The sequence below is a fragment of the Thunnus albacares genome, chromosome 4 (assembly GCF_914725855.1).
Source record: "Thunnus albacares chromosome 4, fThuAlb1.1, whole genome shotgun sequence".
Lineage (NCBI taxonomy): Eukaryota > Metazoa > Chordata > Actinopteri > Scombriformes > Scombridae > Thunnus > Thunnus albacares.
This window is the reverse complement of record NC_058109.1, coordinates 30,591,926-30,713,821: the sequence shown is the minus strand read 5'-3', so window position 1 is coordinate 30,713,821 and position 121,896 is coordinate 30,591,926. Positions and strand designations below refer to the sequence as shown.

The 121,896-nt window shown below is 41.3% G+C and overlaps 4 protein-coding genes across 5 annotated transcripts; 2 read left to right on the top strand and 2 right to left on the bottom strand.

Moving 5' to 3' along the window:
• Positions 1 to 2,525: 2,525 nt before the first annotated feature.
• ppp4r2b (protein phosphatase 4, regulatory subunit 2b) lies at positions 2,526 to 10,408 on the bottom strand. Its single transcript, XM_044349698.1, has 9 exons — positions 10,113 to 10,408; positions 9,339 to 9,420; positions 8,837 to 9,007; positions 6,827 to 6,920; positions 6,698 to 6,735; positions 6,509 to 6,583; positions 6,248 to 6,388; positions 5,827 to 6,128; positions 2,526 to 4,116 (listed from the first exon to the last, which is right to left on the bottom strand). The coding sequence occupies exons 1-9, from the start codon at positions 10,144 to 10,146 to the stop codon at positions 3,728 to 3,730; spliced, it is 1,326 nt and encodes a 441-aa protein (XP_044205633.1). The 5' UTR covers positions 10,147 to 10,408; the 3' UTR covers positions 2,526 to 3,727.
• A 1,455-nt stretch (positions 10,409 to 11,863) lies between these two features.
• Positions 11,864 to 34,692, bottom strand: gxylt2 (glucoside xylosyltransferase 2). Its single transcript, XM_044349983.1, has 7 exons — positions 34,047 to 34,692; positions 25,828 to 26,026; positions 24,591 to 24,722; positions 16,883 to 17,134; positions 16,428 to 16,551; positions 13,905 to 14,077; positions 11,864 to 13,108 (listed from the first exon to the last, which is right to left on the bottom strand). The coding sequence occupies exons 1-7, from the start codon at positions 34,334 to 34,336 to the stop codon at positions 12,932 to 12,934; spliced, it is 1,347 nt and encodes a 448-aa protein (XP_044205918.1). The 5' UTR covers positions 34,337 to 34,692; the 3' UTR covers positions 11,864 to 12,931.
• Positions 34,693 to 36,069: 1,377 nt separating this feature from the next.
• Positions 36,070 to 72,747, top strand: shq1 (SHQ1, H/ACA ribonucleoprotein assembly factor). Of its 2 annotated transcripts, none has more exons than XM_044349518.1 (12): positions 36,070 to 36,172; positions 37,097 to 37,263; positions 37,401 to 37,465; positions 41,605 to 41,733; positions 41,860 to 42,020; positions 42,188 to 42,300; positions 42,406 to 42,503; positions 47,788 to 47,945; positions 48,481 to 48,534; positions 54,226 to 54,349; positions 59,994 to 60,114; positions 71,451 to 72,747. In XM_044349518.1, the coding sequence occupies exons 2-12, from the start codon at positions 37,121 to 37,123 to the stop codon at positions 72,109 to 72,111; spliced, it is 1,827 nt and encodes a 608-aa protein (XP_044205453.1). In that variant the 5' UTR covers positions 36,070 to 36,172; positions 37,097 to 37,120; the 3' UTR covers positions 72,112 to 72,747. The 2 variants fall into 2 exon arrangements, with proteins under 2 accessions (XP_044205453.1, XP_044205454.1); XM_044349519.1 differs by lacking the exon at positions 36,070 to 36,172 and adding an exon at positions 36,308 to 36,398.
• A 21,237-nt stretch (positions 72,748 to 93,984) lies between these two features.
• rybpb (RING1 and YY1 binding protein b) lies at positions 93,985 to 113,106 on the top strand. Its single transcript, XM_044349228.1, has 5 exons — positions 93,985 to 94,149; positions 94,761 to 94,886; positions 108,939 to 109,244; positions 109,360 to 109,458; positions 109,793 to 113,106. The coding sequence occupies exons 1-5, from the start codon at positions 94,124 to 94,126 to the stop codon at positions 110,040 to 110,042; spliced, it is 807 nt and encodes a 268-aa protein (XP_044205163.1). The 5' UTR covers positions 93,985 to 94,123; the 3' UTR covers positions 110,043 to 113,106.
• The last annotated feature ends 8,790 nt before the right edge of the window (positions 113,107 to 121,896 follow it).

Here is a 121,896-nt window from a genome sequence, read left to right as displayed (position 1 = left end):
GAAACTTGACATTGACACCAACCCTCATCTGACCCTGGACCTGCTCACACCTGAACTTTTCTAACAGAAACACTAACAAATATATTGTGTCTATAAAGAAAATTTGTTCGCTCATTATTTCATGCTTTGGAATTTACCACAAGACAAGAAGAAGCTAGTATTTACAAGCTGCATACTCTAGATCATGCTGATAAAAGCTTTTTTTTTCACCCCACGAGAAACGAGACACGTGGGAGTTGAGCTGATGTCTGTGGTTTTTGAAGGAGTGTGACAAATTTGTCAGAGCGTCTGCCGAGCACTAGCAGAAACTATCATTCTGACTGGCATGTGGACAATAAAGAAAAAGATTGTTAAGTAAATTCATTCATATTCATTCAGTCCTCTTCCCAAAGACAAAATTAGACAAGCGAGGGTTCATCCTGCGGACAGTGCCGGATGGAGCTGAGGGAGGTCATGATGTCTGTGTGTGCTTTTTCAGGCGATTCAAGGCAGTGTGTAAGGAGGCATACTGAATGTGTCTCAGGCTGCGCTCACTGGCAGCCGGACGACTCCCTCTGCATTCTGATTTCAGGGCAGACGAAGCATGTTTGGTCTGTCTCGGAAACTAAACAGTACCCTCTATTGGATGACACAGAGATTGCGTGTGGCGCTACCTGACCCCGTCAAGAGGACTGCGCTCCATCTGTGAACTTTCAATCCTCTTGAACCACTTTATATGCTGAAATGTCACAACTGATGCGGTAAAATACTAACTCCTTATGTTATAATGACTTTCTTTAAACTTGATATATTCTTTCTTTTAATCCTGTCAGTGTCACCGAGTGTGTCTAACACCAAAGTGCTTGATGACTCCAGACAATTAGTGTGATTTGGTATGCGCTACTGCTGACCACAGATCCGTTTAAAAGCCCTTCTCTTGAGGCAGGTGGTGAAGCATGAAACTCAAGTATAACTACATGCAGCTGCCCGGTGATTTTTAAGTGTAGTCCAGAGGCCCCTCGGGGTCCACGAGGGGGCTCCAGGGGGGTCACCGGCGAAATGAAGGAGAGTTTAATTTCATAGTTATTTTAGTGACTTGTTTGATCAAAGGCTTCACTCTGCTCACCACAGCTCCTACCCAAGCCACTTTATAGACTTTTCTAATTACATATCTACCAACAATATGTACTTGCAGTGAGACCATTTATGGGATGTTGGGGAAGAGTAAAAACATTTATATCTAAAGCTTTTGAATAGTTTTGATAAATTAGGAATGCAAAGTAGAGTGATTCCTGCAGTGTATTTTCTTTTTTAATACATATATTAAATTTTATTTGATATTTTGCTTCCCGGAGAGGCCAGAGGCAGCTTTTCTCATTGCAGAGCCAACAACTGGCGAGTGTATTCACCTCTCTGATATTTTATTACCAACTAATGGAGTCCTGCTCCCCAAGGCTGCAGGCAAAGAAAACAGCACAGATATAATTTAAGGCCCAAAGCAAATTCTGCAAGTGCAGTAATGACACATATATTGAGGAGTAACTAAGACATAAAACTATGTATAAACTGTGATGCGAGTGCGAAGAGTCAACTGGCTATTTTTGCAAGCCACAGATGTCTGAGTGTGTGAAACCACGCTGCTCTCTCTATCATCTGCCGTTCGTGAAGCGGGGTCAGATTAAAAATCATTTGGTGTCAAGCTGCTTTTAATATCCCTCCTGACCTGGCATTTGTTTCCCTGGAGACAAGTCTTCAAAGCCCACCATTTCAACAGCGTTGCATGGATTAACACTGTCCACTTTTTATTTCCTCAGAGAGCCTGAGCAAATTTCAGTCGGTCAAAAGACACCAGTGAGGGGCGATATTGTAAGATGACCTAGAGGGACACCTTTTGGACATGAAAAGTCATCTTTATTTAACAGGCAAAGGGTCACTCCTCTAGATATTTTGATTGTGACCAGAGCTCCATAACAGCTGGTGAGCTTCTGTGGAAGGAGTTTGCCAAACACATCTTAATGCATCCTTCGCTCTTTGTCATGTGACACAGAGAGGGAGAAGACAACAGTGGTGCTAATGGGTTCCACACGGTTAAGAAAAACTCCCAACAAAAACAAAACATAAATGAATGTCTTTTTATACAAATCATGGCTTTAACTACACCTAATTTTACTGCATCTGATGTCTTTTGTGGCTCCATTGCTACCTGGGGAAATTACATGAGGATTAAACACAGCATAATGAGGCTCATGAAGCTCATCCTCATCATCATATTCACATCAGTGCCATGGTTCCCAATAGGTACAGCAGATATTTTGATCATGGCTGCGTTCTGTTAATGATTATGTTATTAAAATGAACAGAGCTGTTGTTAATGTCGTAAGTTACACCTGTGCTTTTCCTGCTCATATGTAAGTGCACATATCATGTAAAACACTTTGTTTCACCATGATCCAGGATGTTGACGGCAGACATCACGAACAACAGTAACGCACACAGTGAACTGAATCCATGAGATGCTGCGTGCAAGTAAGTAAGACCACCACGCATAAAAATCTTAACATTTATTGCTGTTTCTGAATACCGCATTGAAGGCAAAAGCATTCAGAGTATACACAGAAATTATACAATTATATATGGTTTCACAAAGGCAGTGAACACATACTGTATTACAATCTACAAAAATCTACTTTACAGAAATTTAAAATTCTAAATATCAAAAAGTACAGCTGCAGAAACAGGTGCAGAACTGGAACCAGAAACTGCTCTGGATATCGGTTGGTGAGACAACATGGTGACATCACAATACAAAGAAAGCAGAAGTCATCTTTGTACTTACAGCTGGTTTTGGAAACTACAAATGGCAGACGAAACAAAAACATACTCCAAAATAACTCATTGAATTGAAATGATCATATAAATTATGGTGGTTTTATGCATCCAAAATATATCATTTTACAGAGGACGCCTCTACAAGGTAGCGAGTTATAGTATTGTTGAGTGGGATTGGTAGTGTATCATTCCAAAAATATGGTTAAAAATCATATAAGGACACAATGGAAAGAAATAGTCTCCCATCTCACAAGGATGGAGGAATAAATTTTAAAAACAAAGTATGTTCTCAACAGCCTGGTGGAACTTGGTGGAGTGACAACATAGTGGTGCTGGGGTGTTAGGCTCAGGTCTTTGCTCGACTAAAGCACAAGTGCTTCAGTGAGAAACAAATGTTGGTAGTAGTTCGTATCTTGAACTATTTTATAAATAAAGAGTGGCTGTTATGGCTCAGTTCTGACCCTGGTAGCGTGGTACAAATAACCACAGGGCTTAAAGGGTACAAAACTACCAATCCTGTCATGTCTAAATGAAGCGAGTGGCATAACAAAAGAACCAGACCACCACAGCATCCAAAACAACCCCAACGAACACAAAAAAACAAAGAAAAGAAATGCAGCCGAGAAACTGAAGGCTGCTGAAACCAACCCCTCTTCAGAGAAACTTAAAAACAGAGGATAAGAAGATCAATAAAATATTCCAGTTAAAAAAAAAACAAAAAAACAAAACAAAACAAAAAAAAACTTCAAATAAAATTTCATTTGTATGCCCACATCAATGCCAGGTAGCCATTTTGGAGGAGTGTCCAAAAGCGGGACGAGGCGTTCGTCTTGTGTATGAGGTGCAGTTATCCTCACTCCCAGTGACAGTCAAGCTGCATTCAAGGACAAGCTGGTTTATGGTCACACGTGCCTTCAGTCTAGTCCTGCTCCATGGGCTCCTCAGTGGTCCCAGTGTTCAAGGTGGCACTATCCATGGCGCCCTCTGTAGGAGGTTCAGTTGTACTGCTGGAGGGAGCGACAGCTACGTCTTCTCTGGCCACTTCCGCACTCTCCTCTATGCTACAGCTGCTACCACTGCTGCTACTGCTGCTGCTGCTGCTGCTGCTGCTGCTCACTGGGTCACTGTTGCTCTCCTCGCTGTCCCTGCTGGTCTCGGGGCTCTCTACGACGCATGCAGGTGCCTGCTGTTCTGTCTGATCCATGTCACTGCCCTCCTCCTGGGAGCCGCACGGCACCTCCCTCTCGTCCTGCTCCGCCTCCTGGCCTGAGCCCGCACACGCTTCGCCCTGCGTGCTGCTGGTTGGTTCTGTAGTGAACAAGTGGGGGAAAAAAAAAACAAAGAAACAAAAAAAAAAAAGTTAAACACACCACAGTAGGTTTTAGCCCCTTTTCAGTCTGTAAAATTACCCAAATCTTTCCAGCCAATTTCAGACAGATGAATGACTGGTTTGCTTGAATTCTTGTCAGGCAGCAAACGTCAAGACGGATCACACACCACTACTTAATTTGTCATGTTAGAAAATGGACTCAGTGATCCCTTTCATTATAGCAGCTTCTCTGCTATCATCTGCTAGATTCAATGTATTTTACATCACTCTTAAGTCAAAAATATCAAGGATAATATTGATAAGACTGATGAGTAATATGCCTCTTAACTTATCTTTGTCTAAGTGTGAAGACGGCCCACATTAGGCTTTATCTCACCCTGGCTCGCTGAACCTGATAACATTTTTACACAACTTGATTCGCTCCCAATACAATGTCAACTGCAACTGGTCAAACATATTAATGTGAATGTAAATCATGTCTGCCCCTACCATCTAACTTCCTCCATCTCACACAGACACCATTAGAAAGATATTGGGAAAGACATAACCAATCTTCTGTGCTGGTCTTATGACCATTGCCCACAGCTGATTTAATCATAGCTGACTCAAGTGTGTTTCACAAGGCAAAAATCATACTGAACTTTAGCACTAAGCTGTATGTTAAAACACTAAAAGCATCATTTGATACGTGCCTGTACTCAGAATTTGACAGGCCAGTCAAATTTTAAGTGCGCAACAGCCAAACAGACTGGTGACATCGTCTGTGTGAAATGTCACCGTGACAATCACAAAATGCCATTAAGTAACAACTTGTCCCTTGATTCAGATCAAAGAAAACTAGCAGAGTTGTAATTGCTTAAAAATGCAATGCATCTTTTTCCAAACAATCTGTTTTCTGTTTAGTTAGAGCACTGTCAACCACACTGCCATTGCAATGCCTGTAGAGACATCTAAGCTCTCTGGCAGTGAATATAACAATGTGGAACTAGGTGGCAGCAATAACAAAGATAGCTTGAAGTAAGCTTAAAAACAAAGCAGAATTATATGCTATTATTCAAATCATAAAGAGAACAAGCATAAAACAACATGTCTACAGTCTGCACTGGATTTACATTACAATATAAACCACTTTACCAGTCAACACATACATGTCATTTTACACTATCTTGCTTTCTAGAGGGAGATGAATGATCATGTAAACAGATCAACAATTTTGCAGCCTGAATAGTGATGAACTGTCATCGCCGACACATTATCAGGCACACTGTCACAGATGGCATGCCCAAACACATTTTCCATGCAAACAAGGGCGTGTGTGCTGAGCTACAGTACCTTGAGTGGCTGTCCCTTGGGGAAGTTTTGACGTATGTTTACTAACTGGGGAAATAATTAAAGAGCCTCTTAGCTACTGAAAGATCTTCTTACACACACGCACATGTTCCTATCTAACCGTGCTTTTTGCAAATGTTTCCCCCTTTGTCCATACTGGACATTTGAGTATTTCTGCTTTGTGGAGGGTCATTTGTCAGCATTTATAAACTCTTTGAGAGATGATCTTCAGCTCCACCACTGAACATGACTTTGAACATAACCCTTTCATCTTATCTGCCATGGATAACGCAAAAACCACACAGAGCATGTTAAAAAAAAAAAAAAAAAAAAAAAAAAAAAAAAAAAAAAAATCATACCTTGGTCTTCCACAGCAGCAGCACTGCTGGAGGCTTCATTCTCCTTGCTGCAACCGACCTTCTCCTCCTCTTCCTCTTGGACCATGGCTTCGGCTTCTGCCTCTTTTGAGAGGCAGGTGGCGTGTAAAGGCCTCACTGTGTCCACCTCTTGCTCCTCCTCTTCATCCTCCTCATCTTCCTCCTCCTCCTCGCTGAACTTAAGTCTCTTCACGTCTTGCTGCTCAGCCTCCATGTCCTCTTCTTCATCTTCGTGTTTGTTCTTCAAGGAGCTCCCCAGGGAACCTCCTGACGCTGAAACCTCGCTGACAAACAAACAAAAGATAGAAACAGGAGATACAGATGTAATTCAAGTGTTTGTTTTTTTTTTTTTATGTTGAAGACGGAGAATAGATTTTCCAGTGTGTTATATCTTGTGACATACCTGGAGTCTTTGTCGCCCTCTTGCTCTGTGTTGAGGTCTTTGTTGTCTGTGCTGTCTGGCAGGCCGTTTGCTGCTAGTGAGTTGGCCAGAGACAACTTCGGTCGGTTCAGTGGCCGGGGAGTTCCTGGACCGTTCACTTTCCTAACAAAAAGCAGACACAAGAGAAAAAGCATAAAGCATTATGCATAATGACAATTATACAGAACTTTGTTAAAGTACGTGAACTTTAGGATCAATGACTGAATCTGTCGCCAACACAACCTCTCTGTAAAAGCAGATGTGTTCCCAGGAAGCATCACTCCATTCACTCTATTGACGGCACTGCATCCATTTTTCCTGCATACACAAAAAGAAACCACACACACACACAACAGAACTCTTAATCTATTAGAAAACAACCTCCAAACCTCCATGTTTAGAAATTTTTCGAGTGTTTGACACAGAACTTACTCTGAGGTTGGATGAACACAGCTTACCACCATTACATTCTAGAGATGGAGACAAGAATAGCCTAATGAGTGAAAAGTGTCAAGTTAACAACTTAAGAAAGGAAAAATAAACACACTGATTAGGACTTACCTTCTCCACACCCCGAAGAAACTTATCCGTTCCTGTGTAGTTCCTCTTGGGTTCTGTGAGCAACTCACACAAGCGCTGGATCGTAAATGGGATTCTGAAATAAGGAAAAGAGCAGTTCACTCTACATGCAGTGAGTGTTGTGTACTAAGGGACAACTCCTGACTATCTGGGTCGATGAATAGATCTGTAACATAAACTCAATCAAATGCTGATCCTTTCTTCACGGTGTTTTGTCCACCTCAGCCTGCTAGTGTTGCAAAGCCACAAAAATGTGACAAATTACTCTGAAGCCTAAATTGGAAAAATACAGATTCACTAAGCTTTGACACAAGCAAATCTGTTCTAAAATCTCTGTCGTGTTAACAAGGAACAGTGTACAAAACATTCAGGTAGCAACTTTTTTGTTGCTCAGCACTGACAGTCGCTTCCGCTGGTTAAAATGGCAAACGCCGCCAGCAGTCAGTTGCTGGTTTGTGTGCTCTCTGCAGCAGGTGTCTGTACTCAGCTTAAGACCGTATTCAGACCAAATCAGGCGGTGCGACCCACCGCCGCAGGGTTGAGCAGAGGTGTGTGTGGGGCTGTGGGTGTGTTTATCTGTGCTCTAGAACTTAACCACTGTGTAACAATCTGAAAATAACATTTAATTGATCTGATTCACCAGCTTCTCTTCATTCATTCTCCAGCTTGCTCGACCACAGCTGCGCTCTCTCTCATCTTTTTTAAAATGAGTTGTGAAACCGACAGCAAAGTCTAACTTTACTTACTACTTTACTTTGAACTTTTAAGACAAACTTCATCCCCTAGTCCTAGTAACATCTTTTTACTCCCTCATGGCAGAGTTTACAGCTCTGATCAGTTTGATCTCCGGCTGTGATTGGCCACCTTTCAGCTGCAGTGACGTCAGGTTGCGTTTCTCCAAAAGTTGACTCTTGCTCAACTTTCTGGCTGCAGTCCTGTGCAGCGCCGCTGCCGCCAAAACGCCCACAGCTGAAACACCCGCAGCTGAAATGCACTACCCCCGTTCAAATGAATGGGAGGACTGATGTTTTTGCCGCACCACCTGATTTGGTCTGAATACAGCCCAAGATCATTTGAGGGGAGGGAAGGGAAAAAAACTCCACTCTATACCACCACTGTACAAGCGAGTGGACTGAGTGTTTCTGCAGTCCCAACAGCTCCAACAGTGTCAGAACTCTTCTCTCTAGCTGATCATGTCACATGCGTTTCAGGAATTGCTTTCTGCCGGTTTAACTTTCATTGATATCATATCAATAATTTAATGCTGATCAATTCAATAGTTCTGAACCAGGAACTCCAATATGTGGATGAAGTAGCTAATAACTATGTGAATGACCATAAACACAGTGATTGCACCGTACTAATATTCTCCTATTCTGTAATGCAACAAGGAGAAATAGCTTTCCAAGTTACCTGAACGTAACTCTAGTTGTATAAGTTCATGTGCAACCCATCGTCACTTAATATCACAAACTTACTGGGGGGAATATAATTATAGCATGATCATCAATACACACATCTAGTGTTGTCTTATAATTGCTCAGCTATAAATCAAAACTAGCCACTTTAATCAAGTGGGACTAAGTAATCCCAGGGAGAAAAAGTCTTGTCTCTGTCGAAAACAAAAAAAACAAACAAACAAACAAAAAAAGAATAGAAAAAGATAAACAAATATATACAAATCTGATGGATGTATCCTAGTAGTCGGTCCTGATCACACAATTTGAGACACGACTGAGTCACTATGCTACGATGACAAAATCTAACAATAATATAGCATTTTGCAGAAATATCATATGATTATTGCCAAGAATATTTTTGACCGGTTACACATGTCAGTCTGTAGGTTGATTTGCATACACACTCCGCTAACAGCTAGACAATTGTGAGTTCAAAACATCAGCTAGCCAAGACATACTCAGCCTGGCTTCTCCGTGCTTTCAACCAGCCTACCATTGTCAGTGAAATGGACTACTTCAGCTGGGTACCTACCCATTATATCCCTTCACAATCTTCAGGATTCTCTCCTTCATGTCTTCAAATGGAATTGACTCCACATTGGGATTTGCAGGGCCTCTTTGCTCAGGTGCTGAGGCTCTGAAGTCATCCATCACCTTCTCCAGTTTAAACAGGAAGTAGTTCTTAAATTGAGACCACTGGACCCTAGAGGAAAATGGTACAAAAAAAAGGTTCAACACATTAACACATCACACGTTTATAATACAGGAAAATGTGGACAAAGGCATGCTAAGGTTGGATGGTGCATATTCTATGGTAAGATTTAATTCATGAAGAGACATGGCAAAACTGTTACACTTGGATCGAAGAAAATAAATGAATTCTGTAAACTCTATCTAAAACTTATTCCTGGACAGCACATCTACAAAAGCTATGAATACATTTATTACCAACTTTAGATCTTCTATAGGAAATTACAAATGTGTGTTTGTGTGGTAGGGAGGAGGATTTTATCAGGAATGAAATGTTCACTTACATGGTCTCCCCTGTCTTGGCAATATGACATAGAAACTGCTCCAGAAGAGGAGATGCCTCCTTCTTTGTTTTCTTGTCAAAATCTGACGAGATAAAAAAACAAAACAGTTAGTGAATAAACGTGGATTTACATCAACTAACAGCACGATCAGAGATGAAGAAGCTTTGATTGAACGTAACGTTAGCTTAACCCACACTTCCACTAGCTCTGCTATAAAGTACGGATGCCTTTACAACCTGCCTTCTTTAACCAATTAAATTACACTTGTTGGCAGGTCTCTGAAGACACTTTGGCGGAAGACTATCACATTGTCTAATTAGCGTTAGCTATTTACATAACGTAGCGCTAATGGCTGGATGCTATCAATCCAGCTAGGTCGCTCGCTAGCTACAACTAGCTTAAGTTTAGCGCTCTGGCTAGCATGTTGCAGCAGCATAGCCGGCAAACAGTCGCCGGTGACACCGACCAGTTACTTTATCCAAGCCAAAAGTATCAGCGAACAAGTTGTCAAATACATAAGAGAAATGCGCACAACTTCTGAAGTAATGATAATGAAAAGCATCATATTTCGGTTCGCTATCTTGCCTGGTTAATGCATTAAGAAGACAGCTAGCTAACCATTTCCGTGAAACCACTAGTAATGTTAGCGTTAGCTATCGACATTAGCTTGTGAGCTATAATCAGTTTATTTTTTATAATTTAACTATAACGGAAGCATATACATAGCACACGATCTCAATGAACACAAAAACTATCGAAATACGATGAATTGACCTCTGAGCGCCTCTTGAAGCGAGTCAATTTCCATCACGTCGTCGCCCTCCGTCAGTCCGGTGGATGTAAGAAGCAGACTGGCGGCTAGCAGCTGCTGCTAAGCTCCGGTGTCACAGGCGGAGAGGAGGGAGCATTTTAATATGGCGCCGTGAGGTCACTGCCTGTTCAGCAGCAGACAACAGAAGACAAGGCACTAAAGAGCAGACCTACAACATGATGAACCTCAAATTCTCAGTTATGAGGAATTTCTCAGCTCTAAAACCTTTCCTGTCACTTACAAGGAATATCAAATGGTGATAAATGCTATTTCTATAGTAAATCCTTTAGCTGATGAAATACCACTCTGAGAGGTAAGAGTTACAGGAACTGGATCCAACGGATTAAATATTAAAAGTCACAAATGTAATAATAAACAAGAAATTATTTCATAGCAAAAGGAAAATTACTCCACGTGGGATATTTGTGTGAAACTCCCATTTTTCTAACACTGAATGAGAATCAACATGGCTATAAATTTGTTATCCCTAACAAATTGAAAGTACATTACATAACTGTGCATAATGTACTGTACATCTCGCCAGCAAATCCCAAACCAACAACTGTGGATATCGATAACAAATGTGAATGTTGTAAAAATTAAGAAGACACAACTAAACATCTATTTTATGAAGGTCAGTATACATTAGGATTCTGGAAAAAAAGAGGATTAATTTGACACTCAAACCAACCATTCAATTTAACTGGAAGCCAAGGATACTATACTACTATAATATGAAAAGAAAAAACAGACATTTCAACGGACTATCAGTTTAATCATTTTACTGGGAAAATTTCACGTCCATAAAGCCAAGTTCCTGAGTTCTCACCCAGCATTTGAACTTTTCATGACTGAATTTAGAAAGTATTTTGAGTCTATCCAACTTCTAAATAAGAAATGTTCACACAGTTAGTTTCTTCCAAGAAGTTTTGAAATAAATCTGATAGTCTGAAAGACAAGGCACTGGAGAGAGCAGCGGAGACACATGGAATAATTCAATATCAGTTACAGGCAGCACAATTTCCTCTTTAGAACCAGACAAGTTTGTATAGTTTCTGTCAGTAGGTTTGAAAATATCAAGTTATATATTGTAGCCTATTATTGTGTATCTTCAGGATATTTTTCACTTAAAAATACATGCATGATCAGAACTACAAACATGGTCTTATTTGATTAAAAAAAAAAGAAGTTATAACATGTTGTATATTATTGTGCAACTGAACAAATGTTGCCGTGTCAAACAGCAGTGTCTGACAGAGGGACAATATTGCTGTTGCCTAATACTCTTTATTATCTAAACATTGGTAGAGAAATAAGTATGAATTGTACCATAGAGGTGAAGTGACTCTGCTTTTCTTAATTTAATATTAAAACCAATATATGTTTTTGTATTTCCAACAGCTTGCTCTTAAAGCCTGCCTTAATTGTTTGCTAATTTTCTGTTCCCATGACTCCTGGCATTGGATTCGGGAACTGAAACCGTTATTTTAAGGACTGCAACCTGTTATTTTTTTTATTCAAATTTTAGAATATCTTAAAACTTAAGACCTAAATTAAAGAAATACAATCAGCCCTGGGTGAAACACACTAAGAACCAAACCACTCCTTAATTAATACACATGTGAGAAGAATACATTTCATCCATGTGAATTGCTCGGGTGTATTTCCATCCCTGTAACTTGCATATATATGTAAAAAAAAAAAAAAGACTCAGTACATTGCATTGTTTTATTTAGAAACACATATTGACTGTACAGACATTTTCAGTTTCCAGTTTGAATGATTGATACATAGAGACCATCACACCACATCAAAAGTAATGTTGCAAAAACATATCGTCTATGTGTTCTCCACAGACCATACATCATATTACAAACAAAGATACCGTCTCAAACACACGTCTATACCATTCATTTTCTTGAAATAGTAAACATGGCAGACATGAATATTTATATGGCACATACTCAGCTGTAGTACTTTTAAACGCTAGCACTTTTGGTTTTGATTCATTCAGATAGTGTAGCATCTAATGCGGACATGTCGTCTACAAACAACCACCCGGTCCTCTGCTGTAATATAATTCTGAAAGTGCATTTTAATATTCGGTATGTAACATAAAATCCCTATTTAATACTGTCAGTGGCATTTGGCAACTGCGGAACAGACCAAATACTCCAGACTCTTCGCATTCACACAGACTTAAAATTTCAAGTTATTTGCTGGTAAAACATTCACATCATTTTACAGGAGTGGTTTATGAATCTACTACTTCCAAGTAGTAAAACTTTCCAAAGTCCAAAGTTGACCTTGTTTAACTCCCTACAGGCAGAGATTAATTCAAACCATGTTTATGAAGAAAAAATAAAGAAGGCAAATACTTTCATGCACCACTCAGTTGACAGAAATATGCCTTAAATGTTGCTTTTAGCCTATACTTGAGTTCAAGAGCTGATAACTCTTGACTAAAAATAATGCAGTCTTTTTTTTCTCTGTAACATTCTTATTCATTTCATCACCGTACATAACTAGGCTGTGCACAATGTAGGATGGCAATAAGGCAAAACCTATTCTACAGCATCACTGACCAGCACTGTATGCTTCTCTGTATACATTGAATTATTACCACAACCACCGATAGAGGATCATAATGTTCGTATTCTAGGAAGTGTCATGTGTTGAATACACTGCAGTTCGATCTGGGAGATGCTGGTATGACACGTAATCCACGGCGAGATGGTCCTCGGTATTCTCAGATAAAACAGGGAGTCCGTTTCTCCACCGGTTACTTGTGCGGTTTGATGTGGTGGACCACTTTGTCCTCAAACACCTTCCTCATGGTTTTTTCTATCTGCTTGAGGAAGACTTGAGGAATCCTACCACACAGGGTGTTGACTGTGTCCAGGAACTTGGTCTGGATGGGGTAGAAGAGTGACTGAAACATGTTGTCCTCGAATGGAAACTGCAGAGACAGAGACATGTGTCAGTTCTGATCCCGAAGCTATTCCAGTTTGATAAATTTTTTAATGGAACGTATCACAGTTTATATGGTATTTACAAATTCTGTCAGCAGGGGTGGGGGTAGGGGTGGGGGTGGGGTTCTGTATTAATCATAAATTACGACCCGGCGAGTCTTTAAGAGGCTTATCTCAGCAGAGCAGGGAGAACTGACTCTGCTGCCGGAGAAAACAAATTCTAAATTTAAAAACTGACCCAGATTGCTTAATGTGAACAAGAGGAGAGAATTTGTATCACGGAGTAAATACTCAAAGCTGCTCTTTTTCTGAGCCGATGTCCTTCAAAGAACAGTCCAACATTAAGGGAAATATGCTTTTCTCATTCTTACTAAGAGGAAACAATCCGTTTTTCAGTCACTGGAAGGTGTACACAGTACATGTCACTATTGACTAGCAGTTTCCCCCTGCTTACAGTCATTGTGCTAAGCTTAACATGTCTGACTGTAAGGCTGCATTAGCTGCTAGCATAACTAACTTTAATCTCCAACTGAACTGTCAGTGGTCGAGTTGCATTGTGGGTAATGTAGACACCAGGTTTTGACAAGGAGGAAGACTGTGTAATAAAATACAATCTCTGGTTCTGTTGCATCGATTTTCATCCTTCTTTAAAAACTCTATCATGAGAGCATTGCTAATCAGTGCAGTGCTCTTTTAAGGACTGACAAAGCATCTTTCAACAGAGGGCGCTATGCATCAGTACCATCATTCAGTAAAACTCTAATATCCTTCTGGGATACTCACATCACGTATTGCATCATAGACTACTTTGAAGGCCGGCTGCTTGTCATCATGATACACTCCACGATTACCGTGGAGAATGGACACACCCTCCTCTTCAGCCCCTTTACAGTTACTCCCATACATGCAGTGATCAGGCCTGTAGTTCCACTGGCAAGGAAAGATGAAGAGACACTCTGGAAAAACAAAAAACAAAATTACACCACACACTGTTACTGTATATGTTGCGCTTCATATGTGATGCAAGGACACAGTGAGGACAGTAGCTTATGAGAGTGATAATAGTGATTTCCTTAGGAAACTTTGGATAATCATGAGAGAGAGTTTGAACTACATACAACATGTATATCTCTCCTTCCTTAAAGTTAACAGGCGTTTTGAGATGCCCACATGTTTTTCAGGGTTAAGACACTGCAACTAGGACCTTTGATGCATCTTTCTTACATGTTTCCTGTCATCTCTCCATTATCACTATCTAATAAATGCATAAAATACCCCAAAATCATTTTTAAAAAAGGATAACATGGGTTTGCTGACCCACTTTTATAGAATTCAAACCAAGCAAATTTATTTTTCAAAAATATCCTTCAAAAACACACGTAAGTCATCTTTTTTTTTTAACATAAATACATATATTCACATGTACAAAGTGCATTTCAGAGCACATTATTAAGAAACTGAGGAGGACCATGATGACTGCATGTACACTAAAGTAAATATCAAAACTGCACAAAATAAATAAGGTCCCAAAATTAGATATTTTCACTTATATACTTATATCGCTCCATCAAAGCTAAAACAGCCAGAATGTGCAATAGCTTCTTTCCATAAGCCATAAGACTCATGAACAGCCAAGCACCTTAAACCTGTACATTCAAAAAAATAATAAAATCTACCTTTTAAATTATTTTATACTATTTTAAATGATTTATGCCTTATTTTTTTTCTTTTTGTACTTGCACGGTTTGCACTTTTTAACTTAGCATTGTACTCTTTTAACTGCTGCTTTTATTGTTGTATGTACTTATTAACTACGCCCGGAACGCTTGTTCTTGTTTGGAGCAAGACACTTTCAGACACTTCTGTGATGTCCTCCTCTCCTGGAGATGTGCATGCCGGATGTTTTGTTTCTAAATGGCGCTTCAGTTTGGATGGTTTCATATTCTCAGTTGCAAGCATTTCTGTCCCTTTTTATCCTCAATGTATGAAAATCCACATTTTAAATACTCCGGGTCATATTTGCGCTTCGCCATCTTGCCTCCGAACATCAACACAAAATAAAAGACAAGTCCAACATCAGATGCGCATTAAATATTATTTATTTGTTTTTGACTAGCTGTTCGTGACCCACCCACAACGGGTCCGTGACCTACTTTTGGGTCGCGACACACCAATTGGGAATCACTGATATAAATGATGTAAATACTTGGATAAACCTAATTAAAAAAAAACAAAAAAACCCAAAAAAGAATGGAAGATGCACTAGTTGAGAACTGAGTGTTAGGAAAATACTGTAGCATTATCATCTTCTTTATGCCAGTTTATTTGTTTGTTTGTTTGTTTGCTCCTCCCTTCTATTCATTTATGTGCACCAAAACAATGAGGGTTCAAAAGGTAACCCTGGAAGCAAGGTAACTTGTTACACTGCGAGGTATGCCTGAACCTAGCAATCAACCTCCAACTGCTCCGGTGCAGCAGCTGATGGTAATTATACTGCAGCTGCGAGGCGTGAATATGTACATACTGTATGTATGAACATAAAATGTAAAAAGAAGCACAGATGCTCATACTGTATGTATTTGCTCATTTGAAACCATAACAGAACTATATTACATAGTACATTTAAATGTGCTCAGGACTTAGGATGAGACATACAGTACCAGGCTTAAAAAGTGAAAAATAATCTACAAATATACCATATTTACTTGAAAACAACATGAATCAGAACTCCATTTAATTCCCTTTAAACTCCATCAGATGATCTGAAGAGAGATCAAAGTCTTTAGAAGTTTTTCCTGATTGCAGAACAAGCAAACAAGGTCAGAACAATGCAGTGAACGAACTTGAATATCTCTCTTGAGATTGCAGAGAGCTCCAAGCTGTACCATGTAAAACAAACACTCCACCCGGCTGTGTTTTCAAGCAAATGCCAGCTCTGCCGAAGGCTCTGAGCATTTAATGCCCACATCTGGCCGCTGCAGCTGGAGCTCAGTCTGCTGCTGCAGTCTGCCATTGCCTACAGCCACTGCCTCATGTGTTTACTGATCCAGATTCATAATGTTCACTGGGCTAGTGAAAAAAGACATAATATAGGTGAAAGTGTTGATAGTGTGAAACTGCTGTGTTAATTGTGTGCATACAAGTATTTTAAGATGCAGTTTTATATTGCAGTAATGCTTTCTATGGACCGTCATTAGAGTGCACTATAAAGCCTCTCTTCCTCTCATCATGTGTTTTCAGTGTGATAATAGTACATGCTGTGCTCATTGTAATATTATATGAATATACCTGTAAAAAGGACTGTACCTGGGTTGTAGTGGAAGATGATGTTGAGGAGGTCCTGGTCTCCCCAGGTGATGTGGTTCTTGTACTTCTGGTAGAGTGGATGTAGTAGATCCTCCCACGACAGACCACTGGGTATCATACTGTTCTGAAATACCAACAGCGTTCACTTGCCAACAGCTCAAGAGCAGCCTTTTACCAAAAACACATCATCAAAAGAGGGGCACATTTGCATTCCAGCTTCCAGTTGCAATCTGCTGCCAGTATTAAGAGCTGGAGCAGCTAAATTGACTTCTGAGGGCAGGAGTCTGTGATGCCAGCGTGGTAATCAGAAAGCTTCAATCACAGCCCACTCAGAGCACTCAGCCTGTGACTTGAACTCACAGGAAAAAATCCTTCAGAATGCAAAAGGGAAATCACAGCTCACTTAAGCTTTCTACTGATCAGAGTAAAGACGTACGACTATGTTTTGGCCTTACTTTGAACACTGTGTGACGGATCCTTGTGAGATTCATCAGCATGACACCAGAGTTGACCCCTGTGACCCCGTAGAAAGGGTGGCGTGCAAAGCGGCTGTACCAGCCAATCTTGGGGACCTCGTGCTCTGGGGCCATTGCTGCCAGCTGGGTGCTGTTGAAGGACTTGAGGAGACTCCAGATGTCATCCATGGGCCGCAGGAACAGCACATCAGTGTCCACGTACAGCAATGAGTCCACATCCTTCAGGATGACCTAGGAGCACAATTACAGTGTGTTTATGTGGAGTGTTTATGACCACAAACCATCCACTTAAACTAGATTACACTCTGTAACACGCAGATATTAAGATAAATCAATAAAATATTTGGCAGTGTAAACTTGATGTTAGTATATAGTTCTCAAACTTTTCACATTGACCCCTCTCTACCATGCTGGATACTCCTCTTCATTTGCACAAACATCTTGCTCTCAGAGAGACAGTGACTCACATATTGATAAAACTGGCATGCAGAGAGTAAGCAACACAGGGTTTATATCAGCTCAACTAAATGTTAAAAGTGGGAAAACACTTACACAAACACTTAATTTCAGTATTTTAACAAGACAGAGTCTACAGTCACACTAACACCTGTGAGGTTTTTCAAGTCTGTCTTAAAACAAAAGTCAGGTGTTCATATGAACAGTGAAAGAGGTTTTCCTTGCTGTAATCATCCCCCCTGTTCATACTGGCTATTAAAAGATCCTCTTCAAATGTGCCTTCAATGTAAGTGATGGAGGCCAAAGTCCACAGTGTGTCCACACAGTCATTTTGTGCAAAAATGCATTTAAAAGTTGATGTGAAACTTATGTGAGGCTTCAGCAGTCTGAGTTAGTCATATCAAGTGGATATCTGCCACATTTACAGTCTTTTTAGTATCAAATTCCCTCTTTGTGTCTCCTCGGTCAGTGTTTCCCTGTTGAGCTGCGGTGGAAGTATAGTAACAAAAAGAGGGACTTTGGAACCTGTCCTTTAATGTTTACTATGTTCACCATCTTAAGTTTAGTGTGTTAGCATGCTAATATTAGCTAATCAGCAGTACACACAGTACAGCCATACATTGCCATCCCTATGGAGACATGCCACTAAGAAGAGTGGACACCCTGGCAGGCACAGCAGCAGACTTTCAGTTTTGGATGGGCCAAATCAATTTTGGCTGGGCCTTTTAATTACAGAACTTAATACTGTTTGCCTTCCTTTGATGGTTTCCGACTGGTAGTCTCGTTATAACAGATATGAGTGATATCATGCTGTGGAAGGCGACTAGCGTGTCTGGTAGATTATGACTAACTCTTTTTCTAAAACATTTTCAATGCCGAGATAGCTTATTATTTAGACTACCCACGACAGTTTGTACTTATTACAAGTGGCACACATGGGTATATTGCTCAAATTGTGTGAAAATCAAACATAGTCGCCTATCCTATCTATCATGTTTATTTTTTGCTGTGGATTGTGTAGACCAATACATCCATTCATTTCGAGCACTGACATGTTAATTCTATTTATGGAAATACCATCTTGTTGGGATGATCTGGCTGGATTATTATTTGTTTAAATTGATTGCAGGGAGAGAGAGAGAGAGAGATCGACTGCTGGATGAGCTAGATTGACAGGAGGGGGAGTGGTGCTGTCAGTCAATTCATAAGCTTGTCTCAACAGAAACGGTCTTTGCTTTCAAGGCAATACAGAGACAATCAAGTCAGGCAGGAATTTTCAGCTCTACCTCCCGTCTTGCCTGCATTGTTTTCTAGGTTCTTCTGGTGTCAATAGGAAATGCATATACAGCGTTTCAGACAGTGACTGCATCTGTATTCTAAAACATTGATACACTCATTCTACACAGCTGGAAACCGACGTGTTACTATAGTCGACATAGAACACTGGGTGAAAGCCTGAATAAAAACGCACGAAAAACCAAATCCTTTAATTACAGGTGACTTATGTATTTACAATTCTCATACTTACATTGATTTATTTTTTTCTTTGACTTCTAGTATTCTTAATAAAATATCTCATAAACACAAAAAAAAACAGGCTCAGTATAGGCTAACAAACTGTGAACCACACTCACATGCTCTAAACACCCAACCACACGCTCCTCTCCCACACACACACACCACCTCACTAACCGAAACCTCAAACTTAAACTGAGTCACAAAACATTCCCATGCCACAAAACATGGCATCCATCAGTAGTATCTATTACAAAAAACATTGACTAGTTTGAAAATTTGTTCAGTAGCAGTTACAACATTTTCTTTAGTTTTGTGAAACCATTGCTGTCAAGGCTTTGCCATTGTTTAAGCTAACATTAATAACATTCCAAAAAGCAACAAAGAAAAGGCTGCGAGGAATGAAAGAGAGAAAAAAAATATCATATTTCTTACTATGTCATTACTGTTGTCAACAAGTCTCATCTGTTTCTCATCTCGCATCTGTCTGTGTTTCTCCCTACAGTAGTAGTCGGCGGGGTTTAATTTTGAATGTTAATAATTTCATCATAGTGGAAAGTTGCTGTGAGAGCTCTCAAATGTTAACAGACGGAACGAGTTCAGGCGAATGGAGAGCATAGAGCTCCTACTGGCAGTTTTTATTCTCTTAACGCTGGAGAAGACACGTTCAACTGTACACGATGTCTTTGGTAGAATGATCAGTACTTTAAGAAGCAATGAACATGAGGGAAGGCTTCCTCGTTGCATGTGTCCATCTTATCAATAAGACTTTTAAAAGTTTCTCCTCTTGCCCTCTTTCTTGCAGCATGCCAGAGAAACACTGAAAGCTCCGACACTGTTACGCTGATATGGAAAAGCTTTACTGTATCATTCAGACTTCTTGTCGAATAGGTCAAGCTGCTGTCACAAGAGCTTGCCAATAGAGTGGCTGCTGATTTCATGAGGCCGTACGAGTCATTGTGGAACGTGGAGCTGAGTTCATTGAGCTGGCAGTCTGTTAGTTGGTTTAATATAGCTTGCAAGTCATTGTCACTCCTGACCCTTGTAGATTTTCCCAGTGAGGCGGTAACTATACTTTCCTCGAATCGACTTGGGAGCTTTCATGAGCGGGAGGGCAAAGATATCCCGACTGTCAATATTATTATCCCCCATAATCTAATTCGTTATTGCCAGCATCCTCAGGAATTCACTGTTAGAGCCGTCACTGGAGGCGGATGTCTGTCAGTGATTGTTTAAGATTTTCAATCAAATCCACTGATGACACATTGATGGACTGTAGACCTTTGATTGCAAAGTCTGTTTTGTTGAACAGTTCTTTAAAGAGTACAAAGAGAAATATGAATAACGACTGCACATCAATTTGACTCTGTCCTGCCTCTTCTGCATATTCTGACAGTACTTCAAGGAACAATCATAAAAGAGTGAACACTTTATTTGCTGCTGTCGATCTGGGACTCCATCTTGTATCACATCTTCACTCCAGTTCCAGTGGTCTCTGATTGGGGAACGTTTCTCTTTGTGCGTCATGGAAACGAGCGTGCCGTTGACTGCCACACATGAAGGTGTGCAAGGAGTTTATAGTATCGTAGAAAGTTGATGCATCTGCTGATGTCCATGCCAAAGCTGCCAGGACTAGATGCATTCTATGAGAGTGACAATGCACGTAGATTGAATTTTAAAAAGGTGCTCCTGGGGATGGCTTAAAAAACCGAATCCGAAAATCCGAATCCAAAACACAAGTTTGGGTCCAACTCAAAAGGTGCCTCAGCTGTCATTTCCCCTGTATGCACAAGGCCGATTGCTATTTCCTTCACAGATCCTGTGTATATATGTCTTAATAGATGGCCACCAACTCCTTTTTTGATATGTCCTTACGTTCGCCAGCTAGTATTGCATAAAAAGTTTCTTCTGATCCATGCAGTTCTTTCTTTATGCATCATAGCAGCAAAGCGGATGCAGCATTTAGCAAGTCATTTTGGATGTCATAGCATCTAGTCTTTTTTCTATATCTGGATTATGCTTGCAAATGAGTTTAAACTCAATTAAATTACCAACGTTCTTTGCCTCTTCATTTTCCTGGTATCCGCAAAAAGGCATCTTTTGCTTTGCACATGTGAGCACAATGTCAAGTTTAACTTTTGTGTGCTCCCGATTTCTTTCTATTATCTACCCTTGACGGCCCTCTGTGTTGACAAGCTGATGGATGATTGTGCCACAGTTGGACTTGACGCATTCTCTGTAATTATTGTATTTCTCGACAGCGATCCAATGAGCTATAACAAGCATGTGTTTCCAATCCTTATATCCATGACATCTAAATTTCTTTTCCCCGCCTCTCTCACCAAAATGCCAACATATTTTACAAAATACTGTATTCTTGCTAATGCTGTACTCTAAAAATGTGTATTTCTCATACCAATGTGAGGAGAAGCTCCTAGCCTTGTGTCCATAAACTGAGACAGGGTACTGTTTGAGTTTGAGCTGTGTTGCTGGTTCATCTATAGCTGACAGGTCCACTGGAGTCAACGAGGCAGATTGATGAAAACAAGATGGGAATGGACATACATCATTGAGAACTTGACTGACTGAAGGCCTTGTCCTACAGTTATAGCTCCTTCTGTCCCGCCAAAAGAACCCACATCCCACATAGAGCCCACACTAGCGTAAACTTGATTTTTGCTAGCATGCGGAGATGGTGGTGGAGACTCACTGTCATGACGAGGTTCAGGCCATCGAGGATTCTGGTGACTCCATTCTAATTCTTTTAAAGTATTTATAAATTGCATGTTATGCCATACCAATGACTTAATGTAGCTGTAGCCTACAATATCAGATTAGGTTTTTCAAACAAGTTTTTCTGTCCGTACCGTGACATGCATGCACAGGCTTAACACAAGCTTTTAAGTCTTTACTATGTATTTAAATGTTAATTTTAATAATTAAAAATGAAAGTTAAGAAAATATATGTTCTCCTAGTCATTTAGGATGGGCCAGTTATACAAGTGGTTGGGCCCAGGCCCGTTAGGCCCACCCACAATGCTGCGCTTGCACCCTGGAATTATTTTAGACTTTACTCAGAACAGTATGATTAAAAGTCAGTATCAATCCTGTGGGATAAAAACATTTTCTTGATAAAAGAGGCCAGAAGAGATTCATAAGATTTGTCCAAGTTATCAGGCAGGATACAAATGGCAGAGGTGACCTGTAGGGGGGCATCTTAGCATTCAACATATCAAATACTGAAGTGGTCGGCTACAGAAATACAAGAAATTGAGAGTTCCACTGTCTGCTAAGAACAAAATGAGTTTAAGATGAGATGATTACTTCCAGTATCTACTGATGATTTGTGCTGTCAATAGATGGCAAAAAAAATACAGGATTGAGTTTAGGCTGAGATAAGATTAGGGTTTTATTCTTCACTGCCATGGAACCAATTTTCAGAGTTAAGAAACTTTCAGAAACTATTTTAGACAACTTGGGTGACTTTCCAGTATACCGTATAAGGACAAAGGGCATTATAGATTACCTCACATTTTAGCACATGCTGACACAGTGTCCTCGTACCTGTCACAATACGTCAGTTATAAAATGCAATAGAGAAAAACACAGGTTCATTCTGTCTTTATGACAGAGTTGCAACACTGCCAACTGGGATAATACGTGAAGTCAGGGTCAGTAAAAACAGACCCACTTAAAGAAAATGGGTCAAGCTGAGAGGTAGTATTTGTGCTCTAGTTGCTCCGTAATGCCAAAAGAAACATCGTTACTTTTTGTTGGATTGAGTTGTCTAGAGCAGCAAGGAGTGGTGTGTGAGTACTGGTACGTGTCTGTGTGTGTGTGTGTGTGTGTGTGTGTGGGGGTGGGTGGGTGCGTGACAAAAGCAGCAACCAATCCCAGCAAGAGCGGAGCAGTGGAACACTGACTGTTTCAGCAGCCTAATTTTATGTGTGTGTTTCCACAGTTATGCAGTAATAGGCACTGTGGAGGAGAACACAGATTTCTCTGTCAATTTAAGTGGCGTGATTATACTTCTATAAACCACAAAAACCAGACTGGATGTCCACATAATTAGCGTCAAACTTTTCTCTTATAGCTGGTATCCATAATGACCTTCAATTATTTAAACATGTATGTGTGGTGAGTATCACAAAACCCACAAAAAAATAAGTAACAGAGTAGCTTAGTGTCGTCAGTTAAACTGTATGGAAAGTTATTAACCAAAATTAGCTTAGTTCCTAACACCTTATTCTGTGGCAGGCACAGGAATGTACGCAAGAACATGACATGAATGTTCAAAACAGCATGGTTGGAAAATCATATGGTTTTCAGGTCAGGCTTTCTGTTCAACACTGTAACCTACAGGCATTTTCACATCATAACATTAACTTTGAAGAACCTGTAAGGATTCGGTGATAGATTCTGCATCGCATTTTTACTGTGCTTTAAATCACTGGAAGGGTGATAAGATACCAGGACAAACATTGTCATTTTTATATGCTGTTTGGTAGGCAAGAATAAATGTAGGGCAGACAATGTGGTGGTAATATAGATTTTCTTTCACGTTAAAAGTAATGACTTTCACAGTCAGTATCATTAAATAATGAAAGAGACCCGCTCCAGATCTGCACAGTGCTGAGTGCGTCTCTCTCTACTCCATACTGTCAAACCAGTCTGCTGCTTAATTCTTTTCAAAATAAGAAGACGGGGAGTTGCAGCTGAAGAATCTGGTAGAGAACAGTGTGAGGGATGGAGCTTTTTTTAATTCAGTAGAAATGAAAATGTAAGTTAATTTAAGTTTAATCTTGCCGCCTCACTGCGAAGAAAATGGCTCACTGCTGGAAATGTTTCATAATTCTGAAATACCTACAGTACTGCTAAACTAGTATCATTACTCACCAACACTGTGCACACAATCTAAAGTTTACACAGACAAATGCATTAACCAGGCAGCAAAACGCACATGTTGGATATTTCTGAATCAGAATACCTTGAAACACATGTCCTGCATTATTGTGGTATTATAAAATGAGCTATTGCACTGTCTAACCCCGAAAGTACCTGGAACATGCATTTAGTATCATCACCTCAGCAGTGCTGAAATTTAGCTCTCAGAGCTGGCATCTTACAGTGAAAAATATTTTTCCCTGGGGGACCCACCGTGTACATGCAGGTCTGGCTGAGAGCTTGGTGTAAAAGGAGCGTATCAGAGCAAATTTCAGACAAGACAAAAAAAGATTTTTGCAGCATTAACTGCCAGCACATCTAGAGAAGAAGCTAGTAAGACAGAATGGAATAATACTGACTAGGTGTTCCTGATGAAGTGGATACTAAATGTCTATTGATTGCCTTGCAACACAAGAAAAATACCTATGGATCCGTCTAACCTGCAATATGTTCATTATATGGTCAGAAAGCTGACTGCTATTTCAATAAACACCAGCAGAAATCAATAGACAGGCATAGCCTTTTCACTTGATGAAATTACTGGATTCCGTCTCCGGAGACTGCTTATTTGTTAAGTAAATGCTGCAGAAAAGGTGTGAAATCATCAGTAACCACACAAGTAATTAATTATAAGCATGCACTGGAATAAAATAAAGGGTATGAAAAAGCTGTTTAAGTAGAAATGAAATGGATTAATGACATTTTTCTTAACACTGGATAATGGCATTATGCACGGTGAGGATATGAAGGGAGATAAGTGCTGCAGCCTTACAGGAAGGAAGAGTCTCTGAGCAGCGCAGGGCTTGAAGAGCTTCTTCCACTCGTCAGCATTCCCCACAGAGAACGTGATGGGGTAGATGCTGTACTGGAACTTGGCTAAGACTGGACGAGGCCACTGGTTCAGCTGGAAGAAAGCAACACATCGTTACTTGACACATCACATTTCATACGGAGGAAGTGTGTGAGAAAGAGCCAGGATAAACATTCATTATTCTGAAAGCTAATCACTCTCTTTCTCTTTTCGCAGATTTATCAGCATGAAACGTCTCATAAAGACAGCCATTTAAAACAATGAAGTCATGTCTCATGGTGCTGTGTGGTTCTGCATGGGTCGCATGCAGCTGCCAGCTGTTGTTTTATTAAAAAGCTATAGTCTAAACAAGTGAAGGCACCCTGTTAAAGTGACCTATGAGGCGTTGAATCCCTCCGTAATCTCTGCTTTAACAGTTTGGCCCTGAGAAGCAAGCAATTTGGCAAGATTTATGCTGACGAGTATAAGAGATCAAAACCGATTGTGGCCAACCTTTCTACCATTTCTCAACACACACATCATGTCTCTTTACACTGTAGTTAGACATAAGCTCCTTGCTGTACATACTCAGCACATGCGCTACATTATCTAAGCCTCGACTACCACCGCTCCCCGTCTTCTACAAAGGGATTTTCGACACATGGGAATGATTCACCGCACACAGCTCACATGAAGGCAGGAGCACAGGTTTAGAGTTTAGATCTAAAGTTGTTTAAGATGCTTTAGGTGCTGTTTAAGGTCCATTAATTAAAGTGATGTTAATAGACTGTTAGTTAAAGTATCAGTGGATAATCAAAAACATGCCAAGCACCTCTGTAAAGGTGACTTTGAAGTGATACACGGTCTCGGAGCACAGCAGGGTGTCTTGGTGATATATTACGCCCCAGTCTTGAGATAAAAGCCTTGAGATAAAAGGCTTATATGTCTGTACTAGAGTGAGCCAGAGAAGCAGAGTTAAAACTGCTCTGATCTTGATGTCATCTGTTACAGAGCGAGGGGGAATGTTTAACAGGCGCTGCATTAAATCAGAAGCTTTTTAAAATAAGATCCACTGAAGACCAGTATGGAGAAAATAAACCAAAAAGACTGTTGTTTTTAGCCAAGGCTTCGGTGATACCGCATCTAATTCACTGCTGTTTTCGTAAAATGCTGCACTGTGCATTTCCATTTGGGCAGCAGCCCACTAAAGGCATCTTACCCGTTCCTCAAACTGCGGGGCCAAAGGGTCCTCAGCAAAAATGTGAAACTTGATCTTCTTGAGGCTGAACAGGAGGGCTGATTTGACCAGGGTGAGAGTCTCGTCCAGACGATTCCCACAGGCCACCACAGCCAGGTGCATGACTTCCTCTGCCCTGGTGCGCCTGGTCACAGGTCGGCCCACATTACTCCGTAATTTACTAGAAAAGACATACAAAAGACGGGCATGAAAAGTGCACTAAAATGCTAACGGTCTAGTACACAGGTAAAATATATTTTCACTGCAATGTAACAATTAGGACAGAGAGAATTCTGGACAGTTTTTGTTATGATTGTTGTTATTCTGTCCCACCCTCTCCCTTCCCCACTCTCTCCCCCCTCTTTCTTTCTCTCTCTCAACCCAACCGGTCAAGGCAGATGGCCGCCCACCAAGAGTCGGGTTCTGCTTGAGGTTTCTACCCGTTAAAGGGGAGTTTTTCCTTACCGCTGTCGCCAAGTGCTTGCTCATGGGGGAATTGTTGGGTCTCTGTAAATTAAAGAGTACTGTCTAGACCTGCTCTATGTGAAAAGTGCCCTGAGATGACTTTTTGTTGTGATTTGGCGCTTTATAAATAAAACTGAATTGAATTGAATTTTCTTCATCCAACACTGTTTTCAGATCTAAATAGACCAAGGCCATGTGTGGGGGAAGCGGAGGGGGGTTTGGATGTGCTGACAATCACTGATTTCACAAGCCTTGCTTCCCTCACTCATCGCTTATAAATTGGGCTGTGTGTGCTGCAGTGCGTGTGAAGAGCATTTTATCCTCTGTAACAGATGTACTGGACTTTACTTGGGTCAAAACATACATACAAAATGAAAGTGCTGAAAGACTTAATGTAATTTAAAACCTCCACGTTGAGTTTGACCAGCATGCAATTGTGAAGGTTGATAGCCACCAAATTATATTTTGTGGCAACACTAAGTGCCTTTACATGCATAACCGTTACCATCTAATACAAAAAAAAATATTAAATTATAATTAAATTAAATTATACAGCAATTCAACAGTTCTCACTATACTCAATTTTAACTGACATAGTGGAGAAGCCTCTGAAAACTGCACTTAAACACCATGGGATACTAAAGTGCTTTACTGAAAATAACCTCTTTCATTATATTCCCCTTAAATTCCCCCTTTGAAAATAACATTTTTAATAAATTTTCATTTCACTGTGTGGAAACACTGTATTTATCCGCTTCACTGTGGGCACTGCTCATGCTGAAGATAACATTCAAATCCGAGACACCATTTTATTTTATGATTCCATCAAATGAAAAATTATGTGTTGTGCATCGCTCATACACATTTCTCTGTGATTCAGCCTAACATATTTTAATGACAACGTAACAACTGACAATTTCAATTAAGTGTTTGAACAAAGCTCAGCTGCTTAACATGCAGTTGGAGAAACAAAAGGGTAGAAATAAGGCTGCACGATTTGAGGAAAATATCTAATTGTGATTCTTTTGACCAAAGTTTTGCGATTGCAATTTAAATTGTCATTATTTTCTAAAAATACAACTCCAGGTCTGTATTGGTGGTCTATATAGTTGAAAACAAGATAAGCTTGTCTTAAGCATTATCAATTTTATGTTGTTTTCACAGGAAAATAATCAGATAAAAATTATGCAGTCAATTGTTGAGGTTCTATTGGGGTTTTTCCCCCTAGCATCCTCAATTTCTACGTAAATTAGACGTTTTTTAATGACCGATTTAGCTCCCATTTTATAAGGTATATTATATTAGAAACACTAGATTCACTCAGTAATTTTAAAATATAATTGCAGAATTTTAAAGTGGCATTATATTTACTGATAAAAGCTACATAGTTGTTGTCCACCAATGATAATTATGACAAACAGTCACATCTGACAATGTTAAGTTTTGATATGACCCGTTACAATACTGTTGACAGCTCTGCAGTGTATCAGCTTGAGCTAACGTTAGCTTGCGTTAGCTGACTGACCAGCTGTTATCACCTCAAATCCAGCTTGACATGATTCAGATAGTTTAAGGTAATAAGCTAAAAAACAATTTTATGATGTACTTAAAAGTTTAACTGTAAGACAGCAGCTACAGCTCCCTATCTGCCAGCTGTAGGGCCATTTACTGTATATTCAGCAACTACTGAACTAGCTGCTTGCTAACGTGAAAATGTGATAAAATACCCTATATTGTTTATCTAATTTTACAGAAAATCTTTACACTCTGTTACTCTTTGATTGACAAAAAGGCACAGTCCAATCTATGTTTTTCACATAAAATCTATTAAGTCATTATTGTTGGTGAAATATGTGGTTACAGAATAATTATTTCACCTCTTTTAGCTTATGAAGACATTGCTAATAATTTGAGCTACAGCCTAACCGAAATCGCAGCACTTCTGATTTGAAAATTGGACTCTTTCAAATCTCAGCTTTGATTTTGAAATATAAGTACTCGTTTATCCCAAGTGAGACGCTTTAAAGTTTAGGAATACCACAACCCAAAAGATATTCAGTTTACTGTCATAAGAGGACTAAAGAAACCAGAAAATATTAACATTTGAGAGGCTGGAATCAGAGAATCTTTTATTCTTTAAAAAATGACTCAAAACGATTAATCAATCAATTATCAAAAAATAGTTGGGAATGAATTTAATAGTTGGCAACTAATCCATTAATCAACTAATCATTGCAGCTCTAGATATCATTGACAAATAATGCGACCAGTCTCAGAGCACAGCGGCACAGGTAGGCTCCCCTCCTCACCTGTCAACATGTCACTGTTGAACAGTAATGACACGTCACTTCATGAGCACGTCAGCTGCACAGAAATTCATTTTGGAATTTGAGAATCAAGACAGAGGGGAACAAGCGAAGCATTCAAGACAACAGCTGATCACCTCATTCATCCCCCTGTCAGATAGACAAGGTGCGGCAAAGTCTAGGATTTCTCCGAAAGACTTGACATCTATGCCTTCGAGTATCGTTCAACGCTGTCTCCACACTCTACAACCCCCCCCCCCCCCCCCCCCCCCCCACACACACACACACACACATACACTCACAACTACTTCTTCTCTTCCGCAGCTCTGTGAGTTCCCACTGGACTTTGTTCTTCCATGTTCAAAAGGCAAGGGGGTCCTTTATCTGATGTAAAAATGTGCTCTCTCTGCAGAGCTAGCGCTGCTGTTGAGTTAAAATACACTCAGCAGTTCAGAGTATCTCCCACTACGATAGGGAAACATTTGTACAATGGGGGAGCCTGAAGCGAAGGCCAACATCATCTGCTTCTCCTCCAAACACACACATACACTGCATTGGGCTGGTTGTAATATCTACATAACCTGAATGTTGTCATAGCCGTAGGGAGAAAAGTCTGGCACACACAAAAAAGAACAGGGAACCTTTTGTTTCATTTTATTGGGAGAACAGTGGAAGGCAAATGGTTTTAGGTCTAAAGACTGCGCAATACCAAAAGGCATGGATTTCCTCTGAGCCTGGAGGAAGCAAAGAGTCTACCATGAAACGGATGGGAAGAGAGAAGAGTGAAATTTGACAGGTGGGTTGCAGGGCAGTCTCCAAGCGTGACACTTCGTTTTCTGCATGGCTGAGGGACAATGATGAACCGCAGATTAGGATGAATGAGAAGGTGCTGCGAAATTTATCCGCCACACTTCAAAGGCTGATGCTCCGTCAAGGTTGTTGAACACACATTCCTACCCCCAACCCCCTCCCCCCCACCTAGGAAATGCAATCCATATCTCCTACACACGGGTAATTATACTGCACTTAGTCATGCAAAGTAAATGGCCTTGAAAGGATTTAAAAAAAAAAAACCCCAAAAAATCGGATGACAAAACAAAACAAAAAAAACCCAAATTTCATTGTTTCAAAAAGCATGGGCTGCACACATGATGTTTTGTGTCATGGCACCGTTCCCCACATCTGGAAGCAGTCAAAAAGCTCAGAAGAGGTACATAAGGATTGAATTCATTACTGGCTGCAGAGTGAGCATAAGAGGAGCCCTCTGCCTACAAAGCACCACAGCCAATGCTTTCAAATTATGTAGAGAGGGAAAAAAGCAGCACCTTTAAAGATAGCGTCAAAGTAAAAAAGAAAATTGTACATGTACAGAATGAAGAGCCAGAGTTACACCACACTACACCAAAGAACACCTTCAAGGTATTTAAATAATATCTGTATAACAGGGCCATTTGGGTTTGAAAGTGGGTATCAAAGCCATTACAATGAACATGTTCCCATCATGCCTATCATTCCTCTTTTTCAGAGGAGGGAAAACAGTACCAAACTTTTCAAAACAGGCAAACTGTGTCAGACCTTTTCACATCGAAAAATACCAATAGTTCCTCACACTGATTAAATAGATTCATGACTCGCTCTTTATTCAAAAGTTGCCAGGACATGTAGCAGAGGAGAAGAAATGCAGGAACTTAAATCATTTGTGATTGGCTGTAGCTACAGTCAGCTGACTTAAGCTTTTATGAGAAACAGATTATCTGTTTCCATTGCAGCCATCCAACAAGATGATTTGTAATCACCAGGATGCCTAGCTGAATGGCCTGAACCAAATATGCTATGTGTCAGTCCAACACTTTATTCAGCCAAGATGTGCCGGCTAAAAATGACAAAATGTTATATGCACATAATAAGTTGCTTTTAAATCACTGAAATATGACCACAAAAAAAAAAAAAATCAAACCCGTGGCTATTATTTGCTATGTGAGCCTGCATACCGGTGTGAACATGTACCTACTCTCTAGAAAAGCAGCACTTTATCACACTCGCTCCCCTGATCAACACATTCCAGCTAACTTACCTTGACTGCAACTCCCCTTCTGTGTCTGTTGTATGCTAAGTACAACAAATGACGTGTGTCAAATGATGCAGCCAGTGTGTGTTACACTTTATATCTGTCATTACGAAGTGACAGGTCTTCAATTACAGCAACACTGGACAAAAAGAGATGGATCATATGGAAACTGTATGCTGAGAATGTTGAACTGAAGTTGGGTATGTCTGCATCACCTGAATGCTTCTAACACAGTGCTTGAGCCTCAGTACGTTCTTTACAGTGTACATTTCAGTGAGTCTGTTGAGACTGCTCTGTATAAATGCAGTTGTACAGAGATTATTGTACCATGCCATGAATTTTCTGCACCGTTAAACTCCTGCTCAACACTACAAAAAAAAAAAAAAAAGAAATTCAAATGAAGTAAAGCAGCACCAAGAGAGTTATGATCCAAAATTTTAAATCGACCAGGGCTGCAGCAAATTACTCTTTTCATTATCAAATACTCTCTCTACTGTGTTCACAGTTAGTCGATTATTTTGTTTATTTTCATCGGGTTCAAGGTAGGGGACATCTTCAAATTGCTTGCTTTTTTTTTTTGTCCAGCAGTCTAAAACCAAAACATATTAAATTTACAATTGGAGGAAGGCAGCAAATCCTCACATTGTAGGCTCTCAAATCCTGCTCTTTAGAAAAGTTGGATTCTACCCAACCCAAGTCTTTCTATCTCTCTACTTTCTCCTTCCACAACCTCCATGACTCATTCAGCAGTAATTCTAAAAGTGAGTTAGCCAAGCTAACAGACAGTTATAACTGCCCCCGATGAGGCTCACGCAATACACACTCTCCAACCACGTCAGGCTACACAGGCAAGCAGGGAGATTTCAAAGCACTCCTATCAGAGAGGGTGCTCATGCAAGATGACGTTTTTATAGCTATGCATCATGCCAATGCCAGAGAGTGACTTCTTTACTGTGAGGAACGCTGCTTTACTATATTTGAAGTGACGGGGCAAGGGATTTGTTTCAACACAAATTATCAACACCCATCTAATCCTGTAGGTTCAAGCCTTAATTCAATGTAACATACAGACTGAGATGTTGCCTCCATAATATCCTGTGTCTGAGATCACTGTGAGGGAATGTGTAACTAACAAGTAAAGACTGTTGCAAGATCACAAGTCATATTTGGAGGATGTTTATTCTAATTTTCACATAAACTGTTGATATGTTTGATCAATCTATGAACTGTTTAGTGCATAAAATGTCAAAATAAAAGGAGATAAATGCCCTTCAGAATCTCCCTACAAAACGATAATTACTTGCATGTCGGACCAAAAGTCCAAAATCCGAAGATATTCAATTTATAAGGATTTAAAAACAGAGAAAAGCCGGACATCCTCACATCTGAGGAGCTGGAACCAGCAGATGTTTGGCATTTATGCTTGATAAATGATGATTAATGGATTATCAGAATTGCTGTGGATTCATCTTCTGATGTTCCACTAACTGATGAATCGTCTAATTGATGATTAAAGTCGTTAGTTATGGTGTGTGGTATAATGTGTGGTGTCTGGTGGGAGGGAGGGAGGGAGGGGGGGGAAGCTCGAGCTTGTCTCTCTATTTTTGGCCACAGGAAGTAGTGTGATGTGTCAAGAGGAAATGATATGATTAGGAAAAACAGGGATGTTTGTCTATTAAGAACGCTGCACAGGAAATATGTCCGCTCAGATTTACAGATGAATGTAGTGTAAATCAGTGGATATAAAAAACAAGAGGCAGTTTTTGCGACAAACTACACACTTACATAATGGAATCTCTGTTTGAAGCAAAAATAAATAGGAATTATACGGGTGACGATAGACAACGCTGACACATTTAAGAGACCCTAAAAACAATTTAGCCCTCTATTTATGCATATATCCTTGCTATTCCTATAATCCACACTGACAGATTGTAGCATATTTTGCCAAGGCGTGTATGTCTAATACCTGAAAACTCTTGTTCAGATTCCTCTGGCTTTTGTACACTCAAACCGAAGAACTATATCCGATTAGCTCACACAATTAAATTGGGAAAAAGTTCTTTTAGAGGCTTCAGGCAGATGCTCAGTGTTTCCTCTAATCGCAGCAGTCAGTCTTGAGTGTTTTCCAAACCTGTTAGTGTTTCTTTACGGCCACCGGTGACCTCTTCCACCCCATCTCCCTTATCAGTGCCGTGCACACATGGAGGAGTGTGGTTTCTGGGAGGACGCAAAGGTCCTTTCTCAATGTAACGCCTTGATGGCTTTTATCTACCCAACAGTGTCCCCAACCTCCAGTCCGGTTTTAGAACAGAATACATATTGGCAAAGCGGGTATCTCCACAACCACACCGTGGCTATTATGGCATCCGCTGGCATTCAGTGGGTAGGAGGAAACCAAAGGGATGCATGAGGCTGAAATTAGAAAGCTGGAAGACATAATAAAATGCTTCCATCCTTGAACAGAAATAGCAACTGACAAACTCTGCCTTTTGTCTATATTTGAGAGGCTGCGATGAGCTGTTGACTTAATCAGATCATCTGCCAGGCTGCAGTGTTGTGTTCAAGTCTTCTCTTAAAACCAATCCACAGAGGAGGAATCACACCTGACAAGCTTCTCACTCCCACATAGATTGTTTTGGCAGACTTTGACAAGAGAAAGGTCGACAGGATGGGTTTCCGTTTTCTGTAACGCACCAGTGTCAGAGTCAAACTATTTAACAGGTAACCTAAACCGTTCTGTGCACATTTGTATTCCCTATTGATTGCAATTTATATCTTTCAAGGTGACCTTTACCCCCGCGAAAATAATAGCAGAGGATTGAATTAAAGGCATAGAATACCAAGGGTCAACGATCAAGATTTAGAGGTCAATTAATGATTTATCATTCTGTTGTGCTATTGTTTGATGTCCTGTCTGCAAATGCTGGCAACATTTCCACCTAATCACGTTAGTCATGCTCTCTACTCACATTTCAGCCAGATATTTGAGCAACCCCTGATTGCAACAGCGTGATTCACAGTCCAACAATGAGAGAAAATAATGGACATAAAATGCAGCCAAGCAGATGCCCGTATGCATGCTGAAGTGTCCCTTGACAGATCAGGCTATTGTGAAGCCAAGCGTCCTTGAGCACAATGTAGGCTGTTTTGATGGAGGGAGCACGTCTGCTTCAAAGCATGATTAAATGCTGACACACTCTTTAACTCCCAAACGGCAGGAAAAGGTGAGATTCAGCAGCCCCAACTAGTTAACGATGCTTTTTTTTGTGCACACAGATGGAAACATGCGTGGAGGGAGGAAAAAAAGGCTCATCAAGGCTGTAAAATCGACAGTGGCGACAGAAACAAACTCTCCTCACCTCTTTGCATTCACGCTGGCCCCTCTATTGATCGCTTTCCTCTCTTTCCGTCCCTTGAGAAGCTCCTCAGCACGCACGCCGAGTCCAGCTGGTGGTTTCCTCGCAAACTTTGCTGCAACATCGCGTCCGAGCTCAGAGGACGAAGGGGAAGAGTTGCTGTCCTCCTCCTCCTCCTCCTCTACAACTTCTTTCAACAGCGGATCGTCCGCGGCGTTACCCCCCAAAAAGTACAAAAGTAGGAAAACTCCGAGACATACGGCGATCACAACTACTTTGCAGTGGATCCGCATGGTGAGAGCGACTTGTTGCGGGTGGAAGAGGCAGACGGGACTCCGTTCATGTCTGCGAGTGACGGAGAGCAGCCCGAGTTGACATTTTGTTACCGCTCCCCGCTCGCATTTCTCTGCAGATGGTGATGGAGAGCGGAGAGGAGCTTCTCAGCGTCCATGGAGGATTACACAGCGCAGGCGGGGCTTCTCATGCCTTACCGTAATGATTGCAGTATTGCCGCGCTATTTTATTATAATAAACATGTAAGAGTTCAAAGTGTGTCTTTGGTGAGAGGGATACTGTATGTATGTATGAATGTTGGTATTATGTCTCTATTTTATCAGAGTTATGGCAAAAATACTTTTTAAAGGATTTGCTAATAGAACATCTTTGTAAAAAGGTTTAAAAGATCATCAAGTTTTAGAAGGGAAACTTCAGAAATACAATAAAATCAGTTCAAAAAAGAAACATTATCATGAGATTAATCTTTGAAATTGACAGTAATATTACAGCAACTACTGATGTGTTCATCCTAATGATCACTCAAAATTACTGTGTCACACAACACATAATATCTGCAGAAGTCTTTATATACCCAGACAGGAGTCAGTCAGGAGTTTTACTTCAGTAAAAGTAGCAATACTACAATGCATAGGCAGATTATGAGAGGACTGCAGAGTTGTAGAGTTTGATTTCTTTCAGCAAATGCTTTGTGAAACCTGATGGGATGAACATTTCTTTGACAGCACCATGATGACCTTTTTCTTGACTTTTAAGAGTCATTTGAGAGTGACTTGAGAGTTAATGTTCGGATTATTCTTTCAGTTTTTCAGAAGTACTGTTTGCCCTTTCATACCTTCATTCTTCATAGTGCAATTAAAAATCTTTATTGTTTCAGATTATGCACCACTAAAGCACATATCAACAGACATGATAAGGGCCTTAAAGTGAGACTATGCAACTTGTCCTGAACAGCAGCCATTGTGGCCACAGGTGACAATACTGTAATAATGGTAAATCCTAAAACATAATGTAACAGTTGAATGGTAAAGAAGAGTCATGAAGTCTCTATGATGTTCATTATGTAAGGTGATTCAAGACCTACATCACCCTGTCGGGGTTCTATTCACAAAATGACCTGCTCGCTGTACATTATCCCTGACATGTAAGTTGCTGACATTATCCATCTTAAGCTACTGATCATACCAGACCTAATAAAGCCTTAACAGCAAAACTATTGATTACAGAGCAAAACTGGGGGCCAAGAAATGATAAGTTGATTCATTGATTAATCAATTGACAGAAAATTAATCAGCAACTATAGTTGCTTGATTAATCACTGAAGTAATTTATTAAAGCATAATTGCTAAAAGTTTCCTGATCTTCAGCTTCTCAATTTCATCATCAAAATCATTTGCAGCTTTTCTCTGTTTCATATCATTCAAAACTGAATATCCTTTGGGTTTGGACTGTTGCATGGGCAACAAGACATTTGAAGACATAACCATAAAGTCTGGAAAATAGCGATGGGCATTTTTCTCTATTCTCTGACATTGTATAGGCCAAATGAATAATCGATTTAGTGAGAAAGTAATTGACAGATTAATTATGATAAAAAAAAATAATTAGTTGCTGTCCTATGTCATGTCTTATCATTAAAAAACTTATTGCAAAACTGACATATGTTGCTATTTGGCATATTTGTATTGTCCATAACCGTATCTGTCACGAAAGTGATTTTTCTCAGAACATTTTTACTGTCCGTTTACACCTTACACTACGGTAAAACATGGACGCTACATCAAAGTGCTGCATGAGGGGCTTGTTGTGACAACTCTCTGTGTTTCTGGGTTCTGGTGAGTGTATATTCATGTTTATGACATTTTAAATGCGCTGTGTTTTAGTGACTGTCACAGAAGTGGCTTAAACAGCTCACTTTCACTGCATGAAATGAGGTAATAGCACCGTAGGTCAGCCAGCACAACTGCTATGCTGTGTTAGCATAAACACCATGTGTTAGCTCAGAGTACAGGCTAGTAACAAGCTGACCACAACACGAAACCTGCTTTAAAAATCTGTCAGGTAAGCGTGGCATGTAGCTCTCCGACTCATGCCTACACCTGACAGAACAACACTTCATGTCCATTGATTTTCAGGGTCTATTGTTAAATTCGGCATGTATAAGTATATAAACAAATCTAATTTTTTCACTAAATTTAGAGCGTGGACTGTTGTGCATGTGGAGTACACAACTTCTTAGGCTGAAATAATGTTAGCCAACTAAAATTCCTTAGTGTATGTTAGCGAATATCTTTTAAAGATAATAATATTGTCATAAGGCAGAGATACACAATTATAGTCATACGTCATGTTTTGAAAGGTACACACGTTTGCCAATGTGCAAGTCGTTTTAAATACCCAGATTTCCAAATGCAGTTTTGTATGAGGATCTTTTTATAAAAGCGAGAACAGCAGGATCCAGAGTTTATTACAAGCTAATGTGAATCTTGAGTATAGATGTCTGTTGTAACTTGATAGAAACGGATGGTTATGTTTGACACAAGTTTTGTTTACAGTTCTCACTATTAGTGCAGCACATGTGGACTGCTGCTTTTGGAGTCATGTGATCAACTGCAACATCTAATGGAGTCAACCACAAGGTGGCATGCAATAGTCAGCTGGGGTGTGATTTCATTAGAACTGCCTGGCAGTCCGCTGTGAAATGCAGTTCTACACAGAGTAACCTGAGTTCAGGATTCTTCCTGTGTTTGATTCTGTAGGTCTGTATTACATTGATATTCATCATGATAACTCCTGCATTTGACCTGAGCCAAGATCCCGAGTACCTGATCCTCAGCATCCGTGTGCCCTACACCAGAACATCAGAGTTTGACCTTTACATAGAGGGAACAGACTTCAAGTTCTATGCCAAGCCTTACTTTCTTAGGTGAGTTTCCCAATATAAATGAACTAATGTGTCTGAATACAGTCTCAATATCGATAGAAAACTGACGGGATCAAACAAATGAGGTGTTTGTCTTTCATACCAGTGATTATAACCATCTGGGTCTTTCTTATTTTCAGATTAACTCTTCCTGGAAGGATAGTGGAAGATGGAAGAGAAAAGGCCATATTTGACATTGACAAAGGTAGGTGACATTATTATATGATGATAACGCATACAATGGGGGTAAAGCAGTATGACTTGTCATATTAGATAATACATGACAAAGTGCCTGCTGAGGTATTCCAGCAAATGCACTGACGTCTGTTGCATGAAAGGGAGCCCGATTTTTTCAACATTGCAGATTCCAAGTAGCAATCTATATTTGGGCATTTAACCAACCTAGAATAAGTTTCCCATACACATTGCCAATACACAAAATCAGTCAAATATGATTGTAAAATTTCTGTTCTTGTCTAAAACTATTATGTCTGTGACCCTCTGCAGTATAAAATATGAGCACTCTGGAGGCATTGAGTGTTGAGAGGCAAGAGAATCAAGATTGGGGATTTGTTTTGGATGATCTGATATCATCCATCACTTCGCTTTCTTCTGTTCTTGTCAACATAATGACTTGGGAACAAGTACAATCAGTTTTTTCTAGGGTACATTACAAAGTTCTAACAACTGTTTTTTTTTCCCCACTGGTGTTTATAAGAATCAATGTGCTGACCTTTCCTTCACTAGCAGAAAAAAGCAGTTTGCCAGGATCTTTTTTTTATACTTTGTACCACCGCTGTCTCAACATATTGAGTTATACTGTGTATTAAATAAACACATATCACAGAATCATATTGAACTTTCATAAATCTGTATGCTGACCAAGGGTTGTTGAGTTTCAGTTCATTTAAAGTAAGCAAGCAGTCTTAATACTGAAGATTTCATAAATCTTCGTGCAAAAGTTTGGGCACCACTTGTCAAATAACTTATTTTGGTGATTTCGTAATTGGAAAAATGTAAACACAACCTCTCTAGGGTATGGAAAAAACACAATTTTATATTATCAGCAAACATTAATGCATAAATACTTTTTAGGTCATAAATTGAACAAAGATAAAAACATCATTGTGACGTGTGCAAAAGTTTGGGCACTTCCCGTGGCAAATATCACATCTTGCAAACCCTTTTTGTAGCCAGTTAAAAGTCTTTCAATTCTTATATTTGGGATTTTCTCCCATTCTTCCTTGCAGAAGTCTTCAGAAGTCTTCTAGTTCTTGGGCCGTCTTGCATGCACAGCTCTTTTAAGATCTACTTACAGATTTTCAATTATGTTTAAGTCAAGGGACTGTGAGGGCCGTTCCAAAACCTGCAGCTTGTGTCTCTCGAGGTAGGCCATGGTGGATTTAGGATCATTGTCCTGTTGTAGATGCCATCCTCTTTTCAGCTTCAGTTTTTTTTTACAGGCAGTGGGATGTTTGCTTCCTGAATTTTCTGGTATTTAGTGGAATCCATTCTTCCCTCCACTCGTGCAATGTTTCCTGTGCCACAGGCTGCAACACAGCCCCAAAGCATGATAGATCCACCCCCATGCTTAAAAGTTGGCAAGGTGTTCTTTTCATGAAATGCTGCTCCTTTTTTTCTCTAAACGTACCTTTGTCCAAAGAGTTTATTTTGACTTCATCAGTCCACACTATTTGTTTCCAAAATGCTTCAGGCTTCTGTAGATGTTCCGTTACATACTTATGACGTTTGATTTTATGATGAGGACGCAAGTAAGGTTTTCTTCTACTGACTCTTCCATGAAGGTCATGTTTGTGCAAGCAGCGCTGTACAGTGGAATGGTTCACCCCCCCCCCCCGGGTCTGCTAAATCTTCCTGCACGTTTTTTGCAGTCAAATGGGGGTTTTGACTTGCCTTTCTTACCAGCATACGGGCAGTTCTCTCTGTGAGTTTTCTTGATCTTCCAGAGATGAACTGTGGAGGTCATCTCCACCTCCACAGTTCCCTTAAACTGCCCTCTCTTAATCACATTTCACACTGTGGAAACTGCAAGCTGACAGTGCTTTGCTGTCTTCTTGTAGCCTTCTCCTGCATTGTGGGCATCAATAACTTTCATTTTCAGAGTCTCACACAGCTGCTTAGTGGAACGCGTGGTTGCTGAGTGTTCACACAAGGTTTGAAGAGTCAGAGTATTTGTAAAGCTTTGAAATTGTCACCAGCTGACATTTCCTAATGACAACTGTTGACATGCCTCAGGCCTAACAAGCTGATTAAAGTCTGAGACCTTGTAAATAGAATCTCAGACTTCAGAACTCCTAGTGTGCCCAAACTTTCGCACATGCCACAATGTTTATTTTTCCTTCTTTTTTTTCAATTTATAACCTGAAAAGTAACTAAGCATTAATGTTTGCAGAAAATATTGTGTTTTTTTTTTTCCATATCCTAGAGAGGCTGTGTTTATATCTTTTCAATTGAAAAATCACCAAAATGTGTTATCTGGCAAGGGCTGCCCAAACTTTTGCATACAACTGTTTGATGGCAAAGTGTTTTTTAAAATTATTTTTGCATTTTCAACTTTATTGTGTAGTTTGACAGTGAGGATACAGGCAGGAAATGTAGGCAGAGAGAGAGAGAGGGCTATGCCATGCTTTAGGGTCCCTGGCTGGAATTGAATGGGGTTGCAGTTATATGGTGTATGCATCTTAACCATGAGGCCACTAGGGTCCCCAAACTGGTATAACTCTACTGGATTTGTGATCTTTATTCAATCACCTGATAAAAAGTTAAAGGTCCAGTAAGAAATCTGTTTTAAAATAAAAATTAACTCACATTAGTATTGCTCACAGAGATTACATTAATTCTTGGCCAGGAGCAATATGTAAAGCACAAATTAGAATAAGAGAGCACATGTGATGATGAAATGCCTGCACTTTTAATTAGTGTAAGGCAGTGATGGTGTGTGTGTGTGAATGTGGCCTGCAACAGGGATATGTCCAGATGTGCGAGTTATTTGTTGCATGTTAAGTCGGAAGAACACTCACAAATTAGTAAAACGATGTAAACAATACTCAATTAAAAAGCTTCAAACCATTTCCAAACTGATTTTGACAGTATTTTATGACAACAACACATACATGTACATGTTTGCCAGAAAGTGGACTGTTAACATATTTGAATTGTTGCATAGAGAAACTCTGGACATCCTGATTAAAACATGGCTGTGTTTGCTTTGCATGACTTTGGTGAGCAGCCACTTTTGTACAAGACACTAGGCCGTGTTTCTACTAGCAGTCAGTGATTGATCCCAAGGGTGTCTTTAGTTTGTACTTCAGTCAATCAAGCAGGGTAAATTAACCTACTGATCATGTTATTTCATTTTCATTTAAAGGGCCATTAGAACCATCTGTAATGTCATAATGATTACAGCCCGCAGCCTTTTTTTTTAGTGACACTGACATGACAAGGAGCTGATGTAGGATTTCCTTTAAATAAATAACATGCAAATAAAACACGGTAATGAGTATTGTTGCAATGTTCTCTAAGTGTATACGGTGGTCTCTGTCATTGTGGTCTGTCTTTGACTTTCACATAATCAGTTCTAATGAAGTTGTCTTTGTGGAGACGTCTGCCTTATGGACTCTGACACCTCGTTGCCCGTCTGTCAGCATGGCCCCAGTTAACACGCTGTGTCTAAATAAGCCTGTAACATCTGCTAATAAAGCTCCACTAATGAGTGTCCTTGTTTAGACTAATAATGAGCAATCATTAAGATCCCTCTTTCAGGCTCCCCGTTCTGCAAAGCCTGCATCTTAAGCAATTAGTCAGATTCCATCGTAAAGCACGTTGAAGCTTTAACGCTTGGGCGCGTTGAAATTTTATGAGGTCTTTAGGCGACCATCAGATTATCTTTGTGGTGTGCCCAGATCTTTCTAATTCATCAACGCTGTATTACCCGTGATTCATCCGCTATCGCTTCTTTTAAAAAAAGATGCTCACCTGTGATTGTCCAAAAAGTAATCAATCAACTTTTAGTTTTTTAAAAGGTTATAGTTGTAGTTTAAATTCTATGATCAGTTACTGATCTAATGGTCTTTTCTTATGCATTTATTGTCTGAAACATCAGTGTGAAGATATTCTTCTGACATGTCACATTTCACATATTAGTTTAATAAGAGCCTTCAGCAATTTCTTTGATTGAAGAAACCTCTCAACCTCATGTAGAGGGTGTTCATAATTTACTGTTGGGGAAAAACAGGAAATACATATTGTTGGGTTGAAACTAATGTCTATTTTCATCATCAGTTTCAGGTCTGATCCATGTCTTTATGTCCCGTCTTGCTTTAGGTCTCTTCACTCTTCGGGTCCCTAAGGAGACAGCTGGAGAGCACTTTGAAGGCCTCCAGATGCTGACTAGTCTCCTCGCTCCCAAAGGATCCCGTTCAGCCAAGCCCTTGGTTGAGGACATTAGCACAGGTAAGTCAAATCTATACATCAGTTGAACCAGTTTATTGACTGATCAATCAATCATTTTGATAAAGATAACACAGGATAGTGCAGTATTTGCCTGGAATTAATCGTACCTGCTTAACATTTCAAAAGATTGCAGTGAAAGTGTGGGAGATGATGAAGAGGAAGATGAAGAAGAATTTGACTGGCAAGTTGAGCAGGAAGTGTACAAGGAGAGCTCTGAAGAGGAGCTGAGAGCCCTGCAGAAATATGGCTTTGGTAATCAGAGGTCTGGAGTGTTTGCCAGATTACAGGTAAAGTCAATGAATAAAGATTCTTCCCTCATCTCTGAAATCCTCACACCGTTTACAAGTGATTAGAAGAAGTGATTAGACTAAGCTGCTGAATAGAACTTTTTGAACCATACAAGTAAAGTTTAGATGCCACTACAAGGCTTTAAATGCAGCGAATGTCCTGACAGGAGGAACTGAGTGAAGTGATTGATGTCAGGAACCCAGAAGGAACAACAGTAGCAGAGAGGAGGCAGGCGCGGCTGGAAGCAGAGGTATCCGCCTTCTCTCCTGACCATTACCTGTGAGTTTACTCAAACAAAAACCTCCGGCACATCTGAACATAGCTTTTGTCTTTGCTGTGCTTCTGCGCTGTCTGTCGTCTGCTGACATATCCGCGTCATTGCAGAGCCGATTTGTTTGAGGATGACGAGATAAAGAGGCTGCTGAAGTTTCGACCATGGTGGGCAAAGCTGAGTCCTTCTACAGACCAGGAAGGAGAAGCTGGTAAGTTTCAAGCTCATCCCTTCATGATCTTTTTAAAAATGTGATGTAAATATATTCATCTGAAATGTGTTGCAGGGAAACATCTCAAGTTTGTCAAACTTTTAAACAAAAGTAATATCAGTGTACACTTTTAAACTAAACTTCTCCAGTGCACAGAAATGTTATGTACAAAAAACACACACGTGCAGAAGGGCCGAATAACTGACTATAAGGACAGTAAGTTTAGGTGTGTGTTTGCATGGTAGATATTGGTAGAACACATGTGAGTTTGCACAGTTTCAGTTGAACGTCTTGGTTTGCCAGCCTCAGTTTGCACTCTTGTTCTAGGTATTTTAAAAACCTTTTAAATCAAAATTTTATCAGAATCATTGCTGAGTCCATTTTCACATACAAGGAATTTGTCTTGGTGTAGTGGTGCATAACAATCAAAAGACAGAAGCGAAGAGAAAAAACCAAGTATCTATAAAAAGTGAGAAAAATACAACTACCACAAAAGACAGCTGGTATAAATATATAAATAGAATTTTACAATAAAGAATAAGTGAAAAAATAGGTTCTATGTGAAGAGAGCTGTAGATTTTAAAGATATACTGAGTTTACAAACAAAACAAGACAATGCACACCAACACACCGAGGCAGCCGTCCACGGCGCCATCTGGAAACCAGCAGGGATACATATCGATATTGGAATACATAGTACATATCACCTGTTTATAAATGTGGACTCATCATTTGGGGTTTTCATGATATTAAGTAACCAACAAAGTAGTGACTGAAGGCTACCAGAAGGTGGCATGAAGTTGTAAAAATTGAGAAAGCAATCATGCATTGTTTGCTCATTTTAATTTGACCAAATTAAAATACTCCTAGCAACCATTTCACTATTCCCAGTAGTACCATTCTAAAACTTCCACAAATAGTGTTGTGAATTGAAATACTGTATATGTAGAGTTCCAAACAGGAATCTGTTGGCTGGGATTCATGTCAGCCAAGCACTGACATTGTTCTCTGACAATATATCAATCCCCAAAGGACAAATCAACCGTCTCACTGCCCCCCTCCAGAGGAAGGTCAGAGCTCAGCTAATCAGCCACAGAGCTGCACTCCCTGCCAAAGTGCCTCAGGGCACTTCAACAGGAAAGACACTTGTCATTATGAGAGATTGAACTTGGACCTTCCTTAATCGCTACATCTCTCTGCTGCCTTTTGACACTTAAACAAGCACATCTCGAGTACTGAGACTGATGAGTTAAAATGTGACAACCTAAAAAAAAAAAAAAGGGGAGTTTTTATCCACCTTCATACATTTTCAATATCCTGTTTTTCCTCCACATTCAGAAGTGCTTTTTTTTTTTTTTTGCAATCAGTTCTCATCCATTTAAAATCAATGGCTCATTAACTAGGATTGAGAAGTGCTGCTTGTTGGCTGGAGCCTCCCAGCTTCATTTCTCCGCTCAGCCTCTCACATAGGCGTGATCACTTATGAAGCCCCAGCACTGCGAGACTCTATTTAATTGTGCCATCCAGCTCCTCTAACAGCCTGCTAATTCCAGCACTTCCACTGTTTAAGCAGGCGCGTGGCTCATAGCCACAGCTTATGTGTAGTGCATGGTTGTCGTACGCTTGAGAGAGGATTTAGATTAAACAGATAGCATTATCACAGGAGGGAGTGCTGCCGGTCGCGTCAGGAGGAGCCCGTTTCCACCAGCGCGAGGGCCCGACCGCTGACGAGCAGCCATCAGTCAGAAAATGCAAAGGCCATTAGCTGCAGTCTGAGTTTAGCCTCTGAAGAACATTACGGTCCCCCGTAGCCCCGCCGGCTTCATCGCCTCATTCTGCATTCTAAGACAGAGCGCCTCAGTCGGGAGCTCAGGCGTAGATAAATGGGCCAAATTAAACTTAATGGCTTGATTGACAGGTCGAATAGCATTAGCCTCAGCTGAGTGTGAAGAATGGTGTCGGTCAGGAGATTTAAACGGCTCACCGTCAAATGTTGAAAGCGTGCTCATGATTTTAACTGTCGTATTTTTAAAATGGAGACTACAATTCCTCCATGCGGGGTTTTTTTAGACTTTTCCTCCCCCTTCACTTCTGCTGAGTCTGATATATATGTCACCTGACAGATGGATGTGGACACAAGTGCTAATGAAGTAGAAACTGGCCCCTTTGTGCTCTCCAGTGTCAAGTCCAGCACAGTGACAGGCCACAGCTGTCCACTGGAGGCCTGTTTTCACACGCCGCTCCAGACTAAATGGACCTGACAGCTCCTTCTCTCTCTACCTGCTGCACTTTGTTATGGCTGAGCTTAGACGCCACTTGGAAATCTACGACCTTTGACTAGATTTAGGCTACTACTACACAACCAAAGTTTACAGTTTGGACATATCGTAACATAAAAGTCTCTTTAATTTAATGCCTAACACAATCACAGCATGTGTACGCACAAAATTAACAATATCTGCAAGGTCATATTATGACCGTTTCTATTTGTGAAATTCTGAGAGCGTTTTCCAGCACTCAGCAGTATTTGACAAAGCATATTTACTCCATGCCATCAGGCCATCTGGACCTGTAGAGAGCAGCGGAGAGCCAGACTGCCTCTCCAACTGGAGGAATTAGGTCAGAAATTAATTTCTAATCAGCTGAAGCCCTCATACGCTGAGTGCAAATGCCTGCTAGAATTGATTGGCTCCATAGCGGAGATGAATGAACCTGGTGCAGCTGCAGTAAGAGGGTAAATCCATCAGGTCTGCTCACCTCACTGGTTTGGCTGCAGGATTAATTGAAAATATATCAGCGTCGTGAGGCTGCCGCGTGCTACTTGGAAGAGAGTAGGAGCTCTGTCGCTGTTTAGACTTTGCATTATACATAGATGTGTGTTTCCGTGTAGCATCTTTCTTCAAGAACAGATGGCACTTGAATTCGCAGAAATCTTCAGGATCATTTTTGTGTGAATGATGATGCAGAAAAACATTTTTAGAAGCACCGGGTGTCATCGCGCGTATACCAGATATGACTTTTCCTCTTACGTTTTTATCGCTGGAGTTTGTGTGTGCATGTCGGCACATGTGTGCGTGTGCTTTTGAGGGAGATTTTGTGCACTTGCTTGCATATCGTTCTTACGGCTCTGCGAGTTATTGTGCGACTGTGTGCTGTTTTACATTTTCATTTTCATCCCTTCACTCCATGTGTGTATCTTGGCGTATGAAGAAGAGTGTGCGCAGATGAGGGTGCACGTGCATTTGGGTCTTTGTGTCTGTGTGTGTTCCGCTCGGCTGTGCTCTCCCGCCGCAGCTGCACCGACGAGGGACTCAGGTAGCGTCTGCAGGGAGCTAAAACCTGACGTAATGCAGCAGGAATCTCCCTCCCAGCAGAGCCAAGTTCCCACTGCAGCCAGGGAGATCATTTTGAAGCGCTATATGTGTGTGTGTGTGTGTGTATGTGTGTGTGTATGTGTGTATACATATATCGAGTGTGTCTGTGTGTGTTTGTGTACACGCTCCAGCCAATACACACCAGTAGGTTTTGCACATCAGGGGCTCGGTGCAGGGACTCTCCTCTCCTCATGCAGAGAGAGGAATTGCTTTCAGCTGTTTTATAAGCTGCTGTGAGAAAAAAAAAAAAAAAAAAAACTGTTGAGTTACAGCATGTTCCTGCAGACATTCAGCGCGCCTTTCAATACTGAACTACAGATAGCTTAAATGGGATTGAAGTCTGTTTGTGTCGCCCCATTAGGCTTACCACAGATCCCCATTAAGCAGATGTTTTTTTTTTTTTTTTTTAACATAATGTTTATTTATACTTATGCACGTTTGAATTATAGACAGATGTCTCTTTCAAAAGGCATCAGTCAGTGAAGTTGCAGAGATAAATTTCAGAGCAGAGATTTGAAGATACTTTCATATGATGGAGCTTTATATTTTTTGAATGCACAGCTGTCACATATCTAAATGGGATTAGCTTTATTAATTTGACTGTTTTGCCTGTTTTGCTTCTATCCCTTAGCAACTCCTGTTATGCTGCCCCTCAACAAGGCACTGCTCCAGTACAGCAGTTCATCAGCCAACAATAAAAGTGGTTTTATTGAGCAGCAGGTGTGACTATGTGAAACAGCAAAAATCTGAAGCAGAGGTTTGCTGGTAAACGTATCCAGTTTATACTATCTCCCCATTAAGCCAGCTAATTTGTAAAAATTTCCACTTAATTTTGGTAAAAAAAAAAATCTCTACCCACACTAAAACATACTTTTTCCCTTTGGTCTGCAAACAAAACTCTACATCAGATCTGGTAAGGAGTTCGACAGACACAGTTTGGTTATTTTAGCGTATCATCTGCACACAGTGTTCACTTGTTGAATGCCGCTCAGCATGATTGTCTGATTAATTTGCTTTTGCTTTAATATGTTGCACTCTATTTTGTTCACCCTTATTCTGAACAATGCTGGACTGTAAGCTTTCTTAAAATGAAAAATAATTGGAAGACACCTGCAGCTGAACAGTCGATCCAGTTATTTTTCCGTCGTAATAGCGTTTCAAGGTCATACCATATCTATGACACTTGTGAGGTAGCGTTAATGAGATTTGCGGAGGGCATCTGTGTTTAATTACATACGATAGTTGTAAGTACAAATATGCTAAAAATTCTGGGATTCCTGCAGGTATTTTTTTTCAGGGGAAAAGGAGATGAAAAAAAGATGTACTGGGATCTCAATACCTGGCTTTTAACTTTACCTCATACATCAATGTTTTACAAAAGTTCCCTTTTCCTCGTCCACACTGAAATGTGAGCCAGGCATTTTCAGATTTATGCCATCCAGATCCTAGTCTGGATGGCATTTTTTGAAAAACACCATTTTGGTTATGAAATTGCAGACTTAAATGGGAACAGAAGGTCAAAAACAGAGAAAATATTGCATTTGCTGGTTTAGCCAGCAAAAAGTGTGGACAGTTTTAAGAACTAAACCTACTTCATGAGGCTGTTTAGCCAAGCAGTGCAAGCAGTAAGAAAAAATTATGCCCTTTTAACTTGATAAGTGATGGTTTCAGTATGTATCTCATGTGAAAATCTGTCCTCTTTGTATTTAAGCATAAGTTTGTAAAGTCTTGACATCAAAATCTTATGTGTTCATGCAATTCTTCCTCCACTTAACCACCACCACTGCTCCTCACACCCACTATTCTTTTGCAGTTCACAAGTCAGTCGGAGAGAGGCTTAAACCTAGGGTGTCTCGGTCCTTTAAAAGATAACCTGAAGACTTATGGTGACTTGAAATGTTTTCATGCAGCCGTATCATTCACCGACGATGAGAAGGAGCAGCTAAGAAAATTCACCAACCGCTCCTACCTGCTGGACAAGACATCCCGTTACCAAGTGTGGCTCAGCCTGGTGGACATCCTGCTGGCTTATTCCTATGAAGTGCGCTCTACAGAGGGAGAGCACAATGTGAGTGAGTGAGTATGTGTGTATGTGTGAAGAGGCAACTCCTCCTGAGAAGCACTTAGCCTTGGATGACAAAGCCCTCTATCCTCAAATCCTTTAGACCCCCTTCCATTTCATTCAGAGCCTTAAGAGATTACCAGCAGATCCGAGAGCTCAGTCCAGGCCTCTTTATGTCACTCCTCTAAGGTAGCTGCAGAGAGGCAAGGTGAGCAAGGCTGATTTCATTGTCGAAGACACTTCACAGGATGTGTGAATGAAGTCAAATAAACACTAGAGATGTTTGATACAGCAGAATGTTGAATTAAAGTTCAGCTATGAAAACAGAGTTTATCTCATGTGTTTAATATCCATCTGGGATATAATAATGTGGGGAGATTCCAGGACAAATCCCATACTTGATTTTACAATTTTTGCAGCCAGATTTGTACTATGAACAGAAACCCGTGTAGCCACTTTTGCGTATTTCTAAGCAAAATTGAATGTACTGGATGTTGTTGAAGTATTTCCTGTCTGTTATTGGTCTCCCTCTTCCCTGCAGGTGGAGTCACCATGGACGATCAGAAAACTCAGCGGGACTCTTTGCTGGTTGGAGGTGAGACAGTTTATGCACAGAAAAATAACATGAGCATTGAATGGTTGTCAATTACATTACATATTACATTATTCATTTATTTATTGAGGGTGTATCAGTGTTAACAACTGGTAGTGAAATAGAATACAACCATGCAGAATAGAGATAAATGCTGATAAAGACTATCTTCTTCATGGTATGGGTGTCGACAGTAGTCTGCTAATCTCATAGTGTGCACAAGTTTAAAGTCCTCTGTCTTGCCTTTGCCTTAATCCATGCCACATAATGTGCCTCTGTTCATGCCTTTACATTGATTTAATTATTTATTCATGCCTCTAAATATTGTTTCCTGTTTTATAATGCAACGGAAAGGCAACTTTATCACATGTGCTTTTGAAAGTGGCTATGGCCAACTAAGGGCGGGTACTTGTTAACAGATGGGACTGGTTTCCATGAATTACAGATGTGTATTCAGAATACTTGTTGGCAGCTCTTGTCGCCACCCTGCTGTGAGGCAGTTGGTGCTCTGCTGTTCCACAGTGCAACTAGAGCAACCTTATCAAACAGATGATATTTTTGATATCTTTCAGTAGCGTGTGTCACCAAATCTACACAGAAACTGAGCTTATTTGCTACCCTATGCTAAGTGTTTCTGATGGATTAATCTGTTGCTATTTTTAATTTATTAAGTGCTCAAATGAAAAAAGGACCAAATAAAGTTCAGTTTCGTGTCTGCAACTAACAATTATTTTTATTGTTGATTTGATCTATCGATTTTTATTAGTTGTTTTGGTCTTTAAAATGTCAGAAAATGGTGAAAAATGATGATTACTGTTCAAAGCCCAGGATACAACCTCGAATGTACTGTTTTGTCCTGACCAACAGTCCTTAAGCCAAAGATAAAAGTTTGCTATGAAAATTATTACATTTAAGAAGCTGGAACAAAAGAATTTTAGAAGTTGGCAATTGATCAACTGATGAATTGACTAATCATTGCAGCTCTATTCATGTCCATCCCTTGTTTCAATTAGCTTAGCAAATGGGCAAATGTTTATTAGCCTGACAAACAGCAAACACACTGCATCTTGTACTGTGTGACCCTTTTTTTGTACTGTGCTCACTGTTCAGGTATCAAGATGTGTTTGAGAATTATTTCCAATGAAACTAGTGCTGGTCAAGTGCAAGGCATAAGGGTTTTGGAGAATGTCAGTCCAACCTAGTTCAGTAATGTGCTTCTCATTCTCATAGAGATATTTTGTAAATTCTTTAAGTTAGTTTTATGTTGGCAAGGATCTGCTTGTAAAACAAATTCATGTACGTATAGTATTTGCAATTTGCACTTGAAAACTAGAAAAAAGATTATAAAAACAAAGGACGAGGAGTTTTACATTTTGTGAACACTGTGTTAAGATTTATACTGAACCTTGAGCTGACTATATAATATTACTAAAAATGTCATAACATCATACTTCACATAGCTTGACTTCTCTTTTATTATCCTCTTGAAAGTCTTAGACTTGTGATTGGTTCTCATCCATTTTCAGCAGCAGCCATTAAACAAACTTGTTTGGATTGATGAGGATGTATTATGAACTGATTGGAAGTGAGAGACTACTGAGGTGTGTGAATGTGTCTGTGTGACACAAACACACATGGTTTCACACTGTCTAAATATGTTTACATTTGCATCAGTGTCTGAAGGCACATTAGAGACTCATCTATCACTTATACTTTCACAATCAGTGGACTTAGCACATAACCTGTCCTGTCGTCCTATACAACAGCATAAACGTGTGTTCCTAATTTAAATACTGTATTAAATGATAGGGGGTGGGTGTGTGTGTGTGTGTGTGTGTGTGTGTGTGTGTGTGTGTGTGTGTGTGTGTGTGTGTGTGTGTGTGTGTGTGTGTGTGTGTGTGTGTGTGTGTGTGTGTGTGTGTGTGTGTGTGTGTGTGTGTGGTCTGTCTGCTCACAAACTGCCACTTGACAGTCACTTCAGTGTGAGTGTGTGTGTATGGCATTAGAAATAGGAGTGTCCTTCTGTGGGAGCAGTCTTAACGTCTTGGCCCATGTCCACAATAGGAAGAGAAATTTGAAAAGCCAGTGTCAAAATTGGCTCCATCCTCACTGGTATTTTCAGATAATCTTCTAAAAGGTTGCTTTCCACATTGAAATACCAAAACAACAGGAAACAGTTAAATCCCCCACTCCTCCTGGGACTGATGACGGTCAAGTGGTTGAAAGGCTACACTGTTTTGACAGACAAATTGCAGTTACTCTGTTTGGTCTCAGCTCATTACACCTCTCTTATGTTGTTTCCTGCTTTCCATTACAACTTATATTGGTGTTTCTGTATAGTCACACACACAACAGAGGTGTTTTCAGTGTTCCGTTTTACACAACTACACTTAGAATAGATAAATGATTTGATAAAACATCATAAACAATTATTAAAAACATGCTGTAAATCACATATCTGGGGGTTATGGTGCTGACCATGAACCGCAACTGTCTTCTTATGGGCGATGTCAAATAAAGGCATAGAAATACCCCAAAAAGTCATCAAAAAAAGATTGATCATATCACAGTTTTATTCGTCAACTTGAATATAACTAAATATCACTTATGACTCTTAGAACCTTTTCCAAGAACCAGGTTCACTGAGTAATCTGGACCACCTTAGTGAGTAAAACCTGACCTGGGACATGTCTTTTTACGTCAGACCTTGTTCCAGATTTGAGGAGGTTCCACACCTTTCTCAGCAAAGATATCCAGATTACTTGGTAAAGCTAGTTCTTGGAACACGCTCCTAATGATTGTGAGATCATCTGCGTTAAATTGTCGTATAAAATAGTTTGTAGATTGTAGAGATGGAAACGACAGAAATTTGTCTTTTTAACATTTCTTTTATATGTTGTATTTGCAGGCACACGTCACTGTAAAAGGACACAATGCATTTTCTTTTTTTGAACGTTTATTAAAACAGATTCCTTGACAATAAGTCTTACACAACTTTACGTATACAAATAATATTGGTATAATAATATGTTCACTTTGCTAGGTACAATATAACAGAAGACCATCTTTCTAAATAAATGTCTCTACGGAGTTGCAGTCTCGCGATTATGTTTTCCATACAGTTCACAGTCTTTGGGTCCATTAGTCCAAGGTAGGTGGGTGGGGCTTAAGCCAGTTTATTGTAATCATTTTAAGGACTATTAACACAAGAGCTCTGCGCATATATAATTTGTTTTTTCCCAACCCCCTTAGAGATACATTGCCTAGAATCAACTGATGTGATCCAAATGGTCTAAGTACAGAATTTCTCCTATTTCCTTTTGTACCTCCTCCCAATAAACTTGAAAATCCTACTCTATAAATCTAACATCTAATCTAATCCATAAGACCAATATTCTAAGTTGTGATGCCCAGTAGTTACTTATGAAATGAGGCAAGACTAAGCCGCCCTGCTCTTTGTTAGAGCAGAGAACTTTTGAGTCTCACTCTGGGCCTTTTATTTTGCCATATGAATTTGAAGACAAGTCTGTCCAGGAATGTGGAACTTGAATGTAGCTACTGGGACTGTTATAGGAAGGCAGCAAAAGAGAAAAAGCAGCCACAGTACATCCATACTGATAGTTTCCACCCTGCCTAATAAAGACAAAGGAAGCATCTCCCACCTTCCAAATCCTTTTTGACCTGGGAAAAGAGTTTATCATAATTGGCTGTGTATAATTGATAAGAGTTATTAGCCAAAGTGACCCCCAAGAATCTAAAGCCTCCCTTTTACCATCTGAATTTCATCTATTTCTAATTGTGTGGGCCAACTTCCTGTGATCATTATTGCTTCATCATTTCGCTTCATTGACCTTATAACCAGAAACCTCTCCATAGTTGCTCGGACATTGCATGAGAGCAGCTTTGGACAATAATGGATTTCTTATAAACAGAAGAATGTCATCTGCAAACAGTGCTATTTTGTGTATCATGCCCCCCCCCACCCCATCTACCATCCCCTCAATTTGATCTTTCCCTCTAATCAATTCAGCTAGTGGTTCGATACATAACAGACGAGGCCGGATTTTCTTGCCAGACACCTTTCTTAAGTTTGAAAAATTCAGAGCATTAGCCTTTCAACTTCACTCTAGATACCGGATCCTTGTTTAAAGTATCGACCCATGATGCACTGTTAAAGTTCTCTGCAGTAAAGTGGGCATTGCCTCAGAAAGGGGTAGCCACTGATCACCACATTGGGGCCAATAAATATGACAATATCCCTCTTCAGACCTGTGTCTTGTATCCAGATACAACCAGATCACTTTTAGATCTAGATGCTATAAATAGCTGTTCACACCTGCCATTAGAATTCATCTAATATACACTTTTGAGCAGTTAATGAAAGCGACAGTACATGGCGTCTCTTCCATAGACCATGAGATGCATGGATTGTTGTTATTTTTATTCTTTTGTCGGTGGTGCTCCAAGGGGTTATGGGTTGTTTTTGCCACAGTTTGTGCACGAACACGTACATCTGCTCAGACAGATGATGCAGAGGCGATCTTTCATTAATGTTAGGGACACATTTGAGTTCACACTTCACTGCAGACGTGTTAAATGTGTCCCAGAATGCCTTTGAATATTCCTTGAGTGAGTAATAGGATCCCAGAGCGTCCTCATTAAGTGTTGGGCGTGCACACATGATCACCACTTGATCAAACCACCCAAGATACATTTTTGTGCTAATTATAAACAAGCCATTGAGGCAGCGTGGAGGAGTTTGCCGTCCTAGACATTCACCACAGTTTGAGACAGAGTAGCTTTCCTGCTGTGGTGACAGCAGAGTAAAGAACAGTCTCCACCTGCCTGGCAGCCCTTTACTGCTCGTCAGTCAGTCAGCAGAGCTGTCAGCTCCTATTGACAGGCCACCTCACTCAATCCCCCGCTGCCTGCCTCCTCCTCTATCCTTCACCTTCTGCACTACAATACATTCCTCTCTGTCTTTGACCGCCTGTCTGTCTGTCACTGCTGATAACAATAACTTTTAATAATAATAACCCCTGCTTCCTCACTCCATTCTCACTCTGTGCTTTCTCTTTTTATGCTCTCACTGTCTATCTCTCTTGCCTCGCTTACGCCTAACATTTTCCTTCCCCCTACCACCTTATCCCACCCTCATCCCCCTCCTCCCTCCATCTGCTGCATGTTTACTTGTCCTCAGTCGACTGCGCTGGTGTGACTGAGTTCCCCCCTTGCAGCAGCAGACCTTATTTACACTCCTACTAAACAAGCCCAAGGGAGAGCATGATCCCTGATGACACACACTCGCAAGCTCGCAACACATCCTTAACAAGCCACAAAGAAAAGAAGAGAAAGAAACAAGGAATAAAATCTCTGTTTCTGTCTCCAGGCTCTGCGTCCATTAGTGCAGAGAAAATCTGAGCGTGAAGGCAGTGATTAAAGAGAGGCAGCAATTAACAGGCCAGACCTGCAGAGGTGTTAAAGACTTGCGAGCCCTTATTTTGCCAGCTTTATAAATGAGGAGTTGTTAGGAGTAATTAGTGCACACCAATAGGAACCAGTCTTAAACTTGAGGAAAAAGAGAGGATGAAGAACTCCAGGGCAAAAATGTCTGACTGAACCAAATCTTTACTGTCATCTTGATGTGGTTTTGTGCTGGACAGCTTTGTGAATGTCGTGTTCTCTGTTCTGCAGACGTACAGCTCCTTGCAAGAAGTCCTGGTGTCATTTGGACGGCGGGTCTTGTGCTACCCACTCTACAGACACTTTGCCATGGTCTCTGCGGCTATTAGTGACACAGCTGTGATTTTGCAGTCAGGTGAGTCCTACTTACCAGCACCACACCAAACCACACACACAGGCTCATAAAGACACATTACCAGAGTGACCTTTCACCTCTGCAGGCTGGTTGTGACCCCTTGGCGTCTGCCACATGTTCACGAGTTAATGGTTTCTTTGTTGATTTTGAGCTAAAACTGGCAGCTTCTGCTCAATGAAACCGCTTACTGTGGATTCATTTCACTCCACTGTGAACACATGATCGGTACTAATTAGTGTTAATTGATTTTGTCCACCCTGTGGTTTCTTCTGAGTTGTGTTTTTATATGTAAATAAGGTTTTGTAGTGTGCAGTCTAATAGAGTTTGCTGCCTGCCTGTAAGCAGTGGGATACAGCTCGATTGTGAGTGGACGCTGCTAAAAAGACAGCCGGACAGTCAGCATGCTTTCATGGTACATTGTCTAGCAGAAGCAGCCTGCTGGAGCGATCCAGAGCCTGAAACGCAAACACAATTTGGAGAAAGTGGTTCATGAGCATATTGCGGTGTGTGTTTGAAAGTAATATTCCTCCAGCTAAGCAGGAGAGTGGCCCAGCTCCCACCCCTCAGGGAGCAAAATGTGGATTAGTTGAGAACGGACTGTTGACTTTGATATCTCAAAGCTCAGAGTAATCTTTAAATCAAAAGCCCCTGCGGACAGATGAAACTCTGCAGTGTAAACACGCTCAGGATGTGTGAGGGCTAAGATTATCCAGCTTGTGATGATTTTAACGCTGGTAAATGACAGCAAATTAAAGGCCTTTTAAGCTCCAGATTAGCATTTCCGCGCCTCATTAAGTCAGAAGATGAGTTGATCAGGGGAGTCAGGGAAACAGCAGTTGGAGTCATTCTCCCCCTCACCTACACTCTCTTACCTCGGAACGTTTTCCCTGCCATAGCAGGCTTTCTCGTGTTCACCCCGATCCTGGATATTGTTCCAACACCTCCTGACAGCTCACACAAGATCATACTCAAGCTCTACTTTGTCTAAAAACACTAACAAGAAGCTGATGAGCATTACTGTCAGGCTAAAGCTCTGTATATTTTTTGTGTATTGAGGAAAAAATAGCTAATTATTTTCATAATATTCACTCACAACTCATAGTGGTTATTATTTTGAAGCATTAGGGAAGTATGAGTAATAGGGCTTTTCCTTAATGAACTGTAACACTACAGTAATTCGGCCTGGCGTGTGTCTGAGGGTGTGTTTCCTCCCAGCATTACTTTACACACTAATTAATTTGTCAGGATAAGGCAAATGGAAAGGCATGCTCCATTTTTGAGGCACTTCATTTAAGTGGCTGCGAAAGCAAACAGTCATAGGTATTAGGAAAACAAACCCATTAATGGCAGCGCACAGGTTAAGGCCTTGGAGGAAATGTTATCCGGGGGTAAATATTTGAACAGCCCTCTGGCAGCGTGGCGAGTATTCTCAAGGAGCTCTTCCACCTGCCTCCTAAGTGGTTTTAACTAAAGAGCCACTGGGCAGGTGCAGAGGAGCAGAGAGCCTGAGGGGCATGCAGGTAGAAGGTGTGGAGGAGGACCTAGGGGTCATGCTGCTGTCATGACCTGACTGACTAAACAAGATGAGACATGTCAGACATGGGTCTCTGCTGCAGATCCATCCACCATACATCTCTGCTGTCATTCATTCAGGCTAAATTTGCAGTGGTCATGGAATTTCTTCTGGAATTCTTGGAGGGCAGGGAAAATTTGGGAATTTAATGAACTGTGACCTTCAGGTCAGGTTGTTAACATTTTAGTGTCAGAGTGCTGATGATATTTATTTGATAAGACATGACAGGTGATGGGGAGCAGTGATTAAATGAAAGATGTGAAAGAACATGCTGATATTGAACACTACAATAAGTGCATTGACTAAACTAGATTTTAATGTCAGTGGGCAGCGCTGCCACGACTGATTTGCCTCTCTTGATCCTAAGCAAATTTGACCAGAAGCCTCTCCTGCCCTTCCAATACGTCATCATCAGTTTTGCAGATGATGTACTTTTATTTATGTCTGTGTTGCAGCACTCCTTACCCGGTATTCTGGAGCTTTTCAATAAATACAATCCCCTTCAACTCATAAAATCAACTGGACAAAATCTGCTCTGTTGTTATCATTATTATTATTGTCATAATTATTAACTCCGTCTCAGTGTGATGCTGGTATGAACTACAACATCCCAATAATTTCTCATCTTGTAATATACATATATTTGTCCAAAGAGATACAGGTAGATGGTGCGGCCTACCCAATTCCCCATCAGCCAGGATTTCAATCATTTAAATTAACATTTTGCGTAAATTTACATGAAATAATCTCTTAATTCATATGGAAATATAAATGTAACATAATAAAAGTTACAGCAAGGGAATGGGTCTGGTAGTTTGCTTTTCCAGATGTTAAACTACACTGTACAGTTGTCCTTTTTCAAGCAGGTTCAGCTATGATAAATATATTCCATGGCTTGCAATAGAAACAGATTGTAAATCAAATCCCTCTGAAATGGATATACTCACAGATTTCTCTATTAAACAATGTAAACTTCAATATGGTCTAAGGCTGTATTTAACAATTATTTTTGCAATTAATCAATTCATTGTTTGGTCTATAAAATGTCTAGAAATAGTAAAAAATCACAAAAGCCCAACCTCTTCAGATGCCTTGCTTCTAAGACCCAAAGATATTCAGTTTACTATCACCTCACATTTGACAAGGTGGAACTAATTTCCTGTGTTTTTGCTTGAAAAGTTACTTAAGACGATTAATCAGTTATCAAAATGGTTTTAGTTTTGTTGGTTGACTAACTGTTTAATTGTTCAGCCCTAGTATGGATCACTTATAGCACACTCTGTAGATATTTGATGTAAAACTGAAATGATCACATGAATAGCAGTCTAAGTGGCATGTTATGTATTTGTTTACATAATATGATAAAGATTCCATGCTGGACAAACTTTTCTCATCTCTATATAAAACACAATTTATCTCAGTGAAATGTGTTGGAAAGAAAGCATGGAAGGTGAAAAATCTCAATTTTCACTTTGCTGCCTCTGCAGTTTTTGTAATCTCTTCATTTTTATACAGAAGACACAGCAGCCTTTGTTTTTTATCTATTTCACACCTACCACTCTATCTCTGTAAGCCCGTTCATTCTGCAGCTGTGAAGGAATTGCTATTTTTCACTTGAAGTGCACATTCTTCCCCACTCACTGGATAATCTGCTCCTCTCTAATGAACACACCTTGCTCACTTGTCATAGGCATCTCATCAAGAATAACAATGTTGAACTAGTGCAGAGAGCAACCTTTGCTCTAAATGACTACGAACAATTTATTAATCCTGCCTGTAAAAAAAGAAGTCAAATCTTGGAAGTGAGTGTGTTTTCGCCTCTCATGATCCAAGTCCTGAAGTCGAGGGCAGAGTTCCCTGCATACGATCCCATGCTTAAATGAGAACCAAATGTTTGTTTAAGGTTTTCCTCAGCAAGAGTGTAATGTTTATTTTGATTGGGCTGGAATGTCTCTGGACAATGCCAACCAGCTCTGCAGAGGTGGAGAGGAGCATTTTCTCTTGCCCTCAGCGGATTGTTGGCCACATCATAAGGCTATTTATATGCATGACTGGAGGGAGAAGTGCTGTGGCAGTTTGGCCTGTTGTGTACTTCAGGGAAAAGTAATTTCTCAGAATAACAAATACAGAGGCTGTGTAGTTCTGCATGTGTGATGTATTTGCGGTGTTGAAAGTTGTAGCTAGCTCGCTGTTATGACTTCAAACATACATTGTCCAAGTGCAAGTGTCAACTATAAACTATGTCATACAGGGTTATTCATTGTAACCAAAAGCTCCCACTGTTTGGGACATATACAGTATATGTTTGATAATTTACATACTTGCTATAAGACGATTTATTGTAATCATAATTAATCCAAAATTGTATGTAATTAATTTCATATTGAATCAATGCTGAAATATGGATACCCCTAACCCAAACACATGAACTTAATATACATTTAAAATGGAATAAAATAAAGATTTTTTGAAGTCTACTACAAAACAGTTTGGTACTACATTGCCTGTAATTAGACTGATACAAACTGTACAGACTGTACAATGTATTTCAGTCATGGGATGAATTCGAAGGACAAGTTGTGATGGCATCAGTTCAGCCAAGTCCCCAAAGAGCACATATTTCCTTACTCACATGTACCTTGTATCAAACTATGCAGACAGTTGTGGTTTTATGTGCTGAATTTTTTTTTTTAGATATGTCTGAATTTCTGCAGCCCAAACCCCAATGCAGTGGAGGAGAATGGAATTTTAAAAAGCTGTGAACAGATTTCATTGGAATTGTTTTCTATCATAGAAATAGTCCCCATGGAAGCTGATAACCTCAGCAGATAAGAAAATAAACAATCTGCATGGCTAGACACCACTATATGTAAGTTAAAAAACAAAAAAGTACCCTTTCAGTACATCTATCTGTATGATGAAGTTCTCGACACATTTCTCTCTTTAGAAGACACATTCAGCCCGAGGGTGGCACTTCATTTGTTTTACCGCATTTTGCCCCGTTAGTGGTTAGCAAAGTTATGTCTTTAACAATTTTGTCTTCTATGATGTAATGAGTGTTACAACCTCAAAGGATCACTAGCGTGTCTTTGGACTTTTTGGTTTGGTTTGCCAAAGTTTTCTGATGGCTGATTCAAACAATAGGCTTCCATAAATTGTTCCAAAACAACTCTGACAGCTTTGCGGTACATCTGTAGCTTATACCGAGGACAACGACATGCAGAAAGTTAACAGTCTTTAGCTTTCTGTCAGACGGAGTGGCAAATCCATACTATGGAACTGCTATTGATTAGATTGCAACTGTGTTTGACATGATGTCATTAGCAATGCAGCAGTGTCATTTGGGGACATATAGAAAACCTTGCAGGCTACATTACAATTGTAGCTTCGGACTGTGGCAAATACAGGTAGATGGTGTTCATTTCATATCAGGTGTATCAAATAATGATTTATTCAAGTGCTAAACAAAGACAATGTCCAGCTCCGAGCTGTGTAGCAAAGTGACCTGTGTTGGCTCTTGTGACATAAGGCCTGTACTGCTGGAAAAACACTTAAGTTCATCACCTTGCTGGATTGAATTATTGATGTCCAAAAAATTTATCAACCAGTCCTTCAGTTTGTCAGATCACCAGCAAAATGCATTCAAATAAGGAATTTTATGATGCTCCACAATAGCTTAATGGACAGACTTGAATAGAAAAATCATCAAAAACATTCACTGCTTTTTGATGGAGGAAGGAAAACACATTTTTGACAGAAAGTCTGAGCAGCGCTGCCATCAAATTGACAGATTGAATGCCAAAAATAGAGATGTCTTCTTTAACTCTTTTCTCTCAGATGAACCACTTATTAACCAGGAACTCGTCTTAAACGGTATGGATCAAATTACTCTGCAGCTCGCTGGGATTTTCCTCTGATCCTGTACCTTGGCTTTTATGTATGGAACAATGACTGCAAGCCTTTAGATGCACGCTGTGTCTGCCAGCAGCTGGAGTGCATTGTCATCCGTAATACTGAGCGTGAATAACACTGTTTTTCCATTTGCCTGCCACGGTGTGTTCCTGTGCCCAGGGAAAGCCTGCGTCCTCAAATGCCTGCTGGATATTCACAGAGTCTTCCGACAGAACGACCCAGCCTACATACTGAACGATCTGTACATCACAGACTACTGCATCTGGATCCAGAGGGTCAAGTAAGTTCACCGGCTCAGTCTAAAAACACACAAGCACACAAATCCATGCGCACACACCTCAGAGACCTTCATCTTCAGAGAATTACCTTCAAAGCCAAGGGACGTGCCACTCAGCCCCGATGATGCATCAGTGTGCTAGGGGAGAGGATTAGACGAGTCATTTGTCACAGCGGGGCCAATTGAATGACCAAGCCAGCGAGAGATGCAATTTCCCCTGTCTCCATTATCATGTGTCAAAAGTGCCATCAGTGAGTCTTAAAAGAGCCAGCTGCACTCTGCAGATTCACTTTGTTTGAAACTTTCAGAGCCTGTGTGTTTGTATGTGTGTGTGTGTGTGTGTGTGTGTGTGTGTGTGTGTGTGTGTGTGCTGGGGCTTCTCATATCTTCCGTGGGTGTAACCTTCCACTAGAATCGCAAGCCAAACGTGCAAAATCTGCACTTTTCCCCCCCAAATGATATAGGTTTGATGGTTCTCTCCTCCTCCTAGTACATATTTTACAATTACTTACACATTTCAAATGTGAGCCTGCGAGCACATTACTCAGTAATGAGCTCTGTTTTACTCTTGGCCAGGGTTCAGCCAAGTGGTGTGTTCGTCTGGAAAAAACCCAGTTGAAAAATGTGTGCCTGATGTTGTAGGCTCGGTGCCCAGATGCAGACACGATAAAAGGTCTGCAGGGATTTAGTGCTTTTTTTTTTTTTTTTTCTTTCTCCCCCGTCCTCACATTCTCATTTCTATATTTTCCAGCAGAAATCTTGAATTCTGCTCTGAAAAATGCTACGGATGCATGGGGAGAAATCAACAGATCAGTTCAGGGTTGGTGAGATCTCTTTCTGTTCAAGACGGGAGACCAGAGAGAAGACGCGTTTGTACTTTTAAAAGGCGGTCTATCTTACTCTGTCATCTCACTGAGAAACTCAATCAGTCTCTTCTTAGCTGAAGGGCACCAGAGCACTGCTTCCCCTCCCCGCTCCTCCTCTCCTCTCCACTGCTCTCCTCCGTTGTACATTGGAACTAAATGTCAGCTTGACCTAACCTGCTGACTCCTACTACGCCCAGCATCGATCATTAAACGGATTAGCCCGCGCTATCAACCTGTGATTGAATTGTTACATTTCCCTTTTCTCTTCTGTTTTGGTTTTTTTCCCCGTCGATAAAGAAGGTGAAGCTCTCTGTTCTTCCATGTGGGTCATACGAGCTGTCATTATTATCATTAAACCACTTCTATTTCAGCTTCTTTCTTGATGAAAGAGATTTCCGCACACTTAGATCTAAGCAGTATACACTTTCTAAAGTGATAATTATGAAGTGATATTTATAAAGTGGGTACTGCATAGATCTAAGTGTGCGGGAAATCTCTTTCATCAAGTTTGGACTCATTGATGCTTCCATCACCTTACAAAGACTTATCCTGGTGGAGCAGTGGTCATCATGCATCTCAGCTTCTTTCACCTCCAACCACTTGAGAGAGCAACCAAGCATGTCTTACTTTGTCTTACTTTGTGTTGTCTCAGTATGGGTCTTTTGGCTCACACTCGATAGAAATTCCACACAATCTCCACTTGTGGTTTCCGAGACTATGTTTGGAGTATAATATTAAAAGGAGCCTCAAGTCAAATTGCAAAGCAGCACAGGAGAGCTAGGCTCGCTCTTTGAGCAACAAACGCAGTTTCCACAGATAAACCTCCTCTATCATACATGTACATACTGTTGCAGCCCTTTTGTGCCTCCTGACAGGTTTGATGACAGATCGTGTTGGCATTGTTCTCTTCAGTGTGAGATATTCCCCCATGCAGGATTTGTCATCCTCCGCTAAGTGAGTCATCTCTGGGAGACGGGGCGATAGGATTGAGATGTAATCTATACCCCTGGTGCAATCCTTGTATCTTGTCAGTCCTCGCAGACGACGAGGCAGACGCGATCAGTCGCACATGATGGACACGGCGATTAATGGATGTTTGCTGGCTGGGGGGTTGATTTATTTAATCTCCTCTCCGTCCCACATGCATTTCTACGCCTAAAGTTCCTCTGACTGCCGAGACATCGGTCTCAAATTTACAACGTCGTAAAGACTTCACCGTGATTTAAGCCGCAGGGCTTTACTCTCCCCTTTACTCTCACACACATAGAGTCAGAGCACCCTGCGCATTGAAATCAAGAGTGCAACCTCAAAGCAAACTGCCGCTCACATCGTCTCAGTGATGGGAAACTTTTTCTTTTTTTTTACAGTGATGGTCATCGTTCCAGAATTTTGCACACACTTCCTTTGGGGAAACTGTTTTAACTTCGCCCTCGCACACCCATCCAATCCTAATTATCTCTGAATTGTTAGCAGAGTATTATTCCAAATGGAGCAGCAGCCTCTCTAGTCCATTAGTTTCAGTGTATGCTTTTGAAGGTCCTCAGATGCCAAAGCCCCTGCAGAGCTGCTGGACTGCAGAGAAAAAGCGAGTCGCCTCACTTTCTCTCTTTGTATTTCTCCTTTTTTTCCTTCCCCCTTTATCAAAAAGCCTGGAGAGAGGCCAATGTAGATTCACGGCAGCCAGCACAGACAAAGCTTATAAGCCTGGTGTTGTGTTACAGTACTTCGGTTAAATCAGAAAGGCTACAACTTCCTTTTTCAGTACTGGTTCACTCACAACCACCCACCCACCCTTATTAATTGGGTCAATTAGATTCTAGCACAAAAAAAAAAAAAAAACATGGCAGCATTCAAGTGAGGTGCTCCAGGGTTAGTCTGAGAGGAGGGAAGTGAAGTAAGATTCATTTTTCCATATGAAGTCATTAGTGGAAAGGGAAAAAATGCATTCTGTGTTGTTTTTTTTTCCTTCTTCTTTTATGGAGTGAATTTGTGACTTGTCTATAAGATGCGTGAACTGGACAATCACGCATTGCTCCACAGACTGGAAAATTGACAAGAAATGGTTCAGGGATAGACCGAGCCCCGCACCATAACAGCTGAATGGACAGACTCAAATAATTGTGAATGGTAGGTGTGAAATGAGCAATCTCCAAAAACAATAGGTGTTGTTTTCACTGAAGAAAGTGAGGACAAAGAATAAAAGAATGTGTGCAGCACCGTGTGAAAACAAGAAATGAAACTGCCAAAAATGAAGTTGTAGACTTTCTTTTTCTTGAGCCCAGACTTTTATTTTTTTGAGTATGAATCAGCCCTCTGGGTTTCTACTTAGTCTCTCTACTTCCTCCGTCTCATTCATCCTCAGTATTGTGTGCATGACAATGGCCACTGGGGAGATTTGTCGGCAGCTCTGACAGCATCTCCCCCGCAGGGAAAAGCATCTGGAGCTCCAACAACTGGGAGCGTCACAGGGCAACAAGGTCAAGCATGGGGTCAACGTGTCAGCTAAGACCAGCGGTCAAAGGCCTTGAAAGTGCACTTGTGCGTGGTGGCGTTGTGTTAACACCCATCCCCCCGCCTGCCAAGCTTGGCTGGTTGGTTCACCTCAACTCACCTCTCTATATGATTATAAAGCTCAAGGCACTTATTACCCTGGTTTTCCCATCGGCTACTTAGCATGATAGGTGTTTTCATTTTACTTGAGCTCAGGGGCTTTTCCCAGAGAATTGAAATTAGTTGTTACAAGCTATTTCTGCAGGGTGATGCACTCTGTATGAAAGAAAATGGGGAATTGTGCCGCAGCCAAGCATGCCAACTTCCTGATGTCCCCCATCAACCACAAAGCTGATGTGGGACCCAGATGTGTGTTTGGAAGGACTTCCCTGGAACCACCAGGAAGCTTCACACAACCACAACAATACGCCACCATTGCGATGTATGCAGACCAGTCGACAATATATACATTAGCACATGGTTTGAAATGAGGAATTAGAGTTAATTGAGGAGTATGGTACTTGGTTCAAAATATTCATTAAAAGTCACACCAATTTTACACTTAACTAAAGGAGATATAGATATTGAAGAAGTGACAGATGCAAAGTTATTAGGGATCACTGTTGGTAGTAAAATGTCTTGGAACAGACAAATTGATCAAATGGTGGTTAAAAAATGGGCAGAGGCATGGCTGCTATAAAACACTGTAGAAAATTCATGCCTAGCTATTTAACTAAACGATTAGTGCAAGCATTAGTGTTATCACAGTTAGATTATTGTTCCATCACAACAGAAAGCAATTTTAACAGCTCAAAAATAAAGCAGCTCACATTGCTCCTCAATGCCCCGAGTAAGTACCTTGAATAATCATTTGGCTTGGTTGTAAAAAGCAGGTTGCGTTATTTTAGAGTGTGCTTTATTATTAATATCATAACTAAAAACTCAAAAATACTTTATAGTAAGCTATCTTTTTTTTTTTCAAGACAGACACCATTATTCTGCTTGGCAGTCATCAGAGGGTCGTTTTCTGTTGCCTTAGTGCAGAACTGGTTTAATACAGAGAACAGTTAATTATCGAGCAACGGTGGCACAGAATTCATTAAGTTCTTTGATTGCAGAAAGTGATACAATAAGTTTTAACAAAAAGTTAGAATTGTATTTGTTTACAGGCGAAATAGTGTAGAACATTACATGACTTTTTGTTTTTTGATTTTTTTTCTCTGTTCTTGAAGATGTGATTGGATGTAGAGAGCTATCCATCCCACTTTTAGTTGTAATTTAGTGGATGAGTTGTTAAGTGATTTCTTTCCTCAATTATTTAAGAGATGAAATTATTATATGCAGCACTCATATGTATTAGACAGGCTTTGAGTTGGTGTTGGATGTTGTGTGTCTTAGTGGTTGTGTGTTATGTATTGTTAGTCTTATTGTGAGCATGATGTGTGTTGATGTACTGCTGTTATTGAAGTATTGTTAAAAATACTTTTGGGGACCCCAGGAAGAGAAGCCACTGTTACAGTACAGTGGCTAATGGGGATCTGGATAAACAAACAAATAAAACAGACTGTCAAACGCACGTCCAGAAGGCTTTGAAACAGATAATGGAGCTGCTCTATCTCATGTTAGCCTCAGCACTGAAGGAGATCCTAGAGGCCCCGCTGGGAAGAACAAAGACACAAATGTCTCCCAGCTAACAGGGATAAGTAGTACAGATTTCCTCTCAGCATGGGGCCACTCCAGCTTTTTGTCTTGAATACACAGGCTCATCTTAAACCCAGACTTAGGCTCTGTCCACACTAATACGATTTAGTTGTAAAATGCATAACTTTTGCTACATTTATGCCTAGCGTCCACACTACTCCAGCGTTTTCAAACCCCTACTTACCCCGTTTTAGTTTGAAAACTCCAGGATTGCGTTTTAGTCTGGATGGGCGGAAACAGAGACTTTTGGAAATGATGACGCAGGCCCAGTTCTACTAGGGTGCGAAAGCATGCATTGTACCCTCAGTTGAAATTTGAATAATAAAAGCCAAGCGCGGTGTGGTAGGTCTGGCGCATGGTCCGGCATCTCTACGCACACCACCGGTCACCTGGTGACATCAGGTGATTTAATGAAGGTAAATACAGTGAACAGCCATGTGTAACGGCACTGTGCTCTGGTGCTGCACTTCTCAGAGGCTGCAGATTTATCAACATATCTGTCCTGCTGCCGTCAGCTGCTGCAGGGATTTAATGAATGTGAAGGAGAAGTTTCTCATATAGTATAAAGCGGCTGTGGACAGCAGATACTGTAAGAATCACCCACATTCATTTATAGATCAATACAGACTAAAAATGAAAACGTATTAGTGAGGATGTAGCCTTACACACTGTTTGTATAATTTCCTCTATCCATTTTTGGAGTACACACTCGAGTTATTACAATCGATTACGGTGTGGGATTTTAGCTGTCTTTGCTGCAGCTACAAAGGCAAGTGCATATAGATGGAGGCTGCTTGTAACCTCCAATATGTCATTTTTAGAGATATAAACAGTTGAACATTAAGTAGACAGACTGTCAACTAACACAGATTGACAAATTGAAGAATTTCATGTCAAAGGGATTATACACGTCAATTGTTAAAAGAAAATGCAGTACATGCAGCTAAGAGCTGAACAGTTTGTAGTTAAGATCCCACACTCCTAACACTAGAGTAGAACTCAAACTTAACATTGTAGCTTTCCAAGCGACAGTGTTTAAAACAAACATTTCACATCCAAGTCTGAGGGCTTTAACTTTTTTTTGACACTGCCAAACCAAAGTCTGAAATACTGTATGTTGATAAGAAATTTTCAACAATACTTTCAAACTCAAATTATTAAGTGGGGAAAAACAACTGGACCTTGTCTGTTCAGCAATACTTTTAAAGAAAATAATACACATGCTTTCTCATGCTCCACCAAAGCCACAAGAACGTTTAAGAAAAAGTGTTTTGGCCCTCACGGTCAGTTAGTCGTTCAGTCCACTACTTTGATCCAGACTGAAATCTCTCAGCAACTATGGGATGGATTTCCATGAAATGTTGTTAAGACATTCATGGTCCCCAGAGGATGAAACCTAATTAATTTGGTGATCCTCTGATGTTTCATCTAGTGCCAACAGCAAGTTCAAGTATTCACTTATCCAGTGTAATATGTCAACATCTGCTGGATGGATTTGCACAAAATTTGGCACAGACATTCATGGTGCCATAGGATGAATCCTAATGACAAAAGTAGTTTCCCCAACATTAACCAGACTCATATCCATAGACAGGGGATGGCAATGTCTGTTGGTTGATCATTTGGACAACAATTGGATGCACTGCCATGGAATTTGGTGCATATGTCCTTGGGTGCCCAGAAGATGAATCCTACTCACTTTTTTGATCCCCTGACTGTTCCTTTAGCACCACCATGACATTGACAGCTACTGGACTGATTGACATGAAATTTGGTATATTAATGCCCCCCTCAGGATGAATTATAATAACTTGATCTTGTGACTCTACATATAGAGCCATCATCAGGTCAAAATTTTAATGTGTCCAATATTTTGGTTAATGACCAAATACCTGCAAAACTAATGACATTTCCATCAGCCTCAGCTGTACTTGGTGTGTTTGTTTGGTGCTAAGGTTAGTTTACATCCTATATGATCACTCATGTTCCTTTTCCTGTTGGACTTTCTTCCAGCAAAATTGGGGTGTCCCCTAATCAATAACGTTGATGAGAATAAGCTTAATATAAGCTATAGAGATGATGAGCAAAACTATGGATATAATTGTATAAAAATCTAAATAATGTATTGGACGTATCTGTGACACATTGATATAATCCGTATATAGTACAGTAACTCTTTTCTTAGGCAGCCACAAGTCTGATCTGGAACATCAGCTTTTTGAATAAATACATCTGTGTTTCTCATTTCTGGACTGGAAGTGACATCCAGTGCCTCTGACCGTTGCAGTATTCAGTCACACTGACGGATCACATCTCCCAGTGTCGGCTTTTATCACCCTCAGCTAGTGAATGATGCATTTGCGAGTTACACTGAGGAAATGTGGTGCTCATATTACACAGATTTAGACATCTGAAGACAAGGTTTATCTGAGATGTTTTGAAGAGCACAGACATGCGAGTTGCTCTTTCAGTGAACACAAGCCTGATGAAAGAAATGTCAGATTGTAATTCAGCTCGGCTCCTTCACAGACACAGACACCACACATACAGACACACACTCACACACACACACCCTCTCTTCCCATTCTAATCTAAAGACTTTGGCAGATGGAGGCGTCTTTGTCTCGCCAGAAGTTTTCCAACCTTGAAAAAGCCTCCCCTCCTCAGTTTAATGAAGGCAAGCCACAACAGCGGTGTAGTAATGACTGGATTGTGTACAACATTATCCCTCCCCCTCCTGGACAGAGCCTTTGTATTCACCGCAGGCCGAGCTTCTCCCACCACAGAGCAAGGGAGGGGAGAGAAAACAAGCGCGCCTCTCCAATGCTAACTCAATAATGACTTCCCACGGGGGAAAGAGAATACAGGGTAGTCTTTGAAGTGGCTGTGCTGCAGGAGGCTCTCCTGCCCCAGCCTCGCTTTATAGAACCTGGGACCTAAAGAGGCTCCATACAGCCTGAACACACTTCTCATCATCCGTCGAGGCAATATTAATGTCATATCCTGTAGTCATTGTTTTAAAAAAAACTATGTCATTGTTAAAAAGTTGTGTAAGGTTTGGGGATCTTGGCTCAAGTTGTGTGTGTCTTTAGTGGCTTTCACACATGGAATCCACAACATTGGTGGACTCAGTTATCCAAAGAATGTAGTGGTTTTTGGTGTTTACAACTCAGGCTTCAAACTTCATTGAAATGATTGTGTACAAAGATTAAGCATTTCTCACACAAGACAAGGTGTCTCCAGTGCGTCTTTATTTTGTAATGCACAGATTGATTTTGAAAGTCTGCCAGTGTACAGGTACGTTTATGTGCTGCTGTATGAATTGGAAAATCAGCTCCACAGACAGTGACTAGACTCATTGCCAAGGTCCAAGGATGCCTATATCTGTTGGTTGGTCCACCACTTTGGTCTAGACTGAAAAATCTAACAACAATTGGATGCATTGCCATGATATTTGGTACATATATCCATGGCACCCAGAGGATAAATCCTGCTCACTTTGGTGATCCTCTGACCTTTTCTCTAGCGCCACCTCAGATGAATTGTCATAACTTTGGTCCTTTAAAGGCCCACTCCAGACTGATGCTTGGGACAATAAGGTGTATATGATATGGTTGTTCCACACAAGATGATTATCATGTGTGCGTATACTCTTTGGTAGAGGGGTATGATGCCATTGACAGACGACCAAATGAAATGGATCGTTACCTTGATTAAAATTATGGATTTCTCTTGGTTTGAAAATTGTTGGAAACATTTGGAATAATGTAAGTACACGACTGAACAAAATATATAACATAGGTCTCGTTGTTTTTAGATATTTTAATGCGGAATAGTTACCTATCATAGCTTTAACCTAACCCTAATCTCATGAGAGTTTGTCTCATTGGCCCATCCAACCGAGAATTACCATGTGCACTGGAGGCTTCAAATTTCCCCATCACACATGAGTAAGTTGAACATTGGACCAGGTTTGTGTTAAAACTAGTTCGGATATCACAAATCATGCTCATAGGCTCACACCTAAAAATCAGATTTTCAGTGAAACTTTCCACTTTCAAGTGTCATAATCTGCATATACATCATTATGCACAGTGAAGCTCAAACATTCAACTGCAGGAACAAGAAGAAAAACATATTTTTGAGTGGAGGGGGAATTTCCCTCTACTGCCATCATTTCAAAATTTCAGTATGTCCAATGCTTTGGTTTAAAAGCTAAAGCCCACTGGTTCATACTGAATACATTAATCTTTAAAACAGGTCATTGTTAAAATAGGGAGGATGATTTTGTACAACAGCTGGGAACTGTAGATTTGCAAATGTTCCTCAAAAGGGAGTAAATAGTGGTTTTGGTGCTCAAACGACAATTTACAGCAGCAGGATCGTAAATGACAGCCATAAACTCTCACATCTCCATGACCAAAACCATGCAGGCAGATTTTTCTAGAAACCTTTCTACGTTCTGAGCTGGCAAGTTGCCTGAGCATCTTAGCAAGAAAATTAACTTAAGCCACGGTTTTAACATTCTGGCACAATGTAACACAGAAAACTGCCAAAACATTTATGGATTAAGGTGCATGTGAGAAAGGAGGTTCTGTCTTTCCAAAACCCCCTCCCCCACCTCTCCCTTGTCTTCACCGTCTTTTCTGTTCCTCAGTGTTCAGTGAAGAACGTGCATCTATATGACAGAGAACAACTATAAGATCTGTTTACACAGTCCCTCCTGAGGTGTAAATGAATACTCAGCCCCTACATGCTGCTTCCATAAACACTTTACTCACCAGAATAGGGAGCTCATTAGGACTGCACGGTAATGAGAGGCCATCTTGGGGCTCAGCAGTAGGTTAATTGGGCCAGAGAGGGCAACAGGAGCTGAGTGTGAAAATGTGAATGGCAGCGGAAGAGTAACCCCTCCACACACACACATCAGCACGGCTCACACACTTTATCCCACCCTGAATGGACATACTCTGAATCGCAGTGACCCGCAGAGGTCAGCTCGTAATCACCATGGCAATGGGGGCGGCACACACGCCCTAACCGCACTGGGGGACGAATAGCAACCACTTAAGTTTTTGGCAGCATAGCAGGCATTCCCAGCGTGAATAATGTGCAGGCGGGGGCCTCCCAGCAATCTGATGGCTTTACACAAATGGGGCCTGGTAGGAGGACATTCATCAGCAATAAAACACCTTCTCTCTCTCCAAGGAGTCCGTTGTGTCTTGCGTGGTGACACAACTATAAAACTGAAGCTCCAGAATGGGAACATTGTTTAATGTACTGCTATATGAGGACGTTCTCTTAATCTTAATCTTTGGAGGACAGAGACATTTAGCTGTGGGGCTGCAGCTCGGAGCTATTCTCTGTCCAGACTTTTATTGACTGTATTGCAGTGAGACATTGCCCACAACTGCAGTCTCTGTGGTCATTCGGGGTTACCTCACCTTTATTCTGCAAGATTTACTCTCATAATGCGCTTGTGTTTGTTCTATTTTTTCCCCTCACTGCAGCCTGATAGTTGAGTGAGGTTGACTGAAATACCCAGAGATTAAAATTCTAATGAGACTACAAGGATATTGATCTCTCTTTGGTGTGTATTTATACAGAAAGTCAAGCAACCCTCATTATAAAACAGATTTTGTTGATAGAATTAAAAAAAAGGGTGATATTTAAAGTATCAAAATCCCATCTTATATGGTATGAAAGGTTCCTCTTCTTGCTTTCGTCTTCAACCAATAACTGTTGGTTTATGTGGGTGAAAGTGTGTGTGTGTGTGTGTGTGTTTGCATGCGCGGGCTGAGGAGGAGGGGTCGGCATCTCTCTGTAATCCCTCTCAGGCTCTTATCACTTCTCGCAGGGAGAGCAGCAATGGGGGAGGGGAAGAGGCGAGCCCCATGTATCAGCACCGCTCATCTTCCTACATTATTAAACATCCATATTTCCATATTTCATTGAGCCCCCCACGCCTCAGCAAATCGCGGTCTACTTAACATTCAGATGAGAATGGGATTTGGTTAATGGGTATTAGATTTGTAGATGGTTATCCTGTGGCTATGTCTTTAGTACGCAGAGCCAGTCACTCAGTCTGTCGTCGTGCCTCTCCCTCTCTCTCTCGGGTACCACTGATGAAGTTGTAGTTTGATGTCTCTTTCTTTTCCCCTCTTTGCGTAGTCATACACCAGCTTTATTTAGGAAAGTGAATTTAACGCTCTAATGTTTAAATTTGTTCCCTCTGTCCCACTCTTCTTCTTTGTTATCAAATCTCTTCTTTCCCTCTCACAGGTCCAAGAAGGTGACAGCCCTGGCCGCTACGTTACAAAAAGCCTCCCTGCTGAAAAAAGACTTGGAGCTGGAGCTTGAGGAGCTAGAGGAGGCAGCGACAATGGTGGCTGAGGAGCAAGAAGAGCAGGAAGCTTCCAAGAGTGCTCCGATACCCAGCGGTGACAGCAGCAGTGCTTCCAGTGACAGCAGCAGCAGCAGCAGCAGCAGCAGTGACTCGTCTGATGAGAGCGAGGAATCTGATGCTGAAGGGCAAGACTGCACTGAAACCAAAAAAGGAGGAGGAGGAGAGACATTTAAGGACAACCCTCTCCAGCCCCAACCCACCTCCGCTACCTCTCCCATCCCCCAGGAGCCCACAGTCACATTCCTGTCAGCAGGGAGGAAAGTGGAAGCCCTCCCCTCAGCCTCAGAAGGCTCCAGACAGCTGATCCAGGAGCTGGGGGAACGGGTGGCAGAGGAGCTGACAATCTCTCAAGACTTGGATTCCAGCTACAAAGCAGAGAGGAACTGTTCACAGCTGAGCAGCGCTGCAGCAAAGACTGAAGAAACATCAGGGAGGAGCAGCAGCGGTGGGACTTTATTAGAGCTGAGTCCTCGCAGAAACCCTCTGCTCATTGTCCAGACACAGGAAGATATAGATGAGAGTGTCTTCATCTGCTGATGTGGAACTTAAATCCTACCTGATGAATTTTGAACTCCATGTAAGTGATGTAAAATGTGACTGTTTGTTTCTAATTTTTGTAACAGCTTTATTTTTGCTTCATTTTGTTGTGATACCAAGATTTGTAATACTTTAACTCTCCTCCAAAGGAACTTATTCTCCATGATGAATGTTATTTTTTTAATTGATGAACTTGCTAAAGCGTGATTAAAATTCTTGTTGTCATATTTACATGGCTATTTGATTAGCATGCATAAGCTTTTAGTCTCCCTGAGGTCATTAGAAGATAGAAGAAGAATTGTTGGCAGCCCAGCCTCCTTCTTCTTCTTTCTGTCTTGGCTTATGTGTTATCTGACTTTGTTGCTACTGCTCTATATCCGAGCTGCCTACTTGCTATACAAACACATTTTTTCTCTCTGAACATACTGTTTGATTTTATATGAATTATTCCTGCTTCTTTTTAATTATTGAAAGTAAAATACCAGTGTTTGTGAACTCAATTCAGTGCACTGAAATCTGCTAATACTGGAGAACTTTTCTACCATCCATGTATAATTCTATATACATTTATGCAAATGAACTAATACTATCTCTGTACATGTTGGGCTCAAATAAACAAAACAAGAATGTCAAGCAGCTGACAAACATTTGTCATTGCTCATTGTTGGATATCATTCAGTCAAAGTGCCTGGCAGAGCTACTTTAAGGGGGCTATTCTTCACCTAATATAAAGTAGGAAAAGCACTAACCCCTTCCTAAAGCCCCGGCATTGATTGAAGTGGAAAAGAGTCTGTCGGCACTAAACAGGGCTGCAGAGCACGCGGGAGTGATTGATTCATCTGGCATGAATGGAGGAGCGCCGTCGACACAGCTCAATATCATCGGGTGCGTCTAGCAGGCGAGAGAAAACAAACAAGGAAGCACATGTCAGGCAGATAGATGAGGGCTGCGAGTGAGACTGCGGCACAGGAGCCGTTTGTTTGAGAGATAAGAGCACCCCAGGGCCCAAGGCAACCATGAGATAGAGGAGCAGAGAGCCAGCAGAGACAAACTGACAAACCCGGTCTCGCAATCTGCGTACAAATAACATGACATTACACTTTCGAACTGCGTGCAGTGCATACGCCAAAGTCCAATTTTTGCATGGAGGTGATATGCCAATTTAAAGGTTCAATATGTAAGAATTGGTCTGAATTTTACTTTAAAACATTTCAAACTTAACTTAAATTATCAACAGAATGTGAAGAAATAACAGTTTGGACATTATGTCAAAGACCTATATGTATTGTTTTGCAGAGATATCTACTGAAGTTAGCATGCTAACTAGCTAGCCCTGGCCCCGTCCGGATACCACATTGTACCTCAGGGGCGATAGTGAGTAACTGTAGCGTTCAGCCTTCCCTCAGTCGAACATGAGGAAGACAAAGTAGCGCTGGTAAAGCTAGGCTGAATGCTGTTGAAATTTTAGCTTTAGGACTGTTAATATGTCACCTCCTCAAGTTTTTTTTTTTCAGGCGAGAAAGTAATCATGTAGATTTCCAATATGTGGTTAGTTTATCCAAATAACATCGATTTGGAAAGTTGCACCAACTACTTCTGCAGACACTGTTCTAGGTGAAGCCACAGACTCCTGAGCGGATGCTTACATGGACAGCTGTAAGCACCACGGACACGTAGTAGTTCTGTTTATAGTATTCTCTGGAGGAAGCGTTCCACACATGCGTAGTAGATCAGCGTCTACAGGAAGACAGTGTAGTGGCCACGCGGACAAATTGGAGGTACACAGATGTTGCACAGAAACTATGTGTACACCCTCTGATGATGAAATTTACGTCAGGCGGACCCCTGCGTACTTATGGACACAGAAAGTATCATTTTGGCTTGAGACATCAGCTGGTCATGTCAGCTGATCCGACAAACTGCACTGGTTGCACCAGCTGTGTGAAAGCTGGTATGAGCTATTTGGCATTGTAGCACATTGGAGTAAGCTGGATCAATATTGAAATAGCAGATCAATGAATTAGGTTTCTACTGGATTACTGTGTTGCAAAATTGCAGCAATTCATGAAAAAAATGATGCTGTGTGGCAGAGAAACTGCTGTTTTATCATTAGTGATCATCTGTGACATTTTATGATTTACATCTACTCTAGAGGCATGTGTGTTAATATTTAGTTGTTACTTAGAATTATGTTGTAACTTATCTCTGTGGTGCAACTGCTTCCTGACCTGCCGCTTTTGCAACTTTTTGCCAAGTTATCCAGCCATCAACCCAACCACCTCCTCCTAATAAACCAAACATCACCTAATAAAATAAAAGAAAGTTGCATTGTATTGACATCACTTCCTTGGGAAGGATTGGCATATCATCTGCATGCAAAATTAGACTTTGGCGTATGCACTGCACACAATTTGAAAGTGTAAAGTTGTGTTATTTGCAGATTGAAGAGACTGGGCTGAACTGACCCCAGTAGTGGTGCTCATACAGCAGCAATACCCACCTCTTTGCAATGAAATACATTTTAATTTCTGTGTCCCCTAAGTGGACTTTGATTACTGTAAGTTAAGGTGAAAAAAAAAACTACAGAAATGACCCACATTAGTAGAATTTGTCCTGGTTTTTGATCTTAATACGTCATAACTGGCTGAGCGAGTGATTGATCAAGCACAGCCACTGTGTCGCCTCCGGCTTTTTCAAGGGGAGTTTCATCCTGTGTGAATGAAGGCAGTTCAGGAGCCACCAGTGATGATGGCTCCTTAGGTAGAATGTGTCTATAGTATTGTGTTACTGAGATGGATGGTGTTGTTAAGCACCTCCCAAGAAGAGACAGTCTCCTTGCAACACCCCTTTGGGAGCGAGTGCCATCATCGCTGTGACTGAGATGAGTTATACTGTGAAAGTCGGCCCATTTAAAACCCCCTTCATTCAGGGGACATGAGTCTGGGGACTGCGTGGCCCCCGCAGGCGGTGGTTCCCTCTCCCTGCTGGGGTTTCACATTGATTAAGTGACACTGGGCTGCGTTGCCGTTTTTCATCTTAAAGTGGCCTCCATATTCCCCTATTGGTGCAGTGATCTCCCAGCCAAGCTCGGCACTTCAGTCGGCTTCTTCCGCAATTAATACTCCTTGCCGACAGACATTTTTCAAGAGACTAGGCCATGGTTTAATGAATGTAGCTGATAAATTATACAAGGCAGTAATTAATGTGATGTCTATGCTCTATTTTGTCTTAGATTTGATAAATCAGCCCCTTACTCATGTAGTGAGTGTGCCCTTTGACTCTCAGAGGTCTAAGAAAAAGGAGTAATGTGTTGAGGACTGATTTGGGCCATCTTTGTAAGTAGCCCATTAGCAACAGTACAAGAGCAAGGGAAAGTGAGCTTCAGGCTCGTGATATACTTTCTACCAATGCATTATACATAGACACAAGCAGCATTGTTCACCTTACCTACATATTTTATGTGTATCTGGGGAATGAAAAAGTAAATTTGTTTGGGGCAGACCAAGTTCACCTTGGCCAACACCAGAATATCTTTGAGAACAATTTTGTACAATATGAACATAACTTAACATTGAGCATGGAAGTTAATCCTTGGAAAGAGACAAAATAGGAGTTGTTCTATTAGTGGTATCAATCTTCTCTAATGCTCTGCAAAAAAAAAAAAGCAAATAAGTGAATTTCCCGAAATGTCAAATTATTCTTTTAACTCAACTTTCAGAAGTTTTCAACCACATCCTCAATGTACAAAATCATATCAAATATGGAACTTTGGTCTTCATCAGATGTGATTGAAATCTCAGGAAAAAGCTAGTAGTAAGTGGACCTTGAGTTAAGATTATTTTGTCAAATAAGTGAACATGGCGACACATGGACGCCTATGGCAGAAAATGCAGCGTTGTAAAGCTGACTTTATTTCACATCCTGAAATAATGCCCTTACTATTCTTACTAATTAATTGCATCTTGCCATAATGCACATGTGAGTGTATAGCTAAAAGCAAGTGTAGTATATCAGAGGATTAAGGCTTAAAATGTTGTGTGTTTTGTGTATAGATAGCAGAACAACTTGACCATCTGAGCCGACACACAAGGAGGACCCATTTAAAATCCTTCAGGTTGGATGGCTGAAGCTTAAGTGAATCATTTGGCTCTTACATAAAAAGAAGCTCTACAACAGCAGTGCATTTACTGCGACCTCACTTGGTCCACTGTGAATCGAAATTTCAAAATTATTTCACTAACGTGGTAATATTTATTCGCTTCCTTGTTTTTGTTTTTAATAGGAACGGCAGCAGCAAGGACAGTGTCGTCACTGCCCCCTCTTCCTCCGACACACTGCCTCTGGTTGATTGTAATAGAAAACTCAATCTCCTCTCCTGTTCCTGAGAGGCAAAGTGATTCTGGTGCTTGAAAAGATTAATAGCCCTCAAGAAGAAATGAATCAGGTGCTCTCCAGGGCCCGACTCCTCCAATGGGTGTGCAAATAGAAATCCTTTTGTGCACCCTCTTTCTCACATGGCTATGTCGCCTGATGCGCCTCGGCTCTCCCTTTTGTGGCCTTCGTACTGTGTCATGTCGCTCCAGGCTTGGCCGGCGAAGAGACGAGGAGCGGCTCCGGCGCTCGTGACAGAGAAGCAGGTGGCCGTTCCCTTCAGCTCATTCCTCTGGCTTTGGAGTCCGTCCTCTTGAAAATGACTGGCGTATGGTAATGAGGGAACGATTGCATGGGATGTGTCAGTGTCTCTCAGGCTGACAGTGCTGACAGGGAGGGATTATCTAAATGGGTTATTTTCATGCTCTTAATCACAAAAGAAACAGTGAAATACCTCCTCTCTGCAGCGTGTGGGAGCATGTGTGTGTGGCTGTGTGTTGACAGCGTCGGCATCCACTTGTCGTCAGTAGCGTTGCCTGGCTGATTCACTCTAATTGGTGTGAGCAATGTCCGTTAAATCACTCCCTAACTCTCAGTGGACATGTGCTATCAGGCAGCTTAATGCTGCAAATTGCCTCTGCCATGCTAGAGCTGTGTGTGTGTGTATGTGTGTGTGTGTGTGTGTGTGTGTGTGTGAGAGCGAGAAAGCCTCTCATTGTTATACCACCTTGTTAAGTGCGTTGGGGTTGCAGGAACGTTGTTAAAGTGTTAAAGTGGAGGAGAGTCATCTGGGAGAGCAGCCATGCGTGAGGCTTGACTGGCTCAATCTCTGACCTGCTGACATTTGAATGTACTTTTTAAACTATATACTATTCCACTTAGTACATTATGAACCTGCACCCGGGGACATGACAGCTGCGATACAGTACAGCTTGTCATAATTTCACACTGGTAAAACAGCACATTTCTAATGAGGCTGCTTCCACACTGTGCCGTTTCGAGCCTGCTCTCCTTTTGTCCGCAACATTTGTTCATTATCTGAGCCAGTCCATGCTTCACCGTATGTCTTAACACTTTCCAAAAAAGCTCAGATCTTATGTTTGTTTTCATAGCTAAAACAGCTGTCAAACACAATTAATATTTCAGTGAGAAACTGTGCTGGAGGGAGCCTCTAAGTGCTAGGGGAGCTGGAAACAACAATCCAACACTGTTGCTTTCTGGCCTTCTCCCTCTGCGGCTGCGTCTTCTGTATATGTTCGCCTCTCTCTCCTACTCTGCTTTCATGAACCTGCGCGGCTCTTTTACAACTCCTGAAACAAAGAAGCGCAGGATGGAAAATAAACTGGGTAAAGCACTCCCGGTTGGTGTCAACAAGCTGCTGGTGTATCACTTCATTTCAAGCTGTGGTTAGATTCATTACACAGGCTCTTTGATATTTCTTATTCAGAGGCAAGCAGATCATAGCTTCACCAGAAGAGAAAGAGTATGCACCCTTTCAGCTAAACCTCCGAGGCTGTTGAGGTGTTTGCTCTTCCTTATGTCCACGGGACGGTGCCCTTCAGCCTCCGTGTGAAGTCCACGTTTCTGCCCCTGTTGGCTCAGAGCAGTGCAGGCTGAGCCCCAGACTATTGATGCCTCATGGATGTAAGTATGTTGCAACCAGACGGCAAACAAAGGTTTCTTGTGCTCATACTCCCCGAGCGCTCTGCAGACAAGCTCCCCTGACATTACAGACGCAGGATCTTGACACAGATAAAAGCCTCTGCTTCCACGTAAACAGAGAAACACACTCTGCTCCTTCTCTAAATTCACTCGGCGGTGTCTGTTCTGGGCGCTTCCATTGACATGCGCTAAGCAAACAAACACACAGACTTTCCACCCTGATAGCAGCTGCTGGAGCAAAACACAACTTCATCCTGCCCTGTTTCATTCATGGCGCCTCCACGGTTTTCTCCCCAGTTAGTCCAATGTACTTCCTTTAACCTGCTCTTTCTATTTCATGTTCTGTTTCTCAGGCTCCTCACTCGCCCTCTGACTTGTGGCCTTCTTCATTATCTCCACCCAGCTTTGATTCACTCTTCCTCCACATCTCCTTTAACGTGTTGTCAGCCAACCCAGTGCGCCATCCCACCCAGCTGAACAGCGTTTCCAGCACCTCTCCTTTTCACCCCTATGCACATCACAAGAGTTGGCCTCCTACCATATTCCTCTCCCCCTGGGATGTGTTGCATGAAAGCAGATACCCATACATGTGTCGCTATGCCGATCCTGTCAGCATGTCACGGATCGGACGCCCGCCGCGATTCAATCGCTGTTCTCTGGCACGCAGAGGTGTAGATTACATCTGCATGGTACAGCGCCGTGCTTTCCAGCTGACACACGGCATCAGCGGAGAGAAAAAAAATGGTCATTTAGGGGTGAAGGGAGAGAAGAGCAAAGTAAAGGAGGAGGAGAAGAGGAAAATCATTTTCAGCGTAGCACACCTCTAAAAGGTGGCTGTCTGAACTTCCTGCTTACGCTTTCTTGGAGAGATTTCTGCTGCTTCCCATCAAAGAACCACATTTTAGGTTAGTGAAACATTCCAGAGAGCACGTTCACCAGCGAGAAAAGAGCAGAAAATGACTGGAGTGTCATCAACTTAAGTAGGTTTACAGAATGTGGGGCCCTGGCTCTGCCATCAACATTTGCCGTAACACGACTGGCAGCTCTCTGGATTTCCCTGACATCAGAGCAATGGAATATGCATGTTGTATGTTAATGCTGTGTATGGCTTGTGTCAAGCTGTGGGAACAGTGTCACATCAGATAAGAACTGATAATGCGCAATAAAACTATCTGCAGGCTGGCTGCGAGCTGTATGACTCCACACTTTAAAAGAGAAAGGAACTTATCAGATAACCAGCTCGTACTTGGATAACTTTTGATAAGGTTGCTGGATTCATTTACTTGTATACAAGGAGGCTGTTGACCTCTGAACCCTGGAAGACTGGCTGTTTAAACTGACCTTTAGTTGGACCAAATGGCAGGGCGAGTTTATAGAACACTTGTGTGTGTGTGCTGAGTGCGGACTTTGCTCTCCCTGAGGGTGTGCTTGAAGATTTAATCTGATACTATAAGACAGGTTGTTTGCAAAGATTTCCAAGAGAAGTAAGCAAAAATAAGTTTTTCTTACATTTCTTCAAATACTGTTAAGGTGTCAGTATGCTGTTAAGCAACATACATGTGCCCCTCATGTTTTTCCAATGTTGGAACTGGGCAGCCACATCTGACAAATTTGCTAACTTATCGAAACCGACAATTTGACAATCAAGCCCACTTCATGCAGTGATTGGTCAGATGTGCAAAGGTGAGAAAGTGTGCATTTTTCTCTCCAGCTCTCTTTTTTCATTCTCCACACTACTACTTCACTTTTGTGTACAGCTAAGTGCAACACCATGAATGCCTTTGAGTGAAGTCTTTTTGAAAGTGCCATTATCCCAATTTGTATGACTCAGTGTATCCCTTTCTATGACTGCAGGCTTTTGGCTCTGCCTTAAAGTGTGGCTATTCAAATCAGGTATAAACACATCTCACTTGTGTTCAGATGATCATTTGTACAAACTTATTTCTTTGAACCATAATGAACTAATATGTGCATACAAACTCAGACCCCTCATAGGTCAATATTGCACACATTACCACTCATAAAATGCACATCCAGCTTCAAATGCAAGAGTTTTTAGCAAGAGTGGTGCACTATACTTCCACCTGTTCCCAATAGAAAATGAAACTTGATTCAGTAAATCATTAAATGGCAAGAATCCTGAAGAGATTGAATGAACAGCAGGAACAGACAACATCAGCTGTCTATGAACACCAGCACAACTGGTCACAGCATTGGCCACTGAGCCAGCTCCATATGCTGAATGAAAACCGAGAGATGGAAACTCCAAAAGCCAAAGTGACATTTGAGCTTAGAGTATTTTCTTACATATACTGTTCCCAAAGGTAAGAATGAACTTCCATGCTCAAATAAATCTCTTGATTTGAATTGGAAACATGTGCAACTATATCATCCCAGATTTTCCCACTCAAATAACATTAACATTCACCATTAGATCAAACGACTTGAATATTTTTGGTAATACATCTGTTTGCAGCCTGGTCCAACCCATCCTCTGATCTCAATGAACAGAGAGGGAGTGTGAAAGGAAAGCGGTATTTGCAGGCGGGCTAAATGTGTATGTTCCTCTCTAATATATCCCAGCCCTGAGTGCATAACCCTAACATGTGCTAATCTCTGCAACACGAAAATCAATGAGGTGCCCACCCACACAACATTCATCTCTGCGGCTGAGTCAGGAGACTCCAGCATGCACACATCTGTGGGATGTTAGCATCACGCGTGGATTTACTAGTGTGTCAACAAAGACACACCTTCCCTCAGCCCAGGGGTAACACCAGGACACACCGCATGTCCTGTTATGAATTATCAGGAGACAGGATGTGGTTCAAGTGTACAGAGAAATGAGATAATCTGTTACTTTCAGGATTAACCGCTTTTAATTGAAGGTGTAGTGCAATGGGATAATCATTTCTGTTTACGACAAGATGTAATAAAACAAATGTCCCGCCTTAGTACAATACAACCAGTTATGTGAATAAAGTCATTAAGCTAATAATGCAGGCAAATATTTCTATGACATCATACTTGTCCTCACATGATGAGTAGCATTAAAAGAATAGTTAGATATTAGAAAAATACACGTATTCTCTTTGATACTGACAGTTAGATGAGAAGATCAATACCACTGTCATGTCTGTACACTAAATTTAGCTGGTAGTTAGCTTAGCTTAGCACAGAGACTGGAAGTGGGAATAACCAGTTCCAGGATGTAACTCCCCGTAAAACTTGTCGATTTTACATGTTAAACAAACAAGATATAACCAGCTAACTAGTGAGCTTTAGAGGTGATGGTAGGCAGATTTTTTTTAAAACATTATGACAGAGCCAGGCTTGCTGTTTTCCCCTGCCTCCAATCTTTAAGCTACGCGAACCACCTGCTAGCACTAGCGTCTTATTTAGCATACAGACATGACGTCAACAGACATCGATCTGCTTGTCTAACTCAGCAAGAAGTGAATGTGTATTTCCTAAAATATTGAACATCTTTTAAGAACTTTTAGCAACTTCAAGAAAATCTTTTTCTCTTTTTTTTCATCAGTATTTAAGTTTTAAGCAGAAGTACACAAAAAGTTTTGTCAGATCATCAACTATATGGTGTATGTGAGAAGCTTATGTCATGAAATGTTCTTGTGTCAACATGGCACCATAACGAAGGAACACAGAAATCATTTTGAAAAGCATGTTCAAAGGAATCTTCTTTTATTCCTCTTGCAGGTGCAACATCAATCTACACAGTTTGAGATCTTTAGAAAGGTTGACCTCACTGATTTTCTCTCACACTGTGTAGAACATGTCAAGGAGCTAGTCAAGTGCTCAGCATTCAACTCCGGCAGAAACATTCCACCTCTCTCAGGAGGTCAGGGAGGCAGCAGTGAATAAATCTGAGAGTGGATGAGTCTCAATATTCACCTCAGGGAGAGAGAGAGATGGAAAACAACATATAGCAGAGAGTCTTGTGCCAGCAGCCTTGTTCTTGGAAATGTACAGCTTGGCAATCAAACAACCATCCAGCCTGCTGGAGGAAGCAAGAATGTGAGAGACACACGGCATCGTGACAAACTCTAATCGAGAACAGACCTTGATTCTGGACACCAGTTTCGAGAGGAAATGAGCATCTTGTCGTCCTCCAAACTGTGAGATGATGTGCATTTGGAATCTAACGGGAAGTAAAGAACGCTGCGGTCTACTTGTTTGCTATTGTTTTCTCTGTTTTGCATCATCATTACATATTGGTTCTGTTTGTTAGTATTTTGTGACCTTATATCAAGTTAATGGGGACTTGTGATGAAAATCACACTAGACAGACTACAGCTCCGTCCTCTTAATTTTCTTCCCTCAACCTCATCCCCAACCTACCTTATTTCCACATTGTCTTTTGGTTTTCATTGTGGATGTACATTTTAATTTGAGTACATTACACTCTTTGACTCAGAAAAAGTGACAACAGGTTGAGTCAGAATGACTTGGTGTGAGCTTTGTAACATACTGTAGGTGGGCTACTTGGCAGCTTCTTAGTACTGTAGAATTATTATAGAACTCTATTTCTACCTCTGCTCTACAGACTTTAAAGTGAACTAACACATCATCTGGTTGCCATACTGTTGGTCCATTGCTCTTGACAACAAGACTTAGCACAATACAAAGAAAAGCTGAATGCGGTTAAGAATTAACCACTTTTAAGTCATGACTTAGCAGTATGAAGTAAAACATGACACATTTGGAAGCTGTCAGAACCATCATGCTGATTTTGTGTTTAGATAATGTCATTCAGCTAGCTATCTTGTTAGCCAACTATCACTATCTGTCTTTTGCTGTTTTACCACATGGAGCTGTCTCATGTAGTCGGGCTAAGAATGGACCAGTTTTCCACACAACCATCCTGCCCCCAAGGAAACCTGAGTGGACAGACCTTAATCCTGACCCCGATGAACCCTAACCTGACCCAAACCACAACTCCTACTTGCCAGGAGATTTCTGAGGCAACTCTAACCCCTCTATTAGTAAAACAGAGTTTTTAAATGCTCTAAAATGGTCCTCCATATTTTTCTTGTGTTATGACGTCTTCTAATTACGCAGTTCATCTCCCTTGTGACAATGTTCCCTCTGTTATCTGGAGTACGAGTCATATTTCATGTCCTCAACACAAGCTGTGTGGCGACAGTGCAGTTGAGCTATCCTGGTTCCACTGTGATACCATGATTACATCTCAGCCACATGAGCCTCCCCATGTAATGCATGCTCATAAGGCAGAAAAGCAGAGACACCGTGAAGTATTTTATATGTTACAGTTACATGGATGAGTGCAGCACACATAACCTGCCCTGGGCTTGTTTCCACTGTGCAAACACTCGCTCCAGTGGACAAAGACAAGCCGCAACCTTCCCTGACATGACAAAGCAGTGGGCTGTGTAAAAGTCTGATCTGACACAGCTGCTTGGCTCTTAATGGTGTGTTTCTCCTCACATGACAGCCCTTCTCACAATGTTATGACCGCGAATTGTTCATGCTATGCGGGACTATTAGAGAGATGCACACATAGGGTTTATTCTGAAGCGCTTCTTTGACCTCTCTAGGCTATATATGGGAGTAATGTGTATGTACATTAACCTTTGAGATATGTGGAGAAATGTGTAAATAGCTTATTAGTTCGGCTTGAGCAGCCACTCACTCACTACTGGAAACCTGGGCTCTGCTTTGATTGTCCATGATTTAACACAAGCCTGGATTTTTCAGTTCTTGATGGTGTGACGTTTATCTGAATCTGTTGTCAGAGCAACAAACCTCTATCCTGCAATAGAGCAGCTTATTCTTATCCTTAAATATGGACAGGAATACATAAATACTGATATAGTCATGATTTGAGATAAGATGGATGGATAGATTATTGAGAAATGATAAAAATACATAGGTGTAATTATCACAAACTTCAAAAAGTAAAATACATTTATATATAAACAAATACATGATAAAATAGGCTGTGCAATAAAATAAAGTGACATAAAAAAGCCAATCTAAATTTAATTTGGGATACTATGAGCAAAAGAAATGTATTCAATTAAATCTCTGAAGTGTAATGTGCTTTATGTGAGATCTGAGAGACTGAAAAGTTACAATATGTTTAAGGTGGATTCTCTGCAGTAAAACAGTAAAGGAAAAGGAACCAGCTGTGAACACAACACTGACATCAGTTTGTAAAGTTGTTAAGATGAACATCTTAGCAAACAGCTGTCCATTTACACATCTAGCTGACATAGAGCAATGTTAGCATTCTTTTGGAGTCCTGTATCTCAATGTCAGTGGACAACATAGTCTGATATTCACTCTCCTCCTAGTTTTGTTTTTACTCCAGAAACTCCGGAGAGAAATATCTGGCTCCTTCCCTGCTAAATTCTCTGTTGATGAGAGTTTGTGTGCTGAAAAACAATTAAAATTGCAGGCATATAACTAAAACAATGAGCTGAAAGACCTAGCTAAAATGCTCCATAGAGCTGAAATGAAACTGCTGCTGGGTGATAATTGTCTGTGTTTTTGTGACTAAGCAAACCCTTTTACATTACATATGGCAATTTGACCCATTATTAATATAAAACATTGATTAGTGCACCTTTAATACTGTGCAGCTACAGTAAAATGTGCTATATATGTAACCTGTACTATATGGCAGCTAATCATCAAGTTTTGTATCATCACTCAATCAATTGTATGAGATTGAATGGTTTTAATCTTGCATTCAAAATAAGAAATGAAGACATCTGTTATTCAAGATAACTTCATCTCAAATTACCAAATCAAACTTTTGTGTTCAGAGAACCAAATTGGCTGGATCAGAACTCATTGGATAATTTTAGCTGGATAACACTATGTTAGCCGAGATTAGTTAAACCATGTTTCAGAACTGGATCTAGTTTTACGTGTATAACATATAAAGACAATTAATTTGTGTCAACTGACCTCTTGGTTTAGTACAAAAAAACACAATAAAACTGCAAGATTATGTTAAATGTAAACTTTATGAAAAAAGCTATTAGCCAAACTCCAAAGCGACTGACTAAATTCTTCAATTCCTTAAGGACAGATAAGGACATGCAGCCTCAGATGGGGATTAAAGCATCACATTCCACTGTACACTCTGCATCCCATATTGATTTGTTTCACTCTTGGTTTGTTAATGATGTTGATTTTATTTACATGCTTGTTTAACTCAAGTGTAAAGTGTTATCAGCAGTCTCTTAATTAAATTAAATGCGTGGTGCCCACGTGGTGCACCCTTGTCAAACTCTCCCCCTGGAAGACAGCAAAGGGCAAACTGTCACCATGGGCAAGGAAATCAGGTGTATTAACAAGTCAATGAGAAATTCATGTGTGTATAATTTCACAGTGAGCACATCTGACCTTTGTTAATGATGCCACTCAAACCTGCAGGTGGTGTTTCTCAAATGAACTCCCAGGAGAATGGGACTGGCTGCTAGCAATGGTGGAGAGGAAGGAAGAACACACACTCAATCAAGGGGAAAAAGTGAAAATAAAAGGAAAGTACTGTCCAGATCACTTTACATCAAAACCAAACCAAATTTCAGTGTGTTGTTGGTATGCAAACATGTTTTCATTTGTGAACTCATCTGTGCATAGATTTTTTTCTTCCCCCACCAGGCAGCGGAAAGTTGAGGTGGGGGAGGGTGAATACTTACTTGATCATGGGCTGGCTTTCTTCTCTACCAACTAGTGCAGTGAAATCAAACAGCAATAACCACAGCTTGAAATTGAAGCCAAGGCGGAAGTCCCTTGAAGAGCAATACGACTGATGGTCGCTAGATGCTGGCTCCAAAAAATCCCTGGCTCCAATAGACTCCCATTCAAAAAGCGTCAATTTTTCTCATGAAATACTAAGTCAATAATTTTTTTATGGTCTCAATCTCTAAATTCAGGCCCTCTAATAAGTGTGCTGGTGGTCATTTTGGAAATTTTTGCTCTGTTTATAAGATATAAAGACAAAAAGTAGCTTTGATGTCTACCATGTGGGCATTGATTGACAGCTGTGCTCCCTGGCTCTGGGACTCACACTGAGTTGGACTACTGTTGCAATATTTTGGTAAGTTTAATGTTAGTTGATAACGATACCTGCCTTGTTAGTTAGCTAAGCACAAGTCTGCACCGCTCGGTGTTCCCAGTAAGTTAGTATATAGCTTCGGTCCGAGGTAGCGAGGCGTGTTTCCAGAGTGTGAGAGGAAACATCCCGCACTCCTTATTTGGAAGTTCCTGGCTCCAAATGGAAAAGATGGTGCAGACCGTAAGCAGAAACTCTTGGCTTCAAACGTGCTCCAATGCAAACCAACGGTTGACGTCACACCTCGCTAAGTCCATCTTTACATAGTTTATGAGTGTAATACAGAGGCAGAGAGCACCAGGCTTTAACTTTCACTGATGCTTAAAATCACTGATGTGCTGCCGCTGTGGTGGATCACTCTTGAGATCTTTTTTTCCTGTCTGAAAATTACCCTCATATTGTGTGTACTCTACCTGGAGTACTGTTGGTTTGTGAGGTGTTTTTTGGGGGGGTTAGAAAGTCCTTGAAAAGCAATTTATCCTCTTCCATCCACAGCCACCTTCTACCTGCTCACTCCTCCAGCTATTTTCACCCATCTCCTCTTCTCATCTCCTAGAGCCCTCTTACTCCATCTTAATTTTCTGCAGTGCTTTCATCACCTGCTGACTCACCCTCTCCATCTCACCCCCCCTTTTCTGTACCTCCCATATTACTCTCTTTCTCTGTGCTGCATCACACACTTATCACATCTAGTATCGTAAGAATCAAATGTGAAGGCCGGCCGCGCTCTCACTGCTTAAATCTCCCCATAATGGAGCCCAAGGGTATCTGAAATTGAGTGTGAAGACTGCATCAAGGTCATTTACTCCACCCCACAGGATAGTGATGGATGTCTTGTCTGATTGCTCGATTTGGCTGCCCTACTTGAAGGGGGGGGGGGGGGGGGGGGGGGGCGCATATCCCATTGCACTTTGAGAGCGAGGGGAGAGTGTTGCTTTTGCACGGATGGCCAGAAAGTCATTCCTTAGCGGGAGAGAAAAGATGAGGAGGGAGGGGAGGAGGTGTAATAGGAGGGCGGAGATACTGTATAATAGCCACTGGGGCCTGGGGAGAGAGGCGCTCTGTGTCCAGATTCTTGAGTAAACATTTGAAGGGATTAAAATAAAACATATTGATTGCTGGGTGGATGGCGTACCATCTGTCAATACGCTAATCTGCCAAATTGACTGCGCCTCTCAGAGCATTGCGCGGCTCCAAACAGCTGGATTCAGTCATAGAAAACCATAAACACCAGGCGTAGTCAGCTGAAACCTTTCCCAAGTGCCTGTGATTTATAATCCCCTGGATTGTGTGTGTGCACTTGTGGGAATTACTATAGACTGTGGTTGGACATGTAAGGCTTGGTCCATGTAGTTGTGATGTAAGGGTGAAAGAGCTCATACATTCAGGAAAGCATGATCCAAAAGTGGACTAAATTGTGTCTCTTTTATTCAATCCCATTCGTCACGTCTCTTTATGCATGACTATTATGAAGATTAAGTTCATTATCTCATTTGATCCACTCTAATAAGCGGTCTAATAAAGTATAACGTCCTAATGAGACAAGATGGCTAAAATAAACGGTAGCTAAACTCAGCTTCGAGAAGCACAGTCGTCCTGCACGAAGCTACGACGGGAGTCACGTAGGAATTGCGCAACCTGAGGTGTCGAGCTGTCAGATTTTTAATCAACAGGCAGGTAATTGACAAGTGAGGCATGATTGTCTTAGTCTTTCTCCAGTGTTATGTGTGAGAGTTAACAAAGCGTGAGATTGGGCCGTGCCTCTACGCTGCACATTCTCAGCTTGCAGGCCTTTTGTTCTGCAGCCCTTTGTGGAGCCTGCCCCAGATTCATAGAAACTCTCCACTGCTGAGTGAGCTGAAGGAGCTGCTTTTTTGTCACACACCCTCATTCTCTCCTGAACACACACACAGACATGCACAAAGGCTGAAGCTCTGCCAGCATTTCGTGGGATAATCTACCTTCCTGAAGGTTTGCTAAAGCACCCCCCCCCCCCCCCCCCTTCCCTCCCTCCCTCCCTTCCCACCACAACCCCACTTCTTCTCCTCCTCTCTCCTCCCTCCTCCGTCGTCTCCTTCTTATCGGCCCACTGTAAGCAGCGTGTGGTTTCCTGCCAACTTCTGGGAGCCGTGAGCAGCCTCTCCAAACAGGAACACGCATGAAGACATTCCACCGCTGAAGGAAACAGTGTCCTCAACCGCCCTCCCCCTCTTTTTCAATCCGCCTGGACACTTCCACACATCCTAAACACATCCCTCAGCTCCGCGGGGGCTCGAACACTGGACGATCGGCAACACAAACATAAACACACACAAACACGCACAGACACACAAGACTGGGCACAGACTACAGCCATTCAGCACAGCCATGGACATGGAAATGAAGATAGCTGTATGGCTCTGAGTGTGTGTGTGTGTGTGAGAGAGAGAGAGAGAGAGAGAGAAAGAAAGGAAGATGGAGACAAACAGAAAAATCTTGAGAGAAAGAGTGTGTGCATGACTATGTATGAGAGAAAGACAGAGGGAATGTGTGCATGGGTATGTATGAGAGAGAGAGTGTGTGAAATTGTAAATTATAAGGAAATCTATCATTAGCTCATCCCACGTCATTTATCATCATGTGCCGTCACATCAAAATCCTGCTTTTGGTTTTGGGGCGGGAGTCTGACTCTGAAATGAAAAACTTCTCTTAAATGCATTTTTTCACCACACTTGTCCATAGATTGTTGGAGAGGTTCTTCTCCTGTACATTTATTGGAAATCCATGAAAGCTTCGGTTGAAAATTGAACATCACTGTGAGGAGTACTGAGAGAGCAGTTGGAGGACTGTAATGTGCCTGTTAGAAGAGTAAATTTGTTTAACATTGCAGGAACGCTCTTTGAAGCCAGACGGCAGTTCTGGGTAAAAGCAATAAATCTACAAAGCTGCTCTGTTAATTTTGATAAATGTGGTGAGATACAGAGAGACAGAGCAATACGAGAGGCAGGATCACATGGGCATCATCTGCAGGTGATAGGTCAAGTAGGTCTAATCGTGGCAACACAGTGGAACTGGAACAACAGCAGCCTGGACGCCGTCACGACAAACCTGGGAGATGAGAAAGCAGCCATAAGGGACTGATTCTGGGAGAAAGTCAAGACAAAATTGGGATTCAGACGGGCAAGCGAAGCACAAAAGCGGGCTTTAAATCATTTAAAATCTTATTTAAAAGCTCAGTGTTTTCTCTCCTGGCATGAGTGGTGTATCGATTGGGGAATGTTATTGGGGAATTCTGTGAGAGATGATTAATCATAAGTCACTTTTCTCCTCTGGTGTATGTGGATCAGTGCCAGAGAGAGAGAGGACGTGTCCTCATCTGCTGTCCCACTGCCTTTTTAGCAGCCAATTCTCCCACTTCTTCCCCCGCTCTGTCTCCCTCTTTCTCTCTCCATCTTATCTCCTCTCCTCAGTTTCTGAGTGTTTTCGAGGAACAAGTAAACAGAGTGAAATGACCCAGAGAGAGATTTTGAGAAACTGATTTCTTTCTTCCTTTCCTGGGTGGCTGTGCTCACCCAGCGTATACGTGGCACAGCCTCTGTTTCTGTGTACAGCTTGCCCACATAAATGATTCAGTGGGATATTGAAATCACACAGTGGGCTTCTCTGGTGAAACTGCAGAGGTGTTTTGAGATTCAGGTCAAAATGTTTGATACGCAATACAAACTGAAGGGCTTGAGACGAGAGGACTTATGTTTAAGTGAACCGATTTATTCTTTTCAAAGTTTAATTGCCACATACTCACACTAAAGCTCTTCTTATCTTTTACCGCTCAAGCTTTGAATAGAGTCCTTGTGGGAATTTCATTTGTTTTTTTTCTCGACGATAAATTTTGTGAAAGAGCCATCAACTATGAGAATTGGATCGTGCTTATAAGCACTCTACAATTTAAATGTACTGTCACTGCACAGAGATCGCTGAGATTTAATGACTTTGTCTCAATGTCTGATATCAAATTTTACTGTGTGCATTAAAAGACAGAGAGGCTTTATTCCTGACATTTTACGTGTGTCTTTTTGATTTCAGTATCGTGAAAATTCTGAAGTACTAACACCCTGTACAGCCTGGGATTTGCATGATATTCCAGATCAGAAGTTACCTTAAAGCCTCAATTTGTGAACAGCATACACTCATGACTACCAATACTGTAACGCTAGAGGTGAAGATATACTTGACATGAACTAGTATGTATGACGTGCTGTCCGACCACATACGAAAGCAAAAGTGATTATCATTGTTCTGAATGACCACACTTCAAGGAGAAGTGAAAAGTCCACTGACAAAGAGGGGTGAGATGAGATAACTGTTGCACTGGGTTGTACATATGAGAAGAGATTTCAAACCTTGCTTACTCTCTCACCTCCGTACACTCAGCTGAACTCTGCATGAAGTGGGTGTGATTGTCAGATTGTCTGTTTTGGAAAGTTACAAAAATTGTCGAATGCAGCACTCTCCAATTTGGACATAGGAAAGGTCTGAAAAGGTCTTCAGTGACGCATACAGGGTTTTTTTTTTCCTCCCACAAACCCTGACAGGACATATGATTGTTTGATGTCATATGTCCTGTCAAACACTGTAATGATTATGTTTGATGGGCATGGTGGCTGTTGCAGAGATTGAACCTGTTATTTCTCCTGGCAGTTTTTACACATTCATACTTGGAGGCAGTACAACCTCGAATCTTCTATCAGACAGTGAGCCACTCTCTGGAGTTTTTGGAATTCAAGGCTGCTGCGTGCTTCAAACAAAGTGCTGTTTGAGACGATGGATGCGGCCAGATTTATAATGTAGGAAAACCAACAATCTGACAATGACTCCCGCGCTACTAGAGTGAAATTTGTAGGTGTTGCACAAATTTTGTTTTTTGCGTCATTTAAAAATCTTCAAACTCTTTTCTTTGTATCTCAGGTCTGATTTGTTTCACCACTTTAATGTCATGCTGTTCTAACTCAGCTACTGGCCTCTCATACATAATGAATGAGGGCTAACTGTTTGCTTTGTGAAATTGTGTGCGAGTAATGTAAGAGCCTTGCTCAAGGGTGTAGTAGATAACAGAGGGAAGAATCTGCACTCTTGTCACCTTTAGGCCAACTGTTCACAGTAAATGTTTAGAAATGCCTCCTCTAATGTGTTCCTCATTCCTGTTGTATCAATCAACTAACCAGTCTGCACAAATATTGTGATCTCTCCAAAAAAACCAAACATGGAAATGCAAGGACTCATCCTACTATAAATACAAGTGAACTCTACTTGCTAGAGTCTGTGCAAGTGAGTGCTGTATAACATGCAAGTTTTTTTTTTTTTTTTTTTTTTGTGAAAGCAGTTTTCCCAGGAACTCATTACAGAACCAGCGAGCCAGGGCTTAATGTTGTTTTGACTGAATTGTAGTTATCAGTAGGCCACTGTGATGAAGCTCAATTAGAGCAGCATGCTATGAGCTAAGCAGAGGTAATCACTGGGCGGAGGGCAGACTTATGTGGAGGCACGGATATTCACTCTGAACTGAAAAAGCGAGGGATTCACAATAGGACCTGGAGCCGTGGAGAGCAGCTAATGAGCCTACATGATTCACGCTTGGTCTCCCCCACAGAGAGCCTTGTCCTGGGCAGAGCGGAGGCGCGCAAGAGGTGCAGTGTTTGCTCCAACACATTCCATGACGCAGCCTGTCAGAGCCAGGAGGGTAAAGGGGCGATTAAAAGTTTCTCTTGCAAAGGCTAGAAGAATGAAAGTCTTCTGTGTCTTATTGGGGTCTTGAACCAATTTAAGAGACTATGGACATGTTTGTTTCAGTAAACAGAGCAGGACAATGAGTCCAGTCAGACTGTATCTTCCCCATTCAACTTGATGTTCCAGAAAACTCTTGAGAAAAAATGCTTGAGGTCTAATTGGTGAGGTTTGTCAATATAACTGTTATTAATGAAAGAGAATATATATTTTTAACATATTTGGATATGCCACAATGCTACATGCAAAAATAAAATCTAACTTTTCTGATAGCATAGTTCAAGGATGATTAAATACTTATGTGGGCACCTTTCTTTTATAGGTGTGGGAGGCACTGCCTAAATGATCTGCAATATTACTTCACAGCAAAACTGTCTGTGTTAAAATACAGCCTTGGTGTTTTGTGTGGAGCTTGCATATTCTCTCCATGTTAACACAGCTTTCCTCCAGGTGCTTTGGTATCCTCACACATTCCAAAATGTTATGCAGTCCAGGTGAACCTGTAACTCTAAATTGCCCATAAGCCTGTAATTGATAGTGAATGTATTGTTTGCCCATATTTAAACTCTGTAATAGACTGAATATCTGTCCAGAGAGTTTCCTATCTTTTTGCACAATGCATGCTGGGAAAGGCTCAAAATCATTATTGCTTTTGGAATGATTCTTTCATGCCTCTATCATGGATACATCTGTGCCACTATTATTATTATTGTTATTATTATCAATAGGATTATTAAAGACCCCCTCCTTCTGACCAGAAACATGTTTTGTATGTGTATCTTCACTTGGATGTTTGATATGCAGAATGATGCACATGCAGAGTTTGACAATAGAAGACTGTTTTCACATTCTTCAGCTGAAGGGGGAAAGTTTCTCTGTGCTCACCTTAAATCTCAATGGAGTGTGCACACGAGAAGGATTTTGTGACATCACAACTAGTTTGTAAGCCAGTTGTGGTTCAATATGCGACTCGCAAAAGTGTGATGTGGAAATTTGAAACTTCCACGTCAGCTATACTGAGAATGTACTTTTCAGTGAAGTAGCAGATAAAGTAGCAGATAAGCCTTTGAAAGGAAACATATTTGCATATTCGTAGATTCTGGATTCTTCCATGAGGGAGAAGCTGCTTTTAAGATTTTGTTAGCAGTTTATAGGATGTTTTTGTGTAAAAACTATATCAGACAAATTATTATTCAGTATTTTATACGTCTTAAAACATGTCTCAAGGGGATCTTTATCCCTAAATGAGCTAGAATGCTGCAGGAGGTCATGAGCAGCCCCCCACCGGTTTTTCTAAGAACCAGAATTAAAACCCTTTAATGTACTGGGACTAAAGAGCTTGCGGTGACTGCACTCAACTGGATTTTTTAAAAACATAATGACTTATTGTAGTTTTGACAACTCTGTAATAACTTGTTTCTTTTCTTTTACTTTTCTACATGTTACCTTAATTTAATTGCTTTACCTATTTTGTATATTGTATATTATATTATTGTATATTGTTTCCTCTGCACTTTGAATTGATTTTTCAAGTTCTGTATAGAGTGTGTGTATTATTATGTATTACATTATTTGTATGGATACATGTGGGTGTGTGTATGTATTGTATATGTGTATGTGTTACGGTATTTGGGGTATTAAATTGGTTCTTTTGGTCATGACATGTCAATCCCATGTCATGTTTGGCCATATTACCCCCACATACGTGTGTGCATACACGTACAGCATATGTTGTATTTGTGTCAAAAAAAGTTTTTGTATAGATTTGTTTTTACTATGGTTGTCTCGAAATATAAATCAACATTGCAACATTTTAATCTTTATGTACGCGTGTGTGGGTGAGCTGTGCTCTGTCAAATATCTCTAGTAGTTATTAAAATAGCTACTACCGTAAATATCAATCCAGACTTTTAAACCGAGTCGCGCTGTGATTGGCCAGGCAGCGGTCACGTGGGGTAGTGCAGTCAGTCGCTGTGCCGTGCCTCGAGCCAGCGCTGAGTGGAGCCTGTCTGCCAACAGCTTCAGCAGCGGCTCTATCTGGATCCTACTACACTGTCTGACAATTAAAAGGAGGCCCCTTTTTCTTCTTATTTCCGAGGATTATTCTTCACCATGGGCGACAAAAAGAGCCCTACCAGGTAATGCGACCGCCCACTGTCGATTTCTACTTGTTTAGGGCGTTATGGGCTCGATATTTGGATGCGTTTCCCTCACTCAGGGATCGTTTCTCCCTTTTTCAGTTGGTATGCCACAGCTAGCTAGAATAGTGCAGTCACTATGGCGGCTTCTCGCTCCCTACAACCCAGTCACTTAACAGACAAAGGGAAATTTTTCAGAGGATACGCCTGGCATTCCCTGAAACGCTCTTCCGTCTCGATGAAGCCTTTTGAGGGGTGCAGTGTCGAAATGGACATTGTTCGATATTGGTTTTATCAGCCGACATGCTAAGCTTCGATGCCGAAAAATCTAGCATTGCTTGCCTGCCTGCTAGCCTAGCTGGCGATACAGTCGGACGGTGTGGATAGTCGCCCGCTTCGCCACTGTGGGGATTTATTAACCAAGGAGCTCTACTTGCCGGGACTCGAACCCAATATAAATGACAACACCGTCATGCTTTGTGCCGTACTAAGTAGCTTGTATATTACATAACGGGCTATGTTTGTCCAAATCTCCTTTCTTGTTAATTCATGAAAATTTGTTCGTGGCATTTACAAACTAACTTGACCTTAACATTTGTCTCATTTGTAAGGCCAAAAAGACAAGCCAAACAGACCGCTGACGACGGCTACTGGGACTGTAGCGTCTGCACCTTCAGGAACACCGCCGAGGCTTTCAAATGCAGCATCTGCGATGTGAGGAAGGGCACATCCACAAGGTAACGTAGCGCTCCCTCTCTCTCTAGTCTGAGCGTCTCGTTTTTCCCCCTGCTTGGCTGGCTGCAGCAGCATTGCATCGCAATTTATGGGAATGACAACTTTGATCGACAGCCTATTTGTGTGTGAGCGAATGGGGACTTGTTGATGGACAATCTTGCAAACATCTCCTGCTGTTGTCTGGATTATCCGTAGTTTCTCATCTCATGCGACTAACATTGCATTGCTTTTATGCATTCGTCTAGGTAGGCTGGCTGCTTCACTAGCCAGAGGGGGGTGGGGTGGGCGGGGGGAGAGGGACCATACTTCATGATGGCTGTACAGCTACAGCGCATCAACAGAGCAACAGCGAGAGGGCTGCGGTTTATGGAGTGAAAAAAGGTGAATGCATGTGTGTGCATACCACCTACCTGTAGGATTGCAGGGGCTCTTAAAATGGTCTGACGAGTCAGATTTAATGTGCATGAGGTGGATATATTTTTTTAGGTGAAGGAGTGGTTGTAATCAGAATTAGAGATAAATTCCAGATGTGCATTTTCCATTTCTTTCTGTCAGATTTGTTCTCTCCTGTCATTTAGTTTAAGCCAGTGTCATTTCATGCCCAACCTGGTGTGACACTTGTGTTCATAGCTTTGCCAGGTTTTTGTCCTATGTTCCAAAAAGCCATATTTTGCATCATAAGTGTCAGTCTTCACATTTGTCTATGATTAAACTCAACAAAACTCAAACCACTACAGACTTGCTTTGTTCCCAAAGCTGTTTACAAGTGATTTGCTCTCAGAAAATTCCTCCAGATTAATCATATCAACATTTATAGTAACCGGCTTGTGTGTCCCAGACATTTCCCCTGAGCTTTAGTCAGAATGAATTTTGTGATGTCAGCAGAAGACGGCGTCTTATGGGAAACTGAGATGAAATCACTGTGTAACTCGAATATCATGATGGGATTCCCTTTCGGTTTTGTGTATATACTGACGCCTCCTCCCCCTGTTCTGGGGAATGTTTTTGATGATAAGTTGTTTGCCACGGTGTGAGTTTGTTTGCTCATGTCATCAGTTGCATGATGAGATGGAGAGATAGATGAGTCATTTGTGGGTTTGTTGACAAGTCCCTTGCACCCTAACCTTTCCAGCTGTGGTTTTACAATGAGTGGTTCGGCTGACACCCTGGGTGCACCACAAACGGGGAGAAAGCTGATGCTGGTTTACTGAGAAAAGACTGAATTCAGTCTTAATTGTCTGGCTCCCCTCCCCCTATGATCTTATCCTAGCAGAGTGTAGCTTAAGACCACAGTTGATAGTGTAGACTGAGCACGCTGCGCAAGAGCAGGAAGCGGAGACAAACATGTCATAGCCACCCAACCACTGTGCTTTGGCAACAGCCCAGTAGCTTCTATTTGGTAAATGACATCACTGGAGTGGTTGTCACACATGGCTGTTTGATCTGAAAGTTAGCCTTTGGTTAATGCAGTTGTTTAGTTGTGGGGCTGCCTTTTACTCTAATGAGTACTAATTAGCTGTCTTTCCTCCACTGTATTACAGTAAAGCATGTGACAAAAGCAACATGCTCTCAGCTAAATGATTCACACTTAAGGCTCTGTGTGGATGCTTGTCTCGCTCGTTTTATCTGAGGCTCTACTTTGAATGGGCTTTTATGCAGGAGGACACGTGTGTTCACAAATTACAGTTCCTTGCTTGTGGTAGGAGTCAGAGCAGTTCTGTTCTTAACTTTGAAGTGTCATTTGGATCGCCCTTGGTCTTTTGTGTGAACTATAAGATAAGCTTCACTATTGATTTGTGCAGTCATTTAAGACATGTTTGAAATGGCTTGGTGTGGTGTGAATGTGTGAAAGGTAACTGTTCCACAGTCCCCAAGTGTAGCTTTTTTTTCTGTATCATGGGATGGAGGTCAGTCAGTATTGACTGTACTTGTCTCTAACAATAGAGACCGTAAGGAGAAGATGGATGCAGCTGTTCTGGGCTGCATCACAGCCAATCATGCATTATCTTCATCTATTCCTGATAAGCTGTTGGTACAACAGGTAGCAATCAGCAAACACTAGCACAGTGATTTGGTTATCAGCAACAGTTTGTCATACAGGGGGTACCTACGTGTCAAAAAGAAATTCAGAATCAGACCACTATTTTTCCCTTGAGCTTGGTACATCCATCCCTCACAGTCTGCTTTGAGTCATCGGGACACCAGCTGTTTCTACAGGTGCTGATGGAGAATATACAACGAACATGATCCATGGTGATGGACAGATAGTAGCTCACACCATGGCGAGGCTTGAATCACACTTTGTCCCCTACCAGCAGTAGGTAATCCAGGTAACTGTGGGTCATGCTGCTCTGATTTGTGCTAATGGAGGCAAGAATGTGTGTTAACGAGAGCAAAACTCTGGCTGTGGCATCAGCATGCAGGGAGAGGCCCTGTTCTCCCCAGTCAAGCGCAGCCTAACGAACCTGTTGACCCAGTCCAGCTCAGTGATGTAACATGATACCTAAGAAGGCAAAATCTAGCCTCTACCACTCTGACTCTTAAACAAGAAAGCACTCTGCTTTTTGCACCTGACCTTGCTACTAATCTACAAGTCCAAGTAGCCCAAGTGTTCAGCGTTCATGTTCAGTGCCTGGTTCTTTGGTAACTGGAGAAGGGCTTGCATTAGCATCCCCTGTGAGGTGCATGCGATCATATTTAAATGTTTCTGGCATCTGAACCAGATCGCTGTGTGAACGTGATACCGTGTTGCTGTACATCAGTTTGCTTTGTGGTGGTGTTTGGTATGCACCTCTGGCAGCCCCGGGGCCCAGGGAGAAACCATTAGGAGCCCTCTAAAGTTGATTGATGGTGGGGATCACAGGAAGTCTTGAGGTACCTCAGTCTTTGACTGCTGTGCTGTTATCTCTGCTCTGTTGCTATGTTTTCAACCATTTCAAGAAGCTTCCATCAGCGCTTTATATAGAACAGAACAAACGGGAGTCTTTCACTTGTTAGCAAAATGCAGCGCTCTTACTAGATTAAATACACCAACTTACATTTATCTGAAGCTGCTCAAAGTACACATAACGTGAACAAACATAAAAACTGATATACTATGTATTAGGGTTGGGCCGATGTAAAATTTTCAAACCGGTTTGATATTAAGCCAAAGACCAGACTGGACTTGTAATACTGAATTTTACGACTAGGTGTCGCACGTGACGCTCCTGATTGGAACATAATGAGAGTGTAGTGCTGCGAGGGAAATCACCATACGGGCTCAGCACAGTGTCCAAAATTAACTTTTTGACTCGCCTGCCAAGGGGGCTTGTAGATGAAAATGTTGTCTTTTTGCATCACACATACATTTGTTTCAGTACATTTCATTGCGATAATTAAGTATTTTGTTGAAGAGCAAAATTTGAGGCAAAATTATTTTAGTTTGACAGAACAACATGCTTGTATGTTATCATTACAGCTGTCTACACTGCTTGCGAAATGGCTCGTGTGTCACACCCAATAAACGCGAAGCTGCGACCCGAAGCATATTTTTTAGGCTTCGAGTCTATTTTTCTTCATACATGTGTAACTACATGGACATGGTGCTGATCAGAATATCTGCATGTAAAAGAAATGATTTTTGGCATTCATTGCCATGGTCATAATTGTGCTGTTGAAATACAGAGAAAGTTGCAGAGGATTACTGGATGCTGCCAGGAGATTCTTAAACATATCTGAAAAAGACAGAGATATAAAACTGAGGGGAGGATTTGCACCAACTCAGACAATTGAGTCTGGGTTATCGAATGGAAAATGTTGTGAATGGGAGCACTTTGGGTGGATGCTGTAAGTAGTTTGCACTGTGAAGCTGTTACAATTCAGCAGATGGCGGTAATGCAAGACTTATGGATGCCAACCGCCATAAAACTCAACAGAAGAAGAAGAAGAAAGCGTGTAGCGGCACCACGGCCAGGACAACTGAGTAACACATTGTGTTTTCATTTCTCACAACAACCATTCAACTTAACCTTTTTTCTTGTGCTAGGGTGCTGTGTGTCGCCGTGGTGTTTCTGGTATAAGAATCAGAAACACCGCGGCTACACACAGCACAGCATGGCTATGCTATGCTAACGATGCTAGCCATGCTAACTAGCTGCTAGCTACTATGTAGGCTGGTAAAATGATCTGTTGCGTCCCTTTATATCTGCGGGTTGTTTTCAAAACACAAACTGCTCTCAGACTGCTGGTAGCTGTAAGCAGTCCTGTAAGCAGAGTTTATCCAGGTTATCGGTGAGATCTGCGCTATTAGCCAGGGTCAGCCTGCCTCCTCCAGCTAGTCTTTGGCTTCCAGCAAGATGGACAGCAGCAGACAGCAGCAACTGGCTTTATCAGTGTCGGAACCTCCATGTGAGACGCTTAGACGTCTCATAATGACAAATGCTGGTTTGCAAAAAATCAAACCGGTTTCAGCTCATAGACCGGACAGAACCAAACCAGAAACTGACCCAACCCTGCTATGTATACGGCAGTATGAGATTTACAAGTTTATTGATACAGGTATCAGATAGAAGGCAGGTGATAAATGGCCTTGAAAAAGTTAAGATTGCCCTTACTAATAAATATTTATACAAAGATCTTTGCCCATATTTGTTCATACAGTGTTGTAAGGTTATAATTACCATACGTTTATGGTGAATGTAGATGTGGGTAAAACAAGAAAATGCATATCCATCTAATCTTAGTTTTTGTCAGGTGATCTTCGTGGGTGAAGTTCAGATTACTCAGTAAAAGATTACATAAGTCTCGACTGTCAGCGGAATTTATGATGTAAAGTCATCACCCGTAAAAGGTTAAATTGAGCTATACAAAAAAATGAAATGAAAACACATGCGTTAGTGTTTGCACATGATTGCGTTGTATTCTGTCTGCGTTAATATGTCACCAGTCTGTTTAGATTAGCCTACTCTTAACTGTTTATGTCATGTGCAAATATTGTCCCACATATGAAGGATTCTGAGTTGAAAAAATGTCTGATCACTGTGGCATATGACTCAACCATAGACGATTACTGTAATTTGTCCATGATTCTGTAGATATTTACAGATGTTCATGCAGTTAAGTAAATGTGTAATGCATTTACTTCATGGCTTTATAGTAAACCTTTATGGAAAACCATAGATTATGAAAGTTAGAACCAGGATTAATAAGCAGAATCAGGATCAATAAAATCTAATGCCCAACCACAATGCTGTGGGTTAACACTGGGGCCAGAAAAGTAAAAGTGCATCTCTCTGTGTGTGTAAGTGTCGAGGCTGCACAATTATTGTAAGATGAGTGTTGTGTGTGTGTCTGTGTTTGTGTGTCTCATTGTGTGTGCCTTTCTGTCCTTTACAATGATGGAATAGAGTCATTATAATCTGTGGATTCTACCACTGTCACATTAAGGCAAATTGTCTAGGATAATGGAATTACATAAGAGGGACATGCCGGCGCTCAATTTATATCTGCACTTCCTCGCCCCCACCCCCTGCCACCACAGCAGCCCCCTGTCAGAGGAAACTGCTTTTGCTTATCCAGCATTATCAGCATCTGCGCTAAAACCCTAAGCAGGAGCGGGTAGCCCTAATCTTTACATGTTAATTGCCGGATTTAAAAGTTCTTAATTACTTCATGGGATTTGGCAGAGTGTGAGTGATTAAATACAATAGCCAATTTGGCAATCTGACAAAACAGAGAAATGTAGAGAGCGCTGTTGAATCGGGGCTCCTCCCAATCAGGAAAATACAGAAAAAGGCATATGAGGACAAGGAGGGAGTGAGGGAGGGAGTTGTTAAATGTGGAGTCACAGCTAGCTGGGTAGTAAGGAAGAGGGCAAGAGAGGACAAGGAGAGAAACAGAGCAGTAAAGAGAAAGAGAGGAGTGTAGCGTCTGGACATTTGTGTGTTGAAGAAAGGGGGGTATGGATGGCTGCAAGGGGGATGTGCTCACTCAGCCAAGAGTCTCCAGGGGCTAAAGCAGAGCGAAGCACATCATTACCCATAGAGGGAGAGAACCAGACTGGACAGCCTTTTCTGTTTGTACCAGCGCCACCATCCATGCATGGGGAATGAACAGCAACATTTGACATGTCATTGACTGCATATGAGAAACCAGCGCTGACTGTTTTCTCTTGGGAAAGTGATGAGGTAATTCCTAGTGATGAAGGTTTTGATACTGTTGATCATCACACTAGTTTCAGAGCTAGTTAATAGTTGTTAGTTTGAGCATTACCAAGAAGCCGTAGTCTAGAAAACCCCAAATCAGTTTGGCAGATCTGAATCATGGTTACAGTAGGCAGTAGAGGCTTTGTGTTTGACCTCTTGGCATCAAGTTTCCCCACCTGTTGTTTTTGTTTGTTTGCTTAATGTTGTTCCACTTGTGCAGAACACAAGAGCATGCTGTGAAGGTGCAGTGTCCCCTTTGGCACTGCTGCCTGATGATTTGTTGAGCAAATTCAAACCAGACTCTGTTTATACTAAAGCAAAGGGGCAAGAAGAGGATGGGACAGCAGCAAGATGGGGTGACAGATAACTCATGCACACTAGAGGCAAAACATCAGAGGAGGAGATAAAGAGAGGTGAAGAAGAGACCTACTTAAAGCCAGCAGGATTTAGAGGGGGGTGGCAGTGGGGGATAAAGCGCAGGGAGAAAGTGAAGGGAAGAAGACAAAGAGAGAGTGATCGAGTCGCAACAGAGAGGAAGGAAACAAATGAGTGATACTCAGCAATGTGACACATTGCTGCTGATGGAAGGAGCTCATACATGTTTAGTGTCTTTGCAATGACTCGCTGTCAGTCTACCCGATGCCAGGCAGTTAATAGCCAGAAAGGTCAGTCACGGAAAGAAAAGACTTGTCAGCGTGAAGATAAAGTCTTTTTTTTTTCTCACACGAGTAGACACAAATGTTTACAATTTCTCTTCTAATTCTTCTGCTTGTGTGTGTCTCACTTAGATGTCAGGAACCTTTAACCTGTCAGGAGATGTAGCCAGCAGCTAGTCTGGTACATAGGATTTACAATTGTTGCAGAAAAGTTGAAATATCTTTTATGTCTAATGTGATATTTTCTTGAATTTCTTTGCCCCGGCCAGTATTGTCAGTACCGTGGGAACTAAATGTCATGCCTGACTGTTGTGCTCTTTTACTGTTTGGGGTAAAGGTGCATGGGTCTAGATGCTTTCTGGGAACCTGCTGTGCATACAGAGCACTAAAAGAAAACGATAGAACACTGTGGGGGATCCGCATTACCCCACAAGGAGGGTTAGGTGTTGGGAGAAGGGGGAGAAATGACAGTAACATTAAGCCCTCAAAATCCTGACTGGAAGGGACGGATGAAGGGATGAATGCTTAATGCCTCTGGTGGGCAGTGGGAATGAATTGAGAAGCGCTGTAGCCCCAGGCCACTCTTCAGGTTATCCTCATTCAACCTCCCCAGCACACTCACTCACACAGATTACTTATGGCTAGAGGTGACAACACTGCTCCTGTCACTTCAGACTCAGACTGATCAAGAATTCGCTCACAGGGGACCTCAGATGCAGGGTCCCAGTGTTATTTTTATGTCATTTTTCGATTGAACATCCCAGTGAATGAATAGCTTAGTTCATGTGCACTGATGGAGGTGCATTTATGAAAGATTCTGTTTAGTAGTGATCTCAATCTTTGGACTGTTAGCTGAGGATAATGCTTGAGACATAGAGGTCAGCAACTCAGGGAGAGCCTGAATGAACCCAAGGGTACTGACAAATTTTGGCAGGGTTCGGACCCAGCTTGCATGCATACTAAGGGTCTGGTCCTGGCATGAAATACAAGTTTTTAATTAGTGCTATGTTGATCAACTGAAAATTAATTGTCAGCAATTTTAATAATTGACTAATCATTTAAGTCATTCATCAAGTAGGTATGTCACGATCAAGTTTATCTGGCCCCAATCATTATCCAAGTCCTTTAATATTGGGTTCATTCCATGCCAATTCACCCAGAATTGAGAACTTTTCCCAGTTCATGTCATGGATTTTCTCAAAAAAATTAATGTGAAAACCTCTATTAAATTCATGGAGCCTTGAAAAATTCTGTAGCTCTTCTGCAAATATTTTTTTAGTTATGAATTTTTGAAGTTTGGCCTCGCAGCTAAATTTCATCATTTTTGCGATTCTTTGTATGTGTATTCTAAGCCTCACCAATTGCTTATTTTTCACTGGACTGTGTTCTAATTTGTGCTGAACATCCAAGAAACCCTAAGGATAATGTGCAACATGTATTCATGTAAATAGTTGTTGCTGAATGTTTTGCAGTAATGAAATTATTAAAAATATTTTTTTTACCCAAACGAAGAATCTTTAATCTTGCCCTGTTTGGAGAAACATTTTGTCAGCTGTTTAGGTAAAGCCAGACTACACAAATTGGGTCAGTCTGGGTCCGTGCAGCACTCAAGTCGTTGTGGAAAGATTGTCCAACATTCAACAATAGAACAATGGAGCATACATATACCCACTGACTGGTTAACATATTCCAAGCGGTACAGCCAGAGAGCTCTGGGCTCTGCTCCATCACCCTCCATAACTGTAGGGGGAAGGGAGGGCATCACATGCTTCTACATAATGATCAAGGCATACTGTGAGTGTTGACACAGACGAGTGCATGTAGATCATTGGTTACATGGTTGCCGGCACATCATAGGGAGGTGATGTGATCAAACTGAAGCCCCGCGGCATTCTCACATGTTGGATCTAAGTGATTTTCTCCAGGCTGAGGCTGTAATGGTCTTTTAGTCCAATGCAGGGGAAAGCAGGTCATTGCTGAATGCATGTGAATAGAGGATTCATGTTTCTGAACAACTTTGTACTTCATTTAGGACAAGGAGCACCCGTTTGTACTGTGTAGATGTGGTTATTGACTAAGTCTGAATGAGTGAGTGGGTGATGTTAAATAGTCTCTGCTCTTCAGTGGGTTGTCCATGGCTGAAGAATACTGTTGTCTGTTGGCTGTCTCACTCTCTCTCTCCTCTTCACTCAGCTGTCTGCCACTGCATTCACTCAGCCTGGCAGGAAATAATTGCTTGTCCTCCACACAGCACTTCAAATAAAAGAGCTGTGTTAATGAGGGCTTTCCTGCGCCTCTCTCTCTCTATCACACTCTCCATTGCTCACTCACTCTCTTCATTACTCTGTCTCTCCAAGTGCTTGGGCTCATTGTTTTTGGTTTCTCTAGAAAGAGTTCCCTCTGAAAGAGCAGCCTCAGCTTTTGCTCTTGGCTAGCAGAATCGGCTGCTCCTGGCCAGCGAGAGCACCAGCTGAGCAGAGGTGTGTCTGTCTCTGGGATTGTTCAGGCTGAGTGGAGCAATCTAAATATGGGTGTCAGTCTGACTGAATTAGGAGCTTTCAAGCATGATGATAGTTATTTCGGGGCATCCCGTGGAGGGAGACTCCCCACTCCTCCCTCACCCAGACGGCTGAATTTAGGGGCAAGCATAGGAGGAGCTGTCAATGGCGGTCTATTGTAGTGCAAAGGGAAGGTAATATGCTGTAAGCCCTCACAGTGGGAAATGGTTCAACAGCAGGCTTTACACACTTGACACACACAAACGCACAGTGGTTCCCTAGGAATTTATTGGCAGCAGTGGGAGCAATTTCAGCAATTGGACCCTGGGGTTCACTCCTGGTCCTGCTCCCAGTATCATTTTCAGTACCTCTTGTGGCCTATACATGATTTCTGTTTGATTTGGATGTTTGCAAAATAATATGTGCCAATAATGTTTTAGTTAAATTGGTATATTTATGCTCAACAAGGGCATATTATCTAAATATGAAATTAATGTTAAATATGAAAATTGATATTAATTATTAAGTATATTTTTAAATAAATGCAAGTGGCACACACATATGATGTCATTCAGAATCTCCAGCCATGTTAATGTGCCACAGAGCAACGCTGTGCAAAGTCATGATGTGTGGTCAGTAAATAAATAATGGGGCAAACAGAGCGGTGGCTCTATCATGCCAGCAGCAACTCATGGCTGACTTACAGCTGGCACTGAATCACTGCTTGACTACTGGGGCAGCTTCTGCTGCTGCTGACACAAATCTCAGGCTCTGACCGGGGCCTCAGCTCCGCAACAGGCAGAAGAGGCGTGGAGCTTATCAAGCACTCACTCATTCATTCACAACCTCCTTGGCTAACAACGCACACTGCCCAACAAAAATGATTGCTGGACGTGCTGAATGTTGTTTGTGCTGTGTTTACTTATGGCTGTGTGTTAGAGACACAAACATTTTTTCATGAGGAGTGTGTATGGGTGAGCCCTTGCTATTCTTGGGGCTGACCCTTTTATGGTGCCCTAAAGGCATTAGCTCATTGCTGTTGTGTCAATTACCACAAGTTTCCACCCTCCCAAAAATTGAATTCTTTGTCACACTTTCACAGCAGCATGTTGAAGATTTCCCATCACAGTTTGAAGTGGAATCAGGAAACCAGGGGTACTCATGGGACCCACTGGTTTCCCACGGGGTAGACTGCATTGTGTCATCAGAATAAAGGCACGATAGGGAAAACCAAGGCTCAGTAGTGTACAGTAGTCTGGAGGAATTTATGTTCATATCATCTGACATTTGTTTTAAATGTCACAGCCAGTTCAGCATGGGGTAATTACATGTATTATTTGCTCAGTATATAAACATAGAAAATCAGTGATAGTCCTGCTTTGACAAATTGTTGTTGTGTTAACTACAGAAGAGTTCCAATGCTGTAAACCCAACATCATAACTCTGTAATTAATTTATTATCCACTTTATGATTAAAACATTTAAAAGCCTTGATGACTGTAGTGAGACTTATCCAAATACTATGAGTAGGAGCTCTAATACTCATTACTAGTACTTACATGGGAAGTAATAAATTCTAGATTGAAATGGACCTGGGATCATTTTGATGGGAACAGGATAGGATTGGCAATTATGCAGCTAAGATGGGATGGGAAGAAAATTTCACTCCCATATCACCATCTAATTTGCACCCACTGAAGGCCTCCAGTGGGCGACTCACACAAGGGCAGCAGGTAGAAAGAGCCTGAGGCTCCAGAGAACCACAGCAGCTAATGGATACTGGATCAACAGCCCAGGGCTCATCAGCATTCGCCACAGCTGGTGTATTGATTGGAGTGTAGTGCAAGCATTACAACATGATGCTCTATTATGCCCCGATTGATTGGCTTCTGATCGGCTGAACGCCCACACCCCCTCCTCAAGGAGAGACACTGTGTCTGTAATAGACTGCAGCAGGAGGAGAGCAAATGAGCTTGTTGGAGCAGTAGAGAGAAAAGTTGTGAAAAGAATTGGACCAAAAAATAAGAGAACAAGGGAAAAAAGTTTAAATTTTAGTGTTGGCCTAGTAAAGTATAGAGTTTAGGGAGTGGAGTGTCAGTTCTGAAAGACAAGTGAAGATGAAAGTGTAGAAACAAGTTACTGGACTGACAAGATGTTGCAAAATTGAAACACTGAGGCCAACCACTTAAGCAGCTGTCTGAAAACCACTCTCCACAGCAAGCCACTGAAATCAGCACAATCAGTTGAACACCACTATTGAGCATCTTCTGTTTTTGCCACAAGCATTTGCTCCTTGACTTGTTCCACTACAGCCCATCCATTTCCAGCAATAAATATGTAAACAACTGCTGTGATTCCCAGCACATCAAATGTCTTGTTTCTCTCAAACATTTTAGAGGTAGTATACTGAACATTGATTAAAGAAAATAAAAACATATATGTTGAGGATGATTATACAATTGTAAATTCTTTGAATATTGTTTCTTGCAAGAAAGACTAAATGGTAAATGGACTATACTTCTGTAGCGCCTTTCTAGTCTTCCGACCACTCAAAGCGTGTTTTACACTACACATTGACCCATTCACGCACATTCACACGCTGAATGGATACAGGGGCTACCATGCAAGGTCCCAACATGCCCATCAGAGGGGATCTAATCATTCATACACATCCACACACTGATGGCACAGCCATCAGTAGCAATTTGGGGTTGAGTATCTTGCTCAAGGACACTTTGGATATTCAGACTGGAGCTGGGAATTAAACCACCAATCTTCCGATCAGTGGACGACCCCCTCCACCTCCTGAGCCACAGCCCGCCCTAATCTGTCCACTCTCTCAGGCATGTGGGTTTTTTTCATAATAAATTGGAAAAAAAAACATAATTGGAGCATTATGAATGCAAGTAACTAACCCCGTTAGGTAAACCGGGGTGCAGTCCTGCCCTCAGAAAAGTTTCTCGAGGTAAATTTTGCATAGGTCATCCATTGCTGGTGCGAACTAGCAGATTAGCATGCTAGCCACAGACTTGTTGACCCGGCGTTATCACTCCCTCTCCCCTGTGTCCTCAGCCACGCTACGCCGGTGTTTGGTTAGGAACTCACTGGCCTCCCGAACAGAAGATAGCCGCCTCCTACCACCGTCTTTGGTGGTGATGAGCAGTCTGGCTGGTTAGTGCAGAACGGGTTTTAAGCCAAGGTTGTAGAGGTCCCTCATTGCCTCTCTGGTACAATTTCTTCATCTTTGGAGACAGTTTCCTCACACTCAGTCTCGCTCCCGCAGCTGCTCATTTTCTTCTGAGTAGGCTACTCCACAAAGGTGATGTTGTTGTGAGTCGGAGGGGCCAGAAACATGCGTCAACCACATGCGTTTGTTTCTCTGCTGTATGATTGGCTGTTCATGTAGTGTTTTTGTAGTTGGAGGAAAACGGACTCAAAAGTAACTATCAAAAAAACCCTCATAAATTCATCATCGTTATTGTGGAAGATTTTATCGTGAAAATTATTGATATTGTTTTATCGCCCAGCCCTATTCCACTGGCAGACTTTCTAGACCTTTCAAGATTCCCCACTTGACCACAGGTCTCCTAAAGCAGTCCTAATCATCAAGGGCCCCCCTCTCTACTGCTGGGACATTACAAAAAGTCTTCGTGCCAGGACCAGAATTGGGTTTGGAAGGTTGTGTATACACAGCTAGCTCGTATAACTTGTTGTGTTCCTGTTGAAAGGCCTCCTGAGTAGTCATCGAGCCGTGCCAGGCTGTTTGTTTGCACGCTAAGCTTTCAAGTGCGTGTTTGTGTGTGTGAGCGTACTTGTGGTTTATTCCTCACCATGCTTGCCCAGTGCTGGCCTGTGATTAGCCATGTTGCTGGCTGCAGTTTGGTCTCGGCTGAGTCGGAGTCTCTGGAAGGCTGCAGTCATCCTTCCCTCTCTCCCCGGGTCCTCTGCTTCCTCCCAGATGCCTCCAGCTGGTGTCCATTATGCTGCAGGTGTGTGTGTCGGGCTCCGGTTTAGCATTATGCCTCCCAACTTCAGGCCCTGTTCATCTGCACAGCTGATCAGGGCAAGATGCTGCTTTTGCTGTATGCATGTAGGAGTTTAGTGGTGACACATCACAGTGGACAAGATGTTTTCAGAAAAGGATGGTTTCATGTGAACTGAAATTTAGGAAATGGGTGTGTGATTCTTTGAAATTTGCACATTTATCTTTACATCTATCGACGCTTTTATTGTCTTTGCTGAATTCAAATGATCAAACTCAAATATGGTTATGGTTTATGTTGATGTGTGTGAAAATGAGTCAGAAGTGGACAGACAAGCTCTCTGGTTGCTGCCGAGCTCAGTGAGTGTGGCAGCTCCACCATGTCCAACTGAGTCTCAGTCTGTGACAAATGGGGCCATCCCTGCAGTAATCAGATTAGAGGACCTAAGTGACGTGCTGCAAATGTCCCACCTTGTGATCCTGTGCATTCATTTTATTACAGCCGTGAGCTAATGAGATTACCCCTCAAAACAGAGCTGCTCCACCAGGAAGCGGCTGCGTAAACCTACCTCTGCAGCAGCTGGGGAGCAGCAGCCTTTTTCCCTCAATGGCCTCTACGTTCAGTCACCTCTCTCTGTCAGCCGTAGTGTGACTGTGTTGGTGTGTGGCCAGAGTCTGCTCACAGCTCCACTACGAGGCTAATCCATGTTTGTGCCTTGGATCTCCTCCACAGGAAACCCAGGATCAACTCCCAGCTGGTTGCCCAGCAGGTGGCTCAGCAGTACCCAATGCCTCCCCCGCCCAAGAAGGAGCGGAGGGAGAGGAGCGAGCGCTCAGACAAGGAGCGCCCAGATGGCGAAGGGGAGCGCGCCAACGGAGAGGGACGTCCCGAAGGTGAGCGTCCAGAGAGAGTGAGGCCAGAGGGAGACACCCCTGAGAAAGACAAGAGCGACAAGGAACAGCCAATCAAAGACAAACCCGACAGAGAGAAGGACATCAGCCCAGCCGTCACGAAGAAGCCCAGCAGCAAAAAGACCAGGTCAGTGTGCATGTCAAGGCTTCAATTGTGTGTGTGTGTATGTGTGTGTGTGTGTGTGTGTGGATGTCTACTGTGCTGCTTTTATCCTCACTGGTGTGTTTCTGTTTTCCTCCAGACCTAAATCAGACAACCATCAGAGCCCACCCAGCGACAAACAAAGCATACAATCTGGCAAATCAGCAACCAAGACCAACAAGAACTCTCACATTTCCAGGTGTGTAGCACCCCCTCCTTCCTCTGCATATCTTTAGCAGAACACATGGTTTCACATCTATGACTACACAGCACTTCTGTTTAGAGGAAGGCAATGCATCTAGTGAGAAACCTCAAATGATTCACAAATGATCTTTTACACTAAACACCCACTCTCACTTTATGTACACTTGTTCTGACTGTTCATGTGTCAACCGATGAATTGAGCAATTTAGTGTAACCACCCACACAATGCTGGCAGCCTCCCCCTTGTTGTTGCTGAGACACAGATATCGTGGTTGGCATTTCTAGTCGTCAACTAGAGTAACTTTTTTTTTCTGTTTTTTGCCCCTCAGGCCCAAACTGAAGAACATTGACCGGAGCACTGCCCAGCAGTTGGCTATCACCGTAGGGAACGTGACAGTGATCATAACAGACTTTAAGGAGAAGACCCGCTCCTCATCCACGTCCTCGTCCACCATCACGTCCAGCGCGGGCTCCGAACAGCAGCACCAGAGCTCCGGCTCCGAGAGCATGGACAAGGGCTCGTCGCGCGCCTCCACCCCTAAAGGGGATCTCTCTGTGGGGCACGACGAGTCGTTCTGAGGTCCCACACCTTTTCCACCCGTCCTCACCCTGCTCCACTCCCCCCTTTTCCCCACGTTTCTGGACACTATGGATCCCATAGGGGGAGAGATTTCACCTTTCCCACTGCTGCCCTGCCTCCATTCCATGACCACCCCTGGATGCTGAGAGGAGCTGGCTGGCTGAGAGGAACAGCACAGTGCGCCTGTCCTGGGAAATGAACGCCCCGCTTAGGGGGGCTTCCCTCGTGGTCACACACGTCGTACAGGCAAGGAGAGCTGGGCTGTAAGGAATAACGCCCCTACCCCCCACACCCCCCCTGCGGTAGCATCCAGACACTTGTATGTATTGTTTTATATTTGTACGTGGATGTGAGGCCAAGTCGACATTTTTTTTTTTTGTTTGTTTTTGTAAAGAAGAATTCTCCGCTGGGCACAATAACCACCATCATTTTAATAACTTTAAACTATTATTACCCTTATTTATTACCTGTTGCACCTGTATACTTTGATATTCTCCTTTTTATGTTGAAGCTTTGCTGTGTAGCTCTGCCAATTGATCGTTCCTTCAGTGTTTTTATTACAGTTGAAATGATACGACAAGACTCGAGTCACAGACAGACACACAAACACACACAAACATATACACACACACACACACACACACACACACACACACACACACACACACACACACACTGGTGCTAGATACACTGTGAAGCGGTTTTGCAAATCTGGGATTGCCCATTCACTCAATGTGACAAAGTGCTGATGAATCAAATTCTCATTCACTTTTCTCAACAACACTGTCTCACTCTGAACACTGTCGGGACCTCCATCAGGTCCGTCTACTTGTTCTGTACAGGTCAATGTGCATCAGAAGAAGGTCACCTGAACTTCAGACACCTGACTTTTTCAACTAGACTGTCTATGATTTAGTATGCTATAGCAGATCTCTTATACAGTATCTTATGTCCTTAACTGTACAGTGTAGGCTGTTGTGTAAAACACTAAAAGCTGTTGATATTTTCTGCATTCCGTACTTTAATATTAAGTTTTCTGGCTGAAGGTAGAGCTGTCTTGTCAGCTCTTGAGCCAGACTTTTTTTATTTTCAGTTGTGACTGAAGGATGGTTACATGCAGTTCCAGTTGGTGAAACCATATCGAACTGTAAAATAGACCTGTTGTGTCAAGCTGTTGTGAATCGATTTCATTTTTCTTTTGTGGTGGTCCTAAAGACAACTTTGAATCTTCCTGATATCCCCGAAACAAGTGCAAAGACATGAATAACTTACAAAGATTGACAATTGAATTGACTTTTTTTTTTTTTTTAAATATTAATTTAAGACTCCTGTCATTGAAGGTAAAAAAAATATTGCAGTAGTTAATAGAACACAATTGCTCTTTCAATTTTTTAGAACAGCAAGGCTTATTTAAGGGTTTTAATTCACTTTCACCTTAGCTGATACTAGAACATCATTTCCTTTTAACTGTATGAAATTGTATAAAGAATAAATGTGTATATGATATCTTAGTTTTATTTATTGAAGGACCAAAGGAATTTCATAATGACATGATACATAGACAGATGAATAACAATTTGAAATGCAATTATCTAATGTGTGAGATGAATAACAGTTTAAATAAAGACTAATATAATCCATGTAAATGGTGTTCTTATTGTCCACTCATCTCTGTGCACGGCTAAATCGGGGCAGAGAACGTCATACTGTGAGCTGAGTTGAAGAACACCACCCGGCTCCACAATCAGTGGTGGATCGTGGATGAGAGACAGACTGGGTGTGGGAGGGCAGCTGAGAAGGGTTTGCTGAGTCGAAACCTTTGGCCTCAGTAAGGCCCCTCTTCACTCTGTAGCTCCCCTAACAGAGGCCCCAACTCACCAATTGAGCCGCTCCCAGAGCAACTAAAACCAGGTTAGGTGAGGTTAATATGTCCCTAAACACAACATATCCTACCAGGATCTAAGGGGGGGGGAGGCAGGATTTGATCTGTGTCGACGAAAAGCTTTGCAGTTTCACACGTGGGGATGATAATCATATGTGTGTCGTAAGCAATGTTTCAAGTCCAGGAAATATGTGTTCCTAACTTTTTTCTGCTCTTAAGCTATGGTTAAATATGTAATTATGTACTTTATTGCATACAAATATGGGATCAGTGTTCAAAGTGAGGAAAAGCAATGTGAATAGAACTAAAGTGGGACTGTCGGGTCAGAGGGGGAAATGTTTTGTCCAATTTTTACTGAGAACAATACCCTGCTTTGTAATGCAATCTATTAGAAATGGGCCTAAAAAGCCATCTTTTCACCTGCCTTATCTGCAACCACATTCACTTGACTGAGTACTCCAACAGAAAGGATTCATTGTTAAATTATTGACAAATGGCCATTTGCTGAGTATATGAATTATTGCTTGTATATAGAATTTTAAAAAGGTGCAAAAGCAAACACTATGAAAATGGCATTGGAGCTGAAGTCTTTTGTTTCCTGTTTCCTTTCCGCGCAAGCAGTTCTGTTCTTGTGTGCGACCAGTAACCTTAATTTACTGTGTAAAGATGGTTACATTTTTTAGCTTTGTTTGTCAGAGACCCAAATATAGAATGCTTGTTTACTGACTGTATAACCTTAACCGTGAATTTCCAATTAAATGTATTATACAAACTCATTTCTTCCTATAACAATGTCTTGTACAATGCTTTTAAAAGTTATTGGTCGGTTTAAAAAAAAAAGTGGAAAAAAAAAATTGTAGGGACAGTACAATAATCCATTCTTTGTTTAATCCAGTTTTACGTTTTCTTTTGTGTTTTCTTTTGTTAACTTATAGCTGATGTGTCATTGTTTCCTCTTGTGAAATGGTCACATTATGTTCCCTGGTGTGGAAATGTATGCAGCATTTTCAGCGGATCACGGCTCCTTGTCTAGCTTATAATGTTAAAATACATGTTTCTGGCTATGTGCACGACTTTGCGCTTATAGGCTAACTTGATCATTTTCCTCCGCTTCAAATAGAAATGTCTATTTATGAATTTTGCTTGTAGTTTTTCACAAATAAAATTGTTAAAGTTATCTATTTTCTGGCTGCTCTGTGTCTTTTATTGATTATATTATTCATTCACACATACACAAACAGTATATTTACCGACATGCAAGTTCAGATGTGAAGTGGTTTTACATTATCACATAACAGGATGTGTGTATGGAGCTGAGACGGCAGACTATTGATTGAGGATGTGTGTGTGTGTGTGTGTAGGAGAGGAAGCCTCTACAGTGTGGTGACATAACATAAGGGAACTCCCATATTGACAACAGCTTTCAATCATCCTTTTCTCCAGAGGCAGCTTAGCAGGCCACTAATGCGCCTGTATCTAAAAGCTCTGACCAATGACTGCATTCCTCTGTCGCCTCTGATTATCTCCACAGATATGAAAGTGCTCTGACGAGAAACAGTTGATGCTTACGTTTGTGAGCAGATTTATTTTGGTGTTGAGGTTGTTCATCAAGGGAGCGTGGCGTATTCCATTTCTCTCTGGTTTATGCATTGACACACTTTGTCCAAGCGTCTCTGTCACCATGGTATTAAAAAAAACATCACATGTATTTTAAAGGCTTTCATTTCAAAACTGTATGTTTCAATTTTGGATTTTTTTTTTCCCTCTTAAATGTCAACAATCTTTTTAAAATCAGAGACTTTTTAATAAATAATACATGTAAGGACTTTTTTTTTAATAAATAATGAATCTGAGGGGAATTCAGTGCTTTGAAGTGATTGATATCTCATTTTGGAATTAATTTTATCTCTTGACCTTTGCTGAATATAAATTAGTCATGGGCACAAACTGAAAAGCAGAAAAGTAATGAAGTGAAAACCACAGTTAACAGAATAAATGTAAAAATATATCTCCTGTTACAATGATTGTCATTTTAATTAAAGGGTTGGTTTAGAGATTACAAATTTATATCAAAAAGCCTGTGTGACAATAGGTTTATAACACTTTTTGTTTACTAGGCATAGAGGGTCTAATAAAATTTGCTGTCCTGTTGCATTGTGGGAAGTTAAGTGTTTCTGGAGCTATAACAAACCAAATGTCAGAATATGTGGGCCTTTGCTGCATCAATTTTGATCATTCTTTTTTAAACTTGTCCAGTGTCCAGATTTTACAATAGTACAATACTAAATTGATCAAATGCTTCTTTTCAGTATTTAGAAGTTAAGCAACTTCTTGTAAACCAGTAAATTACGTTTTAGACGTGCATTTGTATACAACACTCATCCTTGCATTTTACTGCATGTCTCATGTTGATAGACGTCTGTCGGCTCTGGCTAAATAACATGACAAGTGATTTCTACTGAGAAATGACTAGTAGCAGTAATAACACTAATGAGACTACATGAAGTTAGCTCCTGTGTATGTCTCAGACCGCTGACATTTATGACATTTCTACTGTATGCTTGCACAAGTTAAGAGCACAGAGGCTCCTGCTTGTTCTGAAAATGAGTAACATTAGCATGTATGAACGCACTGCTTCTGTATTTTGTTAAATCAGGTGTTTCGTCCTCACAAGTATTTGTGCAAAACTATCCACTACATTATTAAAATCCCAGGCTCTGGCTAGATCATACATGCTAATTGGTAATTATGCACTTCAGAGGTTTTCTTAGGTTACTGACAATTTTCAATGCATTACTTTTGTGATTCCTACAGTTTAAGGCACAAAAAGAACTCCTCGTATTGATCTTCACACAAGCTCTCAGTCATTCTGGTTTGTTTTCTACCCCCTACATATCTGCATAATCTGCCAATACTTACTTATTACTATTACACAGAGGGCAAGTCGGATCCTAGTAAGGAATGCATATGTAATGTGGGAATTGTGCATTTAACAATTATAGTTTCATTACCATTGAACGAGCATTGAACGGTGAGCATTTAACTGGAGTCGTAGTAATGTAGTAATTCTTCAGCTCAAGCTGGATGCTTTGGTGTTCTCTCTACCTCTGGCTATATAGCCTCAGGCATCCTTGAGCCCTGATATTTAACCTGTACCTGCTCCAAGGCTGCTGAGGACACAGCACAGAAAATCTCCCCCTTGAGGGATGGATGAAGTATATCATAGAAAGAAAATTGCTTTCAGGTCACTACCCAAGTAGCAAGGGCAAAAGCCTAACATAGAAGGTGGCTTTCAGGCCATAAAATAAAATTGTCGTTTGATGTGATGGAGTAAAGGTTGGCATTTGCTTTGAAGGTGCTATTACTGTGTTTGTTCGCAAGGTTCTCAAAGTCCTTCCTCAAATGTTTTGCAAGTGTATCTTAACAGAGCAGGCAGGGAATCAGCAATCCATTAGTGTATTCTTTGGAAAGCAATGAAAGAGGGTGAAATTTGGCCCTTAATTTTGGTGGCTGTCATTGATCAAACAGCAAAATTGAACCCCACTTCCTTACTCTCTCTGCCTCAACTCAAGGAGATCTGCAGACAAAAGCAGTTTCCACTCAGGTCAGGGTCCAACCAGATGGGTGTCTTCCGCTAGAGTCGACCCCTCTGCCAGCCCAAACCGCCATACCATGACCAGATCCATATGTCCAGGAAGGGTTGAACATCTGCAGATAAGAAACCACCACTTTCATGTGAAAAGGAAATCAAGGCTCTTTATGCAGAACGCCGGCAATGTGTGAAGCAGAAGGTGAAGTGAGCCTTATTTCCTATCAAACCACAAAATTCTGTGATGTTTACAGTGGTGCCTGCGCTCGTGATGCGGAAGCACTGCAAGGGGAAAAAAAAGACGTCTTTAAATGCTTTGTATCATCACATCACCAACTTCAGCTCACAGGTGTTATTTTTAGTGCTGACGTAGTCATCGGGAGGCAAATTCAAGTGAGTCACTCAGTCCACTTATTATTCATTACACTCCTCCATCTGTACTGCATTTGTTAAGAAAGGCAGAAATCGTGTTCTACAAGTTCACATTTGTGCTTTCATGAGAAAAATCGAACTAGAAAAAGGAAGAAAGATGACTGAATGTGAAAACAGAGTTGCATGTTCAGCATTGCAGAGATGTAATACATGTAAAATAAACAAGTTGGCAAATATGACAGGTAAAGTTATAAGGTGCACTTATCAGCTTGTTCCAGAGCTTTCATCCCTATCACATGGGCTTCAGATTGAGTTTACTCATTTGCTATGAAGCTGTATGTGTGTAACTGTAACATTTGATTATTCTGAGCACCTCAAGGACTTATTGTCCATGTCGGCTTGAGTTTGGCAATTCATTCTTGACCTTGGAAACAGAAACTGACAAAACGTCCAAAGTCCACTTACTTGCTTCGCCTGGAGCTTTTAACTTCATCACACTGTCTTTGTACAGGTACACACAGTTTGGGTTTGCTGGCAAATTAGCAAGATGTGACATTTACACATGAAGGGTATAGAAACTTTTACAACAACTGATGTTAAAAATGATTCCACACATCTCTCCCTCAGGTCTCTGTCAGCCTGACTATCAATCTTTAAAGATCCCCCTGTTTTAAGATGTATATAAAATTTGAATAATTATAACTGAATTAAATAATAATTTATGTTTTCTGTTTTTTTCACAAAAAAGTTAAATTATCTTGTTAAAATCCTCATTAAAAATGACAGAATCTATGAATATGCAAATATTTTTCATTTCAAAAGTTGAACTGCTGGACATAAGATGTTTCTTACTTCATTGTAAAGTCCATTCCTGGTGTATGTGCAGTGGAGGCTTCAAGAAACCACATCACGATCCTGGACCAGGATTGGCTTCCAAACTGATTGTGATGTCACAAATCCTGCTCATAGACCCACCCTTAAAATTGGATTCTCAAAAATCTCAAAACTTTCCTACTTCAGCAGATGAATATGAAAACAGCCTTCTAGTGTCAAACTCTGCACAGACATCATTCTGCACAGTGAGGCTCAAACATCCAGTTGTAGGAACAAGAGCATATTTTTGAGTGGAGGCGGACTTTAAGGATCTGCACACAGAACTTTTGCATATACATGCTCAGCCAATCATAATAAGCCCATTCAACCCTGTAGGGGTGGGGTTGCCCTTGTGAAAGAGCGTCACTGACCTCTATTCCTCAACCACTTTTTAAAGCAATTCAATATGCCAAGACTCTGCCAGACTCTGCTGCCCTGATTGCTGCCACCGGCTTCCAAACCCTCCCAGACTGTCTGAATGTCTGGGGAATATTTCTAATGCTCCTTCTCCTGTGGAGGTTTGAGGTCATGCTTGGTGGTGATGAGAAGGCTCTTTCATGCCTCTGGGTCAAATGCATTTTACACTCACCCCTTATCAGCAAGGCAGGGCTTTCCAACGGCAGTAAGGTCAGCTGCCAAAGGTTCCACTGTTGTCTGCTCACCCTCCTCTCACAAGCATACAGGTCCTAAAAACAGCCGGCATGCTGGTGGAGAAGTTGAGAGATCATTGCTCCCTGGATGAAAATGAAGTGCAATGGAGTGGCCATATCCCTTGCATGTTTCAAAATAACATAAACAGAGATTGCAGGACCACTTGATAACTGTTCTGTCCCTGCTGTTGTTGGAATTTATTTCTTTCACTTTATCTTTGATCTTTATCTTTTTCCACAGCTGTTAAGAACAGAAAGTAAATGGTTGCAGATGATATGAAGCATTTGCTGTAAAAGACTCAGTCAACAAGTTATAGATACAAGTAATTTATGATTTAAAAAACAGTTTAGTTCCTGTTAGGGACTGCATTTTATAGACTGCAGGATTGTACCAGTTTTTTGTAAATCCATCTCTAGGTTTGTGTGTAAAGTCCTTCCCAAACTGAACTAAAACTACAGCATGACTGCAATCGTTATATTAAACTTACCTGCCAGTCCTTGTAAATTTAAGAATGACTTTGTTTTATACATGCATATATGGATAAATCCTGCAGTTTGGGCATTTATTCTAATATTATTGTGTATTTAGAGGTATTTTAAAATCTTCCCAGTTTAAACAGCATTTTATCAAATTTCAGGTCAGATATGTCTTCCATATTTCTTATTCTCTTTCACTCTAAGCAGGTCATACATTAGCACGTTAACATAAGTTTTGTCAGTTAATTCACTTACCTACACAACAGTTACACCTGGCAGTTACTGAATATTTAAAACCAACTAATCTCCACGTAAGAATTGGTTTGTTTGGTGTGGTGTTTTCATTCAGTTATGTGAAACTCTCCGCTAAGTGGAGATTTGTGTGAACTTTCGAAGAGCTGGTGCATCCGGCTCCAAGTGTGCAGTGGTGGAGCGTCCAAGTCATCTAACACAGGGTGGCTCACTCTTCAACGAGTTGACTCGCCTCGAGGAAACCTCCTGCTACTCCAGATGGTAAACCTCTGCTTTCCAAACAAACTAAACCCAAATGGATAAGTTATTTTTATCTATTAATTAATTAATGTATTTATTTTTGGGACTCAACTATTTGCTGGTTTTCTATACGACAAAGGTTGCAGAGGCAGTGGACTATAAAAGGTAGGCATGGCATCATTTCAAATGATGACTGGTAAAAGCCCACAGGTCCACACAGGCTTAGTGGTCATATTCTGTGTGTGTTTAAACTTTGGAAATCAGACCTTAAGTTTGGCTGTAAGCCTCCACATACTATACATAGACATCAAAGGTTACATCCTGACAGTCAGTGTGGATCAGCAGTGATCTGATAAGCCTGTGCCCAAAAACCTTTTGAAAACTCGCTATTGAATTCCAATTTGGTTCAATATGATACATTCTGCCCTTGAATAATTACTCTAATAGCAACAAGGATGTCTCAGAAAATGAACAAAATGACTTTTTAGGGTTCCATCAAAAGACAGACTCAGCTCAAACTGTACTTGATGTTCTGAACACTGCTATCAGGCTGAAATGCGAGCAGAGCCAGTTCACATGAAATCATATTGTGAAACATAAACCTCAGCAGTCCTTATTTAACCTCTACAGCTGTAAACAATGGAGAGAACTGCTTATTTGGTGCCTATCAATCAACATGACATCGACCTCTACTCTGAGGGAATGAATTTCTCTTTGCAAACAGCTCTGTGTAATTGTGGCTAAGCAGCGATGATGGCTCATTTTCTGACTGAGATCTGTGCTGTACTTCTATTGATGTGATTATGATAAAGCTGAGGAGGATGTCTCAATCAGTCTCTGTTGCTATGTTCCAAATCGCATACTTTTTCTTTTTACTTTTAGCACGTACTGCAGCTGCCCTTACAAATTACATACTGTTGCATGCAGTATGCATACAATTGGGAAATACTACTTCCTCAAAACATTGTGCCTTGAACTTTGACCTTCTTTCTCATACATCTCTCGCAGTCCACGGTGCAATGCAAGTAGGTCTATCTGCGGACTCACAGAATCTGCACGACACATCCACTTGGTTAGGTTTAGGAGTGAGCAGTGTGTTGGTTAGGGTTTAGGGGTTGGAGAGGGGAGGGGGAGTCGTGTAGCATGCTGTTACAGTGACAACATCGAGGGGGAGGGGGAGTGGTTAGGGTTAGGGGGTGTTGCGTAGTAAAGTGGCTGTGTCATGTGGTAAAATGGGTGTGTCGTGTAGAGTTAGGGTTAGGGTTAGGGTTAGGATTAGGGTTAGGGGTTAGGGTTACTCTGTGCTCTCTCAGTGGCTCAGTCAATGTGATGTATCTTCCACTGTGCAGAGGATTGTGGGTGAGAATAGCCAGAAAAGCATGCTGGCTTGCATACAGCAAAATGCGACTGGATGCAGCAGGACATCCTGATATTTTTGGCATACTGCATTTGACATACTATGCACTGGGACATACTAAATCTTTTTCTGGCATACTAAATAATATGGTAGAATGGTAGAACCCACTGGTGCTCAGGCATGAGCTAGTGGAGGTGTACGGGGGAAGCTCCAGCTTTAGCCATGATTACTCACCACTTGAGTGAGTGTCGCTCAGCCACAAGCGTCATCACACTGATGTGATCAATGGAGCTTTCTAGTTAACTAGTGCTCCGTGTACACTCCTGTGCCTGTCTGCTCAAACAACACAGAACCCGAGTGAAGTCAGATGGATTTTTAATGCTGCCCCCATCTGTCTGCTGAGATCTCCCAATAAAAGCACAATGATAAAGGATTTATTGAGCAGCAGCCTCAGTGCTCATAAAGTGGAACAGTAAATCTCTGTTGAAGAACTTTACCTCTTTTTTTCCAGCCTGTGTCTGTGGGAGGACTTTTTTTTCCTTTTACAGCTGCTGCATATTATCTTTCCAGCAAACATTGTTCGGATGGTGACGTCGTGTCCCCGGCCAAAAATGGTTTCAGTCGGACGCCAAAATCAGCAACATGCACATGAAATGCAAATCATGAAACTCAAGTCAAATTGCATTTTAGCGGATGTGTGCACGTATTTGGTATACTGATATGAATGTGTAAATGTCAATTTCTCCTTCTAATGAATATTTGGTCTGGTCTAGTTTTGGTTTAAAAACTGTTGTGTGCAGATGTCACAGTTGTGTCGTCCTTTCCACATTCAATAAAGGTCCATCTGGACCTGACTTCAAAAACACTTCAAATGCTTCTCAAAATTTCGTTGTGCAACACATCTATGGGTCTTTTGTTTTGTGTTTTTCAGACAAAAACTTTTACTTTTATTCATTAATTGGTTGGGAGCAGATTGTCCTAGACAGACGTCCTCTGCCTGTAGAATTAAAACGTCATTGGGCGTTTCAATAGTTTAGCAATGATGTGAGCTTTATGTGGGTTAATAAAAGTTACGAAGGGTTTATTATTGAGTCACATGTCTTCTTACTTTTGGTAATTCATGTTTAATATGAAGGGACTGTCACCCAGTCTCACGAGAATACACATAGTTCAGCACGAGACTGAGAGCTGAGATCAATGACTTGAGTTTGAAAAGCAACAGTAACAAGAGGACAGAAACGGTGCAGAAATAACGTTGTTGGGTAAGTTTGCTTTTAAAGTTTGCTTTTATGTTGGCGTGTATGTTCTATAACGCTCATGATGATGAAGAGCTCAGTGATTTAGAGCTTCTGTTTTCTAGTCCTGTCGTCAACCAAAGAAAATTTTGGTCGACTGAAATCGCACCTGCTCCTCAACCAATTGATTGGTCGAAGGGAAAAAAGCGGCATTCACGTAATATCCGGGCTTAATATGTGCTAACTACAACATAACAGAATGAACGTCATTGGGCATTAAACATTTTTAATAATTTAGCAATGATGTGTGATTTAACTGGGTTAATAAAAGTTACGAAGGGTCTATAAAAATGATGCATATGTCTTGTATTAACTAAGATATTTCATATGTTTGCTGTGTGTTTGGTTATATATAATTCATTATCAGGATTATCTTGAAAGTGACACATTGTTAAGATGTATAACAGACAACTGGGTCAGACAGGACATGGTTGGACCATTTCAGAATGTGTAGCATATTAAGTTGTTAATCTGTTAATCTGTACATAAACTTTAGCAGCATAGCTGAAGAGGTCTATTGGTGATGATAACAACATATTTTGACATTGCTGGGATGCCCAGGAAGGACGTCCAGGTAACGGCCAGGTAACGTCCCGAACGTCGGCACAACTTCCATTTCGGAACTATTTTTGAACCATAACGGGACGTCTTGATTGGATGTTCAAACAACAGTCATTCAACATGTAAATGTTTGCTGGGTTCCTATTTTTTTACCAGGAGCTAACCAAAAAAAGAAAGGCTCATTTCAGACAATCCAGAGCATCTTGGAATATTTGACATTAAATCCCCTTCATTATGAATGGACCACAACGCCAGAGCTATTGCTCTATTTGTTATTATCTGCAGCTCATCAAGATGATACAAGA

Coding starts and splice junctions, on each gene's coding strand:
- ppp4r2b (XM_044349698.1), bottom strand. CDS start 10,146: ATGGAAATTGACTCGCTTCAAGAGGCGCTCAGAG. Junction 9,421..10,112: donor GCTTCAAGAGGCGCTCAGAG/GTCAATTCATCG, acceptor TTATCTCGTCAG/ATTTTGACAAGAAAACAAAG. Junction 6,921..8,836: donor ATTGTGAAGGGATATAATGG/GTAGGTACCCAG, acceptor TCCTTATTTCAG/AATCCCATTTACGATCCAGC.
- gxylt2 (XM_044349983.1), bottom strand. CDS start 34,336: ATGCGGATCCACTGCAAAGTAGTTGTGATCGCCGTATGTCTCGGAGTT. Junction 14,078..16,427: donor CATCTTCCACTACAACCCAG/GTACAGTCCTTT, acceptor TTGTTTTTCCAG/AGTGTCTCTTCATCTTTCCT. Junction 13,109..13,904: donor TCTATGATGCAATACGTGAT/GTGAGTATCCCA, acceptor CTGTCTCTGCAG/TTTCCATTCGAGGACAACAT.
- shq1 (XM_044349518.1), top strand. CDS start 37,121: ATGATAACTCCTGCATTTGACCTGAGCCAAGATCCCGAGTACCTGATC. Junction 54,350..59,993: donor AGCTGTGATTTTGCAGTCAG/GTGAGTCCTACT, acceptor TCCTGTGCCCAG/GGAAAGCCTGCGTCCTCAAA. Junction 60,115..71,450: donor ATCTGGATCCAGAGGGTCAA/GTAAGTTCACCG, acceptor TCCCTCTCACAG/GTCCAAGAAGGTGACAGCCC.
- rybpb (XM_044349228.1), top strand. CDS start 94,124: ATGGGCGACAAAAAGAGCCCTACCAG. Junction 94,150..94,760: donor GACAAAAAGAGCCCTACCAG/GTAATGCGACCG, acceptor CTCATTTGTAAG/GCCAAAAAGACAAGCCAAAC. Junction 109,459..109,792: donor AAGAACTCTCACATTTCCAG/GTGTGTAGCACC, acceptor TTTGCCCCTCAG/GCCCAAACTGAAGAACATTG.